We start from the raw sequence: 119,432 nt of genomic DNA, 5'->3' as shown, positions 1-119,432 counted from the left end.
GTCAGCCTCTGGCTAAGGATTTATCCCACGCTTAGCACTGGTGTGTGCAAGTCAGCAGGTTGGAGCTGAGCAGGGCCTCATGATCTGGCCCGCTCTTTCCCATTTCCACCTGCCTCTACAGCCACCGGGGTGATGGTCAAACTCGCGTTTCCCTGGGGCCTCGCGATGTATTCCCCCAGAGCGCCGCTTCTGCGCTGACCGTCCCATGCAGTGAGCCGAGCAGCGTGCGCCTTGGACAGGGCTTGGACGTGCTGTGCAGTCCTGGCTGGCTGGCCCACATGCACCGTGACCTGAGTCGCCTGCAGGCACCAAGCACGGGGCATCCCTCCTGCCGCATGCACTGACTACGCCCCCTCCCTGTGCACTGATGTGTTGACGCACCTGGCTACAGCAGGTGCTGTGTATCCCCTAAGTGCCCCGCGGGCTGGGCACGCTGACTGCACGGCTTGCCCCGGCACCCACACGAAGCACCGTGTTCACCCGCTGGTGCACTGATCTCTCCCAGGGACAGAGTGTCCCGTGCACACTGATTACACCTCCCTGTACACCAGAAACTGAGCATCGCGTCTCCCGTGCACTGTCTGGCACGAGTCCCACAAGCAGGACTTACAGGGCAGGGAGTCACGGGGACACCCTCAAGTCTCACTCATGACTCCACAGTCCCTTGTGGTCACACGCCCAGTGCCAGTGAGAACAAGCTGTGCATGGCTCTGGCGAAACTACGGGGCAGAGCAGGGGCAGTCCAGCTCCCCCTCCTCAACTGGTGCAGGGAGAGGCTCTCCCCCGCTCCCGCCCCACTCTTGTTTCAATCTACTTTAACCCCAGTGCTTGATTGTCAGTACACTGACTGTACCATGTGTTGTACCTCATTATACCCCTGGCATCTGCATTACCACACACTGACTGCGATATGTGCCTTTTACACACCGTGCTCTCACTCACCCTGGCTCCCTGTACTGTCTGGTAATAGTGAGCTCCATATAACTGTGCAGACCTCACACTGTAACTGCACCATCACTGCTGACTACACCAGGTGTATTACACCTCTCAATCTGACTGTATTTTGCACACTTACTAGCACACTCTTGTCCCATACACCACACTACACATTGATAGTAGCATGCTATATAGCAATTGTTCCTTTGCACCATATGTCCATTGTCCTTTTCAGGCAACTATGGTCCTGTTGTACCATGGACTGGCCCAGATTATGATCTCAGGTCAGTGGCATCAATCCAGGGTAATGCACAGTCAGCCGAGTCACTCTGGATTTCTGTCAGTGTAACGTGAGAGCAAACGCTGACCCACCACCTGAAGAAGACCGTGCCCACATGGTGCTGCTGCACGGCATGCTGATCACCCCGCCACCTCCGCCCGGCGCAGCCTGCCCCAGGATGCTGCATGCGTTCTGCTCCAGTGCGGCACAGCGTGTGTTGTAACACCAAGCACTGCAGCATGGACAGTTAGCACAATTAGCAGAATGTTCTTCACATCTTCCGAGGCAGATTGTAACCACGGCCATCTGAGGCCTGCCTGATGGCAAGCGGATTGCAGCTGGAGGCTGACTCCTGAAGGCGGGTTTGAAATAGATTGCAGAGAGAGAGCTGGGGGAGAGAAATAGACACAGCTGGACAGAAGCGGTCTGTGCATAGTCTGCAAATGACTGTCCGCATGGGTGTCAGGGTTATTCCCACCTGGATGCTGCAATCTGAAGAAACAGGGCTAAGCCCATAGCAAGGGCGTAGAGGCAGCCCAAGAGCTAGTCACTGCCTCAGCGGCTATAACCTGGGCTTCAGATTTAGCCCCTTGCTTATTTTGGTCGCTGTTTTGGAAGCAGCCTGTTGACGAAACGCCCTTGAGCTTTAACTGGTGTTTCTCAAAGTGTCAGCCAGTAGCAAGAGCTAGTGCCCCCCTGCAGTACCCAGCGTCTCCCCTAGGTGTCACTGGGTTGCTGTTCTGTGCAATGTCTCGAAGTGGACACATTGCCTTGTGTGTTGTATTCTTTGTAATCTGAAGAGCTGGGCCAAAGCTGGTGGCTGGGGAGTTTTTATACCTTTCCGTATTGAATGGCAGCCGCAGAAATCCTTGCTGTATGCATTTCCCCTGGGTCCTGGAGCATGGAGTCCAGGCCTACACACCCATATGCATGGAGCAAATTTACACTAATGAAAGGGCAGAGAAGTGTTTTGCTTTAGTAGGTCCTCTGGAGCCCCAGGTCTGACAGGAACTCCAGCCCCTCCGAGTTCAGCATTAACCGGCCTGGCATTGGCACAGCATCTGGGTGTGAATTAGGGCCCTGTGGGACGATCTGAGCTTGGGGGTCGGGTTTGGGTTTCTCTTTCGCCTCAGGGAACCATTTATGGGTCAGGAATACTATGATAGCTGGTCCACTTGGGTCATGTGAAAGGAGCAATGAGGAGTATTGTGTCGTGGCCAGAACATGGGACTGGCAGTGGGGAGTTCAGAGTTCTGGCCATGGCTCTGATTCTGAGTGACTGTGTGACCCTCGGCAAGCTCACTTAATCTTTCCTGGGCCTCGTTCTGTGCCTCAGTGTCCCATTCTGTAAGAATGGGGTAGTGAGTTTGCAATCAATGTTCGTCAGGGGTTTTGAGATGCTCAGAAGAAAGGTGCTAGAGAAGTGAGAACTGATTAATATTGTTAGCTCCCCTGTCCATGGTCTGCCATACCATGAGGTCATTTTTTTGGCCCTATAAATGGCTACTGGAGAGACAAGGTGGCTGAGATAATGCCTTTTATTGGATCCCTTCTGACGATGGCTGACAGTTACAAACACTGTAGCCTGCCTTCCCCACTGTTTGGGCTCTAATCTGGCTCTAGTGGTTAGTCCTAGGGGACTGTGATGGCTGCGGGCACGCTGTTACTTTATACACGTAAGGAAAGAGTTTCTTAGCAAGTTTGGAAGCGTCGTGTTCATGTCACTCGGGCTCCAAAGAGACAGGCAGTTGTTTGGCCAGCCCCAGCTGTTATGAAGGGGTAAATACATGCTTAAGCCTCACAGTCTGGGGCCTGCTACTGTGGGGTGGCGGGGGGACAGTTAAAGGGGCAGGAACTGCGAGGTGGTGGGAGGGTCCCAGAGTTTGGGCTGCGGCCCCAGTGGGAATGTCTACATGGCACCCGGCAATGGAACTGCCTGGCAGCCTGAGCCCTGTGAGGGAGTCAGCTGGCACAGGCCAGCCGCCGGTGTCTGATGGCGAACTTTCCAAGCCCACACTGTGTAGTAATCCTGGGTTTGCAACGCTGGACCTGGGTGTCACCGTCCTGCTAACGTGGCCGTACCTCGCCATGCAGACCATCCAACTTGGGTCTGCAGTTTGAGCTGCGTTCACACTGCAAAGTGACAGGGCTTGGACCACAGTCGCAGCGGGACTCGGTCTCTGACTCAGCTCCCTAGCAGGGTCCTAGGATCTAGGTCCTGAGTGTTTGCTCACCCAAGTCAGACTGATTTGTTTGTGGACGGAAGGGGGGCTTGGGCAAACCTAAGTCAGAACCTGGGCCTAGTGTGTGGTGTAGACACAACTACAGAGCTTTAAAGCTCATACCCCACCCCTTAAACTTCACCAGGAACCAGCTGGCAGCCAGTTCAGACCCCAGAGCTCCAGGGCCACGCACCCCTGGGGGACATTCTGCTTGCTGCCTGGCAGCAGCACTGAGGAAGAGTTTGAATCAGGGTAAGTGAATCACTGGTTGGATCCACAGGCCAGCAGGATGCTCAGTGACCCCATTGCTTCTACAGTCCCTGGGGCTGGGATAGCAGCCAAGCAGCATCATGCCACCAGAGTGGGGGGAAGAGGCTTCTTCCACACCCCTACTCCAGTCTCCTGCACAGATCCCGTTGGCCTGGGTTTTGTGGGAGAGGCGAGGAGAGTGGCATGTGCCCCTTAGACTACAGAAGCTTGTCAGGTCCTGGGTTTGCTTCAGTTTTGGTTGGTATTCAGCATTGTTAGCCAGAGGGTGCCTGTCAGCATTCAGCGTATCACCATCCTCATGGTCCTCCACTGATACCCATGCTGGGGACCTCTGCAGGAAGAGTGATGGCTTCCTCTAGGGCAGTGATGCCCCAGCTCTTCTGGGGTACCTAGCTGGGCTTGTCACAGGATCCTCGCTGCAGCCCTAGGGAGGAGCAGCGAATCTGCATCACCTCCTCCTTAGAGCCCCTGTCCCGCCCCAGCCCCATGGCATGAGCACAGAGAGGGCAGTTGTTGGAGACGGGTTCTTTAGTGGCTCCAGGGGACTCCGTGGGATATTCCCCTTCGGTTTGCTCAGCAGTTTGCTCCTAGGTATAAAGAAGCTGGACCCTCAGCTGCCATCGTCTGTGTCAGACGATTATCCCAGCCCCGTGTAGCATACACCCAGCTGCCTCCACAGTTATTTTCAGCCACTTGCTGGGAAAAGTAAAAAGACTTTCCGGGGGCCTGGTTGGCAGGCAGATGCCAGGAGGGTGTTGTGGGCGAAGGGAGGACTCTGGAGCTCTGCTGGGTGTTTATACTGTCCGTATAGATATGTAGATCAGCTAGAGTGAAACTGACTGTGTCCAGGGTCTCATTTGGGGGACGGCGGTGTGGGGGGATGGGTTTTCCTGTGTTCTGCTCTGTGTCGCTGTGTCTACGTGTGTTTGTGGGCACTCCGTGACGTGATCTTGTCCAGCACACATGACCTGAGACCTCCAGCCTGTCTTTCCAGCCCAGCACTTGGGGTCAGGTAGGAAGGAGAGGGTCAGGGGGGTCTCTGAGGTCCTGCTGCAGGGACTGGACATGGACCGGCCACACTCCCCTGTGAGATGGGCGTGGGCCCTGCCAGCAGGTAGAAGGGTGTTGCCTGAGGTAGCCACAGCTTGCTACAGACACGCAAGAATCCCGCATTCTGTGGGCTGGCCTGTGAAATATGCACCTCCTCCCACAGGGTTGTAGTCATCTGGGAAGGGCTTGGAGGCCGGCGTGTCGCCATGTGGGAAACCGACTTTGGCTCAGCAGTGACCTAGAGGTGGTCGCTGGCTCCTTGGGCTGGTGGGGGGTGGGAGCCCTGCAGGGAGGGCTGTGAGGAAAGGGCAGGTTTTTCTGTGCACCGAGCCATGGACGTTGGACCCTCTGGAGGAACCTTCCCAGAGCAAGCGCTGGGAATGGGAAGCCCACTGATAAAAGGGCCAGTTTTCTATGCACTCCAGCCACGGTATCCTCACCGTCTCCGCTGCTCTCGGGAGAGGGGGAACGCTCCCTAGCCCCTGCAATAACCTCAGAGCAGATCAGCAGCTGGGCTCCTGCAGCCAGCGCACCATGTGGCATGCCAGTGGGGATGGGGAGGCAGACCCAGGAAGGATGGCTGGGCCTGGGAGAAGGGCCCTGCAGCAGGGGAACTAACGGAGCCCCTGCGAGTCTCGTCTCTCATCTCCCGGTGGATGATCCCGCCAATGCAGCCTCTTGCCCTTCTGCCTCTAGCTGCTCATTCCTGCTGGGCAGGTGCAAGGCCATGTGTGGGCAGGGCGGGCAGAGGAAGCCTGGCCCACCTGCGCCGTCTCTAAGGCAGGGCTCCCAATAGGAAGTCCCTGAGCGTTCTCTGGCTAGCGCCTGAGGAGCCTTGGTAGTCCGGTCGCCTCCCCACCCACCCAGAAACAAGCCTGTTCCCTGCAACGTCACGACTCTCATGACATTCTCAATAGGGCTGAAAAAAGACCCAAACCAAGCGGAAAAACTGACCTCAGCCGCTGGGAAATGGGCTTTCCGACATTCTCCTAGCTAGATCCCTTGCAAGGCCGGCGCAGGACTGCACCCCAACAACACCGTAACCATGGCAACTCCCGGAACGGGCCCTTCCGTGAGCGGAGGCGTGGGTGCCAGCTTGAAATCTGGAGCCAGAGGTGGATTTTGAACACCCCCGCCCCTTCCCCTCAAAATCCCAAACCAAGATTTTGGTCCAGCCAAAGGGACACCTGCAAAATGTGGGTCTAGGGTCAGGTTTGGATTCTGCCTCCTGCTTTAAGAGCAGGGGGAGCTTGGTTCAGATTAGGGACTGGGTTCTGCCCACTAAATGACACAGACCCCACTGGTGCCGGGGGTCAGAGCAGGGAGGGAGGGTGCTGAATCCTAGCCCTCTCCCCCCCAGAATTCAGGGAGCTGAAGCTGGGGTTTACCAGGGTCCAGCTCTAGTTTTAAACAGCCAGTGGGAACAAAGCGCCCACTCTGGTTACGGATTTGTTGGGAGCACTAGCCACGTGGCTGGTTGGTTTGCTGGCTAGTTCCCCTCGCCCGGCACAGATCTCTCAGAGCTGTTTGTTTCTCCCTTCTCCTTCTCATCCAGCATCTGGAAAAACTTCCATCATGTACTGTAAATACTCTGTGTGCCACCTTCTTCTTACTTCCCTTGGGAGGCGGGCAGGGCCAGGGGTGGGGGGGAAGGAGACCGAGGTTCTGTACTAAGACTTTTTTGTATACCACAAACTTTTTGTATATTTTTAATTTTGCTGCAACATGAGATATTAAATTCCTTTCAATACACCTGGCCTGCGGGCCTTTCTTTGCTCTGCCCTCATTCCCCTCTAGGGGTGCCAATTCCTGCAGGAGCCTGATGTGTGCAACGCAGTGGGCTCAGTGGCGCTGTGCTTCCGCTGAGCTGGGAGAACCAGACGTGGAGCCCACCAGGGACCTCCTAGCAATGCACCTCGGCAGCCCTGTGGCAGGGCAGAGGCCAGGTTACTGCACACCACAGCTAGGAGCAGGTCTCCCACAGGGCAGAGCAGCAGAGGCTGGCAGCAGAGTTGGTGCTGAGACTTTGCATCGCTTGGTTGTGGCTGAGTTGGGATTGTCTGTTGGCCAGAGCACGAGGACGGGGAGCCAGGACTCCTGGGTTCTGTTTCCAGCTCTGCCACTAACTCGGGGGAGTTGCCTCAATTTCCCCAGTTGTAAAATGGAGATAATGACTCTGCCGTCCCTCTCGAGGGGTGGCACTAATTCACTGAGGCGGGTGACGCACTTTGAGACCATCAGGGAGGGAGCTGTGTAAGAGCGGAGTGTTATTCTGAGTGGGTTGGTGGGACAGGGCAGCAAGGAGGCTGTGATCCCCTCCCACATAGCTCATAGACCAGCCGGGAGAGGGAGGGATACATGCTCTGCCATGCAGTAATGTAGCCAATGCAGAGCTGGACTGTTGTGTAGCGAGCGTTCATATTTCCATAGCCTGTCTCCTGGGGGCAGACTGCGCTGGGTCCAGACACAGTAAAAGGAATCCAGGAGGCAGGAGCCCCCCCCGGAAGGGAGGTTACGATACCCACAGCAGATGCTGATCAGCTCCCGCAAGAGGCTCCTGCATGATGCCAGCTCCCTTCTGCTCCTGCCACTCACTATGTGGCTGGGTATTTGGCATCAGGGACATTGCAGGAAACAGAAGCCCGGGTGGGGCTTGGTAACTATGTGAGGCACATGGGAGCATCCCTGGAGACACTCCACTGCCTGAATGCACCACGCAGGAAATGGAACACACCCACTCCGGGGCAAACCCAACCAAGGAGATTACCTGGGGCATAAATCAGGCTGATGGGAATGCATTGCACGTGTTAGCACACTGGGAGGGTCAGGGTCATCCCTGACTTTAGTGGACCTGCCCCAGGGAGGAGATTGGCCAGGGAGAGCGGTGGTGGCTCTTTGGAGAAAACCCCCATCATGGCACCAAGTGACCTTCACCCTGGGGCTCGGGGGCTCACGCAGGAGAAAAAATGGAGTTTAGCAGCCCCCAGGAGACTCCTGACTCCAGAGATTTACAAGCTCCTGTAGGCGTCAGCTCCTGAGTGTCTGTCCCCTTCCTGTCCATCCCTTGCTGCTCGGGAAGAGGAAGTCTCTGCAGCTGCTGGGGCAGGATGCAGTGCACAGGAGGGAAGGAACATCCCTTTTAGCCTGGAATTTCTCTTCCCACCGGCTCTCCCCCACTCTAGAGCGGGGCCCAAGCCGCAGTCTGAGCTCCCCACAGGCCCCGGGGGGGGTTGAGGTTTGTGCCTCATGTGCACTTCTCAAGAGCTGGGGCTCCTTAGCGATGATGATTTGGGTCCCTGCTGATAATTTATGAAGCCCCAGAGCCTTGGTGCCTCTGAGGCTTTCAGCCCCCACCATGGCTAGCATTTCAGGTCCCCTGCTCTAGTCACTGTCCCAGGGCCAGCTCTGGTTCCTGCCTAGCCCTACAACTGCATTGCATGCCCCACGTTTGCACCCAGCTGATCCTCCATCTATGCCCCAGGCCTTCTACTCTGGCACGGGAGTGAGTCACGGACAGGGGAGCCCCCGAGGAGCTGCCAGGAGCTCCTACTGTGGAGGAGATCCAGAAGAGCCTTGGAGAATGTCCCTTCGAAGACGGCACCAGCAGAACCACCGAGATCTCCTGGCTGGGTTACTAGCACCAAGAGAGGGACGGGGTGTGTGTGACAGAGAGACAGACGGACGGAGTGTGTGAGAGAGACAGACAGACGGCAACAGTGCACAAAGACAATGTGTGCTAGGCGCTGGGCAGCGGGCAAGGGGGTGGGCGTGAGTGCATTGGGAACGAGCGTTTCCCCTTGGGGTGTGAGCCGAGCCCAGCAGCCCCAGAGCCCCGTCTGCTCGGCCAGAGCTCAACTCCATGAACTTCTCCCTCCCCGGAGGGGCAGGAACTCAGCGAGTTCACATCAGAGCCGTCGCTGGTGGAGTTTCCGACACAGGAAAAAAACAAAGGAATAGCACATAGCGGAAAGAGCTGCCTTTGCCGTGACAGGAGCGGAGCAGGGACATGGAGTACGAGGCCAAGAAGGGGAAGAAGGTATGCACAGGCCGAGCTGGCTTTGCGGGGTGCAGGTGCGTGTGTGTGGCGGTTCCCAAGGGTGTCACTGCACGGGGCACTGAGTGCTGCCTGGGTGTGAGACAAAGGCCAAGTGCTCCCTTCCCTTAGGCAGCATGCAGGGTAGCAGGTGAGTGGAATTCACGGGGAGCAGGGCCTACAGGGGAGAATGGCAGCCCATGATTCCTCCCCCCACCCCCAAACCGGGCTGAAAAGAGGGACGTGGCCTAGCAGAAAGGGGCGGAGTCACCAAACAGCCTGTGCCCCACCCAGAGCAGCGTAAATTGCATTGAGCCCTTAGGCTATTCGACGTGCCAGGTGACCCCTTGGGGGTGGGGAATCAACGGTAGCATAGCCCCAGAGCCAGCCGTGCTACTGGGGTGCGGGGAGCCCCAGAGCCAGCCGTGCTGCTGGGGTGTGGGGAGCTGCATGCAGGATCCATAGGGGACTGGGCCATCTCTCCATATGTACCCAGCTGGCTATGCTCTCTGTCCTGCGTGGCCCATGGGACAAGATGGTGCACATGTGGCTCTCAGAGGCCAGCAAGGTGCTTTCCCTTCAGGGACTCTGTACAGAGGAGAATCCACAGCCTGACCCTTGGGTCTTTTATTCCCCTCTCCCCCCTGTGACTGACCCAGCACAGTTAAAGGCCCCAGGGCAGAGGCCCGGCAGAGACCAGCTGGGTTTAGAGTCCTGGCTGGGTTTTCCGCAAGGCAGGGACTGGCTGTCCATCAGTTCTGCGCCAGGAATGTAACTCAGCTGCGATTGTGAACATGGCATTCTGATCTGCTCGGCCTGCCACCTTGGCTTGGCCTAATCTCGGGGTCTGTGGGGAGAGATGCATGGCTCCATTCTTTCTGGCTGGAAATTCCAGCTCTGATTCATCCATTTCTCTCCCACTAGGGTATTTCTGGTTCATTTATCATGTCCTCGCTTCCCAGGGGTTGTACATGGCTTGTTTACTCCATCCACTGCCCTCCCCCCAATAATGGCATCCCCAAACTTCTCCATGTGCTCTTTATCCAAACCCCTCTGCCTGTCCTGTTCTGTGCAGGACAGCCGCCTTAGGCCCAGGGCCTATGTTCATTGGATTTATTTACTTGGCGCAATTACAGCCAGCCCCGGAGGGAGCTCACTCTCTGTGTCTCTAGGAATAGATTCTCTCTCTCTCTCTCTCATAGCATTTCTAACACACCCTTTACTGCACATGGTCTGGGACTCCCCTGGGGGATGCTGGCTTCCTCTCATTGTGGGATTGCTGTTGAACCCATATTACACTTGAGGGGCATATTCATGCACATATGATCCTACCAGGGTGCACAGCAAACACAAGCCCCTCTGCGGTTGGAGCGGATGAGAGATGCCGGCTTCTCAGCTCTCCTGTTTGTTCTCAGGGGTTTGTGTCTCCCATCAAGCGGCTGGTTTTCCCCAAGGCGGCTCGCAGGCAGGCGCTCAGGAGCAGTGTCTACCGGAGGCCTCTGCATTCTGTCCCTCTCTACCCCCCTGATTATCTCATAGATCCCCAAATACTGCTGCACGACTACGTGGAGAAGGAGGTGAAGGTAAGGAGGGGTGGCCGGGAGGGCCAGGCGCTATCCCAGAACCTCAGATCTTCTTGGTCGCTGGCAGGAGTGGAGGTCACAGGCCTGGCTTCCTTAACCCTGTGAGAGTTCCCCATTGCTGTGCTCCAGGGAAGGTGGATCACCTCTCACTGTAATGCACCCGCCAGGTAAACCCCAGCCATGTGAGAATCACCACCTGGTGGTTTGGAGTGAGCTCTCCCAGGGAAACAGGCTGCCACGAGACCAAACTGAATAGCTGAGCTGACTGTCTGCCCAGAAGAAGACCTGGATCCTGGTTCTTCCATCCGCCACTGGCCTCTAACTCCAGCAGGAAAACGCTCATTTGGCCTTTGGTAACTGTGGGCCCAGCGAAAACCCAGGGGAAGGATGTGCTGGGGGAGTTCTTCAAACTGTAAAGTGACCAAGGATTGCAGCTTCAGAGCTACATGCATGGCAGGGTCCTTTTGCATGTGCAGGGTGCAGAGGTGAAAGTAAGCTGGTATGGTATGGTATGGTGTACTGGCAAGAGCCAGTACACAGCTGACCATGCTGGCAGGGGGCAGCTTCCCCAGGCAGGCAATTTAAAAGGGCCCTGAGCTCCCAGCAGTGGCTGGAGGCCCTGGCCCTTTAAATTACCACCAGACCCCCAGGGCTCCCGGCTGCCCGTTGCAGCTACAGCTACCATGGAGATGTGGTGGTAATTTAAAGGTCCCTGGGCTCCCGGCTGCCACTACCACAGCTGGAGCCCCTGGCTCTTTAAATCGCTGCCAGAGCCCTGGGTTAGTGGGTGGCAATTTAAAGGGCCTAGGGATTTAAAGGCTCCGCCCCTTCTACCTGAGGCCCCACCCCCTGCTCAGGACCCCGGCCCTGAGTACTGGTAAGTCCTTTAAGTTACTTTTACCCCGGCAGGGTGGGCCCCAGGCAGCTGGGAACCCTTTACTCAGAGCCTGACCCCGAGTCTCAAGGGTTCCCGGGGACACAGGGTTTAAAGTGAAAAGAAAAGGAGGACTTGTGGCACCTTAGAGACTAACCCATTTATTTGAGCATAAGCTTTCGTGAGCTACAGCTCACTTCATCGGATGCATACTGTGGAAAGTGTAGAAGATCTTTTTATACACATAAAGCATGAAAAAATACCTCCTCCTACCCCACTCTCCTGCTGGTAATAGCTTATCTAAAGTGATCACTCTCCTTACATTGTGTATGATAATCAAGGTGGGCCATTTCCAGCACAAATCCAGGGTTTAACAAGAACATCTGGGGTGGGGGGGTAGGAAAAAACAAGGGGAAATAGGTTACCTTGCATAATAACTTAGCCAGTCCTTGCCTACAGATAGCCCCCCAACCTGAAGCAAATACTCACCAGCAACCACATACCACACAACAGAACCACTAACCCAGGAACCTATCCTTGCAACAAAGCCCGTTGCCAACTGTGCCCACATATCTATTCAGGGGACACCATCACAGGGCCTAATCACATCAGCCACACTATCAGAGGCTCGTATACCTGCACATCCACCAATATGATATATGCCATCATGTGCCAGCAATGCCCCTCTGCCATGTACATTGGTCAAACTGGACAGTCTCTACATAAAAGAATAAATGGACACAAATCAAACGTCAAGAATTATAACATTCATAAACCAGCCGGAGAACACTTTGATCTCTCTGGTCACGCGATTACAGACATGAAAGTTGCTATATTACAACAAAAAAACTTCAAATCCAGACTCTAGTGAGAAACTATTGAATTGGAATTCATTTGCAAATTGGATACAATTAACTTAGGCTTGAATAGAGACTGGGAGTGGCTAAGTCATTATGCAATGTAACCTATTTCCCCTTGTTTTTTCCTACCCCCCCCCCACCCCAGACATTCTTGTTAAACCCTGGATTTGTGCTGGAAATGGCCCACCTTGATTATCATACACAATGTAAGGAGAGTGATCACTTTAGATAAGCTATTACCAGCAGGAGAGTGGGGTGGGAGGAGGTATTTTTTCATGCTTTATGTGTATAAAAAGATCTTCTACACTTTCCACAGTATACATCCGATGAAGTGAGCTGTAGCTCACGAAAGCTTATGCTCAAATAAATGGGTTAGTCTCTAAGGTGCCACAAGTCCTCCTTTTCTTTTTGCAAATACAGACTAACACGGCTGTTACTCTGAAACTGGTTTAAAGTGAGTTTCTTTTCCTCAGTTCAGGCAGGTCTCCATCCCACAGTTTGCAGGGTGCTCCGGTGTCTTCGGGCCAGGCCCATGGAGATGGGCATCACCGGGTGCCCGAATACACACTGCCCTTGGCCAGGACCAGCACCCAGCCCTTGTCCTTGTTTCAGGATGAAGCTGGTTGCTTCCGCTCCAGCGTTGCTGCTGCAGGTTCCCTCGCCAGGCGGGTGACCGAGAGGAGACCCCTTCCCCTTTTGTCCTGCAGGGATATAGAAATACACTGTGCGCTGTGGTGTGCAGCCCACACAGACCCTGAACGGCTTCATGCGGGCCTAAGAGGTCATGTATGCGCTCTGGCTGCACCTGCAGGGAGGGCCAGGCAGGAGTCCCAGCTGGGGAAGCAGCCAGGTGGTTACTCTAAACAGAGGATGTGCAGGGCAGAAAGGGGCTCCAGGTAAGGAAAAACTCTGGGGTCCCTCTCTGGGAAGAGATGGCAGAGAGTCCAGCAGGGTCAAGGAACAAAGCCCCCCGAGGCGAGGAGGTGGGGAGAAGAAGAGGCAGGGGGCGAGCTGGGGCCTTCCGGACCCCTGAGGAAGGGGGGAGTGGGCCAGCCCTGGGCTGTGGGATAGGTTAGGCACCGAAGGACAGTGTGACCCAGCAGAGGCAGAAGGTTTGGTTTCTGTATCGCTCCTGAAGGACTTTGGTAAGGGCTCTGCAGGGGGCTCTGGAGCCCCTCCCTTGTCCCAGACACGGCGTCTACGGCTACGGGGCGCCAGCCTGTCACCCCCAAGGCTGATCAATGCCCCTGCGCAGCAAGGGAGCAAGCGGACCCGCCAACAGAGGCCAACCAGCGAGACCGTGAGACTTGCCAAGGCCACCCGGGATGTCTGTGGCAGGGAATTGAACCCAAGTCTCCAGCTAGCGCCCTACCCACTGGGCCATCCATCCACTCTGAAGGCACATCCCTGGGACCAGAGATCCCCAGGCCCCCCGGGGCTCCCTGCAGGGCTTTCCGGACAGCAGGAATCTCCACCACCTGTCACACTCACACGAGTCACCTGCAGTATTTTTCTCTCTAGTTTTTAGGCCACCTGACCTGGGTGACATCCTCCTTGAACCCCTCCAGCCGGGATGAGCTGCTGCAGCTCCTGGACACAGCCCGGGTAAGAGAGGGAGTCCACAGCCCGGGGAGGGAGCTGCCACCCCAACGCGCCTCCACTCAGCACCTGGGTTAGAAGGGAAGCCATGCGTAGTGTTCAGTGCCAGCTGCCAGCTTCCCCATGCTGCAGGGGGGGCAGACAGGGAGCCCGGCTCAGGCTGTTTCCATTTTGGGTAGAGCTGGCTTCCTGTGGAGAGAAGGGCCAGGGTGACCTTCCTCGCAGTCGCAGCAGTGCCCCGGCAATGCCCATCCTGACTCAGAAACTGTTCTCTGTGCCGCGGCCCTGCCCAGCTGAGGAGAGCTGGGACTGCAGCAGGGTGGGCTCCCGCAGAGCAGAGCCCCAGCACTGCCCACTGGGCTGCCTCCGTTCTGCCTCTGACCATGTTCCTTTGCCCATCTGCAGCAGCTGAAGGAACTGCCCCTCCAGACAACTCCGGAGCAGGACAGCATCCTGAGCCTGTCGGCCCGCTGCCTCCTTCTCACCTGGAGAGACAATGAGGAGCTCATCCTGAGGATCCCCACCCATGAGATCGCTGCCGCCTCCTACCTGCGGGATGATGCCCTGCACCTCCTGGTGCTGAAAACAGGTGCGGAGACTCACCTGGGCCCAGCACCTGTGTGGGTTTTTCCCTGCAAACCTGTCTGCCCCGCACTGTGCATACGGGACTCCACCAGCCCGATTCCCTGCTGCTTGGGGCTGCGTGTCATCACTTGCACCCATGCCGGCAGGATGCCCGGGTGATTGTGACGAATAAGCGAGGCATGTGGTTGGTTATATCCCTAGTGAGACAAGCACAGGGAAGGGGCGTGTTGGCTGGGTGCAGCTCCCTGCAGCACCCTGGGGCTCCGGGGTAATACAGAGGCATGCAGTGTCACCAGGTCCAGCCACGTCCTTAGAGAGCTCTCCTGCCTCAGGGGGTCTCCAGAGTCAGGCTCGCTGGCACGATAGATGAGCAGCCCAGCAGGGCTCTGCTTGGCCTGGCAGTTCACCCCAGACCCCCCTCTGCCTTACAGCACTTCCCCATGGCCAAGGTGGAAAGAAGCGGAGAGCAGCGACAGGCCATGCTCTGCAGTGCTCTGATGCTCCCCGCCCTGCATTTCCTGGCTGCAGTGGAGGGGCTGGTTTCTTTCCCCTCACCTGCCATATGCCAGGACCCAGTCTAAGGAGAAGAGGGTTTGGACGCGTCTAACAAAAAACCCCAGCCTCAGTCAGTAGCTGCAGCTGGGATCTCCAGGGGCAGGGGTGTCATGAACGGCTTGTCCACAGTCAGTGGCAGGGCTGCTACTAGCTGGTCAGGCGTTTGTCCCAGATGTGACCTGACTACAGAGCTTCCACCCCGAGGTAGGCACAAGAAATGGGGTCTGGCTACCCCATACTTTAATGCCCCCCTGGGCTGACTCCAGCTGTTAGCAGCTAAGGGAAGATGTGTGACCTGTGGCGCCACCTGGTGGCTGTACGTTGTAATGGTTTTAAGGTTCCATTATAGGGGCAGCCCTGCACCCTACCCTGACTTGCAGGCACCAGGGCGAATGGGGAGGCAGGAGACTCACCTCGTAAACCCCAGCGGAGGGTGTGAGGCTGGGGCAGGGAGCAGCATCCGGGTGGGTACCAATCCCCCCACAGGGTGGGAGGCGGCACCTCCTCATGCCAGCTGGGGTTGGAGCTTTCCGAGCACAGATCTCTTCTCTCGTCTATTCCAGGCCTAGGAGTTGACCCCGTTCCTGCAGGGGGCAACCTGGACATGTACCCAGGGGGCAGTCTGGAGAAAAAGCTCCCTGGAGGGGCAGCTGAGAAGAGGCAGGCTGGGATCTGCCTGGAGCCCAAGCAGCTGGGGGGCACCATGGAGCGCCGGCACACCATCTGCAGCCTGGACTGGAAGATGGCCCGGGGCGGGCAGGAGGGCAGACAGGGCGGGGGAGGCAGCCTGGAGAGGAAGCAGGCCAGTGGCAGCTGGGAGAAGAGGCACAGCAGCCGGGCGGGTGGGAGCTGGGAGCGGAGACAGACCTATAGTGGCAGCTGGGAGCGGAGGCAGCTGGGCAAGGCTGGAGGCAGCTGGGAGCGGAGACAGACCTACAGTGGCAGCTGGGAGAGGGGTAAGACCTATGGCAGCTGGGAGAGGAGGCACACAGGGAATAACCCACTGGATCCCAAGGAGCCCAGCCCTGAGGCGTATTGCAACCTCATCATCCTGGCCGTGGCCAACAGGGTAAGTAGCCAAGTGTGCTGTCCCATTGCCAACCCACCCAGCGTTTGACCCGCTCCAGATCACCATGACAGCTGTTTTCTCTCACTGGGTGCAGGATGCAGCTGAAGAATCCTGTGCCCTCATCTGCCAGGTCTTCCAGATCATCTATGGGGACCAGACCATCGAGTGCGTAGACCGGGCTGGCTTCCACTACACCTCCACCCCCGAGCGCCCCTGGCTCTCCAGCAGGAGTGAGTGCCGGGCGTGCCAGGCTTAGTGGGATGACAGGACATGGGTCCCTCCCACTGCAGGGTGTTTATCGTGGAGCTCTGAGGTGGGGAGGCCCACACGTGATGTCAGGATGGTGAGGTCCGGCAGTGTGGGGAGCTGGCAGTGCTGCGAGGGGGCGGCATTTGGGCTGGCAAAGCCCTGAGGCAAGATTCCCTGTCTCCTCCGACAGAGGGCAGAGTCTCCTCAGTTCATGGGACAGCGTGTAGCGTTGGGGATAGTGGGAGTCTGCCTGCGATGCCTTGAATTCTGGGGTGGTGCTTTGGGAGTCATTGCTGGGGCTGCGCATAGTGGATGGGAGCGGGAGGTGGTGTCCCTGGCTCCTGGGGGTGGTTAAAGAGGCAGCAGGACTCTGACATGGGGCGAGGCGAGCACCGTTGGACAGTTCCCTCATCTTGCCCCCGGGGTTTCCTTTTCCTAGGTGAGAGCTGCCGCACTGATGGGACGTATGGATACGATGCTGATTTCAGCTGCTGCAGCTCATTGTATGTCCTGCTCCCCGAATATCTGAATGACCCTCCCCCCTTATTCCTGTGTATGCTCTGTGTAGCCCTAAACAGCCGCTTCACCCCTTGTGCGAGGGACCCGGGCCCAGTGAGGGGGACTCACAGCAGACAGAGTTAGAAATAGGAGGATATATTTATCTGCCTGCATCTGTGCAAGGGGCTGGGAGCTGACAGCCAGGGCCCATAAAACAGGGAACATAAAACAAAATCTCCCCGTTCCAGAGAAAAACTGGGAAAATACAGACAAGAAACAGGAACAAGCTCAGCCTGGTCCCAGGAGTTATCCTTTCTCCGGCGGGCGGGCGAGGGGCAGCCAGGCTCCACCCGCAGCCAGCAGGGCCTGAACCCTGCCGAGAAACATCCCAGCTGGTTGTTCGTAAGGCCGATGGCGTTAGGCCCCCCTCTAGTGGCTGGTCCCTCAGGAGATACCAGCCACAAGAAGGTTTCAGAGGAGCAGCCGTGTTAGTCTGTATTCGCAAAAAGAACAGGAGGACTTGTGGCACCTTAGAGACTAACCCATTTACTAGAGCATGAGCTTTCGTGAGCTGTAGCTTATGCTCAGATAAATGGGATAGTCTCTAAGGTGCCACAAGTCCTCCTGTTCTTTCAGCCACAAGAAGCAATCCCACCACCGCCTGGAAAACGGGGTGGCAGGTGTGGGATGAGCAGGGCCAACGTTTAGAGTAGGGCTCGGACTATGCTCTGAATGAGGCTGTCTGGACAGCCCAGCTGATCGCCTTCCCCTCTGCCTGCAGCAATGGCTCCCACGAGACCTTTGAAGGGTATTACAGTGGGACGTCTTCCCCTTCCTGCCGGGAGTCGCGTGACAGCCTGGCCAGTGACCAGAGCAGCGTGGGGCTGGAGCAGCTGCAGGACTACATGATCACGGTACTCTCCTTGCTACTGCATCATGGGGGAGTCTTCATTTCCCCGGGCCTCATTCCATCTTTCCAACCCTGAGTCCTACGCATCACTGCCAGGGACCTGCGGGAGGCTGGAGCCGGTCTAACCTTGCTCTCTCTCTCTCTGCTCTGCAGCTGAGGAACAAGCTTTCCCCCCAGGAGATCCAGCAGTTTGCGTTGCTGCTCAGGGAGTACCGGATGGGAAGGTCAGTCCAGGAATACTGTTCTGATCTCCTGCAGCTCTATGGGGACAAGAGGAAGTTTCTCCTTCTGGGTAAATGGCTTGTTACTGACTGCTATCCCCACTCTGGATTAGCTGGCTAGTGGAAACAGCATCTTGGGTGGGAGACCTGGTGGTGTCGACGGCAATTAATTTGACCTTTTCTAAGATGTGTAGAGACAGGCATCTCTCTTCAGGGAGTTGAGGTTTGTGTTCATCAGACCAGCACTGTCCAATGAGAGATGGAGCCCAACCCGAAAAGTCCAGGTCCAGACTCTGAACACTGTGATCCAGGCACTCCTGAATGCTGGATTCAGATTCTGCAAACTTGGTTTTGCTCATAACCAACCCTCCACCGCGAAAAAAGTAGGGTCCAGAAGGATGCAACGTTCTGGTTTGGGCCTATGTGTAAAGAAGGGATGGGAAAGCGAAGGCTTCAGGATATAAAGGTTCTGATCTGACGGGGGTGACTCTGCCAGCTTCAGTGGCCATCTCCTCAATCTACACTGATGTGAGATCAGGATCAGGCCTTTGATTCTGAGAATACGACCCAGAATGAGGGACTGAAGGAACTACGTGTGTGGGAGGCGGCATCTCTAAAGGTGGGTGGGGGTGAGTCAGTGTCTATAAGGGTTTGGGGGGCGGGTGAGTAGGTTTTCCAGCTGTCTAATCACACAAACTGCCTCTATCCTGCCCCTTCTCCGAGGCCCGACCCCACTCACTCCGTCCCCCCTCCCTCTGTTGCTCGCTCTCCCCCACCCTCACTTACTTTCACCAGGCTGGGACATTTGATTGGAGTGTGGGAGGGGGTGTGGCTCTAGGCTGGGGCTGAGGGGTTCGGTGTGTGGGAGGGGGCTCTGGGCTGAGCCTGGGGCAGGGTGTTGGGGTGAAGGAGGGGATACTGGGTGCAAGCTCTGGGAGGGAGTTTGAGTGCTGGATGGGGGCTCAGGGGTGGGGCAGGGTATTGGAGTGTGGGAGGGGGTGAAGGATGCAGGCTCTGGTAGGGAGTTTGTGTGCAGGAGGCGGCTCCGGGCTGGGGCAGGGACTTGGGGTGTAGGAAGGGATGCGGGCTCTCAGAGGGAGTTTGGGTGCAGGAGGGGACTCAGGGCAGGGGTTGAGGTGTAGGAGGGGGTTTGGAGTGCTGGCTCCAGGAGGGGGGGTCAGGGCTGAGGCAGAGGGTTGGGGAGCAGGAGGTGGTGCAGGGTGCAGGCTCTGGGAGGAAGTTTGGGTGGGACGGGGTGCAGGGTGCTGGCTTGGGAGGGGGCTGAGGGCTGGGGCAGGGGTTTGTGGATAAATTGGAGAGAGTCCAGCGAAGGGCAACAAAAATGATTAGGGGTCTGGAACACATGACTTATGAGGAGAGGCTGAGGGAGCTGGGATTGTTTAGCCTGCAGAAGAGAAGAATGAGGGGGGATTTGATAGCTGCTTTCAACTACCTGAAAGGGGGTTCCAAAGAGGATGGCTCTAGACTGTTCTCAATGGTAGCAGATGACAGAACGAGGAGTAATGGTCTCAAGTTGCAGTGGGGGAGGTTTAGATTGGATATTAGGAAAAACTTTTTCACTAAGAGGGTGGTGAAACACTGGAATGCGTTACCTAGGGAGGTGGTAGAATCTCCTTCCTTAGAGGTTTTTAAGGTCAGGCTTGACAAAGCCCTGGCTGGGATGATTTAACTGGGAATTGGTCCTGCTTCGAGCAGGGGGTTGGACTAGATGACCTTCTGGGGTCCCTTCCAACTCTGATATTCTATGATTCTATGATTGTGGTGTGAGAGGTGGTGAGGGGTGCAGGCTCCGGCCAGGTGGCACTCACCTTGGGCAGCTCCCGTTTGGTGGTGCAGTTGGGCTAAGGCAGGCTCCCTACCTGCCCTGGCCCCGCACCGCTCCTGTAAGCGGCCGGCACATCCCTGAGGCCCCTGTCGGGGGCAGGGGGACTCTGTGCACTGCCCCTGCCTGCAGCTCCCATTGGCCGCAATTCCCAGCCAATGGAAGCTGTGGAGTCAGCACTCGGGGCGGGGTCAGCATACAGAGTCCCTCTGGCCCTCCTCTCCAGGGGCCACAGGTATGTGCCAGCCACTTACGGGAGCAGTGCGGGGCCGGGGCAGGTAGGGAGCCTGCCTTAGCCCCACTGCGCTGCCGGACTTTTAGCACCTAAAATCGCCCAGATGGGCTTCAGTAGCCTCCGGGAGATAGAGCCTGATTCCGGAAGACTCCCGGGGAAATTGGGATGGTTACCAACCCTAGGTGTGAGGTGGTGTCTATAAGGGTGGGGGAGGTAGCATCTATAAGGGCAGGGCATGTCTTTGTTAGATCTTATTTTGTGTAAGAGGCCTGGTGCGTGGAAGATGCTGTCAAGCAGTGACAGGGCCCCGTGCTTCCTATAGCTGACTGATGTGACTTTGGGAAATCTATGGGTTTCCATTCCTGCTCTGTACGATGGAGGGGACAGCCCTGCCCTCCCAGATGGGGTGTGAGGATAAATCCGTTAAGGAGTGCTAGGTGCGTGGATGCTGTGGTAAGGAGGGCCCAGGTCAGTCCTAGCGATGGACACGTGCCCGGGTCCCGCAGGGAGTCTAGCGCAGATCAGGGAATAGCAGCTGGATTTCCTGACAGCCCTTCCCCTCCTGTACCTGCTAGGCCAGCTTGTCGGTCGGGTGCTGCTTTTAGACATGCAGACCAAGGGGGTGGCCTGTGGGCTCCCCCGACCCCTCTGGCCCCTGGGAACATGAGCCCTTCCCAGGGCAGTAAGCGCCTACTGGCTCCTGGCCGACACCTCATGGCTGTGTGTCCCCTCAGGGATGCGGCCCTTCATCCCAGATCAGGACATCGGCTACTTCGAGAGCTTCCTGGAGAGCATTGGCATCCGGGAAGGGGGGATCCTGACCGACAGCTTCGGGCGGATAAAGCGCAGCATGAGCAACACCTCCGCCTCCGCCGTGCGCAGCTACGACAGCTGGTCCCTCCGCTCCGAGTCGCAATCCTTCAACCGCATGATCACGGACATCACCCATGACATCGAGGCGCTGGCTCGCGAGGAGGAGGAGGAGGAGGAAGACAACTATCTGTGAGGGACTCCCACCTCCTCCCCCAAAGGGTGCTCAGTGATTCACTCTGCGGCCGGGAGACTCCTTGAGACCCTGAAACCTCTTGGCTGAACTCAAAAGGTGCCAGCCCCCCCACGTTTCAGCTGAGCTGGGGCTGGTGCTAGCCTGCTGGCTTTTTAACCCTCACCGCTCCAGCTCTGCCTCCTCCTCTCCTCAGCGGTCTTGGACTCTGCAAGGGGCCTGATGGAGGGGGAGACTGAGCTGCTGCCACTCGCTGGACCTTGGCTTCGCACACCCCAGTGAGGCTCTGTATGCACCTTGCCACCGGTTTGAGTGGCTTGGATTGTAGCACCACTAATTCAAGGAGGGGACTGAGACCTGCCTTACCTGGCGGTGGATTTCTGGAGCAGCAATTTACTGTTAAACGTTTGGGATCAAATTCTTCTCTCGGTGAGGCCAGTCCCCCCGTCCAGGTCTGGGGAGGCTCCCCGGGGGGAACCGCGAGCCGAACTTTTCTCCCCTTCATTAACAATCATCCAGCAGGAAGAGGGCAGCCGCTGCCCTCCACAGGAACTAGCGATTCGTCAGCCTTCATGGGATTCCCGCATCAGCACCCAGGGGAGCAGAGAGCCTGTGGGGCAGGCACGGGCGTGTGTTCTGAGTAATTTGGAACAGAATTAAACTCCGGGGCTGGCGCTTGTTGTGTGTTATTGCCCAAGGCACCAGTCACGCTAGGCCATCAGGGGAATCCAGTGACCCCAAGCCTGGGAAGGGAATGGCTGAGTCCCAAGCTGGGCGTGCGAGGGTGAGGAAGAGAGCCAGGGCTCCATGGTGACACCCCTTCCAGCGAGAGGGGCGGGGTCCGGTTTTCTGTGCAGAGCACGGATGTGACAGGCCAAATCCAACACGGGGCGGGCTATAATGAACATGCTCCAGTTCATGAGGTAAGGGGGTGAGACGCTCCTGAGATCGGGGTTGCTCCCAGTTACACCAGGGCTGAGCTGGCCCCTGGAATTGCTCTCTAAGGACTGAGCTCCGGCCCTGCTCAGGGCCGTGGGTGAGGGCTGCCCCACAGAGGTGTCTTTAGAGTAGGGAGGGGTTTAAAGGAGAACCGCAGAAAGGCGATTACCAGTTAATGAGGGCCCAGGGCGGCCCACGTGGAGCCCAGCTCTGGGTGCTGAGGACAGCTGGGATTAGTGCTTCTCCTCTCAAACAGCAGCCACCTGACGGGAATGCTCCACTGCTGGCCAAGGAGGGGGTGGGGGAGTGTCTCTGTCATGGGGCCTGGGCACTCCTTCCCCCCAACTGCCCTGCTGGGATCTGCACAGCCTGACCTGACAGAATTACACCCGCTGAGAGCCAGCCCAGGCCCCGAGGGGGCGAGAGAGCAGAGCATTTGCTCCGTGAGGAGGAGCAAAGGAGCAGTTTTTGCACGGCAGTCTGCAGGTAAGCCACAAACGGGACAGGCGATGAGAGAGCAGCATATCCTGGCACGGACCATGGCCATACCCTCGCACTCCCTTGCACTCTGCCTGCCTGGGGCCGGGCCTGGTCCCTTGTGTCAGGGCATCGGCTCAATGGCAGGAGTGACGTCGGCGATGCCAGTTCAGGGGTGGGCTGGGGGAAGGGCTTGCTGCTTAGGCCCCGACGGGGTTCTTCCTTTCAATAGTCGCCGCGCTGAAGGCTTCCAGGTTAACAAGCCCTCAGCTGGTGGGACAGAGCCCACCCACAGGGCCCTGCCTGCACAGGGCCAGCAGCCCACAGCCACAGCAGTAAATGGCATCCAAAGCAAATATTCCTGTCCCAGGCCATCTGGGGAGGTGGGCATGGTCTGCACTAGGGGTGGAAGCCCTGACGCTGGGGCTTCTCTTCTCTGCCATGAGAGAGGAGTTGGTTTGTCCCTCGAGAGAGAATCTGCCAGGATAGCGACCCAGCTGTAGCAGCCTCAAGCTGGCAGGTTGAAATGGTGCATACTTGCCGCCTGCTGACCTCCTGGAGCCTAGCCAGAGGCCTGGTTGCAGGGAGCCCACAGACCTGGTGCTGGGAGGCAGTGCTGTGCAGCCCCTTGCCGTGTGGGCAGTTAGCTGTGTGCTAACCACGCTCTCCCTTTCCAAGGAACCCAGCAGCATGAGAGAGCATGTGGTTGGGGTGGGGGGAAATGCAAAGATGGGCTCAAGCAGCAAAGCCCAGAGCAAGTTTTTGAACAGTCCCTTCCCGAGCTCTGGTTCTCGTCCCACAGCATCTGCTCTCCCGCTCTGCCAGTGCAGGGCTTAATCTGTCGACCTGAACTTTGACTGCCTTGGCAGGATGACTCCTGGGTGTCTGAATCCAGGAGTCATTCAGGAGAGAAATGTGGCTATTCCAATAAGCTGCTGTGGCTTCTGTTGTTAATGCTTCAGAAAGCCGCTTGAGGGCACTGTTCCCTCTCTTGGCTTGTCTGCACAAGAGCATTGCACGGGCATCATCTGAATGGATCGCTAAAGGAAGAGTTATGCCAGTATCAAAGGCTGTGGGCATGTTTGTATTGTGGTGTGGGAGTGAAGTAATTTGTTATCGCTCCATCTCTTACAAGCAGGCTGAACTAAACCACAATAAGCCACTCATAGGCTTGTCCCCGGGGACTTTGGTGTTGGTGTAACTCCATTGATTTAAATTAACACCTAGTTCTACCCCGTAGCTATCATGGAGACAAGTTCTCAGCCAGCCACCCTCCCACACACCCCGTTTTTGTATTGGCAAGTGTCCCTTTGTGGGCTGGCCTGGCCGCTCGAGGGCTGCATGCTGAGCAGCCATGGGGAAGACCTGGATAGCTAGCCTTGGGACCCACGGCCTACACATGCTCTGAGTGCCCTATGTCACTCCAGAGTGGTCCTAGCTGACCAGCGCCCAGTGCAATGTGGGTGAGTTCTGGAGGGCGCCTCAGCCAAAGGGAGGGTCTCTGTAACATGGGGCCTTTGAGGTGGTGGTGGGGAAGTAAAGGGGATTCTCCCATGTGAGTGAGTAACTTTCCAGTGCTGGAGCCAACACTCTAGTAACAGCTCTCATTACTCATGGTCAGTGTGCGGTGAAGACATCCTCTTTCCCATTTCACCCCAAAGCACATGGAGGGTGGCAGGGATAGAATCATAGGACTGGAAGGGACCTCAAGAGGTCATCTAGTCCAGTCCCCTGCACTCATGGCAGGACTAAGTATTATCTAGACCATCCCTGACAGGTGTTTGTCCAGCCTGCTCTTAAAAATCCCCAATGATGGAGATTCCACAACCTCCCTAGGCAATTTATTCCAGTGTTTAACCACCCTTATGTCCAACCTAAACCTCCCTTGCTGCAATTTAAGCCCATTGCTTTTTGTCCTAGCCTCAGAGGTTAAGAAGAACAATTTTTCTCCCTCCTCCTTGTAAAAGCCTTTTATGTATTTGAAAATTGTTATCATGTCCATGCTCAGTCGTCTCTTTTCCAGACTAAACAAACCCAGTTTTTTCGATCTTCCTTCATAGGTCATGTTTTCTAGACCTTGAATCATTTTTGTTGCTCTTCTCTGGACTTTCTTCAATTTGTCCACATCTTTCCTGAAATGTGGCACCCAGAACTGGACACAATACTCCAGTTGAGGCCTAATCAGCGCAGAGTAGAGCGGAAGAATTACTTCTCGTGTCTTGCTTATAACACTCCTGCTCATACATCCCAGAATGACATTCATTTTTTTTGCAACAGCGTTACACTGTTGACTCATATTTAGCTTGTGATCCACTATGACTCCCAGATCCCTTTCTGCAGTACTCCTTCCTAGGCAGTCATTTCCCATTTCGTATGTGTGCAACTGGTTGTTTCTTCCGAAGTGGAGTACTTTGCATTTGTCCTTATTTAATTTCATCCTGTTGACTTCAGACCATTTCTCCAGTTTGTCCAGTTCATTTTGAATTTTAATCCTATCCTCCAAAGCACTTGCAACCCCTCCCAGCTTGGTAACGTCTGCAAACTTTATAAGTGTTCTCTGTATGCCATTATCGAAATCATTGATGAAGATATTGAACAGAACCGGACCCAGAACTGATCCCTGCAGGACCCCACTCGTTATGCCCTTCCAGCATGACTGTGAACCACTGATAACTACTCTCTGGGAACAATTTTCCAACCAGTTGTGTACCCACCTTATACTAGCTCTATCTAGGTTGCATTTCCCTACTTTGTTTAAGAGAAGGTCATGCAAGACAGTATCAAAAGCTTTACTAAAGTTCAGATAGACCACGTCTACTGCTACCCACCATCCACAAGGCTTGCTACCCTGTCAAAGAAAGTGATCAGGTTGTCAGGGATAGTGGTTTCTGCTGCTCTGGGCCTGGTGGGAATGAGGGACTCTACTGATCTGAAATGAGTTATTGCTGTGCCAGAGGGACCCTCCCACTCAAGGTAACAAGTCAGGGGGGTAAGCAGCTGGCCATCTCCTCTCCCCCCAGCTGAGGTCTTCGATGGTGGCTGATAAGCAAAGAGCTCATTACATCAGAGCCAAGATGTGGAGCAATTTGCATTTCACAAAAGGAAGTTCCCACCCTGCAAATGAACTTCCTGATCAGCAAAGAGCCAGAGCTGTCACCCAGTTGCAGAGGGGTTTCTCACACCAGGCCCTACAGGCCTGCTCCTGCTTCCACTGAATTCAGTGGCAAAAGCTCCTCTGGGAACAGGGTTGGGCACTTCATCAGCAGAGCTCACTCACTCTTGGCCAATGGAATCTGTGTGAGGCAGCATGGTCCAGTGGTTGGATCTGGGAGGTTGGGCCCAAGCAGCTGTCAGCATTTCCAGCACAGCGTGGGCTCCGCGGGGGGATAGACCACACCATGGCTAAAACGCCTGGGGCCTATACGCTCACGCTCCCACTGTTGGGGCTCCCCTGGCACTAGTGCGTGGCTGGGAAACTTTCAGCCCAAGCTCCATGCAGCCCTGGCGTGACCCTGCAGTTCTCCCACTCTTTGGGTGCGGAGTGGGGCTGCTGGTTATCCCTGGCTCTCTCACCCCTCGGACCAGCCTCCTGGTAGCTCTTGCGCCCTGCTTCCACGCGTGAGCAAAGGGAAACTAGGGCAACTGCAATCAGCCATGGGCCATTCTGCTTCCCCTTCCTCCCCCTCCCCTACAACAGAGCCAGCACATCACAGCTGCCTCCCCCAAGTTACGCTCCAGTTTGCAAGTGCAATGTTCACTCACACCGCAGCTGACCAGGATGTGGTCTGTTTGGTGTTATTGGCTGTGCATCTTGCTGGAGCACCTTGAGGCCCCCGTCAGGGATCGGGGCCCCACTGGGCCAGGTGCTGGACACACACGTAACAAAAGTGTGGGCCTTGCTGCAAGGAGCTTCCAATCTGCATCTCTGTCCCTTTGTGCCTTTAGCTGCTTTAGTTCTTACAGTCCTGCCTGTCAGTGCACAGAGCCCTGCCCCAGGGCGTGGGGTTCCCCTGGCCAGGTGAACACGGGAGGGGCATCCATGTTTCAGCTCTCCTGTTTGCACCATTTCCTCCAGCAGCCCAAGGGGTTAATGTGGAGCATGGCTCAGACAGTTCCCTTTTCTAATCTTGGTGCATTTACAAAAACCATGTGTGAGAATAACAGGAAAATTGTCTCCCTAGCTGCCCAGCACCCACAGCCTGGAGCTCAGCATGGCAGAGGGGAAGTCTTTGATGTTGACTTGGTCCCTTCTTTGCCACTGTGCTAAAAGTCCCTGGCTTGCCCCTGCCTGTTCGCTGGAGACCAGTTCTGTTACCAACATCCAGGGCAGGAAGAGATGGCTGGGCTAGTCTAAGAACTCCTACAGCTGCAGTTAACTGGCCTAATTCCAACTCACTCAAACACTGTAAAGCTGAAAATATGACTTGAGCGTGGCTGCTCTTGGGTTCATGTCCCACACAGGAGAGAGTTTAACGACAAGGCGGAGTGGGGGTAGAGAGAGAAATCCTAATGAAAGCAAAAGCCAGCTCCCAGACCATACACCAGGAACCCCGTGAAGCAGTCTAGGTTAGATGGGCTTCTCTCTCCCTCAGACAGAGCTCAGCCTGTCTAGCAGCTAGGAGATAGGGTTGTTTTTATTGGAATCATGGTTGGAAACGTAAAAACACATGGGTTTAAATTATAAGGTGAAGAAAAGATTTTGTAAATACACAGGAACCTTAAAAAGCTCCCAAGGAGGTTGCTGACCCACCGAGGGTCACCCATTCCCTGAACAGCATCATATTAGCTCTCAGTGGGTCGGATCAGTGACACAATCATAACGGTCCAAATAATCTGAAGAAGTGGGGTTTTTTTGCATCTGAAGAAGTGGGGGGGTTTTGCATCTGAAGAAGTGGGGTTTTTACCCACAAAAGCTTATGCCCAAATAAATCTGTTAGTCTCTAAGGTGTCACCGGACTCCTCGTTGTTTTTGTGGCTACAGACTAACACGGCTGCCCCCGATACTCGGTCCAAATAATCGTGCACCTAGGAAAGATGTGCCCAGCATGTCTGCCCTGGGCAAATGTGGACACTGGAGCCCTGAAAGCCTCTTAGCCCCACTTTCCCTGTGGACTGCTGGATGAGCCTGCAGCTTCGTGCTCCTGTTGAGTGCTAACAGTCAGCGATTTGGGTCACCAGCAAGGCACAGGAACATACAAGGAAATGCCTGCTGGCATCTAGTTATTTATTTAAAACAAAAAAGAAATATGCAAATTTATATGCAAATGAGGTGTCATTCTCAGGACTCCTAGGAAGCTTCCAGTAAAGCCCTCAGCATCATGACTTTGAGCAAGCCCCAGTCTAAAATAAGTGTGTGTCCCTCCCTACTTGTCTGTCCTGGAGGTTGTGCTCTCACTTCTGGCTTCTGCAAATTGTATTACACTAGAGCTGCTCCACACCCCCGGCCAGCGTCCCACACACTAGACCAGTGACACTCAGACCTCAATGGCTCAGGAGCCAAATTAGTGATCAACAGTACCCAAAAGAGCCACAGGAGTGTGAATTCATTATTTCATTTACTCTCTCTCTCTCTCTCTCTATATATATATATATTCTCACAGCAAAATGGCTGACCAAGTATTATTTTATCAGCTACAACTGATTAATAACATAGTAGAAGCACCCTGATTGGTTAATAATTAAATCAGTCACTGGTTTAAGATCATGTGTGGCAAAGCGCTGCAGCAGACACATTCAAGAGCCACTTGTGGATTGCAGCTTCAGGCTGAGTATGGCTGCACCAGACCGTGCTGCCTCCCTGGGCAGAGGGTTCCGATTCTGGTTTTAATGCTAAAAGATCATCTTCCTTCTCCATGACGCCGCAGACGGTGCTGCCGAAGGGCACAGACATAGATTGTCAGCAGCTCAGGCTGCAAACAAGCTGCTTCTGGTTCCAAGTGTTTGAGCACCCAGCCTGGCATGGTTCTAGCTTTCTAAAGCCTAGACATGAAAATTGCCTTCAGAGCAAGAAGCCAAGAGATGGGAGTGGAGTGAGAAGCGTGGTCGTTTGACTGGCTGGGAAGCGTGCCAGTACCAAAGAAAACCAAAACCAAGAGAGGCCCACTGGCCCTAGCAATAGGCAGAGGGGAAATGACCCTTTCTGACTTGCAGCTTCCTGCTCTGCTGAACTCAGATACCCTCCTCCATTGGCTGCCCCTCCTACCACTTCCTCCTCAGCTGCTGCCTCCACGGCACTGAGTTAGCCACCTGCTCTGAGATGCTGCCCCTTCAGGTTTTACTCAAGGTAGCTCAGAATGAAGGTCCTTTATCCATCAAATTACGCTTCCTGGTGAAAAACCACACCCGCAAGGCCACCAGGATATTCTGAGAGGGGTCTTCCCGCCAGCAGGATCTTGACCTTGCCCATTCCCTGCAGACACGAGCAGGTTGCTACTCAGCAGTCTGAAAGGAAGAGTGAGGAATTCAGATGGGAGAGAGGTGGCCCGTCAGAATTTTCTGCCTGTTGTTCTAAGGAAGGGAATGAGGATGGAGAACTCTGGCAATGGGCAAACACTTCCCAGATCTGCTGCCGGCTAACAAGGAGGAGGAAGGAGGTGCTGAGAGTTCATTAAGGGCCTGATCCAGTCTGGCTGTCATGGAGCAGCTCCAATACTGCTACGGGAAATGCTCCTTAGCCATTTCCAAGCAGGGAGCAGATCCTAAGGAGGCACAGACTAGGATGGGAAGCCATTTCAGGAGACAGCACCTCATGGCAGTGACACCATCAGAACTTCCGAACTTTCTCCTGCCGACTCTCTGAATGTTATAAGGACTGACAAATGCTGATCTGGACCACTTTTTCCAGGTCCAGCCCTTCACCCCAGTGCTGGTACGGCAGCCCCAAGTCTGAGCATCTCTACTCACCTTACCTTTAACCAGGGGAACTGTGGAACTGGTCCCTGTGGATACTGGTGAAGGAAGGCTCCAACCACTGTTTGCTATGTAAATATCAGACAGAGAAGAAAAACAGCCAAAACCCTCCACCCCAAGCCCCCAGCACCTGAGCAACATCTGGGCTGTATGGCCTAATGCAGGCGTCATGGCTTGGAGAGCAGGGAGGGGAAGTTGAGGGGTATTTCCTCTTTTCTCCTCCCCAGAGACTGAGAGCTAGTTCGTGCTTTAGACGAGTGACCTCCCCTTGTCCCCACCTCTTCCACCCCTGTGACTGCCCCAGTGATGAGAAGGGTGCCAGCTGGGCATTCCAGTGCAGCTAAGCAAGAAAAAACCGTCTATGAGCAGTTCCTGTGGCATTTCTGTCCGTTTCAGGACATCCTCCGCAGGGTTGTGTGCTTCTCTTGTTGCTCTTCTGATTCCTTCACCCAGACTCTCTGCGCTCTGCCTCGCCAGGGGATGGGGAGCCACGGGGGCGCAAATTAACAGATGGAAAGGAATATTTTTATGTCCTGTGATTAAAAAGTGAATATTGTGCCCTAAGTCTGCCGGGGACCTCGTCAACCCGCTAGGAGTCTGCTAAAATCCCAGAACATGGCCTAGCAGCTTCACCTAACCTCTGGAGGGAGCTTGACCACAAAACACTGGATTGTACTAATAATACTTAGCACCTGCCATCAGAGGATCTCAGAGCACTTTCTAAGGTGAGTAATGTCATTATCCCCATCTTACTGAAGCCAAGGTACCGGGGTGAAACGACGGGGCTGAGTCTCCACAGAGAGTCACTAACAGAACAGAGGCCAGTGCCCTGTTCGCAGACCCAGCAGGGCATAGATGCTGGAGCTGGCAAAGACAGGTCAGGGAATTCATTGACCTATCCATGCAGGATGCAGCCCCCCTGTTAGAGGACGCATGGGATATTAAATTCATGCTGCCCTTGATTTGAGGGCAAGCCCAGACTAGCTTATGAAACTTGATCTGATCTGAGGTCCTTTCATAAAACTGGGATTCTTTAGACAAAGTTTACTTCCATTTAATATGTAAATCAACTATCATGTTATTCATATTACAGTGTACTTGCTAGTGTATATGTGTGCCATTTGCCTCTTCTGGAGAGAATCACAACTGCTCAGTTGTGTGTCATATCACCTATAGTGCTAATGGAGAGTCTTCTGTGGCTAAGGTAGCAGGGATCTGTGATGTTGGAGCAGAAGCAGCTGAGTTCTTTCCATATCACTGCTGTGATACTCCAAAGGGTTGGGGTGTGCAGTACAGTGACAGCTGTGAAGTCCCAGCTGGCTACAGCGGGGACACAATGTGCAGTGAGATAAAGAAAGTTGGTAGGTGGGCCTGGACCCAGCTTCTGGGATGGAGAGAAATCAATCATTGCACTTACCGTCTGGTGTCATTCTCCCTTTGGGGATTTTATTCCTCACCATCTCTTCCTATTATCTCTGCCCGTTCATAATTCACCCCCTCTCCTCTCATGAACCAGGTTTATCCCCTGGACCCACTGGGAGGAAGGAGGTGAGGCTGGGGATTTATACACTACAGGATCCAAACCAGCACATTGCAACATGTCTGATGTGTCACGAATACCTGACCCCAATTTGTGTGGCTAATTACCAGCTAGAAATACATGGAGGAGTCTGGAAATAGCAATGGGATGTCAGCTACACATGTTTGTATAACAAAGCCCAGAACTGCGTGTGATTTATATAGACCCTGACCATAAAAAGGGGAGTGTGTGGTGGTCTTCAAAGGCTTAGGATGCTGGAATGCCACAACTCCAATGTCTATATTAGATCTCACACACACACAAATTAAGCTTGCAAAGTCAAGCCCTCAAAATTTAGGAAATGCCAGAATTAAGGATGCCAGTGCAACCTTAATTTGCGCCCCCCTTGTGCGTATGCAATACAATACAGTCTTTAATTATATGATGACATGCTATTTTTTTCTACAGGCCCTCTGCTTCCTTCAGTGCCCAGGCCAGTTAATAAGCAACAGTTCAAAATTTTATTTTATTGTCATTGTTCAGTGTGTGCTCCAGCCCTTATCTACCACACCCTATTCAAACCCTGCTCTGAAGATGGAATTATTAATTTCCTCATAGACCTTTTCTATGGTGCTCATCACTATAGTATGTGAGTGCTTCACAAATACCAGTTTATTGTCACATGAGATGAAGGGGTGGTGTGACCCCCCTTTTTCCAGATGGAGAACTGAGGCACAGAGAGATTGTGAAAAGTTTCCACTAATTTTGGATGCCCAAATTCAGAGGCCTCGGATCGGATTTTGCGGCGTATTTAGCATTGCAGAGCACTGGGTATGTTCAAAGCCCAGCTCCCATTGACTTCAGTGCAGCTGTGAGTGCTCAGCACTTTTGCAAATCACACGCCAGGGTCTCAAGTGGTGCACCGAGAAAATGAGGAACACACAATTAGTGACCGCCTGGGAAATTCTTGGTTTAAGTAAGCATCACAGTTTCAGGATAACTCCATTCCCCTTCTGCAGTCCCTTGAGAGCACCCATTTAAAGGTTTCTGTTTCCCATCCATCACTTCTCTTGGGCAGAGACCCACGTCTCTCTCTCCCTTCTGGCTAAAGATTTTAAGGCTGCACAGCTCCCTGCCTTCACTGTGCTATCCCCAGCAAGCCAGGCTGCCCAAACAGGCCCGTGTCAGTGCTTCGCTTTCTCTCTGAGGGCTATGAATGAAGTCACAGCTGTCACTGTGCTGCATACCATGATCATTTAGAGCTTTACAGAAATTATGGGGAGAAAACTCAGCTGCTTCTGCTCCAGCATCACAGATTCCTGCTCCCTTAGCCACAGAAGACTCTCCATTAGCACTATAGGTGATATGACATGCAGCTGAGCAGTGGTGATTCTTTCCAGAAGAGCCAAGTGGCACACACATACCCTAGTCAGTGCATTGTAATTTGAATAACATGATAATAGATTTACATATTAAATTCAAGTGCCCCAGTGAACTTCCTGCAGTTATGTCACCACACAGCTCCTTCTAGGCAAGCACAATTATTATTACGATAAAAGTGTTACAGAGAAAACACATTAAACAATAAAAGAATCTACATGCATGCTAAAAATCTTACCAGAGGTCTCCCATCAGTCTTATGGGGCACTAGTAGGTAAAATCCTTCCAACCCTTCTCCAAGGATTGGAACTCCCCTTGGACAGAAGGTCCTGTCCATTTGCTGGGTCAGAAAGCAGGCCATGAGCCAGTTTACATGCAGGCTATTTATCCAAAAGTCATTTCTTTGTCTAGTGGTGTCTGGAGAATCCAGTTTGAACTAGTATATGCAAGCATCCCCAAGAAGCAGTATCTGGTGTGTGTGTGGGCGGAGGGGTTACAACCTGGCTGATTTGCCTTAGTCACCACCCACAGTGCTTAGTTCCTGAGGAGCTGGGGCAGCCCGTCCCCATGGAGAAGAACACAACTGGCCATCATCCATTCGCTTAAAACAATGGACCCCAAAGATACTGCAGGAAGTTGTTCTATCTGTCACCCAGAATCACATAGCAACTCTGGGGCAGAGTCGGGGATAAAATCCAGTTCTCCAAGGCAGCTGTCATCTGCCTTAGCCATGAGACCAGCCTTTCCCTTCCTTCAAACCCCTGCCTCATTCACTGCACTGCCCTGATTAAACCCTGAAGCAGGTTCGTGTTGTGCACCACATGAGACAGTGGTTCTGTCAAAAAATAGGATGTGATCATGTAATTAAAGGCTGTATCGTCATGCAGATACTTCAGCCCCGTGTGTGTAAGGTTGCATGGGCAACCTGAATTCCAGCATTTCCTTACTTTTGAGTGCTTGACTTTGGCACCTTAATACTGTTCTTTTAACAGAGTTACCAGGAGTAATGTCGTAGATTTCTAATAGCAAAGCAAAAAAAAAAAAACAACCAAACAAACAAAACCAAACCAAACCACTTCAGAAATTCCATCATGTAGCATCATAATGACACCAGCATGGATCATTGGGAGGGTTGGAACCTTTAGATCCAGCCACTCAGACCTCTGCCCCTTGATGTAATGGAGCAACTGTTAGCAGTAGTAGGCTGTATCCTCTAGGTGGACCAGCACTAGAGGTGAATAAGCCACAAACTTTGCCAGGGGGTTTTCACAGATATTTGCTGACAGCCGAGGAATGGACTCTGGAATCTTGGGCTCCATTCCAGGTTCTGGAGCTGATTGTGCTCGCGTGCACACAGATGCTTCTGTCCATTCCCCCAGGCTTGATCCCTTCTGCCTCATCCCTCCAACATGTGTCTCTCCCAAACCTGTGTCTTCTCCCGGGCTTAGGCTTCTCATCCAAGTCTCTTTGCCCAGCAAGTCCCGACCCAGTTCACCCCTCCTGGTTCCTTGTCCAACCCATCTCTCCCCTCCCAGCCCCATCTCCCAGTCCTAGTCTCCCCCCCAGGCTCCTCACCCAAGCTCAGTCTCCGCCCTCCCTCCCTGGCTCTTTGCTCCAGTCTCCCCATTCCATGACTCCTTGTCTGAGCCTCAGCCCCAGCTCTCTCCCCTGACCCACAACTCCTTGTCAGATCTGCCTCCTGCGGCCTGCCCCATTCCCCCTGTACTAGTTCCTGGTCCTAGTCTTCTTGTCCAGCCAGTCCCAGTTTCCCCCACCCTCCAGCTCCTTCTCCTTCTCCAAGGTCAGTGTAACCCCTCCCATACAACTCAATCCCAGTCTCCCACCTTTCCCTCACTGGCTCCAAGTCCCCAGCACCCAACCTCCTGGCCCAACCAGTTGCACCTTCCCCACTGGAGTCCCCATCCCAGTCTCTTTACTCAGCTAGTACGAGCCTTCCAACCCACCCCTGGCTCCCAGCCCCACCCTTTTTGCTCAGCTTGTCCCCGTCCCAATTTCTCTCCCCCTTCCAGTCCCAGTCTCCCCAGACTCCACATCCCAATCCACTCCTTTCCCTCCCTGTAGTCTGGTTTTTGTCCCCTCTGCATTCGAATCAGACAGTTTCCTCTCTATGCTGCCTGGGCGCCCTCAGTGTGGTTACTGAGAGCACGGAGGAGACACGTTCCCTGCTCTGAGTACTGGTGCCCAGCCCTGCCCCAGCAGGCAGCAGCCATTACAGGGAAAGACCAGCTTCTCCCCTGTTGCCCTGGGCTCTAGAAACCATGTTCTGTGGGGATAGTGCATACACAGTCTGGTCACCCCGGGAGCTGTGAGAGGATGGCGTGTGCTCAGTGAGGATGGACTCTTCCAAGCTTTTAGTTGCTAAAACTGAAGACGGCTTTACCAAGCATGTACAAACTGCAGTTTTTCCAAGGCTTATAGCATGGCCAAATTTGGGCAGATTTTCATGGGGATGGTAAAAGGGACATCCCTGACACAAAATCTACCCCTGCCAAATTTCAAGTCCCTGCTCCAATGCATGGAGGTGTGAGGGCTGTTCAAAGAAAAACTCACCAGAATTTTTTAACAAGCATTTTCCCCTTAGCTAGCCTCATTCTCAGAAATGGCCAAACTGTTTTGGCAGAAATTTAAAAAAAAAAAAAAAGAGTCAGACATCCAGAATGGAAAATTTCAGCCTGGCCAGTTAAAGTTTGGCAAAGTTGTAAGCAACTGAAAACAGGGTTTTGTAGTGGGAAGTGTCAGGCAGCCTTATAATAGGCAGTGCTATCAGCTGCTGCTAAGAACCCCAAAGAGAGAGAGCTTTCAGAGTAGCAGCCGTGTTAGTCTGTATTCGCCAAAAGAACAGGAGGACTTGTGGCACCTTAGAGACTCACCCATTTATTTGAGCTGTTAACAGAGAGCTGTTACACTTAGAGAGGCAGGGGCTTGTCTCTTTCACTAAAAGTTCATCCAATAAAAGACATTACCTCACCCAACTTGTCTCGCTTGTATTTAGAGAGACAGAAATGGAGAGAGCAAAAGAGATGGTTAGGGAGAGATGCTGGGGTTCTCAGAGGCATAGAATAGCCTGTTTCTGTTCCTTCTTCCTTGCATGTTAATTGCATTCCGGGTCAGTTCCAATAACTAAAGAAGGAACTTGAAGTGTTGTCATACAACAAGTTCCTTAATTTTGCTCAGAAGAACCAAGCTCCCGGCAGCCACCATTGCTCTATCTCTAGAAACAGACCCAGTGGAATGCTGCCGACCTTTGATGTTAAGGAATAATGTTTTTTTCTGATAATGCAAAAGGGGTTTTCATCAAAGTGGACTTTAGGTCAGATTCTGATCTCCATTGCACTGGTGTAAATCCAGAGTAACTCCATGGACAGTGCACATATTGGGGAGTCTGATGCCCCACTGCCAGAGCAGAATGGTAACATTTTAAATCCACTTTCACAGATATCGGTGACAACACAGGGAGAAAGGCAATGGAAAGTCAAGCCCTGGATGATGGTCTTGCACAAAATGAACACCTTTGCCCAAGACTCTGGTGATAGTGGACTGACACAACAGTTTTGGGGTCGATATGGTGACACCCAGGAGCTTGGGCTCACCATGAGATTCACATCTGATATGGCCGCGAGAGTTGTGTGGACATTCTGATCAGAGTCAGAGTTGGGAAGAGGGGCCAAATCAGCTTAATTAAGTTAACAAAGGGACAGTGAGCAGCGGGGAGGAGACCCCTGCAAGAGTGAGCAGAGATATTTCTCTCCATTGTGTTTGCTTTGTGTAGTTACAATCCAAGGAAGCCCATGAGAATTCCTAGTACATCCATGCAAATTATATTGTGACTATGTCATAAATATGAAAATACGTTCTCTAAAGAACTGGTTACGGGGACAGCTTCTGCAGTGTGCTGATCCTGGCTAACTTCCAGGTCCAATTCACACCATAGGGCTTGGCTCCCTTTAGCTAGATGGGAGCTCAGGTTGGGAGCGGGACGTTATGACGTTCCCCAAGAAATCAGACAGGGACAGATGGGAAGGAGTTTCTCTTGTTCTGCATTTATTATTCTCTGATTCTGTGATTAGGAATGCCTCCAGCTCCAAACGAGCTCCCTGAGTATGGGCCTGGAGATGGTTTCTTCTTGGAATGGTTTGTGTGTGTGTGTTGCGTTAATAGCCAAAGTGAAGGCCACACGGAGCTGCCAAGTGTCATTCACTTGGGATTCATTTTTAAGGTAATTTTTAAAGCCTCCCACTGAACTCATTGAGGTTTGTAGAGCACAGCAAGCTCCTGAGATGATGGAAGCTAGAGAAGGGCAAAGTCTTGCCGGAACAGCGGGTGGTGTCATTGTTAGGGCGCTGCCGTATTTTCTTAAATCTCACTCAGGAGTTTTTTGTCTGAAATTTCTCTTATCAAAATCGTCACAGGGTGAGAGGCCTGCAGAGTCTGACACTGTGCCCTCCGCCTCCTCCCGCCAGCCTACCGTGCACCATGCCCTCTTCCCAGCATGACACAAATTCTCCCGCGGCTGCTCAGCCCTAGACATGAAGCTGTTACACTGGTTCTACCCCGAGGTCCTTCTATTGACTTCAGTGGCATTATACTGGCATAACTCTTGTATCAGGGAGCAGGGAGCCAGGCCCAGTGTCTTTGAGGGCTAGTGACAACCAGCTCCCCGAGGGGAAGGGGCCAAAGTCCACGGGAGAAGAACCAGAATCTTTGCTGGTAAGAGATGATGGCTGTAGGAACAGGGGCCCAGAGACAGAGACCGGTGGCTGGAATGGAATCGGAGTAGGAGGGTAGGGTCGGGTAGAACCATACAGGTGCGGAACTGACAAAGAGCAGGGTTAGAAGTCTGTGGGCGGGGCCTCAGTCGTGTGGGCGGGGCATGTGCTGGAGGGCTCAGAACCGGCTCCTGAGGGCGGGGGAATGGTTTGGGGTCCAGTTAGCAGCCGGTTCAGGGCAGAGCGGCCCCGGCCTGGCCGGGGAGCCGGTAGCCTGACTTCCTGGGACCCAGAGCCGGGTAGCAGGAAAGTGGCAGCTGCACCCCGGGGAGCGGGGAGACATGCAGCCAAGACAAGGGGGCTGAGCCCCAGGCGGACCCGCGGCTGCAAGCGCCGGTGAGATCGCGCGGCCGTCGGGGCCGGGGGGCGAGCTGGGGAGCCCGGGAGCCCGCCCCGGCGGGCGGCCAGCAGCGCTCGCTGGGGCCCGGGGAAGGAGCAGGGGGCTGGCCTCAGTGGGGAGGGGCCGGGGTCTGGGTTCGTCCCGGCCCCAGAGCCCGGGTACCACGCTCCGGAGTTGCCGTGGGGGGGACCCGGACAGGGCGCCCCGGCTGCGGTGCACGATCCCCGGCTCTACCAGCGAGCCCCCGGCTGGGCTGGGAGGTGCGTCCCGGTCCCACCCGCCGCGTGGGCGGCGGCTCGCTCTGCTGGGCGAGCTTTGCACGGCGTCCGGGGAGCCGGGTGCACCGCGGTGCGATGCCCTGTGGGCTGCAGGGGCTCCCCGGGCAGGCTGGGCTCCGCGCCCTGCACTGCTGAGCCCAGGGAACGTGGCTGCCAAAGTCACCCAAGTGTCTGGCCAGGCCGCGGTGCAGAGTCATCGCTGAATGTTTGGAAAGCGCTGTGGGGACGAAACGCAGCTCTGTGCGTGCCAAGCAGTTGAGTGGGAAGCTGTGGCTGGCTCCCAGCGCGGGTGTTTGCAAAGGTTAGTGGGGTAGGGACCGAGGGATTGCCAGAGCGGAGCAGGTAACGGCTGGTCTAACTTTATCCTGTCTCCACTCTTGACTAGTACCAGCTTCTTCAACGTAAGGTGCAAGCAATGGTTCAGGGCAATGATGGGATAACCTGTCCTCAGGGCAAGCTCCCATCTCATTCCCTTTAATCCGTTTAAGTAAAGATTGTGGCCGGGAATGTGCAGACACAGACACTGTCTATTTGGATGCCTGCAAATAGACCACCTGGAGTGTGTTGGAAGGTTATTTATGAATTCAAGAACTGAAGGTTGACTTTTCATAGCCTGTGGTCTTTTATTCAGGAACTGAAGGTAATTGCCAGGTTGCGGAGAAGGAACTGAAGTTATCAGCATTGAGGTATGGGGGTTTTTTTCCATGTGTGAAATAAAATAGTTGAAATGTTGACACATGGATTTAGGTCCCCTTAAAAATTGCTGATGTGTGTGCAACCCCTGAGAGTTAGGTACTGGCAACTCTTAATCATCTCCCCCCCCCCCACTTACAACCAGCTACACTCCTCCAGTGTGCAGTGCCCCAAATCTACAACTGGAGCTTGGCTTCCCACACTCTGAGGCGGGCAGTGTCGTTACATCACACGGGGTTTCTGTTATTGCTACAGGTCTGGGAATAATTTCGTCCTTGCTGGTGGAACTCCTGACTTCAGTTCAGTGACGCGACAATGAATTTGGCTCCAGCGTTTCACACGTTGTGGTGACTTTGAAAAATAAATGTTTTCTTTCCCTCTCCTCCTCCAGAAAGAAATGTAATTAGAACATATCTTCCTCTCAGACCCTCGCTCATGGTGAAGGCAGCGTCTCGGGCTGGAGCCAGAGCTGGACTTCCAGTACAATGACTATCAATTCCAGCAGTAATAGCTGTCCCAGACCCCGGCCTCTTCTTCACATAACCGTACAAAATTAAGCCCCAAATTTACAGCAGGGGTTCAGCCTGGCCTCCCTATTTGGAGGTAGAATTTGCATCTGAAAAACTGCACTCCAATTCCGCCCCCCAGGTTAGTGACTGTCATGTGCAGAAGTTAGCAGCTGGACAGCTAACTACAAGATCTGCAAGCCATCCATCTCCAAATATTTGCTCTCTCAATTTTGAGCCTGCAGAAAGTGGAGGCTGAGCTTTGGAAAATATAATGCTAACTCATAGTACTGAGTCATAACATCCCTGCTTCTAGATAGCAATATGGAGAATGGGCACCTTTAAATACCCCTCCATTTATTATGAAAATGGACACAGAGAAAAGTCACACCATGGTAAAATGAAGGGAAGGAAGCTCTCAGTCCAGTTCCTAATAGTTATATCTCGTCACAGAAGTGTTGTACTGAACAGGCCTGTGACCTGTTGGCTGAGCAGTGTATGGGGGAAGCTTGCATGGTACCTGCTCGCATGCTGGACCTGTCCTATGGGTAGAGGACTCCTTCCATCTCCAGGCCTGTTAATCTGGACCCTTTTGCTGACACTAAATGCACCCAAACATGTTGAGAGTGGAGATGAAAGAAAACAGTAAAGTAAAAATAGAGTCTCTAGTAAGCAGATTCCTAGCCCAGGGGTTTTCAATCTTTTCTCATTTGCTGACCCCTAAAACATTTCAAATGCAGGTGCGGAAGCCGTTGGAAATCTTAGACATAGTCTGTGGACCTGCAGGGGTCTGCGGACCACAGGTTGAAAACCACTGTCCTTTGGCTATCGGGAAGATGCCATCCATGCTACTACTGAGAGTTACAAAGCAAACATTTAGTACTTTCTAACTGCATAAAACTCACAGGGCCAAACCCACCGGTTGGGGTATCCCAAAAAGCTCTCACTGACTCCTTGAGTAAGGACTTCAGAAGCTGGCTTGCAGACACGCAGTCAGAATGAGCCATCGAGGCCGGGACTCTGCCCTGTGTTCTAAGTCCCTCTGCTGGGACTTTATTTTCCCTTTATAGAAAGCTGTTGCTGCTCAGGGCTTTGCCCGCAGCCCAGTGTAGGGGGCCCAAAGGGGTCTTCATAAAGATTGTGCCAAGTGTCTATCAGTCTGGTAGCTCCACCTGAGAAATGAGGTGCATGACAGCTCATTGGAGGGGGTCTTTGCAGCTCCTTGGTAGGAGACCTGTGTTACAAGGGAGCAGTGGAGGGGAGCATCTATTGCGGACGGGGGGCTGGAACAATTTCTATAGTGGGGGGTGCTGGTGATGGAAACCATGTATTTGGTGTTTGTTTTTCCACCTACAAGGTGCAGCAGCACCCCCAGTTCCAGCACCACTGATTGGAGAGGGGCACATTCTCCTGGATTCTGAGGAGGTTGGTACTGGCAGAGTAGAGGAGCCCTAGAACAGATTTTGGGGGGGGAGGGAGGAAGGGCCTGATTCTCTCTGCTGTTTGGAGAAATGCAGTTATATCTTTGGGCAGGCTACAAGGTTCCTTCCAAAATGAAGAACTGGTTTCAAACGTCTCTTAGTTTGCTGTTCACTGCCTCGCCTGCGGCTCAGGTACCAGCTCCATCCTGAGAGGTGCTGGGTGTCCTCAGCTCCTGCTGGGAGCCAAGGGAGTTCTTGCAGGATGGGGCCCAAGCTGTACTTCTCTCTTGGTGAAAGAACCCCCTGTCGCTTTGCTCACCACCTCCTGGTCTCCATCCTGGTGGGAGGGGTGCAGTGTGTGCTATCAGTTACGTGGCATCTCTTGCTTATGCTGTGGTTCTCTTCCCTTTCTGTCTGCAGCACCAAGCACTTCCTTTCTCTCGTTCTGAGTGAGGTCTCCACAGGACACCAGGAAGCTGCTCCTTCTCCGTCTCTGCTTCTTGTGGCCCGTTCACTGCTGACACTTTAAAGATTCACTGACCTTTCACAGGGAACTTTGAAAAGCCCAGCGTTTACAAAAGCTGGGTGAGGGATGGCAGCTGCCTAACTTAACTCAGTATGTAAAAGGATGACGAGGAACCCAGAAACTGGGTTGGAGAGGGTACCGTGGGGCAGAGCAAGAGACTAGAATGAGGAGTAATGGGGTGAGATTTAGAGAGATTAAGTTGAGAGTGTTAGGAATTGCTCCTTGGGGCAGTGGAATAGTCTCCCAAGGAACGTGGCGGACGCAAACTACAGACAGGGACAAAGCCCTAGAGAATGTGCAATTGGGGACAATCCCACATTGGCATCAGGAGGGACTGCATGATCTCATGGGTCTTTTCCATCTTGCTTCTGTGATTTTTCTCCAGAAGTCCTTCACCTCTGGCAAATTCAGATCAGATGATGGGCTCCCCCAACCTGCATTTCCCATCAAGCTCACACTGAACTCCCTCAGCCCTGGGAGTACTCCATGTACCTCCCCCCCCCCCGTTCACTCATTCCTTTTTTCTTTTAATTCCTTGTATGGTGTTTCACAGGTCACGGGAGGGAGGGGGAGGAGGGTCTGCACATAGGAGCAGATACTACATGTGCCAGTGTAAGGGATTTCTGTGTCTACGTTATAATTTGCCCTTAATGCCACCCCTTAGGCCAGGTGGCTGCTGTTCCTGTAATTCTCAGGGCCTCACTCACCAACGTGCCCGTATTGTTTTGTGTTGCTCTGGCAGTGCCATGGGCAGGGGTACGCTGGGAATCTTGTTCTGGGTGCATACGACATCTCCCAACAGAAGGAACTGCAATGGGCAGATATCGCCAGAGTAGCTGGCTGTTGGAGTGACTTTCTCCCTTCTGGCGTCTGTTTTTTTTCCAAAGCAATTGTCTACTGTTGTACTAATTTTGATGGAATAAATGGGCCCAGAGAGTCAAAGGTGTTTACATGATCCCGTCGCTGTACAATGCTGCACAGTTAAACATGGCTTGAGTGACCTCAGGCTGCTTAGCCCCAAGACAAACACACCATTAAAAATCTTTATAATCTTTCATTAAGGATACAGAAAAGCAGGGAAAACAAAGCATTTGACATGTAAAGTATTCAGTAATGTTTCATTTTAACAATATCCCTTGTTTCCATTAGCTGTAGAGAGTTTTCATAAGGAAACCCCCATCTGACAGCTGGTTTTTTGTTTAGCGATGGTGTTAAAGATGGTAATAACAGTCCTTTCTGGAAAAACAACAAGGGGTCCTTGTGGCACCTTAGAGACTAACAAATTTATTTGGGCACAAGTCTCTAAGGTGCCACAAGGACTCCTCGTTGTTTTTGCTGATACAGACTAACATGGCTACCACTGAGTCCTTTCTGGGGAAAAGAGCAACAGAGAGTTGAACTGGTCTGGAGCTGCTGCTGCTGCTGTTAAAGTCCGGCCCTGTTTCCTGTAAGATAAAACAAGACACACACACAAGAGTGGAGAGAACAGAACAGCAAAGACAGAAAATGCAACATCTGTCTCCGGTGCAGACTCATACTTGCGCTCTCATGGCTAGCGAACGCTGGCCCAGCACACAGGCTTAACAGCCACTTGGAGACCTGGCAAACTTGTACCAATGCCAGGCTGTTGAAGGCACTGCTTTTAGCTCTACTGGTCCCAGGCTCCCAGCAGTGTTGCAAAAGATGCAGTTGTCTTGGCTGGACTGAGCCAGACTCCCATTAAACAGAAGGCAAAAGGAGAGAGAGAGGAAGGAGAAGAAATAAAGTGGGGGAGGAAGAGGCCACAGGAGGGAGGGGTGGTAGCAGGAACCCAAGTCGCACATTCTGTGCTACAGGCCTAAAACAATAAATAAGTGCTCCAATACAGGGCAGCAGGAGGCCCTGGGAGGGAGCAGAGAGGATCTGGGGCTGGTGTGCTGCTCTCGGAGTGGCCCTGCCACCTGGCTCCCAACATGCCTGGGCTCCTGGTGGCTCCAGCCCCCTTGCTCCCCTTCTGGGGAGGGGAAAGGAGCTACCTAGCCGAGGACCAGCAGAAGTACCAGAATGCCATTCTGGCTCTTAAAGAAAAAAAACGGTGCTGGAACAGCCTTTGGGCCTGACGCGAGCAGTGCTCGCGTTCCAAGTGGTGGATGGGATTTAGTGGGAGCTGGGGGAGGTGGCAATGTCATTGGAGGATTCTGGGGTCCCAGGAGATTGTGAGGGTGGTAGCCAGGATGGTGCTTTCAGTCAGTCTACCCTTCTCATTTTGGTTCTCCCCAAAGTGTCTTTTTACAGCCCCCACAAGAGAGTGATTGGTGGAATAGCCCATCCCCTCGTTATTTTGTCCCCCAGTTAGGACTAATGTCTGATGCACTAGTTTTGGGCCATTGATTTCCTGTTCCGTTCTTCTCTTTACCAGTCATGACCTCAACACAGTGCTTGCATGGTGTCAGGAGACCTTTTTGTTAGAACTAATCTCCTGTTTGCACCGCTTCTGTTTACAGTCATTGTGACAGCTTAGAAACCTTCTCCCACTTTCCAACTATTGAGCTCACAGTTGGGGTAGACTTTAAGGCCAGAACAGACCATCGTGATCATCTAGTATGACCTCCTGCACATCGCAGGCCACAGACCCTCACCTCCCCACTTCTGTCACAGACCCCTGACCTCTGGCTGAGTCACTGAAGGCCTCAAATCATGGTTTAAAGACTTCAAGTTACAGAGAATCCACCATTTACTCTAGTTTAGTTTAAACTTGCAAGTGACCCGGGCCCCATGCTGCAGAGGAAAGGTCTCTGCCAATCTGAACTGGGGGGAAATTCCTTCCTCACCCCAAATATAGCCATCAGTTGGACCCTGAGCGTGTCAGCCAAGATCCAGCAGTCAGACACCTGGGAAAGAATTCTCTGTGGTAACTACGAGCCCTCCCCATCTAGTGCCCCATCTCCAGCCGTTGGGGGTATTTGCTACTAGCAGTCACGGATTGCCTGCAATGGCATGTGGCCCATCTCATCTTACCATCCCCACCATCATCTTATCAAGCTCAGTCTTATCACAAGTCAGGTTTTATGCCCCCACTGCTTCTTTGGGAAGGCTGTTCCAGAACGTCACTCCTGTGGTGATAGCCCTGCTAGACCCCAGTTATTACAGCACGACGCCTGGAAATCCTGACTTGTGGAAAGACCTTGCAGGTGGGAGCAGGACGGACATGAAACCTTAATGACATTTTACATTGAGGTTTTCTTTTTAAGCAAGCCCCCAGCCATTGGTTTCGATACAAATTTTAGATCCAACACCATTGCACAAATAGACCAATGCTGAGCCCTTGGCGTGAAAGTCCTTGAACTGTGGGGACATCTTGGCCTGCATCTGAATTCTGTGGCTCAGGTCCTATGTCTATTTAAAACACAGTTAATCAGCTACTCTACTGCCTCAAGCCTATGACTGCAGCCACAACGCGGCTGTCTTTGGTGAAATATGATTCAAAATAGCATGCAGTTCAAGTGAGATGAAGACTCTGAGCATACAGCAGTGAGCCTGGAGTAAGGCTGTACAGTCACGGGTATAGCTTGGACGAACAAGAGATAGGGAATACAGTTTTGACTTCCCCAGACTCTGAGGCCCAGAAAGTCCCATGCAGTTTGCTGAGCTGTGGAGTGGGAGAAGCAGGGTCAAGCCCAGGCACTGCTGCAAGGGGGATGCGTGTGGCAGAGCAGGTGACTTGCAGACTAATTTCCAGAGTGCTGAGCACCTGTTACTCTCGTGGGCGTTGGAGTGTTCATGAGATCAACCGTGTGCGTGTCCTTCCCTCCCACACGGGGTGCAGATTAACTAGTGTTTGGAGGGTACTTTGGCAACCACAAAGACTTTTTTTTTTCCTTAACAAGGATTATCATTATCTGGCCAAGTCCTACCACCCTCACTGAGGGGAACTTGCACTGAATTCAAAGGGCTGCATCTGCAGCGGTGCTGTGCGATTGCGATTCCCACTGAAAGCTGATGAGCACTGCGGCTGCTCAGTATCGCTCAGGATCTGGGCCGGTGGGGGTCTTGTCTGAGTAGAAGCCCTGGTGTTTGGCTTCTTGGTATCTCGGTCCCCAAAGGTCCTCCCAAGTGGGAATGCCAGTGGCCATGTCCGGGAGCACGCTGCTAGGGCTGTGATTGTGGCTGTTTGGGGAGTTGTCTCTCCGCCCTGCAAGCCAGGGTGTCCTCACTCCCTGCCTCCCCCACGCTGCCAGTGGTGCTGGCCTCCATATGCCATTTGTCACTTCTCCCCCAGCTGTCTCCGGGTGCCTCCTGTGCTCCCTTGGCATGGCATGCTCGGGCTGCAAGGCCCCCAATTCTCCTCCATCATGTCCTTCCTTCAGGCCCCTCTTCGCTGTGATGCCCTCGTGAGATTCACCAACTCAGACCTCTCTTTTCTCTGAATAAAACAAATTTAAAAACATCTCCTTGTTTCACCATGATGTTCTAGCCCTTCCTGAGTAACCACAATATCCTCCTGCTGAGACCCCTCACGCCTCCCCCTTCCTCTCTTTGAGTCCTGTCTAATGTTATTTTGTAAGCTCCTTGGGGTCAAGATTCCTTCCTTTTGGGGAAGTTTCTACCATGTCTTTGGGCTCCTTTGGAAGTAGTCATGATAATAATCCTGCTGTATTATGTAAGCCAACCGCGAACTGCCTGGGGTTAGGGAGGGATTTTCCTCTGGGCTGGTTTTTCTGTCATTGTTCCTTTTGGGGTTCCAGCACTTGGTACTGGCTGCTGCTGGTGACCGAGCAGGCTAGATGAGTGGGGGCCTAATAGGGTGTGCTGATGGCTATGTAGGCGTGAACATGGGTTTGTCAGTGTTAAAGTTATTTCCTTTCTGTGCAGCACTGAGCCAGAGAAACTATCTTTCTTTCTCTTCTTTCCACTGCAGGATGGGCTGTGTGAAATCCAAGGATGCCAGAGTGCATGGCAAGGACTTCAAAGCTGATTCTAGCCCTAATTTCCTGCAGCCCCACTATGTGAAAGACCCCACATCCACTAACAAGAAAGTAAGTGGGAATGTCAGTGGAAATTCCTTTCTGAACGCTAGGGAAGGTCCTGCTGCTGTTGTATTTACTGATGGGTCAAGACCAGGGGCAAAGGGAAATGAGGTGCAAGATCCAGCCATTAAAGGAGAGAAAAGGGAGCTATGGAATCTCTTTCCCCACCACCAGCCAATGTTTCTGTTTGGATTTGACCTAGGCAGTAGGATAACCTGCTCTTGGGGCATCTGGGACCAGCATACCAGAAGGAGTCTACTTGTCACTGTGCCTGTGGCTTGGGGGGTAATGCTGGTTTATTCTGGGTTGGGAATGCAAATGTATTGCAATCCTTCCCAGGGTCAGGCAAGAGGGTAAGCTGATGGAAATGAAGAAGCTAATGGAGAATGAAAAAGAGAGGAAGGGGTCAGAGAAGGAGGAAGACACTTGAGAGGGAGGAAGAGGAGGAGGAGGAGATGAAGGTCATGGTTCCACTAGAGGTCAGCAGTGAATGGGTTAAAGAGAGAATATAAATATTGCAGGAGCTCGTCATCCATAACGGGCTGTCCTGCTGGGGGTGATGGCTGTGGCTCCCCACAGGAGCGTGTGCTCCATCCCGCTGTCCATCCAGACTTTCATGGTGCAACTCCCAGCTCTGCTGAGCCCAGTCTCCCTGAGTATGTCCTTTCCACATGGTCTCCAGTGCCGTCCATGGCCCATCTCCATTCTGCAGGGGAGCGATTGGTCTGTGTGACGTCTGGGGACTTCATACTCTAACCGTTCCCCTCCCCGTCTTGCTTTCCAGAGCAATAACGCCTCCAGCACGACTCAGCCCCACACAGCGGATGGTATGTATAAAATATGGTCTGCAGGCAGCTGTGTTAGAGTGAGCGTAGGAGATGAATGTGAGCTGCAGGCTTCAGATCTGGTTCAAACTCCCCGAGAGCAGAGGATCTGTTCCGGTGCCCTGGTTGGACCCCTCCCTGATACGAGCTGTCTGAGTGTTGCGTGTAATACACCCGCCTTTCACCTTTGAGAACTTGGGTTCGGATTCCACTTGGGTCCTGGGTGCCAGCAACTGTAATAGGCTCAGTGTTGTGCCTCTGGATGCTCAGGCATATCCCAAGCTCATCAAAAACTCGAAAACAGACAGGTACATAAATCCTTATCCCCCCATGGGGCCTCCCCCAGGTCTGCAGTCCCTGCCCCTGCTGTGCACGAGTGTGTTTGTGTGTGGGGAGGGAAGGCACGAGTGTGTACGTTACTGTGAGGGAGACGAGCGCTTTGCTGTTGGCTTTGTGTTTTCTATTCGAGTGGAGGGGACTCCGCTGTTATAATGGGGTTGGCTGGGTGAATTCGGAAGGACCCACCAGAGGGGCCTGATCCTGGCTAGTCCGGGTTGGAATCCATCAGGGGAAACAGTGTGGGGTCAGCCAGGACTGAATGTGCATGGAAGCTGAATTCCCAGGGGCCACAGCCAGTCGCCCCTCCAGGTGAAGGATCCACTGAAATAATGGAAGGGTCCCCGTGACCTGTGGACAGAGAGGGGTGAGGGTGTCTTGTGTCTGAGTCAACTGCTTCCCCCCCACCCCACTACCTGTGCCCAGGAGAAGCTCTTCTGCCATTCTGAGGGACAGGGTGTGTGTTCCTCCCTGCAGGCTCCGATGACTACATCGTCCTGGCCCTGTATGACTATGAAGCGATACACAGTGACGACCTGAGCTTTCAAAAAGGAGACCAGCTGAAGGTCCTGGAGAAGTAAGTGCAGCCCCGGCTCCCTGGCTGCGGGAGTGGAAGGCATTGAGGCTCAATGAGTGATGGCGTAAGACTAGCCTGTTTTTCTTGAGCACCTGGCAGCTGGCTCTGTGGGTCCTGGGGAGCCTTGAAGGCTTATTCCCTGTGATTACTCTTCTCTAGGCTTCTGAGCCTGTAGAGTTTCCTCTGCTACAAGGCTGCCTCGCCTGGAGTGGCCTTAGAAGGTCATCAGAGATGCCTTAGAAGTGCTGCCTTTGGGGGTAGGGAGGACGGAAATGCACTTCAGACTCCCATTGCAATGTCGGGTGATGGGAGCAATGTCATGTCTGTCTCTCCTCAGGTCAGGAGAGTGGTGGAGAGCAAAGGCACTGACTGGGCAAGAAGGCTACATCCCTAGTAACTACGTTGCCCGGGTAAACTCCCTGGAGACAGAAGAGTGAGTCTGCCATTCATTTGGGTGGGGCAGGATCTCTGTGCAGGGATAACCTCAGAGATCCCTCTTTAGCTGAATAACCTGCACTCCGCTGCCCATCGTGTCTGCCGTTCGCTGCCTTTTCGGGCGTAACCTTCCCATTTCTGTTCTGCTGATCTTCTGCTTCTGCTTGCTGCATCTCCAGGAAGGTTAAACTCTTCTCCTGCCTAGAGACAGACCTGGGGCTGGCCACCAGAGTCTCTGCTTCCCACTTCCCCACAGACTCCTTCTCCTCCTTCACGGGAACCATAAGCTTTCCCTGCCCTTCCCCATACACCCCAGAGAATGAGTTGCCCTAATTCTGCCCTGGTCTCTCTCCACCACGCACTCCTTTAGGGGGCTGGGAATGCCCGGAGTGCCGAAGGGATGGTTAAATGTGGGCTCCAGCCCCCCAACCCTTTGTGGCCCTGACCTGGCTGTTCAGAGTCCAGAGGAGAAAGTGAGGCCAGGGGGAGAGATCACCCAGGAAGCCTCCTTCCTGTTCCTGTGTGCCAGGGAGATCCATTTGAAAGGCATGACATAGACGCCATGGTGAGTCCCCAAAGCATAGGTAATGGGGGGTTGGGTCTTTGCAGCCCAGTGATGGAGACATGGGAGCTGTAACTGCCATGTCACATGAATGACCCTGACAAAGCAGTGCTGTGTTGTAGAAACACCATGGCAAAGCAGGCTGCTTGTCCAGCAGTCTCCCCTGACTCACCGTCACCCTCAGCTTGAGTCTGTCCTGGAAAGGCTTAAGTGGGCAGAGTTTCAGGAATGTCTGAGAAGCAGAAAGCCTGGGAACCCACCTGCGTGCTCAGCGCAGGGGGCAGGGGTCAGCTCTGGTTTCACCCTACAGGTGGTTTTTCAAAGGAGTCAGCCGGAAAGATGCAGAGCGTCACCTCCTCGCTCCGGGGAATATGATTGGGTCCTTCATGATCCGGGACAGCGAGACAACCCGAGGTAATGAAGGGGGCAGAAGAGGGGGTGCTGCCCCTTGTGGAATTGAAGGCCTCTGCTGTTTGGGACAGGGCAGGAGGAGGTTGGGTGGGGGTGGGTGATCCTGATCCAGACAAAGCAGCAGTTATCAGGCAGGGAATGAACAACGGTCTGAAAGTTCCCCCTTGCCAGTCCCTCTCTGCGCTGGGTGTCTAACTCGATTCCTCTTGCTACCAGAACATAGGGTTAGTTCTGCTAATGTATCGCTGTCACCCACAATGTTGCAAAATAACCTAATCCATGTGGGAGAGGTAGGCTTGCAGGAAATGACCCCATTTGACACGCCCCTTGAGGTTAGGAGGAGCGGATGATCGGGGAGGGCAGAGTTTATCCGCTTCTCAGCTCAGTGCTTCAATAAACAAGCCCATTGCAAACTCTTCCTTGTGTAGGGGGTTGAGTGTCAGCCTAGAAATCCCACCGCCATGCTTCTGGAAATCCCTACAACAGACAAAGGGATGTGGGCACTTAGGGGAGAAGGGAGGAGCGGTTAGCAGAGCTACTTTCCCTTGGGCATTGCTGCAGGCTGTTGAACTAGCTGCCCTTGGCAGCAATGAGCTGGGTTGCATGGTGAGGAGGTCGCTGTGGCATGGGCAGTCCACACTAGGAGGCAGTGGTGTCGTGGAGGGGAGCTCAGGCTGGCATTACGGGGGTAACCTGTGCAAGTGTGGAAGCACTACAGAACAAGGAGCCTGTAGCTACCCACTTTCAACAGGGCCTGCCAGTACCCCTGGAGTCTCCATTTGCATGTCTGTCTCTTGAATCAGGGAGCTACTCCTTGTCTGTGAGAGACTTTGATTCCCAAAATGGAGACACAGTGAAGCACTATAAGATCCGGACGTTGGACAGCGGTGGCTTCTACATCTCCCCTCGGAACAGCTTTGCCACGCTCCAGGATCTGGTCAGCCACTATCAGAGTGAGTCCTATGTCACCCGTGCTGGGTCCTTCACAGAGAAAGTGCTGCTCATACACGCTGCTGCCCCCGGGCTGCCTTGCTATCGCCATGGGTGGGCGGCTTCCCTGGAGCCTTGTCTCTCTGCAGCATCTCCTCGCTCCTGCTACCTCTTTCCCTCTCTCTGCCCGTCAGGGCTCCGTTCCTGGTTTCTTTCCTTCGTTTTAGGGGCTGTCTATCAGTTATGGATTCTTCTACCTCTAGGTTACTGCTTTGAATCCAGCCCTGGTCATTGGTGCCTGCAAATTGTTCATGCTTGACAGCCGGTTGGATGCTCTAGGACATAAGTTTGCTGGCTGTAGTCCAGTTCTTAGCAGCAGGCGTCCACATCCCCAAACTACCCCCATACCTAGCAATCTGCACACAGGAGCAGAGGCTTGGAGAGCAGCACCGTCGGAAACTTCCCCACACTCCAGAAGTGGCTTGTGCTCCCCGGACTCCAAAATCCCAGGATGCCGGGCACTGTGGGGAAGCTTCCTGACCTATTCCTACTTAGTGCATAGGGGGGACTTCACACTGGAGGTCACATGCCATACGGATGAACGTTTATCCCATTAAAGCAAAACCAGTCCTTAGGGCTGGACTGAATGGCATTATTTATGTGGCCGGCTGCTATGTGAGTCGTGAAATTCTGCGTGTGGTGAAAACCCCTGCATCTACACTGGCCCTTATGCTATTACTAGCCTGAGAGGAGCCGCTCGCCTGCTGAAACGCTGGCACAGAGCTTTGTAGCCCGGTCTCATCCTGCCTGGCAGAAAAGACTGATCCTGATTGGTAGATCTTGTTCCTCTTTTTTCAGACCAAAGTGATGGGTTGTGCCAGAAGCTCACTTTCCCCTGTGCTGCGCCAAAGCCACAGAAACCCTGGGAGAAAGATGCCTGGGAAATCCCCCGGGAATCCCTGAAGCTGGAGAAGAAGCTGGGAGCTGGGCAATTTGGAGAAGTCTGGATGGGTAAGAGCAAGGATTGGGGGTCAAGGGGAAAGGGAAGACAGAAGAGGTAATGATGAAGGGGCTCTGAAGGCAAGAGGTGAGGGATATAGTAGGCAATGAGAAAGGGAGGCCACTGGAAGGAGGCAGGTAAATAACTGATCTCTCCAGCTGCAGAGAAGGGAGGATTTGAATAATTGGATATATGAAACCAAATTTTGCTTTTCTTTCTCCTATGATTTGCCTCTCAGGGCTGGGCCAGGTGCAGGTGGAAGAGCACTGAAGGATATGTCTAGCCACCAGCCTTCATGTAGCAATTGTGTCCATACAAACCAGGGTCGTGCCTGTGAAATCGAATGATCTCCCAGGGCAGAGAAGCCTCGGTGCAAATTGAGAGGGGTTGAGTCACTGTGGGCGGAGGAAGAGAGATGAGCAGCCTCAGGGGTGCTAGCACGTGCATCAGGTTCCTGAGCTGTAACTAGAACAGGCCTGATCTGTGACTGCAGAGTGGGACAGGGCCATGGCCACTGGAAGAGAGGAAGCCCTGTACAGTTTTGCTCTCAAAGCAGCTAGTGATGTCAGCAGCCCCAGGCTGGTTGGGAATGGCCTTGAAGCATCCTAGTGTCCTCTTATCCCTTCCAGCCACCTACAACAAACACACCAAAGTAGCGGTGAAGACCATGAAGCCAGGGAGCATGTCAGTGGAAGCTTTCCTGGCAGAAGCAAACCTAATGAAGAGCCTGCAGCATGACAAGCTGGTGAAGCTGCACGCGGTGGTGACCAAGGAAGAGCCTATCTACATCATCACTGAATTCATGGAGAAAGGTAACTTCCCCCCCAGCTGACCTGCCTCTGGGGCAGAGGGAGAGGTGGAGCCCCGAGTACACTAATACCAGGTGGTAACACTGTTCAGGGCCCTCCTGGGGGTAGGCGAGGTATGCTCCTTGGCAGCTCCAGGCAGACACGGTTTGCCCGTACCCCTCCACACATGCTGTCCCTCAGTCTGGGAGGAGTGCATTGCCCACGTGCAGTTGGCCAGAATACGGTTCATGGCTGGAAGTATGTGATAACAGTTGTTGCCAGGAAAGAGGGAAGGTGCATGGGAAATGACAGGAAGAGAACAAAGAAAAAGGCAAGAAGCATGAGAAACCCATGGAGTCGAGCTAGCGCTCCTCCTCCCCCCAGACTAACCCCACTCCACGGGCATGCAGAAAGGAGGCAGGAGACACATCTCGCGGATCAGAGCATGAGATGTCCCATCTTCTGCCTGAATCCTTCTGGCTGCAGCACTGAGGATGTGCAGGATTGAGAAATTGCTCCTGGGAGGCTGGTTCTGTAGTTTCCCCTCTGCGTTTCCCTGAGCAGACGTGGGCAGTGCGCTAAGTTTGCAGGCTATGACCCAGGGGCTTGGCGACGGACAGAACATGCTGGCCAGGCCCTGACCACTTTCCTGTCATGCCCTTTGCAGGCAGTTTGCTGGATTTCCTGAAAAGCGATGAAGGCAACAAGCAGCCTCTCCCGAAGCTGATTGATTTCTCTGCCCAGGTGAGGAAAGAGCACAGTGAGGGCATAAGGGGGGCCAGAGAAACTTCTGCTCCTACTTTGGGCATGAGCCACGGAGGAGGAATGGAGTTGTGCTCAGTGGCCAGTGGTGAGAGAGAAGCCAGGCCAGCTTGAGCTGAAGGTCTTTGTGCTAAGGCCTCAAGTTCCTGCAGCAATTGACCTTTTGGGGTCAAAACAACTGGTCTCTTGGCATGTTTGTGAGCCCTGTGTGAGCTGAAGAGGCCAGACTGCAGACTGGGGTAGTTACAGAGCAGAAGGGCCCTTGACCTCAAAGGCAATGTGGTCTAGAGTACTGAGCATGGGACTGAGTACCAAGAACCCTGGAGTGCCACTTAACTCAGTGTGACCTTGAGAAAGTCCCTGAACTCGAGGCCTGCCTCTTCTCTTGCTGAGGGCAGTGTAAAGTACTGAAGTGTAAGTGAGATGAGGGCCAGGCTGCCTGTCTAGCTGAGTTTGCCTGTCTTTAAAAGGCAAAGAGCAATACTTCCTTACCTCCATCGGGGGTGTGAGTTGGAACAGCTGAGTGTTTGGGAAGCGATTGGGAGGCATAAAAGGCCAAATTGTGTTACTGGAAGGAAGAGTGTTAGATTCAAAAGCTGAAACAATCAGGAGAAATATTTGGCCTGTAGGTCGTTACCTGCTGTGAGCAAACCCCTGCCTGGGATGTTCCTTCCTGGTAAAAGCTGATGATGAGGGAGGGGGTAGAGACCAGCTAGGTTCTGTGAAGAATCCAACTCTTCAGGATCTAACAATGGAGAGTTGTCAGCCTGATTTGAATATGCAAATAGGCCTCGTACGCCCCAGAAAAACGTGCAGGTGTTGGGGAGGACCTGGTGCTTTTTCTGCTTTGGGAGAGGAAACATGGAAATAATCCAGTGAGTTTCCTTTCCCTGCGCCGTCTCTGATGCGTTGGTGTTCTCACTCTGCTCTCTGGAACAACTGGCCACTTGTTCACAACTGTCCCTGGGCCCCACAGTACAGCTGTGCGACGCTTAGGAGAAGCAGGTGTGTGGTGGTGGCTGAAGGGGAAATAGTTTGTTCTCTGATGATTAAACCCTTAACTAGAGAATTTGGCAGTGGCAGTTAGAGGTCTGGGGACTGTGCAGCTGGTTAGTGTTGTAAAGGATCCGGTTGGTCAGCTATCTGGCAGGGAACCAGTCCCAGCTTTTCTCATGTCATGATCTGGAGGTGTCTGTGTCTATTAAAAAAAAAAAAAAGGAGGACTTGTGGCACCTTAGAGACTAACAAATTAGTCCTCCTTTTCTTTTTGCAGATACAGACTAACACGGCTGCTACTCTGAAATGTGTCTATTAAGGCCCTTGGTTTTATGCTCTAGTGGCCACAGAATTTACTACAGATTCTGGTGACTTTTCTTTGTGGGAGTCTAGATGGGGAAAAAGAAAAGGACTAGTGGCACCTTAGAGACTAACCAATTTGAGCATAAGCTTTCGTGAGCTACAGCTCACTTCATCGGATGCATAAAAGTGAAAAATGCAGTGCAGATGTTTTTATACACACAGAACATGAAAAAAATGAGTGTTATCATACACACTGTAAGGAGAGCGATCACTTAAGATGAGCTATTACCAGCAGGAGAGCGGGACGGGGGAGAATGTTTTCATTTTATTTCTGGTCACCCAGACTTGCTCTCTCCTGTCTCCAGGATACAACAATTATGGCCGAAGTCAGCTAATTGCCAGGTGTGTAACTCAAAGAGGAGCAGCAGAAATAACTCTGTGTATTGGTGATCTGGTTTACAAGCCACAGGCCACCTGGTGGCTCCATCTCTGACACCTTTCTGCCAGACACCACAGTACTCAGGCAGGGCCATGCAGCTTTCCAGTCAGGGCATTCTTTACTCAGTCAAAAATTCATGCTTTGAACCACCAGGCACTTTCTCCAGCTCCCCAAGGCTCCAACTGTTTTCCACTTTACCCCATGTTGGGAAACCATTTTAAACATGAGACTAGTGTAGTCTTGGGCAAGGCTCCTGGAAGGGGGCATAATGAACATTTGCTCCATACACCCTGCCTGGCACAAGTGTGTTAGCAGAAGCCATGTCTAAAAGTAGTTTCCTAGCAGAGGGGAAAGTGGGTTGACAATAAGCCTAAGGAAAGTAAAAGATTTCACAGGAGTTCAGAGTGCTCCCTGAAAATAGCTTTTGAAATAACATTTTCAGTACCAGATCTTCAGAGAAGTTGGATGTGCAGTTGTGCATCTAATCTGAGTGTGAAGTGAACTGATTGTGTATCCAAATGTATTATTATTTCTCTTTCAATAGCAGCTAGAAGCGCCAGCCAAGGTAACGGTCCCAGGGTCGTGGGCACAGTACATATACACAGGCCAGGTTTACACTACTAAATTTTGCCAGCATAGCTATGTCAGTCAGGCGTGTTAAAAAGCCGCACCCCTTCTCCAGCATAGCTGTCAGTAAAACCCCCATGTAAACGCAGCTATGCTGACAGAAGAGTGTTTCTCTCAGCATAGCTAATGTGCTTCAGGGAGGTGGTGGTGTTATGCTGGAAGAAAAACCACCTTCTGTCAGCATGCACTGTGTCTACGCAAGGAAGTTCTGCCGTGCAGCTATGCTGGTATAGCTGTATCAGCAAAGTCTCTGAAGTGCAGACTCGCCCCTGGTAAGGACTTGTTTGCACTTCAGATGATACAGTGACACAGCTGCTCTGCTGTAACACTTCAGCGTAGACACTAACTATACTGACGGAAGGATTCTCTAGTTAGTATAGGGACTCCACCTCCCTGAGAGGTGATAGTAGATTGGTCGATGGAGGAATTCTTCCATCGACCTAGTACTGTCTATAGAGGGACTTAGGTCAGCATAACTACACTGGGCAGGGGATTTTTCACACCCTTGACTGACTTAGTTAAACAGACCTAATTTTCTAGTGCAGACCAGGGCTTTTGGACTGTGTCTGAGGCCTGGAGAGATTACCCTCGAAATGACAAGCTAAAGGTGGGAGGGGCAGAGATATGACATAGCTTGCATAAAGTCATGCCCAAGCTGATGGCAAAGCTGGGAATAGAACCCAGGTCTCCTAGTTCAGTCCCTATCCACTAGGACTAGCGCAGTGATTCTCAAACTTTTCTTTTTGCGGACCACTTGAAAATAGCTGAGGGTCTCGGTGGACCACTCAATGATCTTTCCAAATGTTGTTTGTACTGTTAGCTAACTATTGGAAAGCGCTTTGGATAAAAGCGTTATATAAAAAAAGTCATAATAATTAAAAAAATGTTGTTCTACAAATAAAAGCACACAACTCATATTTTAATATCCGTAGTCTTACCTTTCTAATGTGATGGATGTGCCCTCTCTCCCCCGCCATGGCAGCCCCCGAGCTGGGGCTGGGAAGGAGGGGGGTCTCTCCCCCGCCACAGAGCGGAGGCTGGGAAGGAGGACCGTGTCCCTGGAAGCCGCAGCCCTGGAGCTGGGGAAAGTCACTTCTTTCTCTGACCACCACCCTGCACATCCCAAATTCCCCCCACTCCCTCTTCTCATACCACTGCCCCCTCCCACCTACTCCGAAGGCCACTACCTCACCTTACATGTGTCTTCTCCAGGGTCCAGGCACCCAATTAGTGGAGCCACGCCTGTGCGGCTCCACTAATTAGGTGGGTGGCCCTTTATGCTCTCGTGTGTGGCCGCCCAGGCGCGCACCTTAGAGGGAACTATCCGTGGACCACCTGAATGGAGCTTGCGGACCACTGGTGGTCTGCGGACCACAGTTTGAGAACCTCTGTACTAGAGCACGCTGCCTCAGGTAAATGCCTATGCAAATTAGATATGCACTTGTGCACGTCATTTTCCTGGCTCTCAGAGCCTTCACAAGGGGCCTAGCTAGAACCTTTAATGTATTAAATGTATTTAATGTAATAACCTTTAGTATTTCCTCCAGCTTTCCCAGAGACAGGCAGCAATACATGCAAATAGCTCCTGGGCAGCTGGGTGAGCAGCACGTTTGCACATTCAGAATGAGTAACTGTGGGTGCAAACAGGTTCCTGAGTGTGAAATTACCTCTTGTGTCTGTGGCACTTGTTTTTTGCATAGACAGCACAGGTGCAAGTATTTGAAAGTTTAGGCCCCCAAATTCTATGGGCCAGATTCTCCACAGGGGTAAGCAAGTGCAGTATGCATACTTCATCCCCATGGATTCTTTCCTTTCCAGCTCCATAGTCTATTCCTAGTGTCCCATTCTCTGTAGCCGCCTGCTCCCATTGCTCTGTCTGAGTGCCTCTTGATGAGCGTTCTGTGTTGTTTGAGGCGAGTGCCATCTACTGGGCTCTCCCCATATGAGCATGGTCAGATAACAAGGGAGTGTTATTTAGATGTAATATTCAGTGCTACTATGGGCAAGTCTGAATTTAAAATTCCCACTCTCCAGTTAGACATCTCGGGCACCACATCCACTGAACTCCATGGGAGAGATGTCTGAGGGAGAACTGTGCTCATATATGTTTAGGCTCTGGGAAAGTTGCTCTCAGTTCTATGGAGTTTCTCCATCCTAATGGGAGATCTGTATATGTTCTCACTTACATTCTTCTTCATGTACTGGGGCGGGGTGGGTCAGCAGAGATGGTTCCACGTGTGCAGTTATAGTGAGATTTGGAAAAAGATTATCGCTGAGGCAGCTTAAAAGCAGACATGAGCCTAGTATAGTCCCACAGGTCTTGATAGTAGAGTTGAGGGCCTGTGGCAGCAGATTTGGGTTATGATGATGTGCGCACTAGCTCGTGTGTGAGTGCTGGCAAATTCATGGATGTTTGTGTGAGTCCATGTGCATGACGGTTGGTGAACAGGTTATATCCCAGCTTCCAGTTCATGGAAATTTGCAAAGTCTGGTTCTGATACTTCAATTCATCAGCTACTGTCCTCTGCCATCTCCCCACAATGCGTGTAAGTGGTGCATAAGCCTCATGTTGACCCTGTGCAGAGGGCTGAATGCCACCCAGAATCCTGGTCTTTGCCTTCATTGATCCCCTGTCTTGAAGCTCAATGAACAACCCTTTCCTTAGGGGACAGGGATTTAGTCTGTCACCACAGTTCTTCCCAGAGAGAGAGGATTCACTGCGCACTCATTGTTCTAGTCCTTGATTTCCAGGTGCTTGTTAATGATCAGCTAATGTCTTTCATGGTGCCCATGGATAAGGTCTGTTTCTGTGGCTCACAAACACTTTCTCCCCTTTCTAAAGGTTGCGGAAGGAATGGCTTTCATTGAGCAGAGAAACTACATCCACAGGGACTTGAGAGCTGCCAATATCCTGGTGTCAGCCACCCTGGTGTGCAAGATTGCAGATTTTGGACTGGCCAGAATCATTGAGGATAACGAGTACACGGCCCGGGAAGGTAGAGAGAGCTGCTGTGGATGCCATGCACAAATGCTGCTTGCATAACCTAATAGGCATGACAAAATGCACATGGACGGCCAAATTCAGAGGTGATGTGTAAGATGGTGTAACTTAGACTCCCTTAGGCCTTCTTACACCTACCTACCCATGTACACGGGAGTCTGAGTTGGCGTAATTTGCATGTCGAGGACATGTGGAAGAAGTTACCACATAGGTTAATGTAACATGGAGGCTACTTAACTTGCATCTCCATACATCCTTCTGTTAGTTACTTATCTTGCTATGTGCCTCACTTCTGACCGCTTGGCATGTGAGTTACACCTGACAATTTTGATCTATTTGCCAGGTGCCAAGTTTCCCATTAAATGGACTTCACCAGAAGCCATCAATTTTGGATCTTTCACTATAAAATCAGACGTCTGGTCCTTTGGAATCCTCCTGATGGAGATAGTTACCTATGGGCGGACCCCATACCCAGGTAGGAAGTTGAAATGTCTCCATATGCTATTCTTGGCTTGTCCATATAATCTACTTCTAGCTGAAGTTAGAACGGTATCAGGGAAGGAAGGGTGCCTTGAGAACTTTGAACCACAAAAGCTGGGGAGCAGCATCTGAAGACAGGGTCATGAGCACAGAGTTCCAGGTGACAAAGCCTTGGAACAAGAAGTAAAAGGCAGAGTACCCTGGGCATGGTGTGGTCACATCTCTGACCAACATGTATTATTCATTCATCCACGTTTGCTGTTTGGGCAGGTACCAGCCCAGACTGGATGGTGTGAAAGATTGAAACCCAGCTGGTGCTCTTAATTTAACCTTGATTACTCACTGTTTATAGCCTAAAAATACACTCCAGTTGAAATTGGCAGACATCAAAGTGCACAGAGCCCAAAGCAGCAGCCCCAGTTTTAGAGACTGAGAAAGGGCCATGAAATTAAGGTCTGTAGTTTCAAAGGTGTCCACTAAACTTAGGTGATTCCACTTCTGGGCACCCAGCTTGAAACACGGCTTGATTTCAGAGATGCTTAGCACCACTGACTGTGGATGGTCAGCACCTTTGAAATTCAGGGCCAACGCCAGGTGCTTCAGAGGGAATGAACAGAACATGTGATCCTCAAGTGATCCATCCCCTGTTGCCCATTCTCAGCTTCTGGCAAACGGAGGCTAGGGACACCATGGATGGACCTGTCCTTCATGAACTTATCTGGTTCTTTTTTGAACCCTGTTATAGTTTTGGCTTTCACAGCATCCCCTGGCAACAAGTTCCAAAAGTTGACTGTGTGTTGTATTAAGAAATAATTACCTTTTGTTTGTTTTTAAACTTGCTGCCTATTAAATGAAGAGTATGGTATTTATTTTTGGAGTGTTACGCAGAACTGGACTTCATAATTGATCTCTCTTATTGGGATAAAAAATGATTATGTTAATACTGCTTTGAATGTCATTGTCTCTGATTGCTGTACCTTTCCCAGGTAGTGGTATAGGGGCTTATCCCCACCCCCTCTTCCTGTGTTTTCTTCCTGTCCCTGTGTCTGGGGATCACACTTCCTAAAGGGATTGTTAAAAATCAAAATGAAAACACCTGTTTTAATACTCGGTTTCCCTCCTGTCTATTGTTGTGTTATAGGGATGTCTAACCCAGAAGTGATCCGTGCCCTGGAGCGTGGATACCGAATGCCGCGCACAGAAAACTGCCCAGAAGAGCTGTATGACATAATGATGAGATGCTGGAAGACCAAACCAGAAGATCGTCCTACCTTTGAGTACACACAGAGTGTTCTGGAGGATTTCTTTACTGCAACAGAGAGCCAGTACCAGCATCAGCCTTAATGTAGAAAATCCAGGGACAGCAATGAATATCCATAACTGTGCATACTATAGTACCTGTAATATACACACCCAGTCTGTTCTTCTCCTGTCCCATCCCTCCCTTAGTATTCCTTTATACATATTGCCCACTTCCATCAGCCTCTTCTTAGATACCAAAGATTTCCTGACACTGACTTGATTGAAGTTGAGAGGCAGAATGCAGTAGCATTACATTTCAGCCTCCTTGGGCTGTGAACTCCCTGGATAAGCTAAACACTGTTAGCCCTTGTTAGTATTTAGGTGTGAGACTGCTATGGAAAGTCCATTGCTGCAGAAAGTCTTCAGCAGATGGCTCCATTCCCTTTAAATCCATATAGAACTATTTCCCTAGCATAGTTCAAGAAGGGACTGTGATGTAGAAGGTGCCATCTTTCCAATGAGAGAGAAAACTGTGGGCTTGACTCTCTAAAGATCCCATGATGCTTGTTTGCTTTATGCAGATAGGATAACAGAGCAAATTACATTATGAATAACTACATTCTGACTAAAATCTCCCCATGCAGTTTCAAATGAATATAGTTTTCACTCCTCATCACAGTCATGTGTTGGAGTTGTGTACTGTTAAACAGCTGCTGGATTTCACCCTAGAAGTGGTCGCTTGTAAAGTGATTTGTAAAAGGCTTTAGGATCTCTGGATGAAAGGTGCCATGTAAAGCCTCTTTCAAACCCATTTCTCTTTTGTGATGGTTTCCTGCATGGATCTGATCTGCATCTTCTTGTGGGTGAACTATTGGCAAGTGCATTAACTAAACTAGATATTGAGCTCCTTGGAGCAGGAACCTCATCTTTTTACAAGACACGTAAAATGCCTTGCACATATATGGTAGTTTATAAATAACAGACATTGGCCTGATTTCCCCTCCCCACCCCCCACCCCCAGTTGCTCTGGCATAACAACAGCAGAATTTTGATTTTTCAACTCTTTTCTTGAGCTGTTTCTGCAGGTTTTATAGTGGCACCTTTGTGATTGTCTGAGAATTACAGGAGTGTTTCCTAAAAAACATGTTAGGAACACGATGCTCAGGACTGATATATTCTCCTGCATTTTACAATGTAGAGTAGGTGGCACTGGAAATCTGAAGAGAAAGTAGTTAACTTCAGTGATTCCATCCAATTTGTTTCTCTGGGCAGGGGAGGATAGCACAATTTGCAGTTTAATAACTTGCATTTCTATGAAGGAACCCTGCATTTCTTGCACACTTATTTCAGGTTTTTAGTATTTAAAGATAGATTATGGTGGGGGGGGGGAGTGGAAGGGGTGGCAGGAGTGAGGATAAAGATTTTTGACATGTTTAAGTCTCTCTTTTTCCTAATGAATTTTTGAGATAGTTAGGTGACTTTCCCCTTAACAGGAGAGAGACAGTGGAGGATGTGCTTCTATCTCAGCTTTGATTTTCAGTCAATAATTATTAAAACATTTTGCATTGTTTGTGGCTTTCTTTTAACATTGTATATGTGGAGCAGGTCCTCAAGGAATCAATTCTGAAGCACTTAGAGGAGAGGAAAGTGATCAGGAACAGTCAGCATGGATTCACCAAGGGCAAGTCATGCCTGACTAATCTAATTGCCTTCTATGACGAGATAACTGGTTCTGTGGATGACGGGAAAGTAGTGGACATGTTATTCCTTGACTTTAGCAAAGCTTTTGACACGGTCTCCCACGGTATTCTAGCCAGCAAGTTAAGGTAGTATGGGCTGAATGAATGGACTATAAGGTGGATAGAAAGCTGACTAGATTGTCGGGCTCAACGGGTAGTGATCAATGGCTCCATGTCTAGTTGGCAGCTGGTATCAAGTGGAGTGCCCCAAGGGTCGGTCCTGGGGCCGGTTTTGTTCAATATCTTCATAAATGATCTGGAGGATGGTGTGGATTGCACCCTCAGCAAGTTTGCAGACGACACTAAACTGGGAGGAGAGGTAGATACGCTGGAGGGTAGGGATAGGATACAGAGGTACATAGACAAATTAAAGGATTAGGCCAAAAGAAATCTGATGAGGTTCAACAAGGACAAGTGCAGAGTCCTGCACTTAGGACGGAAGAATCCCATGCACCGCTACAGACTAGGGACCGAATGGCTAGGCAGCAGTTGTGCAGAAAAGGACCTAGGGGTTACAGTGGACCAGAAGCTGGATATGAGTCAACAGTGTGCCCTTGTTGCCAAGAAGGCCAGTGGCATTTTGGGATGTATAAGTAGGGGCATTGCCAGCAGATCGAGGGACGTGATTGTTCCCCTCTATTCGACATTGATGAGGCCTCATCTGGAGTACTGTGTCCAATTTTGGGCCCTACACTACAAGAAAGATGTGAAAAAATTGGAAAACGTCCAGTGGAGGGCAACAAAAATGATTAGGGGACTGGAATGCATGACTTATGAGGAGAGGCTGAGGGAACTGGGATTATTTTGTCTGCGGAAGAGAAGAATGAGGGGGGATTTGATAGCTGCTTTCAACTACCTGAAAGGGGTCTCCAAAGAGGATGGCTCTAGACTGTTCTCAGTGGTAGCAGATGGCAGAACAAGGAGCAATGGTCTCAAGTTGCAATGGGGGAGGTTTAGGTTGGATATTAGAAAAAACTTTTTCACGAGGAGGATGGTGAACCACTGGAATGCGTTACCTAGGGAGCTGGTGGAATCTCCTTCCTTTGAGGTTTTTAAGGTCAGGCTTGACAAAGCCCTGGCTGGGATGATTTAGTTGGGGGTTGGTCCTGCTTTGAGCAGGGGGTTGGACTAGATGGCCTCCTGAGGTCCCTTCCAACCCTACTATTCAATGAAAGAAGGCCTGGTATTACCTGTTTCTAGCTACTGGTACGTACCCTGTCCTCCCTTGGCTAATAGAGGGAGAGACCTCAGGTTTCAGGGCACGGTCTCTTCCTTCTAGGATTTACCCCAACAGAGGTATCCAGTATTGCCAATGCCCACTGGTGCGGCTACCACCTCTCTGTCCAGCTGGGGGCCCATCAACCAGCGTAACAACAGTGACAGATTGCCATCATTACGCTCCAGGGTTAACCACACAGGGCCGCGAAAGGGAATATGTCACACTGGGCTCCCTGTACCCTCTGCTGCCCTCAGTAAAGATGGCGCCGAGTGTTACAGACCCGCCCGCCGGGCCTGAGGCCGAGCCCTGCTGCCCTCAGTAAAGATGGCGCCGCAGGCAGGCCTGTCCCCGGAGCTGGGCCCGCTGTCGGTAGCTAGGGCACGGGGCGAGGGAGCGTAGCCCCGCGGAGGCAGTGCCTATGCTCGGCCGGGGCCCGGCCTCGGTCTTTCTTCGCTCCGCCTGGAGGGCCCGGCCCAGATCCCGACTGCCCGGAACCGGCTTCCTCCGCCCGTCGCCGTCTCCATGGTGATAAACTTCCCCAACCAACCACTAACTACTTCCGCTTACGTCTGTCCCGACACGTGGATCCAAGATGGCGGCATCGGGGGCCACGGTAAGCGGAGCGGCGCGGCGCGGACGGTGCCTGTCAGGGCTCGGTACCAGCCTCCCCGGGGCGTCAGCGGCGCCCGGCGGGCCCGAGCTCCGGGCCCAGCCGCCCTGCCCCGCCCCGGGGCTTGTCCCGGCCTCTCCCTCCGGGGCCCGAGCTGGGCGGGGGCCGGGGCCCCGGGACGGCTGTGGCGGGGCGAGGGGGGAGTTTCGAGCCCTGGCTGGGGGGCAGGCGGGCGCCGGAGGCTCGGCGGGGGCGGGTCTTTCGCCGCCCGGGTGGGGCCTGAGGCTGCGGGGAGCCTGGGACCGGGCTGGCTGCTGGGCTCGGTACTGCCGGGGGCGGGGGGCCCATTGAGGCCCCGAGCTGAGTGCTGGTCGCGGGCGGGGGGAGTATGCTGAGTTTCGAGACTTTGGGGGTTGCTTTGAGGGCCCGGGCAGGGCGTTGCTGAAGGAGAGAAGGTGCGGGCGCTGGGGCCCCGGGCTTGATCGGGGCACTGCTTTAATTCTGCGGCGCAACCCGGCTGCTTGCTGGGGAGTCACCGCTCCAGCAGCTCCCAGAACACTCCTCTCTCACAAGCGTCTCCTGAAATGAACCTAGCTGCCCGTGGGATTTGTCCCCTGCGTTGATCACACAGAGCAAGAGGCTCTCGCCCGAAATAACTGTTTTCCCTTGAATTCTGCTTCCTCTGAACTGTGGGGAAATAAACACCCTTCGCATGTGACACTGACTTGACCGATGCAAACTCTGCACAGGCCAGGCTTTAACTCGGGAAAGCCTGAAACACGTTAGGCCTTTTATGCTAGTTGGTAGCAGCACTTTCTCTAGCCCTCTTAGCTCTGTGGTTCCTGTTACAAGGAATAATCCTGAGTTTAGTAGAATCACAGAAGTTGTAGGTGGGATAAACTCGTTACTTTGACTTGACTAGGAACAGTGGTCGTGTTCAGGTTGAGCTTAGTTAATAAGCATTAGAGCCCAGCCTTGGGTCGGGCATTTGACTGGTCCAAAAATAATGACCAAGTATTGTCAAAAACAATCAAATATTTTAAAGCACTAAGTTATTAGAACAATAAAACAGAAAAAATAAGATTGTATGGTCTCCAACAGGCTTAGCCTTAATTAAATACTTATGACTAATTACAAAAAACAGGTTAGTTAACTGAATTATTTTAACTCAAAAATGCAGAACACAGTGAAATGAAGTCCTAAACAAAATGAAGGAATGGCATTGTAGTGCAATCAAAGAGGTAGGTAGGCCGGCAGGCAGGCTGCTGCCTGCATCCAGGCATTCTTTTTGGAATAGTTGACAGTATTTGATTATGGTCAAATAGGCGGTCAGTTGATCTATGACCAGTCAGTTGATTGGCTTGCTAAGCCTAACCCAACCTAAACTTTTCCTAGTCAGGACAAACCTTAAAGTTTAAGAGTAGCAGCCGTGTTAGCCACAAATCCTCCTTTTCTTAAAGTTTAAATCATCCTATCTTCCCTACCCCTGCATGAGAGGGAGATGGGTGTGTTATGTTAAACAGGAAAGTTAGCATGGCTGCTGTTGTCCTTATCACCTCCATTCACTAGCAGACTGCTTTGTGGAATGATTTCTCTGCTGCCCTGTTATTTTACATTTTATGCAAAAAGATTAGATTGTTGCTGTAAACATATTGCACAAAGGTGGCTTGTAGTTAAGAATTTTTGACCAAACATCCTTTTGTGTTTGTTTTTTCCCCGTTCTAAGACAGTGGTTCTCATATTTACTCTGCAGAGCTGCTTCTTTCTTAGTGATGAACTGTCGCAGTCTTCAAGGAGTCTTCCTGCTTTTGTAATCCAGTCTGAGACCTTGTTTATTCTTTATGCATTAGACATGCATCCGATGAAGTGGGCTGTAGCCCACGAGAGCGTAGGCTCAAATAAATTTGCTAGTCTCTAAGGTGCCACACGTCCTCCTCGTTCTTCTGGTTTATTCTGCACTTCAAAAAATACATAAACCTCCCACTGCTCCACCATTACCAGCAGAGCTCCACAATTGATGGGAACAATTACGGAGCTAATGTAGGCAAGGCTCCTGTGTCTCTTTCCACTGCGGTGTCTAAACCTGCCCAGTGCAGGTCTAGATGGCATAGTGGTAAAATGCTGATGCCCTGTCTACACGAGCATTACCGCTGGCAGTAGTGAATTGGAGATTTCCCCCCAAAAGCTAATACAGATACAGGTTTCTAGAGCGGTTTTTGACCAATACATCTTTTTTTGAAGCCCCTCTTTGCCTTTCCTACTTTGTGTCGTGAGTGGTGCAGGCTGACACGAACATTGGTAATAAATACACTGGAGAACAAATCAAAAACACAGAGTAACTTGGAGACAATAGAGCAGTGTGGACAATTCCTAATTATTAGCTGTATAACTAACTTCCAGAGCTTCTAATCAGGTCAGGGCCCCATTGTACTGGGTGTTGTGCAAATATAAGACAGTCCCTGCCCAAAATATAAGACAGTCCCTGCCCTGTCCAACCATTGGGGGTTGGACTAGATGACCTCCTGAGGTCCCTTCCAACCCTGATATTCTATGAAAAGAACTTGCAAACTAAAGCCCTGTACCTATGGACAGGAAATAAACAGATCAGCAATAAGACAGGAGGTGTGAGGATTGAGCCAACCAGCTATATGCATCACAAAGCAAAACTATTTTCATGTGTCCTCTAATACTCTTAATACTATTTTGTATGGAACCAAACATTTTAGCTGACTCAGGTCGGATTGGGAGGGAAGTGTCCATCAGACCAGGTGGCCCACAATATGAAGAGGTTGAACTGTTCTTGGTAATGGCAAAATTGAGAGTAGGACTCTTTTATGTAATCCATTTAACAGGAACATGGACTTAGGCCGAACACTTAGTGCCAGGTTTAACGGGGGATTATATTTGTGCGTCAAATATTAGTGCAAGTTGTAGTAATAAAACTAGATATGTATAGCCACCTTCCCTCCTTGGTTCCTGGAGGTCTTCACGAGCATTAGTTTATTACACCTCACAAAACATCCCAGGGATGTAGGCAGGTATGACAGATGTGGGAAAAGAAGTCCGTGAGAAATCCGGTGACCTGCCTGAGGTGTCACCGTAAGTCAGTGGCGGTGCTTTTTTCTATCACTTAGCGTCCTTTTGTGGAAGGATGCTCATACCGGTTCGGAGATACATATATATATAGTGTGTGTGTGTGTGGCTTATACATGAGCGACATCAACATACTTTGTGGATACAAGTGTTGGGGCAGTGATAGCTGGGAAGGGATGTGTGACGTGTTCTATGTCGTGTTAGGGCCAGAGGATGCTATGGGAGATTGTTTAAAGATTCTTTGCATGGAAGTACTGGAATTTTCATCTATTTTGCTTCAGAAATCTATGTTACCCTGTTTGTTCTTTCGCTGTGGAATTGTTCCTTTGCCCATTTAGAAGGCTGAGGCCTCTGGGCTCTTTCTTCGGTGTAACTTAAGTTGCTCAGAGGTGTGGAAAAGCCACCCCCCAGAGCGATATAAGTTACACCAGCCTAAGCACCTGTGTGGACAGCGCTGTGTTGGCGGGAGGAGCTCTTCTTCTACCGCAGCTCAGGGAGGTGGAGTAATTATGCCGACGACGGGAGAGTGCATAGAGCGTCTGCCCTAGCAGCAGAGCAGCTGTGTCACTGTAGCTATTCTAGTGTAGACTAGCCCTCTGTTTTGTGTAGAGGTGAGAGCACAGGAGGCTGTTCACAGCTCCCCAAGTGTCAAAGGGACAGTCTGCAAGCAGCGTGAATACAGCATTTGTCTCCTTGCCAAAGGCTTTCAGTGGCTCTACTGAGTGCATGTGAAAGCTGGTCAGAAATGTAATAAAGATGAGCTTGTCCACACAATTGCCAAGAATATCTAACAAGACTGCTTTAAAAACACTGGGACACACTACATAGGTTTCTCTTCTCTATTTTGCTGGCTTTTCTTCCAAACGTGGCTTTATGTGAGTTAAAAGGGGCCTGGCACTGCCCCTAGCATAGAGGCCGGAAAGATGCACACTAACTGAAAGAGCAGATCACACTGATGTTTTTCCCTTTTGTTGTGTATATGGTGTCAGTCACCACTGAGCTCCCCTCCCCCTCCATTTCCACCCTTTGAGTACACCTGTAATATTGTCACTGGGTTTGCAAGTGAACTTCGAAACTGTGGTCAGAAGGAAGTCCCAAAGCAAGCCCTGTGTAGAGCCTGTGATACGACTAATGTTACTGCCATCTGAGGTTAGCCTGTGTGAATTATGGTCCTGGTCTTGGTGCTGTCCCCAGTAGACGCTGCTTGCTGGCAGTCTTGGCAGAGAGGCCACTGCTTTGAATGGACTTTGAGACTGGCTTTTTCACCCCCCTGGAGATAGTCCCTCCAGATTAGGTTTGAGGCATGTTGGCAGACAGGCATGGAGAGAAGCTTGCAGTGTATTTGTTCTGTAGATAAACTGTGGAACTCAGTCTCTTGTGCTGGCATCTTCAGTGGCTGTAAATTCTCTCACCCTGTGTGCATGCACTTTTTAAAATATAATAAAAACATCTAGTAAGCTCCTGTCTAGCCAAGACACAGGCGGGGGGCTCAGCTATAGACAAGTGTCTGTTTTGGAAAGCACTAACAGATTCACAGATTAACTGGTGGCTGTTCTTAATGACTTCATAAATTAGATTCATAACCGTCAGTGGAACTTTCTGCTGGAATTGTTTGCTCATGTTAAGTTTGGTGATTATTCAGAAGGAACTTCTTGGAGAGAATTTGGTATGTGACTCTGCCTGATGCCGTTCAGTGCTGAGTTTCACACATGGAAGAACGTCACTTGTCTGGTGGTATGATTATTACATTGTGTAGTTGGGAGGACCTTGTTGACACACATCAGGAATTTCTGGTGGTGATGGGTTCACTTAGCCTCACAGCAATAAGGGAGTTCTCTCTCTGGTCTCTCTCAGTGAGATTTAACTTCCAGGTCTGCAGAAAAGCATAGAATTCCTGTGCAGCTCTCTGTTTGTGGAGAGATCTTAGAAGTAGCCTTGTTTGAAAGAGAGTGCTGTTGCTTTTTCTGTGCTTTCCTCTCCTCCAGATTTTGTTGTGCCTGTCCCTTTGATGGGTTTATCACAATGGAACGGGGACAGTCGTTCTTGTCTGGCTATCCAACTTCAGAGTGAATGCTGCTGCTCTAGCTGCTTGTTTTCTCTCTCATTTGCGGCTTAGTGGTTTTGTGAGAAACTAAATAATGAAACTTAGGGCTTGTTTATACTACCACCCAGGATCGACCTAAGAGATGCAACTTCAGCTACATGAATAGCGTAGATGAAGTCATCATGCTTAGATATACGTACCGCGGTGTTTTCACTGTGGTAAGTCAACAGCTGACACTCTCCCGTCGACTCTGCTTGCGCATCTTGTTCTGGTGGAGTACCAGAGTTGACGGGAGAGTGCTCAACGGTCGATTTATCGTGTCTATACCAGATACAATAAATCGACCTCCGCTGGATCGATCGCTGCCCACCAATCCAGCGGGTAGGGTAGACAAGCCCTTCGTCAATTATGACTCTCGTGCTTAAAGGTTTTCTATTTGGATCTGGAATTATGTAACTCCATGGTACCACTTGTTGCCACATGGTGCAACTTCCCAGTACACCAATGGGATTTTCCATCACTAGAGTGATTTTTCTTTTTGAAATATACAATGGAGGTCTACTTTGATGTATCAATCAGAATGTCATGCAGATGTTTTAAGGCTCCTTTACATTGCCAAATTGGTGTAAAGGACAGTATGGCCTTATAAATGCTTACAGTGCTTTAATGATTAGAACTGGTCTAAATTTCCTATCAAAGTGTGCTCCATGAACTGTTTGCTACTGACTTTTCTGGTCAGTAGCCACTATAAATCGTGAGTTTGATTCCCCAGCCCTCGCTTGCTTTTCTGTTGCCTGTGATGTAACACTGAGCATATGGCTGCATATATTTGTTGACTAATAACTAGAAATAAAGAGTCAAACCTAGCTACATTACTATTAGGCAAGGGGGTTTGGGGATTTCCTCCAATGCTCTCTACTCCCATTGTATTGTAGTTTAAATAAATTACCAAAATAATTGAAACCAGAGTGATTATATTGCATTATTTTGACAAAATATGCAGAATTTTAAAATATCGTGTACAGAATTTTAATTTTTTTTAGTGCAGAATTCCCCCAGAAGTAAAGTAAGCAGAGTTGTTTTTTTAAGGAGGCAGGACACAGTCCTACAACCTTTTACTCGTTTAGCTTCCGAAGAAACCGAAAGGAGTCTCACATGTGGAGGCACTGCTGGGCTAGGCCTTGGAGTTGAGCAAATCGGTTGGCACATGTCCATATTGTTGCAGCTATGTTTCTTTTTTGTCTCAAAACAAGGAAGCAGACCTGCAAATGTGAAAGCAAAGGTCCTGATACCAGCATTAACTCCTTCCATTGTACATGCTGCATGTTGTTGTTCATTGGACAGCTATGCCAGGAATCTAAACTGGAGAATTCCGTAAAACCCCACCTGTCTCCCTCCTCCTCTTTGTCCTCTCGGCTTTACCTTCAAGGCCTTGCACAATCTCATCTCTGCCTGTTCTGTACCTTTGCTCTTGTTCTCGCTTCCCAATCCTCTCTCCTTAAGGTTCTCTGTATCTGCAGCTCTCAGCTTCACACCACCTTTCTGGCTGGCCCTTGCATCTGGAACAGTCTCCTTCTGTCAAATGTCCACTGAAGACCTGCTGCTTCCTCAAATCCTTCCTGTCATGCCTCCAGGCCTGCTCATTTCCTGAGCCACACCCTTGTTTTATCCAATTACATTGTAAGCTCCTCAGGGCAAGGTTTGCACCTTACTCTGTTTTGTAAAGTGCAGGGTACGTTTCTGACACTATATAAACGTTAAGTGCAGTGGCTGTGACAGAGCTGGCTGCTGTGTGATGCAGAGCAAGGGTGATTTCTCCTCTTAGCGTTTTATCCACCTATGAGACCTTTTTCATCTTAATGGCACCAAACCAGGGTTCATGCAGAGGCTTACATTATAAAGCGTTTGTACTCTAGATTAGATTATTGGATTTGGGGAATATTAGTAAAGCTGTAATCTTGTGTTGCAGTTGAATGAATATGGGAAATCGGAGAACACCCCTGTGTTTATTTGTCGTTGTGAAAGGGTGTCTGTCCATTGCTTTGCTGTGCATCTCTGTTCAAGGTCCTTTCTGTTGACTCATGCTGGCAGCCAGAGCAGGTGGGGGCCTATTAGCTCCAAGGGTACAGAAGGCAGAGGGGAAATAGAGCCAGGTACAGGGGGGCTCTGCAGGGGAACATAGGAATAGCTAATTTCAGGAGGAAGCTTAGCCTGAGGTTTGTTACTTAAACTAATGATAAAGAAAACTCTGGGAAGGGGTAAGTATTTAGAGTGTGCTTACAGATATTGTAGTGCTTTATCATAGACTCACAGTTTGGGATGGATGTCCTCACTCGTCGTCCTTGTTGTGGGACTGTGCTTTGTCATGGTTGATGGGCAGTTGTGAATTTCCAGAGGCCAGCATCTTCTCCTCACTGCTCTGCACTGTGTCCACTGCCTCTGGCCAAAGAGGTCTGACTTGCATTAGTTTCCTCGAGCCTGCCAATACAGCTTTTGTTGGACAGAGGCAGTGCGTAGCTTCTACAAGATACTCCATCTTCAGAAGCAGGCGTGTCCTTCCTCCACATACTCCCAGACCCTACTCACCCACCCCAGCAGCTAAACTCTGTCCCAGACTGTGATCCACCAGTGCAGCTTCTTCCCCTTTTCCTCGTCTAGCCCCATGTCATTTGGCCAGCCTGTTCCCTCTTTTTTCTATTTTCTCTGCTCTCTTCCTGTTCTCTCTTGTGCTTCCTTTCACCACTTTCCCCTAGCCTCTGCCTATAGACATCGTGACCCCAGGAGAGTGACATGGACTTTGCTGCTTTTATAGGGAAACTGCACAGGAAAGTGTTGACCATAGATTTGTCTTCACTGCACTGTTAGCTCGAGGTATAACTTGAATGTTGCCCCAAACCTGACCCCATCCCTACACAAATCTCTAGCTTGAGTTAAGTGGTGCTTTAAACTCCAGCTAGTGGACCCATTAAGAGACATGGGTTGATGCTTGAGTTTGCAATGTAGGGGAGGATGCAGCTACAGGTTATTCTCCTGAGGGCATTCTGTGAAGAAGAAAAAATTCTGCACCAAAAAAATAAAAATTTTGCGCACAGTATTTTAAAATTCTGCAAAATTTTATTTGCCAAACAGCGTGGCATTGGGGAGCACAAGCCATGGGCTGCACAGAGGTGGGAGATCACTGTGTAGCTCCTCCCCGGGACACGGACTCAGTGGTGAGGCTGCACCCAACCCAGACATCGTGCAAGGACCGGGCTGCCCCAGAAATACTTCAAGGCCATGCCAGGTGCACCAGGTGTGAGCAGGCAGGCTCAGCAAGGCAGGATCCATGTGTGGAGGGACGTAGTGTGGGGGTGATCCAGGTGTGGGATGAGACTGTCCTGTGTGTGGGGCAGTCTGGGTGCAGGCAGCTTAATGGGGGATCTGGGTACAGGGGGGATCTGGATGCACAGGGGCTTGTTGGGGGGGTTCTGGGTGCAACAGTAATAGGACTCTGCAGGGGGGTCCAGGTGAAGATGGTTGGGGCTCAGTGCAGAGGTGGTCTGGGTGTGTGGGGATAGAGCTTGGCAGGGGGGTCGGGGTATGGAGGGTTCAGTGGGGGGGGGTCCAGGTGCTGGGTTAGTGGGCTCAGTGGGGTGGGGATCCAGGTGCAGCTGGTTGGGGCTCGGTGGGGGTGGGGATCCAAGCACAGGTGACTCATTGGGGTGGTCTAGGTGCAGGGGGATTGGGGCTCATCGAGGGGTTCTGAGTGCGGGGGCGGGAACTGAAGCTTGGTGGGAGGGTCTGTGTAGAGGGGGTCTGGATGCACAGGAGTTGGGCAGATGGGGGAGCAGCTTCCTGTACAGCGATTTTTTCCCCCTCCCCTGCAGCTGAGGAGCAATGGGTAAAGGAAGCTTGGTGGGGAGGGAGTTTGCAGAACTTCCTGCAGCTGGGGGAGAAATCTGTGGGTGGGTCTGACCTGGCCCTGGATGCTGTGCAGGAGAAGAGGAAGTCCAATCAGATTAGCAGCTGAGCCCAGCTCTGGGTAGGAGCCACCCCCAGGTTTTACCCTGTCCTGCCCCATAGCAATTTACCTCTCTGCCAACTGCCCTGGGCACCTGAAACTGTAGGCGCTGACTTCCCTTCTGCCCGATGGGTGCTCGACCCCCACCTCTTCCTGCCCATGCACTGCCCTCGCCCCACCCCCATTCCACCCCTTCCCCAAAGTCCCTGCCCCACCCCGCCTTTTCCCACCCCGTCCCGCCCCTGCCCTGCCTCTTCACCTCCTTCCCTGAGTGTGCCATGTCCCCACTCCTCCCTCTCCCTCCTGGAAAGTCTTAAGCGCTGCCAAACAGCTGTTAGGCGCCGGGGAGGCGGGCAGTGCTGGGAGGAGTGGGGACGCAGCATGCTCGGGGCGGGGGGGTGGAGAAGGAGGTGAGAAAGTGGGAGCTTGGCTGCCGGTCGGTGCAGAGCACCCGCTAATTTTTCCCTGTGGGTGCCCCAGCCCCAGAGCACCCACAGAGTCAGTGCCTATGCCTGAAACATACTGCTGGGGAGGGTCACATGACCACTGTTGTGGCTTCCCTTTGCTTCCCCATCAGAAAGTCATTTTTCTGCGGGGAAGCAAAGAAATCTGCAGGGGACACGCATTCTGTGCATGCGCAGTGGAGCAGAATTCCCCCAGGAGTAAGGTTACAGCTGGAGTTAGCACCATTCATGAGCTGCTAATCAAATTGCTGTGCGCAACTCACGTGTTGAGTGAGAATGTTGTTTTGCAGTGTGGCTGCTCTTATTTGAGCTAATTGTTGCAGGGAAGATAAGTCCTGTGAACAGCAGCCCAGAGGTTGCTGCTGGAGAATTACTGAAGTGCAGTCCTGGCTAGTGCCGGGTCTAATATCCTGCTCTATAGCGAAACATGGAGTTACCAGGGTGAAGAATAATGTGTATTGTACTTGTATCAGCCTGGGGATTGTTACACACCTATCAGATTATGTAGTGTGCAGCAAGAATGTAAAGGTGGGGGGAGGTTTCAGATACAGCATGCCATGGAAAGGCGTCTTTGTCGGGAGTGGAATGAGAAAAATGGTGATGAGATCATCAAGTGTCCATGGTCAACTGCTTCAGAGCTCTTGTTATCCTAGATCTGTAGCACTTTGCAGTTCTGGTCTATAGTGTATTCCACCTAAGAAATTTGAAGCACTTCATGAATATTAATTGAGCTTCACAACATGCGCCTGAGGTAGGTAGACAGGCAAATATTATCCCTATTTTAAAGATGGAAAAACAGAGGTGGAAAGTGATTTGCCAAGAGTCACAAAATCAGGAATAGAAACCAGTTCTTCTGACTCAGTTGTACTTGAATTGCTAGACCATGCAGCCTTTATAAATGTCATTAGCGGACTGGGGATTTCTTGTCCACCATGTCACCTTTCTTCCATCGGGTTTTGCTCTGATCTGTGTCCCCCAGGTGGTGCAGCCGTGATATCTCTTTTCCTTTTCAGAAAAGGCCGATATGTTTGCTGATGCTGCTTGCACTCTTTCATGAGACAAGCTCCTTCTATGTACCAGGTGTAGCTCCAATCAACTTCCACCAGAAGGATCCCGTAGAAATCAAGGTAGGATGGATTTCACAGGAACAAAAATGGCAAGAGGGAACACATTTATTTATAGCACAGTAGCCAAGTTGGACTACCAAAGTCAAGCTTTGGAATCTTGCCTCTAAAATTCAGTGCTCATGTAAAATGTCAGTAAAAAGGGGCTTCTGGGCCATACCTGTTGTCGTCGTCCTCCTCCTCCTCCTCCTCCCCCCTCAAAGTCCCAACTTATTTTTTTATTCTCTTCAGTTTCTCTCTTGGCCACCCATTTCTTCTCTCAGGTATTTCTTTGAACCATGCAAACAGCTGCACCAGAAACCCTGCAGACGTCGCTCTGCTTGGCACAAGAGATTTCCCAGCAGCATTGGTTACAAAGTGAAAGTAATCAAAACTTCTCTGTCTCCAATACTGTGCATGATATATGCATGAGGTAACTGAGTGAAACTGCCATCAGGGCAGTTCTTGGGCTACAAGCAAAGCGTGAAGTGGCTGTGTCCTGAAGATGATGGGATAAAGCCAAGGATAGAACGAAACACTTTCAAGTTGTTGGTTCAAGTCAGTTCTCACGAGCTCTCTCCCCATGCCAGGAATAAACTGAAATCCACAATATGCCCCCATATCCTTCCTCCAGACCTCAAACGCCCACGAAGATGGCAAAGGTTGCCGACACTCCCACACAATGTTATTAATATCCAACTCTGGAACTGCGTCTATCCTGCTGGGAGAGAGTTCAGACTTGCTTTCTAGACAGAAACAGTCCTAAAGCCATTTATTTATTTATTCTAAAGCTGTGGGCTAAATTGCTTACAAGGCATCCAGAAAAGTAGATGTCTGTGGGGATGTTGGGGTTGTCTAGTCATATACCAAGCACAGTGCAACTCACTTTCTGGTCACAAATCCCCTGACCCAAGCTATTTTAAGCGAACAGCTCGGGGCTACAGTAAAATCACAAAGTAGCCTCAGGAGGAATTGGATTGGAATAGCAACTCTCAAAAGGATTTCAAAAGCTACATGTGTCCTCCAGCAGTGAGACCGGTTGGCAAATCCTCCTGTACGTTTCCATAAGTGAGGTTGGCTTCAGTTACAAACAGCTCCTGTTTGTCAGAACAGATGTGCCCTTTATACTGGATCTCTGCACCTCAGTTGTGCCCTACATTTTTGTGGATGCCCACCAGCAGTATTCAGTTTTGTCAGTATCTGTTGTCTTCAGAAGCAGCTTCTGCTCAACTCTTCATATAGGATTGAGGACATGACTAGGGCCTGGTCTATACTACAAACTTTTGTCAGCACAACTGTGTTGGTCAGGTGCACAGAGGGTGATCTCTGACCACAACTGTGAGTAAAAGCATCCACTGTAGAAACAGTTATTCCCGCAAAAGTGCAATTTTGCTTGGATGAGCTTCCTCCACCCTGGGAGTGCTCTGCCAGGATAGTTATACTGGCAAAGCGCACCTTGTGTAGAGCTGGCCTAGGATTTTTCCAAAGGCAACGACAGTGGTCACACCAAACCATTTTCACAAACTTGTGACCCATTCATGTGCTTCAGAAAATAGGCATGGGAGAGATTCAAGAGGACTATAGTTATAGGGGAGTGACATATTGGGCACATCTGCGTCAGGTATTTCTTTGCTACTGAAAAATGGGGCTGCTGCAGCAGGTACGGCACATAGAACTATTAATAGGCTGCAGAGGTGAAGAAGTCTGGACTTAACCATAACTTCCATTTCCCCTTTCCTAGAACAGGGCTCCAAATAAAGGCTTGGAACTAATGTATCTGGGTATCTGCGTGTCTTGTGAAGAAGACAGTTGCATGGTAAAATTTGAGAGGGATACCTTTCTATTATACACAGTGGGGTTCACTCCCCCACTGCTGCCCAACCAGCCCCTTACAAACATTTCATACTCAATTCTGGCTCTCTGGTGCCCTAGTTAACTTTGTGATCGTTCCTATGCGTAAGAGAATTACTCCACTAAGCCTGATGTAGCTGGTGGAGTTGGTAACCTTACAGACTTCAGTTACTGGAGCAGGTTTTTCCTATGCTTAGTGGATTAGTTGTTTGGTGGTGGTGGGAAGGGCAGTTCAGATTGGCTTTCCCCCCACTGAGACTATCTTAGAAAGTGTGTTTCCCTTTGAAATTGGTCTTCTGAATGAGACTTCAATTTCCAACTGATGTAGGGAGCATAGGAAATGGTCTGAGTTTTTAGCGGGTCACAGAGGGGAAGATAACAGCTACTTCTTTCTTCAGGCTGTGAAGCTCACCAGTTCACGAACCCAGCTGCCATATGAGTACTATTCATTGCCTTTCTGCCAACCCAACAAGATAACGTACAAGGCTGAGAATCTGGGTACGTACCCATCACACAGCATGCTCTCTGTATGTAAATATGTTGCTGTCTAGGCCCGTGCAATCTCATAGGCTGAGCAATAGCAGCACCTGTACTTGGAACGCAGTAATATTTGCAGCCCTACCTCTTGCATGGTCTGGGTGTGAGTGACTCCAATGTGTGCATTTTAAGTGGGAGAAATAATTGCAAATGCAGCCTATGATAACCTGTGAATTAAAAGAGGGGAGGCGCTCTCCAGTGTACCATGCTCTTCTTGCTAGTTGATTAGAGGCAGCAGCAGGAAGCTGGAATTCCCAGTTAGCCAAGAAGTGATGGGAAATGCTTCTTTGATGGACCTACAGAAATAAGAACCCGCCAATGTACTTGGTGCTTCAGACAAACAAGACAAGATCCTTGCTCCAAACTGTTCTTTCGCGTCTCTTTCCATACAGTCAGCATCTGCTGTAACCTCTCCAGCTTCCGTAAGACTCTGCTGTCCACACTGTAACTCACTGAAGTTGCCCTCATTGCTCCATGATAAACAGCATGCTAGAAACCCGATGGCAGAATCAGTGTTGCTTGATAATGGTATCCCTCACTCCTCCCATTGTGTCTCTGTTTCCCAGGTGAGGTTTTGCGGGGGGACCGGATAGTAAACACGCCATTCCAGGTCTTCATGAACATAGAGAAGAAATGTGAGGTTCTGTGCAACTTTCCCAACAAGCCAGTCACCCTGACAATGGAACAGAGCAAGCTGATTGCAGAGCGTATCCGGGAGGATTACTATATCCATCTGTGAGTTGCCACCGAATCTCACTATGACAGGGTTGGGTTGGAATCGCTGCGCTGTGGGCTGGTTTGATTTGAAAATGTTGTGTATTTTCAGTATTGCTGATAACTTGCCTGTGGCCACACGGCTGGAGTTCTATTCGAATCGTGAGGAGGAGGAGAAGAAGGAAAAAGATGTGCAGTTTGAGCATGGATACAGGCTTGGTTTCATGGACAGTAATAAGGTAACCTGTGCTTGAAGCTTCCTGTATAAAGCCTCTGTGGGATCCCTGAAAAAGCCTGTTCTGGAGAACCTTGTGGGCCTCCTTCAAAAAGAATAAAGTGCACCATGATGTTAGATGCTGCCACCAGGTGCGAGGGCTGGAACTGCTGCTGAATGGCCGTATGCAGGACGGAAATATGGTATTTTAGATCCTCAGGCCTAGGCGATGTCTTCACTTAAACCACTACAGCAGCATAGCTGCCATACCGCTGGAGCGCTTCAAGGTAGACACTCACCACAGGGATGGGAGGGTTTCTCCTGTCGCTGGAGTTAATCCACCTCCCAAAGAGGCAGTAGCTAGGTCGATGGAAGAATTGTTCTGTCAACCTAGCGCTGTCTACACTGTCAGCTTCGGTACGTCACTTGGGGATGTGGATTTTTCACACCCCAGAGCAATGTAGCTGAATCAGTCTAATTTTCTAGTGTAGACCGGCCCTGAGGGAATGGAAAAAGGAGTTAGAGAAATGGTGTGGCCTATTGATTAGGGGACTGGGAGCCAGGGCTCCTGGGATTCATACGTAGCTCTGCCACTGATTCACCAGATGACTGTGAGAATGCTTTGGGTGTCAGTGTCCCCCTCTGTAAAGTGGTGGTAGTTACTTCCCAGGAGTGCTGTGAGGATTATCTAACGCTTGTAACTTGCTTTGAGCTCCTTGTATAAATGCCACTGAGTATTTCTCACAGTATTTTTATTAACAAAAGGAACTGGCTGGAATACAATCATGGAGAGTGTATTAATTCAGTTTAGAGAGCAAAAATCAGAATTCACTTGAGTAAAATCCAGTTGTTTAAGTGTGACACAAACAAATATGCTTAAGGAGGTGGGTAAAGGGCATATAATAGTAGGGAAAATAAAAAGACATTGGTCAAGTTATAAGAACAGCCACCTGGCTACTTTGTGGAGATTTCAGACTTGTGTGCAGTTGTATGTGTAGTTATTGCATTGCATTTGCAGTGATTGCATGTGCCACTAGCCAGCTATGTGCCTGACTCCTCGTTTGTTCGTGCTCATGCTGTAATTGTGTGTGCAGTTGCACATGCGCTTCTGATCACTGGGAACCTTTAAGCTCTTATGGATGAGGGAAGCCTTCTGTACTTTTATGCAGCTGCTGTGCTTTGCCCGTATATGATCGGGGATGCAGTTGCCTTGAAGAAGCATGTGACAGCCAGGACCCCTTGCAGTATATGTATTTGGTGTACTACAGAAACATTGTAGAGCAGTAAGTTCAAAGGAGCACCTCTTGCTAGTGGAGTCGTACCATGCAAAATGCTGTTGAACGGTTGGCTGGGTTCTGCCCCTTAGAAGATCGCTGGTCGCCTGATCTGAAATGGAGTGAAACATGGTCGTTCTTATTCTGATCAAAAGCCTGAGATAGTTACTGAGAAGAGAGATCCTGTTCCTTCTCTCTGAGAGCTCAGAGGGAAATAGAGTGCAGCCTTGCTGTGTAGCCCAGATTATCTGAGGCTGTTGGAGTCCTTAACCTTCTGGGGAATGTGCAGCTGTTGCCCCAGGTGTTGTCCATTTCTCCCTTGGGCCACTAACACTTCTTTTTTTTTTAATGTCAATCTGTTTTAGTTCTACCTGCACAACCACCTCTCCTTCATCCTTTACTACCACAGAGAGGAGGTGGAGGAGAATCAGGAGCCCACCTACAGGGTTGTGCGGTTTGAAGTGATTCCCCAGAGCATTAAACTGGAAGGTAAATTATGTAGTCTACCCTGGCCTGTAAGGATGGCAGCAGAGCTCCCTACAGTCACTGCCACCTGCATTGCAGGTCCAAAAAGGAACCTAAATCCCAGGTGGCAAGTTCCAGTTGAAAAGCAGACTTGGACATTGGACTGAGGGATTTTGAAATATGCCCCAGTAAATAAAAGCACCTGCTCTGATACAAAAGCAGTGGGACATGTGCTTGAAACTGAAATGAACCACATGAGAAAACTGATCAAAGGAAATATAATTTTGCATAATTAACCTGTGCAACTCATTGCCATCAGCTTTCACTGAGGCTAACAAGGTTCAAAAAGACAGCAGACATAGACATTTACATTGATAAGGAGAACGTCCATGGCTACACTGGATGGAATTTTAAAAAATTTCTTAGATGGTATATAAGTCCACCTTTTTCAGGGCATGAGCAACCTCTTGCTGTTGGGGGTTGGAATGAAACTCTATGGATTCTGTTATCCTATGCACCTTCCGAAGCAGCGTCAGATATCAGACCCTGTTGGAGACAGGGGATGGAAGTAAATGGACCTTGGTCTGATCTAGTATGCTAATTCTTATGATCCTGCTACCTCCCTGGGCATGGGAGGAGGTGGGGGGTTGATGGGTCTTCAGTGTTTCTGGTGGAGCTGAGGATCCACCTGCTTATTTCTCTTCCAAATGCCTGTCTTATGAGGCTCTGTCTCTATAGCCTCCATCTTTCCAGCTAAGGAGGGGCCTAGCCAGGGTTCCTTTCAGGGTGTATGAATGCTGGTCGTTTATTGGGTGAAAGGATAGCTTTTGAACAATGCAGAGCTGCGCTCAGCCACCAAGGGAGGGAACTTGCTGTCCCCTCAGTGCATTCTGCTGTCTTTGGTAAGAACAAGACTGTGCCTTAGATGTCTGGGGGAAGCTTGATTGCCCTTCCCTTTGTGTGGCGGAGGGAAATGCTAATGTGGTACATACAATGTGTGGATGTTTTCTCCTTTAGATCTGAAGGCAGATGAGAAGGGCACTTGTATACTGCCTGAAGCTGCAGGCTCAGCCCCTCAGGAGATAGATCCCACTAAGAAGAACCAGCTGCTCTTCACCTACTCTGTCCACTGGGAGGTGAGGGAGTAAGGAGGGACTTGGCTGACCTGTACCCTGGGATGAGGGAGGACCATGTGCTGGGCTCCAGAAAGAAAAGTGCCATGGGTGTCCGTGTTGCAGACAGGGGAGTAATGAATGGTGCGCGGGTACAGTGTGATGAGTGAGTAGGGGGAGCTGATGGCTTTTGGGGTGTCTTATCAGTTTCCGAACATGCTGTTCTGCTCCTCCAGGAGAGTGACATTAAATGGGCTTCTCGCTGGGACACCTACCTGACCATGAGTGATGTGCAGATCCATTGGTTTTCCATCATTAATTCAGTCGTGGTTGTCTTTTTCCTTTCAGGTGAGTGAGACCTTGGGGTGGGGGGTTAATCTCCCCATTGCTAGCCACTGGGGGTCAGGAACTTGTTTTAAACGTCAGGGCAGGTCTGAATTCCCAAATAGGAGCAGTAAATAAAAAGTATTGCCAAGGGTCAGTTTGTGTAAAACTCCCACCCCAGGCAGCTCCTTTTGGAGTCAGCCCTTGGCTCTTGTTTCTTGTATGGTCCAACTGGACTTTGTGGTGGAGGAGTCCATTGACGCTTTGACTTCTGCCACGCTCCGTGCTCACGAGTATTGGTGTGCAACTTTCTCTGCCTCTTTGAGTTCCACAGCTTAGTAGGGAGACTGGGAACAAACCTGGAAAGACAACATGGCCTTGTTTGTGCATCAATACTATTCTTTGCCCTGAGGGCTTGATCCTGTGCTCACTAAAGGCAATGGCAAAGCTCCAGTTGACAGTGGTGCAGGAGTAGGCTCTGGGAGAGCAGCTGCGTTGCCTAAGTCATGTTGCTTGGGACCACGCATAGAAGGAATGAGCCAAGGAACTATGAGTCTGAGTTGTGCTTCTGTAGCATCTGGGAGAGTAGCAAGGCAGGGTTACTTGGGAGCCTTATAACAATGTCTCATTCACTCTGGGTTTGTGTGTTTTAGGTATTCTCAGCATGATCATTATCCGCACTCTCAGGAAGGACATTGCCAACTACAACAAGGAAGATGACATTGTATGAAATGTATCTGTTCTCCTGGGGGGGAGCTGTGTAAAACCAGAACATGTGGGGAGGGGCCCTTCTCTGAAGACTCGATGCATTTCCCCGACCCCCACTTTGTTAGAAGCACTATTGAAGGTGGGAGGGGCAGCTCTGTAATAAACTGATGGGGAGGATCGGACGGTTAGGTGAGCTCCTGGTGCATTCAGCAGCTGAGCTGCTCAGCCAAGCTGCTGGGGGATCACTACCACTGACTTGATTAAACTCTTCCAGACTTACTGAGTAAGTAATTAGCTCAGTAAACACATGTCCTGGTATGTGACAGTCCAGATCTAAAGCTGTGTTTAGAGACCTTCAGTTTAAAACCCAAAAAGAAGGCAGGATCTCTTGTCAGAATGATGGACTCCCTGAAAGGGAATTGGTGTTGGGAGAGTGTGACATCCCGAAGGAGCCTGTGTTTCCATTTGGGTGATAAAATCTTAATGCCCCTTTTCTGGTTTTGCTACAGGAAGATACAATGGAGGAATCTGGTTGGAAACTTGTGCATGGAGATGTCTTCAGGCCTCCACAATATCCCATGATTCTCAGCTCGCTACTGGGCTCTGGAATTCAACTCTTTTGCATGATCCTGATAGTTATCTGTGAGTATCACCACTGGGTTTGAGCAGCCTTAACAGGAGGGGAAAGAGAATTATCTGACTTATATAGGCCTGATCACCAGCAGAGTTTCAGCAGCTGGTGGTACTTGCCCTTGTCTTGGTTTGAGCCTCTTCATTTGCTGGCTATGTCCTGTTTCAGGACAGATTCAGACTACAGAGCCATACTCAGTAGTTCCAGGTTTCTAGGTGCCTTTCCCTAAGGAAAGAACCCATATTTTTCTATGTAGTGTCAGCTGGTTTTGAGTGGTTTGGACGCTGGGGTCCACCTGTGATCTGAGAGCTCTGTGTTGGGCTGGCTGGTGGGGTTGTGGGCAGACTCTAAAAGGTAAAGCACACACTGTCTTCCTGAGCTGCACCTGTTAACGTAGTTAGAAACACTAAGAGGTTTGACATGTATTGCTCCTATTTGAGACCAAAGCCTTGGTGCTGCTTGGAAGGGTCTTAACTCCCTCCTTGTCTCTGGTCACCAGAGGCTGTTGGTCTCAGGTACGACCTGAGAAAACAAGTTCTGTGTGGGAGGTGAAGCGATCCCCGGCTGCTGGATTCTCCATGGTGCGAACCGGGGCTCCTCTAGTTAGTGTTCGCTAGAGCACGTCCATCGGTTGCCACCTTTCTCTTGTGTTTTGCTTTGCAGTTGTTGCCATGTTGGGGATGCTGTCACCTTCTAGCCGGGGCGCCCTGATGACTACAGCCTGCTTTCTCTTCATGTTCATGGGGTAGGTGTGTCTCCTGCCCTTATGCTGGGATGCTGTTGCCTGTCAGGTAATGGGAGATAACCTGGCTTCTCTCCTGTTTTCCATCCCAGGGTTTTTGGTGGGTTCTCCGCTGGCCGTCTTTATCGGACGCTGAAAGGCCACAGATGGAAGAAAGGGGCCTTCTGTGTAAGTGACTCTTGGAGTCTCTTTGCCATGTTTTCCTAAGGCAGAATACACTTGTTGCTTTTGGTAGCTGTTAAGCATCCTGCTGTAGGCATTGCTGGGCAGGTGGGCATTGGCCAGCTGTATCATATAGAGAGAAGCTGGGTATGGGGCTGGGGTCCTGGCAGCTCTGTGCGGGTAAATCCTGGCAAGAAAGAGGTCTTTTGGGTATGGATCACAATAAAGCAGAAGGGCATGGGGGTAGGATCTCAGGCATGCGTGAAGCAGAGGGGTGTTTTTTCTGCACCTAATTTACCCCAGTGATGGGCGCATTAAGATCACCTGGGGCAGTGATGACCAAACTTTTTGTCTTGTGCTCATGCCCCCGCCCCCCTTTTACTGGTAATGGAATGTGTCCACACACACCCAGGCCAGGAGGGGTAGGAGGATGCCTCCGGGGGGGCATGCCCCACAGTTTGGGGACCAGTGACCTGGGGGATAATGAGCTCCCACTCTCTTTTAACATGTGCTCTTTCCCACAGACGGCAACCCTGTACCCTGGTGTAGTCTTTGGTATCTGCTTTGTCCTGAACTGTTTCATATGGGGGAAGCACTCCTCTGGAGCGGTATGTACCCACTTCTCCTTGCAAACCTGGCTGGGTAGGGTGCTCACAGGGTTCCTGGGAGGGCACTTAATCTCTGGGTTCCTCTAGTTTATGGAGGTGTCTGCAGTCAAGAGCTGGGCCTGTAATGGTGAGTGTTTCAAAGCAGGTTTAGGCTGGTGGGGTCTGGAATGCTGTTTAAGGGAAGTGTTCCAGCTGCAAATGCCCTGGTGAAGGGACTCCCCTTGGCTGTGCCCGTTGGGAGAGCGACAGTCTGACAAGCAAACACACAAAGGCAGGAACAGTTTAAAAAAGCAAATAAGTGCATGTTGAAAAGGACCTTCCTGCACACCCTGAGGTGTTTTGAAGCTGTCCCTGGACACAGGTGGGATGTGAAGAGGGCTCCAGGGAGAGGTAAAAGAATACCTGAACCTCAGGCAGGGTGGAGCCCAGACCAGCTGCATTTCCAGCTGTAGCTAAGATGCTGCAGGGGAGGTTGTTACCTGTGGGAAGATGAGAGAATGAGAGATTAGATAAAACTGGCTGCTGTGGGACACAGCCTCTTGGATTTAGGTTCTAATTGCTCTGTCCTGTATGGTCAGTACTGAGTTGCTGTCTAAAAATGGCCAGAGCCTGAGTTCCTCCAGGATTCAGAGGGACTGGGGGTATCAGGATCTTCAGTTGTGGGGGAATCCATGCTCCCAGAAACAGAGCTAATTTAAAGCCAGAGTGAATGGTGGAACCTAAAGCATTCCCAGGATGTGACAATGAGCCACCTCTGGTCCCTCACTGACATCCTGTGGTTGGTTGGTGAGCTGGACTTTGAAAAGCCTCATCTGATTTTTGGCACTGGTGAATTTAGTGGGTAGAATTGCTAGGACCCTAGTGGTGATGCTTGCTATGGTTCCAGGTTCCTTTCCCCACCATGCTGGCCCTGCTCTGCATGTGGTTCGGTATCTCCTTGCCCTTGGTCTACCTGGGATACTATTTTGGATTTCGCAAACAGCCATATGATAATCCTGTGCGGACCAATCAGATTCCAAGGCAGATCCCGGAGCAGAGGTGGTACATGAACAGATTCGTTGGGTGAGTTGCAAATGTGTAGTAAATCTGGTAGTTTATTAGACTCCAAGTCCCTCTGCCCACTGTACAAGGCAGCCATCTGGTGGTCTCTGGACATCACAGGTGAATTGTAGGTGTGTGGGCTGCCCCTCCCACTGCACCCCACTTTACTCATTGAAACATTGTGCTGCTTAGAGAAATAGTAAATGTACCCTGGTCTGTAGCTTAGTACCTCCTAACCACCTACCTAATGAGATTTATGAAGGCCAAGAAAGCAGGAATTGTTCATTTTAATTAATTGTGAGAGACTTATTCCAGCAGTATCCTTTGACCCTAAGTGTATCTGGGTTTGGGTGGTGGTTTTTCTAATCTTTGATTAAAGACAGTCATGTTTTGGTGGTAACAGAATTTCTCCCTCACTCATAGGATTCTTATGGCTGGCATTCTCCCTTTTGGAGCCATGTTCATTGAACTGTTCTTCATCTTCAGTGTAAGCACCAAATCCACCTCTTTTTGAAATAAGAATCTTACCACCGCTGCATTGTGCCTTTAAGGAGAGAGGGGTTATCCACCTGGAGTAGACCTATCTTGGTGTGTGCATGCAGGGAGTGGGTAACTGCTTTGCTGCCCCTCTGGGGCCCTGTGAATGGGAAGCACTGGAGCGTAGGTCTTCAGGCTGTTTTCTTGCTGGGACTCTTGGAAGATGTCGTGGGTTAGATTTGATCCTACAGAATCTTCTTGGGTTATTCTTGGCTAAGGACAGCCAGGGTGAAGGGATGCCTCACAGTTGCTACAAAAATTAGAAACCACAGGTGTGAAGCTTTTCAGAGGAGACCATTGTAGTTCCTTCCCATTTCTCACCTTCACATGGAATTGACCAGAAGAAACTACAGGGGTCTTGTTACTGTGGAGAACAAAGACCTGCCCCATGAGCAAGAACCCTTATCTTGGGAAGGAAGGTGTCACCATGGTGGCTCTTCCCACCTCATACTGTGTCCCTGCGATTGTTTGGCCCCTTTCCCTCGACTTTTCAGAGTCCAGGCAGCTATTTTTTGCCTAGCTTTGTGAATTTGCTCTTCTAGCCTAACGCCTTTCAAGGCATGTTGTAAAGTATACCAGGTTTCGTGTATCTGCTAGACCCACCCTAGCAGTGAGCAAACCACTTACTGTTGCTTGGGTCAGCTGCTGTGAAAAGTTAGATTGTCTATTGATTTGCACCAGCGTCTTCTGGTGCAGTGTTGTGTGAGGAACTTATGCTGTCTTTGTTTCAGGCGATCTGGGAGAACCAGTTCTATTACCTCTTTGGCTTTCTCTTCCTGGTTTTTATAATCCTGGTGGTATCCTGCTCCCAAATCAGCATTGTCATGGTATATTTCCAGCTCTGTGCTGAGGTGAGACATACCCCGTTGCAGTTTCAGTAGCGATCTGTGAACAGACCTTGTGTCTTTCAAGAAGCGCTATTACTTGATTGTTACATCAGCGCAGAAGTCTAGTCTGCTGATGTGAGGCCCAAGCTTATAAGGTGCTGAATGCCCTCAACTCCCACAGACTTCAGGGGGTGTGAGGTTGCTGAGCACCTTGCAGGATGGGGCCCAGACTCTTCCTCAAAGGAAGCTGCAAAGGACAGGTTCAGGGAGACTCGTTTCAAGTATAATTTGTTTCTGGAGAAATACCTCCAATCTGCAGATATTTGTGGGAGAACTCTGTCTTGTTTCCCATGGCATATGCCACAACAGGGGCCTGGCAAGGGGCTGGATTTCTGTTTCATTGTTCATTATTTGTTCTCTGATATACTTAAGACAATTTGGGAATGATTCATAGTAGTTTCTTCTTTGTAAGATGAATCCCCAAACGGTGGTAACCTGCCTGCCTCGGGGGATAATTCCTACCCCATCTGGACCAAGGAGGCACTGTGGGTCATGTGTACCTAGGAGCCCAAGAGGGAAATGAAGTCGTTGAAATAATGCAGTCTCTCTCTTCTATCCGTGTCAGGATTATCGCTGGTGGTGGAGGACCTTCTTGGTGTCTGGAGGATCTGCCTTCTATGTACTGATTTATGCCATCTTTTACTTCGTGAATAAGGTATTGTCAGTCCCCGCTGTGTAAAAGCTCTATCTTCCCTGAGGGCATAGTAGAATTTGAAGAGAGAATACTTATTTGGTCATCTGGTTCTAGTCCATCCCACCTGCCAGTGCATGGCTGTTCTCTGCAGTATCATTTTTCGTTCATTGTCTAGTGCTCTTTTTTTGTGTCTCCTAGAGATGATTCTGTTAATTACACTATTCAAGTTCAAGAAGGTTTAGGTACTTGGAGATTCCGGTCTGTGCTCCATCCACCTGTGGGGAATAACATTTGCTTAATGTTCTCAAACCCTGCCTTGGGGGGATCATCCCCAGCTGGAGTGAAAATCCCAGCTATGACTTGGAGGGAGCTCCATCTTCTAAGGGGGGAGGAATTTAGCTTCCATGTCCAACTTATCCAGTGCTTTCTTTTCTCACTCTGCTTCCCCCGACCATCCTCTTTTGGAAAAGGAATAGGCCATTGACTGAGCTGGGGAGTTGACTCTTAACATCACTTTGTATTAAGGCTCACTTTGCTTTTTCTCATCTATTCTAGCTGGATATCGTTGAGTTCATTCCCTCCTTACTCTATTTTGGCTACACTGCTCTCATGGTCCTGTCTTTCTGGCTCCTCACTGGCACCATTGGCTTCTACGCAGCCTACATGTTTGTCCGTAAGATCTATGCTGCGGTGAAAATAGACTGAAGATGCACAGACTCAGCACAAAGCAGACACCTCTGTGTGCATTTCCTCCTGGAAAGGAAGAGGGGATCCTTTCCCAGTTCTTTTAAGGAAACAAAACCCAATGGAGGAGTGACAAAAGAAATAAATAACTCCTACTCATTTTGGAATGTAACTTTTGGCACAGCGTACATGGATTCTGGGGCTACTTCTGGGGGGAGGGGTGTGTAGATACCTTGCATTTTAACTTTATTATTTTATTCCAGTTTTGAGGGATTTTTAGCAGAAAAATACCCCTCTATGTAAGTAAGCCCCTTTTTTGCTCATTCATTCTTTTGTTTGTTGAATAACGAATGGACCTGAGACAGCAATGGAAACATTTGTGAAACTTTTTTTTTTTTTCAGCCCTTATGGCACTTGGGTTCAGGGAGAGTCTTCAGACCAATAACACACAGGGTTTGTCTCCTGCTTTGGTTCTGCTTGGAAGAGGTGGAGGGTGCTTCAGTCCATAGTGAGCTAGGAGGATCTCAAAAGCTTCCCCTGCATGAATGCGTCTGGCATGCTTTGACTACAGTGATTTCAGTTCCAACTGGTTTACAGTTCCATGGAGGTGCCATTCAGAATCCGGCAAGTGCAATTTCACTCTGAGAGGGCTTGGGAACCGTAACCCTCTGCATCATTTCTCCCTCCCCCTACTTTTGGACAGCGTATAACATCCCAGATGCATAAACTGGAGGGGCTCAGAGGAGGGCAGCAGTGCTACTCTTCTGGAATAGCTGAGTCACCTTTCCTGGCAGCATGAAGAAGCAGAACATGGGAGTTGTACCAGAGCAGCGTAAATACTTGTTGATTCTAGAGCAAAAGGCCCTGTACCCTGGAGAACATTTATGAGATTGCCACATGGTTTTGTTCCATTAATTTCTTTGGCCATCTGAGGAAATGGGACAGCCCTACTAATTAGGAGAGGCCTCTGAGGTTAGATAAAGCCCTGTGTAGAGAAACTCATTACTGTGTTGCTTTAGTGCCAAGAAATCTCTGCTTCATTTTGGGGACGTCTACTACAAAGTGCATAATGGCCAGAAGGAGATGGAGTGAGTGGTTCCTGAGGATTTCCTCCCACTTCTATTTCTTAAAGGGGAGGTATACATCCCACTTACTCTGTCTCTTGGCTGGTCCCGCTCTCCATTCCTGTCTCCTGTTCTCAGACACTGCCTCCTGGGAGCAGGAAAGATTCACACCTCAGTAACCTGTATTCCGCTCTTTGCTACCAAATGTGATGAGCCCTCAGGAATAGCCCAGGAGTGCTATCTTATAGGGGGTTCCTCCTTTCCCATATCTGGATGCCTGGCTCTGGCCATGGGAGGCGCTTTTAAAAATACATTTGAATTTTTATTTGACTCATTTAAAACAAAACTATGGCCGCTGGCAAATCTAGGCCCAAATTGCAGTGAAGCCTTCCTCCATCCCCAGATCTATGGGGTGACTTTAGTCAGAGCTATAAGAATTCTTTTTATTTCTTCAACAGGACAGGGGAAAAAAATCTCCAAATATTCTGCTCTGTCACAGGCGACAGTGATACGATTTAGACAGAACAGACGTGACTCCAAACAAAACCTCTCTCTGTTGCTAAGTGAGTCTCATACATTTGAGGCTTTCTATACCGTGGGTATCACCTTAACAGTCTGCATTGGGGCTGTGTAAATGGTTCTTACTTTTAATGGTGACCTTTTGCTCCGCAAGCAGGAAGAATGGAGAACTAGAATCCCAAACCATTCAACTTCTTCTCTGCATTGCTTCTCACCTAATAATCTTCAGTTACCCAGCCCGGAATCAAGGATGAAAAGGGGGCAGGGGGTATGGGATACACTAGTTGTGTGGGATCCTTAGTAATCTCTAATTTGAAATATCTTTCTCTCTCAGATTCTGGTTGATTTCCTAGTGGAGAGTTTCAGCCTGCATTAATTTCTCTCCCCTCCCTCCCTCCTGTTTTTTTCTGTATTCTACTTTGTATTTTTAATTAATGTATGTATTCTGTGTCCTATTGTAAATAAATATTCCATCGTCCTGTTGTCCTAGTGTCCTGTGTAAGCAGCCTTTCATGGTCTTCTCTCCCATAACATGTTTTGACCCAATCTTTTGTTCTTAAAAGACAATAAAGCTTGTTGTGTAATTGCAATAGGAAGTACAGTGTAAATCTACTTAGGGAGAAAACCTCACTTTATTACTCCAGCAAACTTCATGGTAATGTTTAGGCTCTTCCCAGTGCAGCATGTTCTTCATACTGAGGGGAACTGAGGCACAATCCTGTGTCTAAAACGTGAGTTGGGGTTCTGTTCTTGGCTATAGTACTGACTTCCTGTGTGATGTTAGTCATATCACTTAACCTCTCTCTGCCAGTTTTGTCAGCTGTACAATGGAGAGGATACTCCTCTGCCTCCTATGGTTGGGGTTAAGGAATTAGGCATCGCATTTGTAAAGTGAATGAAGATTTGATGGAAGAGCTGTTTGAGTTCAGAAATATTGTGGCAGCATGGTGCAGGCATGTGAATTTATTAAAGCAGCAATTTCACCCTAAATCTCAGTGCCTGGCTAGGCAGGGGCTGTCTTTTCACTCTTTGGCCAAGTCTCCCAAAAGTATCCGTTCCCAAAAGAGGAGAGCTGGATCTCCATCTTTAGCTCTGATTACTGTGGTGGTGATGTACATACCCTACAGGGCTCACCACAGACTGACTTGTGGTTAGGAAGTGACAATTTGTTGTTGTCTATACAACGAACCTGGGCTGGGCTGAGCTGAGCTGTACAACATAAGACATGAAACTTTGTTAGGGAGAAAGGAATGTCAAGCTAAGAATGTCAAGCTGCACCTGCCTTCCTGCATAGATCAATTAATGGTTTGCTTCGATGGTAGTGTGTCAATAAGTGGCAATCTGACTCTTCTGTTGGGGTTTCGGCAACATTGTTTAGCCTGGAAAACAGCAATTTGAAGTCTAGGAAGTGACTAACCCAGGTTTTAGGTTCATGAAGAGAAATTTCTGAGAGGATGCATGGTTCCTCCCACCATTCCCAGTTATTTTGTCTGGATCTAGGCACAGTTGTTGGGCTAGTGAAGCTTTTAAGAAATGCAGACTACTTTAGAAGTCTCTGGAGAGGAAAGGTGCTGGATTCTTCACTTCCATGGAAATCATGGTTCATTTGTAGAGCTCTTAGCTTCTGCTGAGGGAGGAATGTGTAGGGTTTAAAGCAGAACTAGTTCCAGGCTTGTAGGATCTATTCCTGGCTCTACCAATGAGTTGCTGTGTGTGGCTGTGCAAGTTACTTAGGTGAGACCAGTGACCCAGGGAAGCTGTGTAAAATGGAGATGACACCCAACATGGGTACGGTGAAACGTTCGTGTTTGAAGTGCTCTTAATAGTGCCTTACATGTAAAGTATTATTTATGATACCATAGCTGTTTAACTTGGTGCTTAAGGGATTGCCCTCTGGTAACTTCTGATCCCTGATTTAAAAGCTTCAGCAGAACCCATCCGTTTCTGTTGCCATATCAGTTTATCGCGTTACCAACAAACTGTCAAAACGAGGTTGTCGCTAGTACTTTTAACAGGGATTTTTTTTGAGAAGCGTTACAGGTTCTGTCTACACTACAAAGTCAAGCAGGCTGTGGACACCAATGTGAAAATTGCCTGCTGTGGTTTAGTGTTGCAGTGTGGCTGTATGACCTAAGCATATTTTAATCTCATTCAGTACTTGAGTACAATTCCAGCCTACACTACAAGTTGATACTGCATTGATAAGTGTTATAAACAGGTTCCTGCTCTGACTGATTTTGTATAGTATAGATGGGGGAATTAGCTAGCCTGCTTCCTTGAAAGTAAACAAAAGTTTTGTTCACTCTGGTCACGAAAATGGTGCTAAAACCTTAATAGCAGCAACAGTCATGTTTCAACACTGCTGGTAGCTATAACTTTAATCAAGTGGCCAGGGTGTTTAAATGTAAGCCTCCAAAATACTGTATTCTTGTCCCTTCATTGATACAAGATAAACAGAACCAGCCCCATAAAGACACACACAAGAGAACGGCCTTTTTATCCCTTTGCTCCATATATGTGAAGGCAGAAATTAAAAGTACATTCAGATCCATGTTGAGAATTGGAGCTTTGTGATCTACTGGGCTTCAGCCTCTGAGGGAAAAAGTGCAAGTTCAAGGCAGACAGTTCAAACGTTTTTAATAAACTTCATTATAAAAAAGCCCTTTCATCTTGGACTTAATTCTGTAAGACAGTGGAAAAGCTAATTTAACAGAGATGAGCTGTACATTTCCTAATGGCACTTGATATTTTACAATTTAAAACCTTGTTTTATATAAAGCCCAAAAATACTCCTATAAAAAGAGGTTATTCACTGTGTGTAAAAAAAAAAAAAAAAAAAAAAAGTGCTAGAAAGTTTCTTTAAAAAAATAATCCAGCTGTAAGGAGGGGAAGCTGCTGGCCTTGACAGCTGTGGCTGTAGGAATGGAAGTTGGGAACTTGTGCTCTAAAAGTGCAGCATGGAAAAGGTTGAGTTGCATCCCTGGAAAAAGAAAAAAGATGCTGACTCCCTTCCACCCCAGCTACAGTAGAAGAGAAATTCCAAGTTGCTGCTTTCGGAAAGGGGTGCTCCCAGCCTTTGGACCAAATACTGCCCTCGGAGGTCCCACTCCTGTGTACTGGAACCTGAGGGCAGAATTTGTTCCACTGGTTACAAAGTTCACCCTGACTTGAAGAGGATCCTCAGCCTGACTGCCATAGCTGTGAAGGCTACTGTAGCTTTTCCTCCAGCTGCAGGTTCAGAGCTTGAATACTTCGAGGGGTGAATCTGGGTGGCTTCCAGAAGTTCCCTGCACTCTCCCTCTTGTCACCACCCAGTTTTTGAACCTACACTAAGGCAAATTTCATTTTTTTTTAGTTAAATATCCTTGTTAAAGTAAAATATTGATACAAATGTTACAAAAACTTTCTAAAACAGCTCCTAGTTATTAGGGAAAACTACAAAAAAAATCAAGAACTTAATGAGGCACTAAAAAGGGGGTGGGGAGAACTCATAAGCTCAAGACATGAGGCTTCCAGCATAAGCAATCGAATCTGCTATGCAGACTTCAACATTCAGAAAGAACCTGAATTTCAACTTTCTTCAAACTTGCCAAAGGCTACATCTCTCAGCAGGATGTGCTGGTGAAATCCACAAGTGGAAACCTTAATGGTACATTACCTTGAAAAGGAACAACAAAATGCAGAAAGAAACTGGGTTTGCTGGTGCAGATGCCAAATGTGAACTGGTCTTTTCAACTGGATATTTAATTTAACTGGGACCCATTCTCTGAGTGACATGTTGTGGTATTCCTGTACTGCAGAAATTGTTTCACACAGAGCTTTCCCTTTATCATCTCAGCATATCCTATGCAATAGACCTGTTCTGATTTTATAGCATTTTCAGGGTAAGATGCAGTGCCTGTGCTAATCATTAAGAATACAGCAATGGAGTGGAAGAATTTGTTAAAATATGCTTGTCTTAAAAAATAAGGAAGTTCAGATGCTTTCACTTTGAGGGTTGTGCAACTGCCCTGTTTAATAAATGAAAATAAAATCCCAAATTCTTTAAGTTTTCTTCTGTCAGGCTTTGTTTCCTGCTCACTTCCACTGGTTTCTCCTGCTGCATGTTGTGAGAACATAATTTAAAATGATTTCCATGTTTTCCAAGTTTTGTGTTCACTTTGTAAATGTGGCTGGTGGGAAGCAAGATTGCATGGGTGGGAGAGGGACATATACAGCATACAAAAGAACTGAGCACCTGCTGTCATGTATGAGGAGATACGGCTCAGATTTTTTTCTTAAGACTACATATAGTTTCAAATACCCTATTAGTAACATAGGAAGCAAAATGTACTTTCAGTTAGAAAACTAAAAAAATCCCAAGTAGTAAATTCTTGTGTGTTCTCCATTTTGAAGGTCTAATATCCTTGGTGATCAACTCAAAGGGTTTTGCTGAACCTGCCTTTATAGAGAGGAAAGGAAGTGTATAGTAAGAAGCAGTCTATGCAAGTGTGGGGAAGAGATGGCTCTGGGTATTTAGATGGGATGGTTGTACATTAACAAACTGCTGTGGTAGGTAAGAGCTCTCGCTTTTGCTGAGGCTGATGGAATGAGAATCGTGCCAAAACAGTGTGACTCAGAGCACAGCTGGATTCTAAACAAAAGTTCTGGTTTGCAATCTGTTGGCATCCTCAAAGAATAAAGCAAGCCCAAAACAAGATGAGGAAATGAAAGTCACTCTACAGATTTAAGGTAGACAAACACAAACTCATTATTGGGCAGTATAGTGAGAACCTGGGACAGATCTAATAACATTGGAAAAACAGGTCCAGGACTGGAAACAAGGGTGTCCTGTGAAAGGAAAGAACGCTTAAGTATTATTACTGACATATGTCTTACCTAGTGCTTTTTCATCATTGATTTCAAAGCACTTTACAAAGGAGGGAAGTATCCTCATTATACCCATTTTACAGATAAGGAAACTGAGAAAAAGAGAGAAGTGATTTGCTTGTGGTCACCCAGCAGGCCAGTGGTAGATCTGCAAACAACTCAGGTCTCCAGAGTCCTAATCCAGTGCTCTATCCACTAGGCAACACTGCCTCTCAGCACAGTATAAAAATCAAGTGAGCCGTATTCAGAATCCCAGGTATCAGCCTTCTCAGTGCAGAGATTAAAATATACATCAGAGGGGATTAAAATGATGCAAGTGGCTGTAGGAGCAGAGATGAAGAAATATTGACCAGCTAGGATGGAAAGACCTTTTTAATGAAACAGTCCTGTGCAAACCATTTTACTATAAGCAGGTTCCACTCTGTTTTGTGGGAGAAGTGCATTTATAGTGTGTTAGGGAGATTAATCAATTTGTACAGTAATCTGTTTCCAGGATAGAGCATTCTGGATACTAGGCGCCTGATTGGTGCAGGATTTGTGTATGCAAGCCCAGTAAGTCTAATAACTGTTGTAATTTAAAGAGACTTGGGGTGACAATGTTGGACTATGGGCATAATTACTGAGATCATTACGGAGAAGAAAACCACCTACAATCTGGGTCAACTGAAAATTATCAAAATGTGGTTAAGGGGGAACCTGAAGAGCAATTAACTACCAAGAGTCAGCCCATAAGAGAATCAGTGGGTCTGGAAGGGAGTAAAAGGGATGACCAGAGTGTAGGAAGACTGGGAAAGCATCTTAAATGATTTTTTTGCACCAGTCTTCATCACAGAAAACAATGGGAAATGCCTTCTGCAGGATTTTATTTTTCCAGGAAGTGAAGGTGAAGAAGCAATGTCAGAAAGGAGTGATGGGGAAACTCCAGAATGAATTACAGTAAGTCACCTAGAGAGCTGCTGTTCACCTGTCAGTGCTGAAGGAATTAAAAGAACAAAGAGCTGTTTCCAAACAGAAGTAATCAAATCTACCATCTATTTAACCTGGAAAAGAGGATGAACAGGGAGGTGATTTTCCAACATTATTCAGGTTAAAGAGCAGGCCCTATTATGAGGCACTCAAGAAAGACCTAGCAAAACTAGGTAAGTCACTAACATAGTGGGAGATGAAATTCAGCATAGACAAATGCAAAGTAATGGACATTTTCTTCCTATTTACACTACCTGCACACAGAAGGGTTCTTGAACCAGCTGTAACCCCTCAGGAAAAAGATCTAGGTGAGTGACATTCTCCCAGTTCTAGAAATCTGAGCCTGGGAAAGATTAGGAAGCCCACCTCCCTGGCACTGCAGGGTTATTCCTTACTGTATGTGTACTAAAATTGAGCCAGTTTGGTCTGAAACATCTTAACTTCCATTGGGAGACTGACGTCCTTCCTGCTATTCAACCAAAACTTTCCCTTTTATTTATTTAACCTTATTTTCCCCTGTGTACTATCCTCAGTAATTCCTCTCTCTCTCTCCTAGGTTTTTTTAAATTTGAGGGTCATTACATAGTGTCTATTTCTATTAATTTCTTTTTTAAAATGAACCCCTCCAGCCACTTTCCCATTTTAATTGCTTTCCTCTGAAACTCAATTTGTCTATGCCCTTCTGGTATACAGTGGTGTCCATAAACATACAGTATTCTAGGACACAGCATGATCAGACATGGTGCAGGGCTGAAGTCAAGAAGTTGATTCATGGGTTCTATCACTGAGCAAGCCCAATGTAGATTCTTAAAAGGCACTTCTGAACTTTTGATGTTGACTTTAACCTCTGTCTCATTATCCCTATTTTATATAGGGAGCAAATGATATTCAGTTGTAAGTGGTAGGAGACATACAGATGTAAACTACTATATACATGCCAGTATAATTATTACAGATGAGGTCTTCCCAGTTACAGATATTTATTCCTCTTATGAATTGATGCTTTGCTTTACCCAGTCTAAAATCCCACAGTTTTTTTGTTGTCACATTTCTTTGTAAACATACGTCTAACTTGCTGTCCTCTATCACCCCTTTAGTCTTTCACAATATTGCTTTCCAAATATCTCCTCTCCAATTTATTTCCCCCAAGGTGTTTTAACTTGCATTTGTCCTGCATGAATCTCATTTAGCTATTTCCCATCTCTTTAGATCTTTTGCATTATTTCTGTGTCTGCAATGGTATTTGCAACACTTGGCATTTTAATCTTATCTGCATACTTAGTGTCTGATCCTATATCCATTGAACTCAAAAGGACCTGTTATGGGTCAGGATGAATCTTTGCATCAAGTTCCCAATGTAAACCGTTGGTTTGAGTTCCAGACTTGCTTTTCCATTAATATATTACCTAATGTTGGTTAATCATTTTATATATGAACATGCTTGTAAACCTGCTTGCTAGAATAGCCATGGAAAGCAAACCAAGTGGTGCAAAAACTAGTTAAATGAATTCCATTGATTCTTTGAGAGAGTATTTGTAGAAAATGGAGGCATTTGCCTGGCTGTAGACTTGGCTACCCCTGAAGATATTTCAGTGAAAACCTCTTCTCAAAGTACAATGAAGGCAAAAAAACCCCAAAAGAGAATCAGATGTTAAAAATATAGAGATGAGGAAAAATTATGGCGGCACTGCATAAATCCAAATAACGCTTTCCGTTTTGATCACCTTTCAAGTTTTTTCCCATTTTTGCTTTTGTTTTAAAAAAATATATATATTAAAAAAAGACAGGAATCGGACTTAAAGTGAAATTGTGAAACTAATTTGGAAAGAGAAAAATAGGAGACATGACTGAGGTATTTAAAAATAATGAATGGTTAAGAGAAGACCAGCTGAGATCCCCCTATTTACTGCTTCAAATTAAAAGAAGGCACTTGCTGAAATTTGAAAGGCAACATTTGAAAATGGATAAAAGAAAGTACTACTTTTAATCCATGGAAACTCATTTTCACAGGATATTGCTGAGGTAAAAACTTACACTGATATGAACGAAAGTAGCATTTGCAGTTTCACTGGCTAAACTTTAAATGACAAGGTCTATCACTCCTTATGTTTCAAGGTTTAGCTGGTTCACCAGCTGGGGTTAGGAAGACATTACTAAAAACTTATAGGAAATCCTTGAGTAAAGTGGAGGAAGAGCCAGGCCTATGAGCAATTAAAACAGAACTAATTGTGCGCTCTGGGTTTGAGACAAATGGCTGAAGATAAAAGCAAAAACTGTGTCAGCTGAAGTGAAGAGGGAAAGAAGAGAATGCAGGGGGACAGTAACTGACTTCATTTATGGAGTTACGATAACAGGACAGAGGTAGGTCTCTATTTTGGGGGGTTTGTAAAGAGAGATGTTGGTAAACTCCCTGGGTTATCTTAGCCTGTTATGCTCCTACATGCTGAGGTACGAAAAGCTGCATGTTTGTGTTCATAGATGTGCATTAAAATATAGCTGGATTTAACATACCCAAGATTATGGGCTACTGAGCATGATGTGAACAGGAGACTATGCGGAGCTGATCAGACTAGGAGTCCACTGACCCTTAAAAGTTTAACCTTTTTGCTATCAGTAGGTGGAGATCCCACAAAGGAGAACTCAAAGGCTGTAGATGATGGGTAGCAAGGGAAGCCAAACCCAGGGTTCAGGGGGTATGGCAGGAGAAAGGAGGAATAAAAAAGGCCCACAACTCCAGGCTGGAGGAGAGGAAGGGGGACTGTAATCCCAGAGACCTCAGCTATTGTTAGGACAATTAGTGTTGGGGAAACAGTTCAAATACAGTGACTAAGTGTAAACAAAACTAGGGCCAGTTTTGTTTTCTCCTGACTCCTGCATGCTATCACCCCACTGTGGAGGTCAAAATATGTCTCCTGATGCCGCTTTGTGGATCAGCCAGGAGGGCACTGACCCTGGCAAATGGTGGCAGAAAAGATGTCAGCTCATACACTGTCCTTCATCTCCATGCCTAACCTATGGAGCAGAAGCCCAGAGATCACTCCTAAACCTGGGTCTCCTGTATGACAGCACTTGATGCTGCCAGCATATAGCTCTAAACCTTGCTTTTTTGCGTGCTTTGGTTTCCAATATAGAGGCAAGATCTGTGTGGTTGTGGTGTTTTTAAAAGGGCTCACTTCATACACCATGAAAGTGAGCCAGATGTCTAAGTTGCTCCATCCCCCTCTGACACATATGGGAAGTCAAAGGGAATGTGCAAAGAACTACCATTTAAAATGGCAGAGACTGAAGTAGTCCAAGTCAGTTTATTTTCCCCATGGGGGAAAAAGGTGACAAGTGAAGAGAAATCAGTGCAACCTGACTTCATTGTGTAAACAGTATTCTAGCTACACCAGATACAAAACTGATGTACACTGGTGTGTCCTATTTTTGTAATGACTGAAAGAGACTCATGTTGTGTTTTTAAAAAAAAATTCACTGGAATGAGTCTAATCTGATGGCTCTGCAAAAAGAAATGAGGTGCTCTGCATCCATCGTGTTGATGCTATCATTATCGCTTAACACTGATGCAAAATGGCATGAGCTGTGTAGGTGATGGGATGGGGGTAACGGGGAAGGACAGCTCTTCTCCTGTCTGTTCCAAATGGGATAGGTCTCTGGACTTGCCCCTCCTCTTGATTCACTTGCAGGTACTGGCTGTAATGCCAGGATTGCAATGTGGTAACACAAAATGGAAGTTGGACTCTTCAAAAGGTTAGTCCAAGTCTGCCCAAACTGAAACAGCCCCAACTCCTCAGATTCAATCCCTTCCCAAAGAGGGACAAGGCTCCAAAACCTCAGGGAAGGTCAGTGCTAAGTGTGGCTCCCGATTCACAGATTAAAAATTAGAAAAAAAAAAAATACAGCTGAAACCTTTTCACTCTAGAGGACTGGGACATGCACAGGGATATCTGCTGTTCCAGTCTACAAGTGCTCCCTCCAGACACCAGAATCGTCCTGTCTGAAACAGCTTTCAAAAGCTTTCACATCCCAGCAGAGAAGTACAAGAGTTGTGCATTTTTAGGGCTCTCCGAGCAAGTATTAGCGGAAGACCCGCTAACCAGTGCCACAGTCACCTTATTGGAATGCCTGGTGGAAACGTGGCAGGGTGGTTGTGCTCAAGCTGGAGGTGAAGACAGGGGGTAATGAATGAAGGGGACCAAAGTTCAGGGAGCCTCCAGCTCCGGGAGATTCTTGAGGTTGAGGTTGCAAAGTGGTAAGCAATGGCTGGGTTTCCCCCTGTGAGTAGCCCATGACCAGCCCCCCTGATGACACAGGTGGGTTACATGGAGGAAGATTCAGGGGGAGGAAGCCCAGAAGATGAGAAAAATCCATGTTAGCAGCACAGAGAGCCTCTGAAAGGTTAGCAGGGCTCTTGGAAAGCAGAGTCTCGTCCAGAGTTACTGGCTGAGGTGAGGAGGACTGAGGCTCACCAGATGAGAGAGACAGACTGCCAGGAAGCTCTGACAGAAAGCTCTCCACCTCTGCTTTGGGTAGTTTCTCAGGTAAATATGAGGTAGATCCGAGCTGGTACTTCGGAGGAGGTTGTGGTGGGGAGGAGATAGGAGAAGAAGATTCCAGAGGATAACTCATTCCCATTGGAAGAGAGTTGGGAACCAAAGAATGGGGCATCCCTGAACTTGGCATAGCTTGGAGGTGTGTACTGTACATGCCCATAGGCAGCATGCCAGGAAAGCTCTTACCACTCATCATGTCTCTGGATGCCATACATAAAACTGGACTCAACTCTTCTTTCACTGCTACAGCTGAGCTGCAGCTTAGGAGACCCAACATGTCAACTGGCTCTGTCTTGATCTTCAGCAATTCTTGGGAGTGGCTCTTCTTCATGTGCCTGGTCAGGTGGTCCTTCCGCCCAAACCTCTGAGCACAATACTGGCACAGGAAGTCCTTCCGCCCTGTGTGCACCACAAGGTGTCTCCGCACATCTTTACGTGTGTAGAAGCGTCTGTCACAGTGATCACACGAGTGCTTCTTTTCCTTTGCTCCACCAGATGCCCTCCTGGAATGAGCCTTGAGGTGTTCCAGGAGGACCTGAGTGTTCTCAAAGGTCTGCAGGCACACTTTGCAGCTCAGATCGCCACTGGCAGCTGCATGCATAGCCAGGTGTCGCCTGAAGCCTAGTTTGGTGTTGTAGTTCTTCCCACACTCAGGGCAGTGGAGGGCTTCCTTGTTGGGGTCATGAGTCTGCAGGTGATTGCGGAGATGGTCCTTCCGGTGGAACATTTTCTCGCAGTACATACACTGGTGAGGTTTCTGGGCAGAGTGTGTGGCCATGTGCCTTGTGTGAGGAAAACAGAGAAGGAAAGTTAGGGTAGTGTTCAACCCACAGCACAGTAAGTGCTGCTTTTGCAAGCTCTCCCCCTGCTCCCTCCAAAACTTTTTTGTTTAAAATCTCATGTGAAATTTTAGCTTTTTAAAGGGGTTGCATTGACAGCACTAGAAGCACAAGTCCTCCATCCACAAAACCAGTAAAGGATCATGGGCAATAGCATTTCAAACTTCCCTCACAATGCCCTTTAAGTTGTTTCAGTCCTAACAGAAGGCATCACATCTACACAAGTATACTTTAGTCTTCCATTCAGTTCTTGCCTTCTCTACTAAGCCTGCCAACCAGGGTAACTAGCTAGGGCCAACTTTGGTAGCTTTTGTGTTGGACACTTGTCTACTGGGGACTGGAGTGAGACCAGCAGTGCATTTCAGAAGCAGCCAGCAGAGAGTGGTAACCTGTTGTCACTACCAATTTGGGTTGAATTCTTACTTGAAACTCAGATGGATTTTCTTTACCCTCTCAAACCTTGATCCATCCAGCCTATCTTCACAGTGAACTTATTTAGCAAATTTAATGATCCCATCCCATTCTTCAGCACCAAAGTCTGGCTCTTCATGGCTGACTACTAAGTGGGAGAGAAATGGTCTTTGTGATTAAAGCACTAGACAAGGATTTGAGACCTGAATGCTATTCTTGGCCTTCCACTGTTTGCTTTGTAAGATTAACTTGTGTGCCTCAATATCCTCATCAATAAAACAGAAAATACTTATCCTGGGCCTTAAATTTTAAAGTAATGTGAGGTCTTCAGATGGAAGGGGCTAAAGAAATTCTGTAACACCAGCACTTTACTTGCAAGGTAACAAAGATTTTCCCTCCTCCACCCTGTCACTAGATATGACAAATCCCCAGTGTAGTGGGATTCTCCCAGTCCTATGAGGGGAGAGAACTGTTAATTAGAGGCATTGAGCATAGTCACCTACCTATAGAGCTTGTACTTGGATGCAAAGGCCTTCCCACAGTGCAGCTGAGGGCAGTTGTAAGGTCTCTGCTCCGTATGAGTGAACGTGTGAGTTCTCAGCTTGTCCACATTGGTAAAGGAGGTCCCAGAAATTTCACATTGGCACTTGCCTTGACTTTCAGCCTCTCGACCCCTTTGCCTGGGGACTAATTTCCAGCCTGTCTCCTCCTCCTCCTGCTTTGCATCTTGAATCCAGGTAGGAACACTGGTAAAAAATGCCGTCATGGCAGGCCTAGTAGAACAGGGCCATGTTAAGCAGAACTCGTACCTGTTGGTGACTTGCTGTTACACTGTCCCAGTATAGCTGGAACCTTTGCAATGATATGACTTTAACAGCAAGAAATCTTCATCTGAAACAACAGAACAGGTGGGGTGAGGGTACTGCATCGTTCTAGCTGCGCACCCAAATGGGTACAAATATACCTTAGCAACAGCCTGCATGAAGCCACTCATATTATGCTGGTCCACTGCCATAAGAAATTCTCCTCTGTTTCTCTTGATTACATTTTGTTCTGAATAAACACAATACAACATGGCCTGGTACAAGGGATTGGTTTGAGAGTGCTTCCACTCTGGTAAAATCTGGATGGAAGATTCACCCTGCTAGCCAATCATCCACTCTGTGAGGAGAAATGTTCCTAACAGGCTCGAGCATTCTTAGCACAGAGGGCTACCAAGGAGAGAGAGAAAGTTATTCTCCAGTCTCAGGTCACCTTCTCACCAGTCCTCTTCCTCCCTTAATTTCATGGGGGTCCTAAAGGCACTTGTACTAATCTTTTATGAATAAAATGAGGTGAGGGTTAGAACTTTCCCACGTAACAACCATTATCTGATCACATAACTTAAACTACTGTATTAAAAGTCATCATTGCTGCCTGGTGAATTCATTTCCTCTGAACATAGTGGCTGGTCACGCCTCTACAGCTGTAAACTTGTCATCTTTTTCTCATCTGCTTCTTCAAGCTAACATCCCCTCATCATCCTAGTCCCTTTCTTCATACATTTCACTCTTTTGATTTGCTCTTGGGCTTTGCTGGGCTTCCCTTCTTGCATCATCTGTCGCAGAAATTCCACAATTCAATTATTTATTATTTTTGGTATTCTATAGCTCCCTAGCAGTTGGGTGAGCTGACAAAAGCAGCTCCCGTGGAGCAAATATGTGTTTCTCTAAGTGGGTCAATAAGACAAGCACATATGACTCTCTGAGGGAGGCTGATATAGGCTGCCTCTGTTTCAGAGTTTGACTAGTCTTAGAATTTTCTTTCTACCATACATGGAATTGTTCCTGGCTATCTGGATCAACAAGCCTGCTGTAATGACAGACAGCCCCCCTTTTATAGTCTGACCTGATCTTATACATCATCATGGGCAGTCAAAACATCTGCTTTTCAGCAAAACTACACATTTGACAGTATTCTTATGGATCTTCTGGTTCCTCTTGGACTGTTTCTGCTAGTAGATTAAAACTCTCATGGATTTCTCACTACAGCTCTAATAGGAGATTTGTCTTCAATCTGTCCCCTCTTTTGCCTTCACACGGTTGCCTGTACATCTCCACAACCTCATGTGGCAGGGAAGGGTTAACTTGAATGGCTGTTTTTACCAAAGTCACAGTGGAGTATATCCTCCTCCTTTAAATTTAGCAACATGAGAAACTCTTCTTAAAATAGCATCAAACTCTCTAACCCCTTCTCAATGATTGCATATGAGGGAGGAACTTTGTACCCACACATCAACAGCAGTGCCAGATGTGGGCCAGATCTGCAGCCAGGAAGGGAAAGATCCAGTCCTTCTGTTAAGACAGAGCCCCAGTGAACATTATAAATAGATGAGACAAGAATTGGCCCTGGATACAGGATGAAACCATGACACTACAAATAGTTCCCTCAGACAGGATGGAAAATAGTAGGGATGGGAGGACTCCAGGAGAATTAGTATCTATAAGCATGTTTTGAAGTCATACTAAGAAAGAAAATTTGTTTTTATATAGCTTGAAAACTTTACCAGACACCTATTAGACAGACAGAATACAAAAGAAGCTAAGGTACCCCAATTCTAAAATCCAGTAGCAATGTGCTGGTCCCCCCTCCTCTTTCCCAGTGTGTTCAGGAATCCCACATTTCATGTCAGCTACTGGTTGGCAGGTGTCCCATTATTTTATCTTCATGAAGATATTTATACACTATAATTGTCATCTTTCAACCTTCTTTTTGACAAACTAAACAGACTGAGCTCTTTAAATCCCTCACAAAAGCATTTTCTCCAGCTCTTGAATAATTTTGTGCTCTTTTCTGCACCCTCTCATTCTTAAACATCCTTTTTAAAATATGCACAACAGAATTGCCTGCAGTGTTCTAGTAACTGTCTCACTAATGCTGTATACAGAGGTAAAATAGCATCCCCTTACTCCTAGTCATTATACCTTGTTTATACATCAAAAGAATGCATTAGCCCTTTTTACCACAGTATCACAGCAGGGCTTATGTTGTTTGCTTGTCCACTCTCGACCCTGAATCCTTTTCAGAGTCACTGCTTTCCAGGACACAGTTCCCCACCATTCTGTAGGTATGACCTGCATTCCTTGTTCTTAAATGTACACTTTACTCTGGCTGTATTAAAAAACACAGTTTATTGAAATGGGGCCAGTTTACCAACCAATCCATACTGCATTGTGTAGCAGCCGTGTCTTCCTCCGGATCTACCACTCCACCAATTTGGGTGTCATTAGAAAATTTTATCAGTAATTTAGAAGTCACTTCCGCATCATAGATGAAAATGTTGAACAGCATCGGACCTAGAACCGATTGCTACAGAACCCCATTTTAAAGACCTCCAGCCGATGATGATTCCTCACCAACAAATACCATGAAGCTATCAGTTCTTAATCCATTCAACATGTGATTTACTGATCTTGTATAGTGCTTTATTTTAAAACTGAAATGCCACGCCGTTATAAGTTAAATACCTCACACAACTGCATATATTACATCTTTATTAATAACTCCTACCTCCCTCACCATGCCTATCTAGCTACCTTCATCAACTCAACTCCTTCCTCCCTTCTCCCAAAGAATGGAATCAAATCTGACAAGGCCTATGTCCCATAAAACCATGTTGAACGTTGGCTGGCATTTAATTATATTCCTGATCTTCATCATTTACACCGCCGACCCCATGACCAGTGTCCCGGACTGGCGGCCGGCTAACCAGCCCCTCCGCTACCACCTGCTCCTTTCGCACGGCGGGCACAACGTTTGGGAGAGGCCAAAGGGCAGGACTGAAGCGCGGGCTGCGGGGCCGGAGATCCGACAGGCAGCCGGCGCTGGCGCGGAAGAACGGACCCAGGGGCGAGCGGGGCCGCGAAGGCTGGCCGCGGGGCCGCGGGGCCGGGGCCAAGGTCGGGCTCCGGCGGGCCACGAGCTCTCTGCGCCCCCCGCAGCCCGGAGTCCAGGCCCACCCCGGGCGGAGCGGGACCAGGGCAGCGGCGGGGAGGCGGATTCCCCGGCCCGGGCTCGCCGCAGGCCGGCGGGGCTCTCGCGCCGCCCAGGGAAGGGCTCGGGGCTCCACGGCCCGGGCCCGGGGGCAGGAGGCGGCACCGGCTCCGCGCGCGGGGCTCCCCGTCCGCCACAGCCCCGCGCGGGGGGGGGGGCGTCGGGGGGGGTCCGGGCTGGCCCCGGCGGCGCGGAGAGACGCCCGCTGGCGGGGGGCGTGGCTTGGCAGGCTCCTCCCCGGTCCCCGCACTCACCCCGGTCCCCCGGGCCCCGCCAGGCTCGGCTCCGGCTCAGGCCCCGGCGGCCCCATTGTGCGGGGCATTGTGGGAGTGACGCCGCGCTCGCTCGCGCTCCTTCCGCCTCTATGGTGCCCTCCCCTCCCCCGGCCTAGAGCGCCCCTTCCGTCCCGGAGCCCGGTGCATGCCGGGATAGGCCTCCCGCCCCGCTGGTTCCGCGGCGATGGTGGGGGCTCTCGGGCTCCGGCTCCTGCTGCTGGCGAGCGGCGCGGCGGCGCCCGCCTGGGACCCCGCCGGTTACCTGCTCTATTGCCCCTGCATGGGTGAGACCTTCTCTGCGGGGCCCCCCGTGCGTCCCCCTCCCCGGGCCCCTGCCCCCAGAGCCGCCGCCGCCCCCCCCCGTGCGTCCCCCTCCCCGGGCCCCTGCCCCCAGAGCCGCCGCCCCGCCCCCCCCCGTGCGTCCCCCTCCCCGGGCCCCTGCCCCCAGAGCCGCCGCCCCGCCCCCCCCCCGTGCGTCCCCCTCCTCGGGCCCCTGCCCACAGAGCCGCCGCCCCGCCCCCCCCCGTGCGTCCCCCTCCTCGGGCCCCTGCCCACAGAGCCGCCGCCCCCCCCCGTGCGTCCCCCTCCCCGGGCCCCTGCCCCCAGAGCCGCCGCCCCGCCCCCCCCCGTGCGTCCCCCTCCCCGCCCCCCCCCGTGCGTCCCCCTCCCCGGACCTCTGCCCCCAGAGCCGCCGCCCCCCCCCGTGCGTCCCCCTCCCCGGTCCCCTGCCCCCAGAGCCGCCGCCGACGCCCCCCCCCGGTCCCCTGCCCCCAGAGCCGCCGCCGCCGCCCCCCCGTGCGTCCCCCTCCCCGGGCCCCTGCCCCCAGAGCCGCTGCGTCCCCCTCCCCGGGTCCCTGCCCCCAGAGCCGCCGCCCCGCCCCCCCCCCGTGCGTCCCCCTCCCCGGGCCCCTGCCCACAGAGCCGCCGCCCCGCCCCCCCCCCGTGCGTCCCCCTCCCCGGGCCCCTGCCCCCAGAGCCGCCGCCGCCCCCCCCCCGTGCGTCCCCCTCCCCGGGCCCCTGCCCCCAGAGCCGCCGCCGACGCCCCCCCCCCGGTCCCCTGCCCCCAGAGCCGCCGCCGCCGCCCCCCCGTGCGTCCCCCTCCCCGGGCCCCTGCCCCCAGAGCCGCTGCGTCCCCCTCCCCGGGCCCCTGCCCCCAGAGCCGCCGCCGGGCCCCTGCCCCCAGAGCCGCCGCCCCGCGCCCCCCCCGTGCGTCCCCTTCCCCGGGCCCCTGTCCCCAGAGCCGCCGCCGGGCCCCTGTCCCCAGAGCCGCCGCCGGGCCCCTGTCCCCAGAGCCGCCGCCGGGCCCCTGCCCCCAGAGCCGCCGCCGCCGCCCCCCCCGTGTGCCCCTCTCGGGCCCCTGCCCCCCCAGACCCCTCTTGTGTCCCCACTCCTGGATCCTGCGCCCCACTCCCCCCGCGATTTCCCCCTTTCCAGGTTCCAGCCCCTTCGGAGCTCCCCCAGTGTCCGTCTCCCACTGGGGACATTCTTTTCTCTTGCAATCAGACTTTCAGCCCCAGGGACTCAACTCCCCACATCCACTCTTCCTTCCTCCCTTCTCCCACCCCAACAGCCCCTCCTTGCATCACCCTTCACCCCTGCCCCTTTCCCACCTGGGCCTTCCCTCATCCCATCCTCAGCCTGCCGTGGGTCCCAGATCTCCCCCAGATCCCTGTAATTCCTGAAAACCTTCACTTTTTTGATGACCCAGAGATGGGGGAGGGCATGGAGTTGTAGTGAGTCTTTGTGGCAACATGGGCATCTCTGATTTGGCCAATAAATCCAGATCTTGACACTTTTTTAGGGAGATTTGGGAATCAGGCGGATCATTTCCTGGGCTCCTTGGCGTTTGCCAAGACTCTGAATCGTACCCTGGCTGTGCCTCCCTGGATTGAGTACCGACACCACAGGCCTCCCTATACTAATGTAAGTCCTGATCAGCCCATCCATACTTTGATGTTGAAACCATGCGAACGTGTCCCTCTCGCTGCTGGTGTGGTGCCATGTAGGTTTGCATGCATGTTCCTGATAAATACATTCAGCACAACTTAATATAACAACTGGGGCCAAACATGCTGAATGCTATACAGGCATAGAGAAAAAAATACCCTCTGCTCCAAATAATCTAATATTCTAGGGAGACAGGCTTCTACATAGCTATTTGTGTATTTACATAATGGCTCTGGTTCTTGGCTTTGAACTGTGTGCTCCATGATGTACAAGACACAAAATAAAGACAGTCTCTGCTGCAGAGAGCTTGTGTTCTGGAAGAGAGAGGATGTGCTGGTGCACAATATATAAAGGGACTCCTGAGTTTGGTGATCTCAGACTAGCTCCCACTGCACAGATGTTGCATGACTCCGCTGGCACTAACTGACCCCATTATCGCCCGATTCAGCAGAGGGGCCAAGATTTGAATGGACTGTGGGGACTGAATTTCCATCATGCTGGTAGAAATGGTCCCTCCAGCTAAGGCACATTGCCAGGGTAATGTGGGGATTCTTGCCCTGTTGTTTGCATGCACCGAACCTGTTCTATGGATACCCGGAGGATTTTAGACTTTGGGGCTATTAAGTTAGCTCCTTTCACCACCAGTACGCTCTCTTGCACCAAAGATACTGAATGTGAATAAAAACATGGCATCTCACGGGTTGTTTTTTTAAAAGTCCCACGTGTCCTAGTTAACATAGTCAGTGTTCTCATGGGAAAACGTTATTAATGAGGGGTTTGTATCAGCTGCTGAACTCTGCATCCTTGTAACAGGGGCCCAGTGCTACTTTTTATATAAGTATCACCCTGTTGTAAATGGGGTATAAAAGTCAAGATCATAACTAGTGATCACAGGGGTGCCTCTCACAAGCCAGCCTGGATGTTGATGCTGCATTTGATGATTCCATTAGTTGATGTTAAGGATACACACTGGTTATTTTCTCTTTATAGTAGCTTTGCCTTTATATAGTCCATTTCATCTGAACATGTCAAAGCACATTATAAACATTGAGCCACATAAATTACATAATAACTTTACACAGCTTTCCCATCTGTAAAATAGGGATAATACTGACGTGCTATACAAGGTTTAATCAGATACTGTTTGTAAGGGGCATTGAGGAAAAATGTAAGTGCCTATTCTTTATGTCTCTAGGTCTCAGCATGCCAGTGGTGGAGCTGGGAACCCAGGAGTCCTGACTTAAAGTCCCCTCTTCTAATCTCTAGATTAAAACTTTTTAAAACATAGTAAGAAAACTCAAAAAGTGCCTTAAAAAACAGAGAACCAAAAAAGTGTCACTGTGGTTAATCAACAAAGTAGAAGAAGTGGAGAGAGGCAAAAAGGCACCCTTTAAAAAATAGAAGTTAAATCCTAGTGAGGAAAATAGAAAGGAGCGTAAACTCTGGCAAGTGAAGTGTAAAAATACAATGAGGAGGCCAAAAAAGAATTTGAGGAACAGCTGGCCAAAGACTCAAAAAGTAATAGCAACATTTTTTTAAAGTATATCAGAAGCGGGAAGCCTGGTAAGCCACCTGTGGGGCCACTGGACGATCAAGATGCTAAAGGAGCCCTCAAGGATGATCGGGCCATTGCGGAGAAACTAAATGAATTCTTTGCATCGGTCTTCACGGCTGAGGATATGAGGGAAATTTCCAAACCTGAGTCATTTTTTTTAGGTGACAAATCTGAGGAACTGTCCCAGATTGAGATATCATTAGAGGAGGTTTCAGAACAAATTGATAAACTAAATGGTAATAAGTCACCAGTACCAGAGGGTATTTACCCAAGAGTTCTGAAGGAACTCAAATGTGAAATTGCAGAGCCACTAACTGTAGTTTGTAACCTGTCATTTAAATCAGCTTCTGTACCAAATGACTGGAGCATAGCTAATGTGATGCCAATTTTTAAAAAGGGCTCCAGAGGTGATCCCGGTAATTACAGGCCAGTAAGCCTGACTTCAGTACCAGGCAAACTGGTTGAAACTACAGTAAAGAACAAAATTGTCAGACACATAGATGAACATAATTTGTTGGGGAAGAGTCAACTTGGTTTTTGTAAAGGGAAATCATGCCTCACCAATCTACTAGAATCTACTAGTAGAATCTGCTCTTTTTTTGAGGGGGGTTAACAAGCATGTGGACAAGGGGGATCCAGTGGATATAGTGTACTTAAATTTTCAGAAAGCCTTTGACAAGGTCCCTCACCAAAGGCTCTTAAGCAAAGTAAGCTGTCATGGGATAAGAGGGAAGGTCCTCTCATGGATTGGTAACTCGTTAAAAGATAGGAAACAAAGGGTAGGAATAAATGGTCAGTTTTCAGAATGGAGAGAGGTAAATAGTGATGTCCCCCAGGAGTCTCCACTGGGACCAGTCCTATTCAACATATTCATAAATGATCTGGAAAAAGGGGTAAACAGTGAGGTGGCAAAATTTGCAGATGATACAAAACTACTCAAGATAGTTAAGTCCCAAACAGACTGCGAAGAGCTACAAAAGGATCTCACAAAACTGGGTGACTGGGCAACAAAATGGCAGATGAAACTCACCGTTGATAAATGCAAAGTAATACACATTGGAAAACATAATCCCAACTATACATATAAAATGATGGGGTCTAAAGTAGCTGTTACTAATCAAGAAAGAGATCTTGCAGTCATTGTGGATAGTTCTCTGAAAACGTCTACTCAATGTGCAGTGGCAGTCAAAAAAGTGAACAGAATGTTGGGAATCATTAAGAATGGGATAGATAAAAAGACAGAAAATGATGTTGCCTCTCTATAAATCCATGGGACGCTCACATCTTGAATACTGTGTGCAGACGTGGTCGCACCATCTCAAAAAATATGTATTGGAATTGGACAAGGTTCAGAAAAGGGCAACAAAAATGATTAGGGGTATGGAATGGCTTCCATATGAGGAGAGATTAATAAGACTTGGACTTTTCAGCTTGGAGAAGAGATGACTAAGGGGGGCTATGACAGAGGTCTATAAATTCATGACTGGTGTGGAGAAAGTAAATAAGGAAGTGTTATTTACTCCTTGTAACACAAGAACTAGGGGCCACCCAATGAAATTAATAGGCAGCAGGTTTAAAACAAAAGGAAATATGTCTTCACACAACGCACACTCAACATGTGGAACTTGTTACCAGAGAATTTTGTGAAGGCCAAGACTATAACAGAGTTCAAAAAAGAACTAGATAAGTTCATGAAGGATAGGTCCATCAATGGCTATTACCCAGGATGGAGAGGGATGGTGTGCCTAGCCTCTGTTTGCTAGAAGCTGGGAATGGGCGACAAGGGATGGATCACTTGATGATTACCTGTTCTGTTCATTCCCTCTGAGGCATCTGGCACTGGCCACTGTTGGAAGACAGGATACTGGGCTAGATGGACCTTTGGTCTGACCCAGTATGGCCGTTCTTATGTAGGTAGCCATGTTTCCCCCCATCAAATTCTATAGAGTTGTGGATTCTAAAGCATTTGTTTACTTGGATCATAAGATGTCCTGAGCTGTTCATCCTGCCATTACTGAATGAGTAAAAGCATACAGACGGCAGTGTTTTCTATTGATTTGAGTAGAGATTTAGCTGGAACTGACTTCCAATTGCACTATGAGTAGATCTAATTTCTCTCATTCACAGATGCATGTTTCCTACAAGGAATACTTCAAGCTGGAACCTCTCTTAGAATATCACCGGGTTATCAGCTTGGAGGACTTCATGAAGCAATTAGCACCCATTCACTGGCCCCCTGGCAAGCGAGTGGCTTACTGCTTTGAAGTAGCAGCTCAGAGAAGCAGTGACAAAAGGACTTGTCCCATGAAGGTAATTGTCTCACTCCTGTTTTGCTAGCTTAGGTCAGAGGAATGATTGAGTCTGAGACTGGTATTTATTTGCTATTCTGGGACCTTCCTAAGGCTTGGTGTCCTAGATCACTGTACAGGGCACTTCTTCCCCTGCCTATCCCTTTGGGCATTGCATTCCAGATTATTCACTCTCCCGAGCATTTCAGGCACTCCATCCATGTGCTGCTTTTCCACTAGAACCCATCTGTGAGGTACTTACATTCAGGTCTGGTGGTGACAGTGAAGGGTTGGGAGTCAATAGGGTTGTATGTTTAAGTGTGTATTTATCATATTCACAGTAATTATAATTTTAGGTAAAAACAAGACCTTAACCAAAAAAAGCAGGTATTCCACTGGCCTTTTACCCAGATATCACATCCACACAGCAATTATCCCCAACTGATTTTAAAAGTCCGGCTCCTTCAGGACAAACGGTCACTGGGCACCAGACCCCTGTTACTTGATATATTTTAGGACAGCTTTTGGAATAGTCTTTTATTTTAATACAGGGGTCTCCTCAGTTTATCTACTCCTTCCCAGCAAGTTGTTAGATGGTAAGCATACCAGACTGCCATCAACCCCCTGGTAAGCTTGTCTTTCTGTTGCAGAATTCTGGCTGCAGACCTCTCCAGGTCCTCCACTTTTTAGATTCCAGCTCTAAGGGCAGGTATCCTGTTAACTGCACGTGCCCAGGGCTCCATGTGCTGTGGTGAATGAGCAGCTATCTTTGTTTTGCAGGATGGAAATCCCTTTGGTCCATTTTGGGATCAATTCAACGTGGACTTCAATAGGTCTGAGCTCTTCGGGGGCATTTCCTTCAGTCTGTCTTACAAGGACCACTGGATCCAAAGGTAGCAAGAGCCTGGGGAAGCTGTGCACCATGGTGGAGTAGAGATGCCAATAGCTGAACTTGTGTAGGCACTTGGAGTGGCTCTCTCAGGGACACGCTCACTCTAGTCACACCATAGAGCCCTGATGTCATTTGGGATGGCTTGAAGTGATAGTTTAACATTTCAGTTAGGAGTGTGTAACCTTGAGACAAAAACCTTGAAGCCGTTTCCATGGTCAGTTGGCCCAACGCTGTGTTCCTATTCACAGTATTAGGTGTGAAGTATGTAAGGCTGAGCGACTTGCCAGCCTGTAAGTGATAACATTTAACTACCGTGTTTATTGGCTGAGTCTTTAGTTGCTCTTCAGAAGTAAATCAGAAATAATTCAGGTCTCAGCTGATGAACAAAGATCACACTACACTAAACTTCTGTCCAATATCTTCCTGTTATCAGAGCCACAAGTGGCCTAATATTTATTACTGCAGTGGGCCTGTGCATCAGAACTACTTTAACTTGGAGTGAGAAACACTAAAGAGTACTTACAACTGATCCACTGCCATGAATGTCAAGGCTGTCTTATCATTGTTCTGTCCCTCAAATTGCATTAATTCACTTCTGATTTACTGTTGAGTCTGAGGTAAAAAGCAGTGTCTTGACACTGAGTTGTGAAAAATTCATATGCTGAAATGGTGAAGATTCATTTTTTCTGACAGCAAGAGTGATAGGCACTGTTATATTTCAGTTTGCATGATGGTTTCCATTCTAATCCACTGTATAAAAAAGTACTTTTTATACCAAGCTCATAAAGTGCACAGCTAAGGGTGGCTACACCGTCGATGTAGGGCTAACTAGCTATGCACTGAAACTTGTAGTGCAGGAGTGGAGGCTAGGGTTCAGTTCCTACATCTCTCATGTGGTTGTTCTAAGGTGCACACAGGCTAGACTCCTCCTTGCACCTCTGAAGCCCACAAGATGGGAAGAGTAGGAATTTCTCTAGGGAGAGCTGGCCAGAGCTTGCAAGGGCAATGAATGGGGATGAGGTATGGAGAGACCCAAGGACAAGTGAGAGAACTGCAAGGATGGTGAGGGTGAGAAGGCATTTTGTTTGTTCTTGAGAATGTCAGTGATCATGTAATTAACAACTGAATCCTAATGCATGTCCCCAAAGGGGTGGAGTTAAAATCATTCAGGCAGCTCTAATTTTGGCAATTCTTGATTATGAGTGGCTATCCATGTAATCTCTTCATAGTTTTTAGTCTGGAATTACACCTACTGCTTGAACAACTTGTTTGGTTGTTGGTTCACTGGACTTCTATAATGCAGGATTGCTCAGTTCTTTCCATTCCATGGAGTAACTGTCTTTTCTGATTTACCCTGGCACTCTGACAAGGCCAAAAGATTTCCTGCATACCTGTTTCTTTTTCCTTCTCTTTCCCAGAGATGCTGAAAACATATGGAGCTCCTGTCTTGTTTCTCCTTCCAGGTTTCCACCATCAGAGCACCCTGTTCTTGCCCTACCTGGAGCTCCAGCCCAGTTTCCAGTCTTAGAGGAGCATCGGCCTCTGCACAAGTATGTTGTGTGGTCTGATGAGATGGTGCAGAAGGGAGAGGCCTATATTCATTCTCTCCTGGTTAGACCCTATGTAGGAATTCATCTGCGGATCGGCTCTGACTGGGTATGACTCTTATGCTCTTACGTAGATTTCAGTGGGTCTGGTGCAGGCAGCCAGTGTCATCACCACACAACTGGACTGGCAGCCACCATCCCTATAGAAAGTATACTAAAAGAGAAACAGAGGAGCACTGATGTGGTCAGTCATTCTGAGATGAGTCTAAACCTAGTTTGCACTCAATAACTGGCTGTGTTTATATACTAGAAATGCTGGCTGTGTTGGAGTCAGTTCTTAGCTGTTGTCGTTCACATATGGCATTCTCTCTTTTTGTCCCCTAATAGAAGAATGCATGTAAAATGCTGAAGGATGGGACGGCTGGATCACACTTCATGGCTTCGCCACAGTGCGTGGGCTATGACCGAAACAATGCTGTGCCTCTCACAATGGACATGTGCCTGCCAGACCTGAAGGAGATCAAGCGTGCACTCAAGCTCTGGGTGAAGACTGTGGAAGCTATGTCTGTCTACATTGCCACTGATTCTGAGCCCTACACTACAGAAATACAGCAGCTTTTCAAAGGAAAGGTAAGTCTTTCAGACTCTCAGACTGACAGGACTGCTCTATCACAGAATCATAGAATATCAGGGTTGGAAGGGACCTCAGGAGGTCATCTAGTCCAACCCCCCACTCAAAGCAGGACCAATCCCTAATTTTTTCTCCAGATCCCTAAATGGCCCCCTCAAGGATTGAACTCACAACCATGGGGTTAGCAGGCCAGTGCTCAAACCACTGAGCTATCCTTCCCCTCCCCCCCGATACCAGGGTTGGAAGGGACCTGAAGAGGTCATCTAGTCTAACCCCCTGCTCAGAGCAGGACCAATCCCCAATTTTTGCCCCAGATCCCAAATGGCCCTCTCAAGGATTGAACTCACAACCCTGGGTTTAGCAGGCCAATGCTCAAACCACTGAGCTATCCCCTCCGGCTAGTGCAACACCTGCTGCTGCTGCAGCATGCTCTGGACATTTGATTGTCTCGTGTGTGTTCAGTGAAATTAAGACTGACTGATTAACAGATGTCAGGAAATACTTTGTGCCCTGGTGCTGCACTAAAATTGTGGTAGATAGTTTAGTGAGTGTCAAAGGATTGGATGTTTATTGGCTTGATCCTTTGAGGTTCTGAGTGTCATAAGAATTTGGACGCTCAGAACCTTGCAGACTTGGGTCCTATATAAATAACCCTAACATTTTAACAATCCCAGCACTCTCCCCTTTCCCATCAGTTGGGGTGGGGTACATCAGTTTTCACCCAGGCATTGTCCCTGGGCAGTGGAGCCCTAGCCCACATCTTAATGTAGTGGGAGAAATTGATGAGATATATTAGAAAAAAGACGTTTGGGAGGAACAGAAAATATGGTAGCACAGATATTTTCCACCCTGGCTAGTAGGTTTACTACTTGGGCTAATAAGTGTCAGGTAAAATTTCCAAGTCCTTCTAGTTTAGATCAGTGTGAACTTCAGGGACTGCTATCCTTCATATTAGGAAAGTTAATTACTGGTACATGGAATGAGAAGTGGGCTTTACCCACAGCAACAATATTAAAGTACTAAGGGTCCTTTGAAGAATTCAGCTTCCTCCAGAACTAAAAGATCCAGTCCTGTGTGTTGGCAAGGACTTGAGCTGAATTGAGATGCCTATGTAATAGCAAAAAGAATGAGGAGTACTTGTGGCACCTTAGAGACTAACAAATTTATTTGAGCATAAGCTTTCATGGGCTAAAACCCACTTCATCGGATGTACGCAGTGGAAAATACAGTAGGAAGATATATATTGTGACAGGGTCGGGCCAGATGGCTACAAGAGAGTAATAGAAGACAGATATATTAGCCCCAGGTTAAGTAGGTCCCTTTTCCTGGGTAAGGTAACAGGGAAGGTTTTTTTGAACAATCAGGAACCTTCTGGAGACAATTAAGACAGAGAGGCTGATTAGAACACCTGCAGCCAATCAAGAAGCTGTTAGAATCAATTAAGGCAGGCTAATCAGGGCACCTGGGTTTAAAAAGGAGCTCACTTCACTTTGTGGTGCACGTGTGAGGGGCTGGGAGCGAGAACGCGGACTGTTGGAAGACTGAGGAGTACAAGCATTATCAGACACCAGGAGGAAGGACCTATGGTGAGAATAAAGAAGGTGTTGGGAGGAGGCCATGGGGAAGTAGCCCAGGGAGTTGTAGCTGTCGCACAGCTGTTCCAGGGGGCACTCTAGACAACTGCATTCCACAGGGCCCTGGGCTGGAACCCGGAGTAGAGGGCGGACCTGGGTTCCCCCCAAACCTCCCAACTCCTGGTCAGACACAGGAGGAGTCGACCTGGACTGTGGGTTCAGAAAAACGGCCAAGCTGAGGGCTGCTGTGAAGCTCCAAGGCGAGCAAATCCGCCAGTAAGCGCAAGACCCACCAAGGTAGAGGAGGAACTTTGTCACAACACACACACACATACACACACCCCTGAAGCAAATACTCACCAGCAACCACACACCAAAAACACTAACCCAGGAACCTGTCCTTGCAACAAAGCCCGTTGCCAACTCTGTCCACATATCTATACAGGGGACACCATCATAGGACCTAATCACATCAGCCACACTATCAGAGGCTCGTTCACCTGCACATCTACCAATGTGATATATGGCATCATGTGCCAGCAATGCCCCTCTGCCATGTACATTGGCCAAACTGGACATTCTCTACGTAAAAGAATAAATGGACACAAATCAGACGTCAAGAATTATAACATTCAAAAACCAGTCGGAGAACACTTCGATCTCTCTGGTCACTCGATTACAGACCGAAAAGTGGCAATACCACAACAAAAAGACTTCAAAAACAGACTCCGAGAGACTGCTGAATTGGAATTAATTTGCAAACTGGACACCATTAAATTAGGCTTGAATAAAGACTGGGAGTTGATGGGTCATTACACAAAGTTAAAATTATTTTCCCATGCTTATTTTTCCCCCGACTGTTACTCACACCTTCTTGTCAGCTGTTGGAAATGGGCCATCCTGATTATCACTACAAAAGGTTTTTTTCTCCTGCTGATAATAGCCCACCTTAACTGATCACTCTTGTTATAGTGGGTATGGCAACATCCATTTTTTCATGTTCACTCTGTGTGTGTATATCTTCCTACTGTATTTTCCACTGCATGCATCCAATGAAGTGGGTTTCAGCCCACGAAAACTTGTGCTCAGATAAATGGGTTAGTCTCCAAGGTGCCACAAGTCCTCCTGTTCTTTTTGCGGGTACAGACCAACGCGGCTCCCACTCTGAAACCTGTCACTATGTAATACTAGTACTTGCTGGAGCCTTTGAAAGGGGAAGTTTAGATTGATTCCAGTTTGTATCCATTTGCTATGTTACGGCCAGGACTCTTCTGCTCTGGGACTATCTATTCTGTACAGTGATGTCTGGATTAACTTGTTCTTCCCCTTTCACTTTGCAGATCAAAGTGGTGAATTTGCAGCCCGAAGTGGCCCAGTTAGACTTGTATGTCCTTGGCCAATCTGACCATTTTATTGGGAACTGTGTCTCTTCATTTACTGCCTTTGTGAAACGAGAACGTGATGTGCATGGGCAGTCCTCCTCATTTTTTGGCATGGACCACCCTCCAAGGCTGCGGGATGAATTCTGATCAGGAGAGGAAGAGGCAGATTTTGATTGTTCCTGTAGCTCTGAACACTAGTGCACTGTCAGCAGACGCACCATGATAAAAATGTCATCTTAGGACATTCAGTTCCACTATGACAGGCCTGTCCCCAGTAATTCCATGATGCCAGCATAAGATTAGAAATAGAAAGTGAATTTTAAACCATGGGGTGACCTCTTGTAGGAAACCTTCCATTTTCATTATTTGGGATTTATCAGCCATCACAATCTGATCATGGCTCATATTCCCCTCTCTTCATTTCCCATATCTTATTGTTTCTCCTGCAAGTGCTGGGAAGCATCTTGTGATGCACCTTGGATGACAGGTGCTCAAGAAGTGCAAACTAGTATTACAAGGGAGCATGGTCCATGAAAAGGAACGTTGCCTAAAGCTGAGAACTGAGCATCAGAAGATCTGAGTTTTATTTCGAGGACTGCTGCTGTCTGATATGGGCAAGTCACCTCTGTGCCTCAGTTTCCCATCTGTAAAATGGGTTTAATACTTCTACCTCCCCAGAGTGTTGAGACCAAATTTAATAATGTCTGTAAATTACTTTGAGATCTCCAAAGGGTGCTGCAGAAGTATGGCGATGTTATATCATAATGACGCAGTTGTCTGCTTAGTACCTGCGCTGACCAGGGCACACAGAACACTGATGGGGGCAATCTCCTTTAGCTTGTCATGGGCTGGTGTTTTATGATTTCATAGCTGTTCTCTCTTGCTCTGAGAGGGGGATTATGATATTCAGTCACAGGGACCTGTGGAGATCAGTAAATATTAGAAGCTAATATTTTTAAATGAAACTGAAATTTTAAAATAACCTCAATAAAGCATTAGGAGGCGGTATGGTGGGCTTTTATGCCATGTAGGTTTGTGATAAGGGTTTTTCTTCATTTTCTCACAAAGGGCCCTCTCCATTGACAGCAAAATCTGGTCCACAGTGATTGTTCCCATTAAATTGATTAGGGACATTGTTCCTTTGCAGTGAGATGCTAACAGAAACCTGGATTAAGACTTTTGACCAGTTCAGTTTAATTTTGCATGGGTGACTGTGATGATCCACATCACTATGTCTGCATGTAACAGCCTTGATTGGACTAAGGCCTCTTGTTACTCCTGTGGCTGTTTGTAAATTATTGAGTTTTGGCACTCACTCCCTTTTCAATACTGATTAGTTGTATAGCTAGGGCTTGCATCTGGGGAACTCTCTCATATCTGAGCATTTTTCTTTGGTTTAATACTCTGTCTCCCCTTATTTGTGTTCCTGTGGCTTATAGTGAATGTCAGAGGAGTTGAGGCCCATGTTAAATTGGCTAACGAAGGTGTTGTGTCAATATACACTAGCCTCGTGCTTTTCAGTGCTAACTTTCAAAAATGTGTCCGATTTGGTCACTTCAGTGGTGCTAACTGTGAGCAGGTTTTAGGCTAGCTGGGGATTTATGTAACTCTGGAAGCTCATAAACCTAAGCAGTTTAGATCCATCAGTATTTTCCTCCAATTTATGGTGGTATTGAAAGATGCAATCAAAGGCTGCATTGATTAGGAATGGCGAATGATTGAGACTGATTACTGAGATTTGAAAAATATCATGGTTTAGAAGATGTATTTTGACTTAAGGAGCATTGAAAAGAAAATTTTTTGTATTTTTTTTCATAATAAAAAACACTATGAAATTTATCTTTGTCTTGAGTGTTTCAAAGCTTACCGATTCCCCTTCTCCACAGTTCGGATTAACATTTGGCTGTAGTTCTGCCCAGATCAATTTACTCTAAGGCTGTCAAATCTTTTTTAAAAATATAAATACAAATCCCTACAAAGGTCAATCAGTACTGTCATCTCACTTCAGTTAGGAATATCCAAAAATATAAGAACAGCCTTATTGGGTCAGACCATGGTCCATCTAGCCCAGTATCCTGTGCCTGACAGTGGTCCATATCTGAGCTTCAGGGGGAGTGTACAGAACAGGGCAATTCTGGAGTTATCTACCCCTGGCTTCTGGCATTCAGAGGTTTAGGGTTGCCCCAAGCTTGGGGTTGTGTCCCTGACCATCTTGGCTAATAGCCAGTGATGGACCTATCCTCCATGAACTTATCCAGTTATTTTTTGAACCCAGTTATGCTTTTGGCCATCAGAACATCCTATGGCACTGAGTTCCATGGGAGTTGTGCTTTGTGTGAAAAAGTACGTCCTCTTGTTTGTATTAAACCTGATGCCTATTCATTTAAGAGTGTTACCCGTTTTTTGTATTGGGTGAAAGGGTAAATAACACTTCTCTATTCACTTTTTCCACACCATTCATGATTTTATAGCCCTTAATCAGATTCTCCCTTAGTCATCTCTTTTCTAAAATGAACAGCCCTAATCTTCTGTTGTAGCTGCACTTTAGGGGGTCAGATGTTAATATAACAGTGCTACCCCCGTCACTTGGTATAATGGTTCAGTCCAGTCAGAAGGACGATGCTACACTGCTTTTGGAGTTTCAGAGTAGCAGCCGTGTTAGTCTGTATCCACAAAAGAACAGGAGGACTTGTGGCACCTTAGAGACTAACAAATTTAATTGAGCATAAGCTTTCGTGAGCTACAGCTCACTTCATCGGATGCATTCAGTGGAAAATACAGTGGGGAGACTTATATACACAGAGAACATGAAACAATGGGTGTTACCCTCCACACTGTAACCAGAGTGATCAGATAAGGTGAGCTATTACCATCGGGGGGCGGGGGACCTTTTCGAGTGATAATCAAGGTGGGCCATTTCCAGCAGTTGACAAGAACATGTGAGGAATGGGGGTGGGGGGAATAAGCATGGGGAAGTCGTTTTACTTTGTATAATGACACATCCACTCTCAGTCTTTATTCAAGCCTAATTTAAATGTATCCAGTTTGCAAATTAATTCCAATTCAGCAGTCTCTTGGAGTCTGTTTTTGAAGTTTTTTTTGTTGAAGAATTGTCACTTTTAGGTCTGTAATTGATGACCAGAGAGATTGAAGTGTTCTCCAACTGGTTTTTTAATGTTATAATTCTTGACGTTTGATTTGTGTCCATTTATTCTTTTACGTAGAGACTGTCCGGTTTGGCCAATGTACATGGCCGAGGGGCATTGCTGGCACATGATGCCATATATCACATTGGTAGATGTGCAGGTGAACAAGCCTCTGT

General features: G+C 49.6%; 5 protein-coding genes across 8 annotated transcripts; 4 read left to right on the top strand and 1 right to left on the bottom strand.

Annotated features, from left to right (window-relative positions):
* The first annotated feature begins 7,922 nt into the window (after positions 1-7,922).
* Positions 7,923-21,549, top strand: CCM2L (CCM2 like scaffold protein). Its single transcript, XM_084645150.1, has 10 exons — positions 7,923-8,794; positions 10,207-10,374; positions 13,630-13,713; positions 14,113-14,296; positions 15,411-15,916; positions 16,011-16,146; positions 16,605-16,668; positions 17,445-17,577; positions 17,727-17,865; positions 20,607-21,549. Exons 1-10 carry the CDS (start codon positions 8,765-8,767, stop codon positions 20,876-20,878), a joined length of 1,716 nt encoding a protein of 571 aa, XP_084501276.1. The 5' UTR covers positions 7,923-8,764; the 3' UTR covers positions 20,879-21,549.
* A 15,471-nt stretch (positions 21,550-37,020) lies between these two features.
* On the top strand, positions 37,021-60,903 carry HCK (HCK proto-oncogene, Src family tyrosine kinase). 3 transcript variants are annotated; one of them, XM_084645200.1, is made up of 15 exons: positions 37,021-37,222; positions 38,136-38,190; positions 40,061-40,128; positions 45,548-45,665; positions 46,441-46,483; positions 47,294-47,393; positions 47,731-47,826; positions 48,701-48,804; positions 49,605-49,754; positions 50,590-50,742; positions 51,361-51,543; positions 52,187-52,263; positions 57,489-57,642; positions 57,991-58,122; positions 59,269-60,903. In XM_084645200.1, the coding sequence occupies exons 4-15, from the start codon at positions 45,549-45,551 to the stop codon at positions 59,469-59,471; spliced, it is 1,512 nt and encodes a 503-aa protein (XP_084501326.1). In that variant the 5' UTR covers positions 37,021-37,222; positions 38,136-38,190; positions 40,061-40,128; position 45,548; the 3' UTR covers positions 59,472-60,903. The 3 variants fall into 3 exon arrangements, with proteins under 3 accessions (XP_084501326.1, XP_084501325.1, XP_084501327.1); XM_084645199.1 differs by lacking the exon at positions 40,061-40,128; XM_084645201.1 differs by lacking the exons at positions 37,021-37,222; positions 40,061-40,128 and adding an exon at positions 37,741-37,805.
* A 1,974-nt stretch (positions 60,904-62,877) lies between these two features.
* TM9SF4 (transmembrane 9 superfamily member 4) lies at positions 62,878-88,832 on the top strand. The gene is made up of 18 exons (XM_084645146.1): positions 62,878-62,940; positions 73,552-73,665; positions 75,891-75,990; positions 76,596-76,764; positions 76,856-76,982; positions 78,597-78,720; positions 79,714-79,832; positions 80,045-80,156; positions 80,786-80,856; positions 81,350-81,482; positions 82,135-82,216; positions 82,306-82,381; positions 82,900-82,983; positions 83,870-84,045; positions 84,448-84,511; positions 85,293-85,412; positions 86,014-86,103; positions 86,638-88,832. Exons 1-18 carry the CDS (start codon positions 62,920-62,922, stop codon positions 86,785-86,787), a joined length of 1,932 nt encoding a protein of 643 aa, XP_084501272.1. The 5' UTR covers positions 62,878-62,919; the 3' UTR covers positions 86,788-88,832.
* On the bottom strand, positions 87,990-104,418 carry PLAGL2 (PLAG1 like zinc finger 2). Its single transcript, XM_084645147.1, has 3 exons — positions 104,274-104,418; positions 100,491-100,878; positions 87,990-99,519 (listed from the first exon to the last, which is right to left on the bottom strand). Exons 2-3 carry the CDS (start codon positions 100,751-100,753, stop codon positions 98,298-98,300), a joined length of 1,485 nt encoding a protein of 494 aa, XP_084501273.1. The 5' UTR covers positions 100,754-100,878; positions 104,274-104,418; the 3' UTR covers positions 87,990-98,297.
* POFUT1 (protein O-fucosyltransferase 1) lies at positions 104,413-117,926 on the top strand. 2 transcript variants are annotated; one of them, XM_084645148.1, is made up of 7 exons: positions 104,417-104,578; positions 106,096-106,217; positions 109,924-110,106; positions 110,865-110,977; positions 112,440-112,632; positions 112,911-113,153; positions 116,069-117,925. In XM_084645148.1, exons 1-7 carry the CDS (start codon positions 104,479-104,481, stop codon positions 116,255-116,257), a joined length of 1,143 nt encoding a protein of 380 aa, XP_084501274.1. In that variant the 5' UTR covers positions 104,417-104,478; the 3' UTR covers positions 116,258-117,925. The 2 variants fall into 2 exon arrangements, with proteins under 2 accessions (XP_084501275.1, XP_084501274.1); XM_084645149.1 differs by lacking the exon at positions 110,865-110,977 and having other exon boundaries at positions 104,413-104,578; positions 112,440-112,526; positions 116,069-117,926.
* The last annotated feature ends 1,506 nt before the right edge of the window (positions 117,927-119,432 follow it).

This window comes from Lepidochelys olivacea (assembly GCF_965140295.1).
Source record: "Lepidochelys olivacea isolate rLepOli2 genome assembly, chromosome: 13".
NCBI lineage: Eukaryota > Metazoa > Chordata > Testudines > Cheloniidae > Lepidochelys > Lepidochelys olivacea.
Note: the sequence above shows the minus strand (reverse complement) of the source record. Positions and strands in the feature narration are given on the sequence as shown.

Coding starts and splice junctions, on each gene's coding strand:
- CCM2L (XM_084645150.1), top strand. CDS start 8,765: ATGGAGTACGAGGCCAAGAAGGGGAAGAAG. Junction 17,578..17,726: donor TGCAGGACTACATGATCACG/GTACTCTCCTTG, acceptor TCTGCTCTGCAG/CTGAGGAACAAGCTTTCCCC. Junction 17,866..20,606: donor GAGGAAGTTTCTCCTTCTGG/GTAAATGGCTTG, acceptor GTGTCCCCTCAG/GGATGCGGCCCTTCATCCCA.
- POFUT1 (XM_084645148.1), top strand. CDS start 104,479: ATGGTGGGGGCTCTCGGGCTCCGGCTCCTGCTGCTGGCGAGCGGCGCG. Junction 106,218..109,923: donor ACAGGCCTCCCTATACTAAT/GTAAGTCCTGAT, acceptor TCTCATTCACAG/ATGCATGTTTCCTACAAGGA. Junction 113,154..116,068: donor AGCAGCTTTTCAAAGGAAAG/GTAAGTCTTTCA, acceptor TTCACTTTGCAG/ATCAAAGTGGTGAATTTGCA.
- PLAGL2 (XM_084645147.1), bottom strand. CDS start 100,753: ATGACGGCATTTTTTACCAGTGTTCCTACCTGGATTCAAGATGCAAAG. Junction 99,520..100,490: donor TCCAAGTACAAGCTCTATAG/GTAGGTGACTAT, acceptor TCCTCACACAAG/GCACATGGCCACACACTCTG.
- TM9SF4 (XM_084645146.1), top strand. CDS start 62,920: ATGGCGGCATCGGGGGCCACG. Junction 73,666..75,890: donor AGGATCCCGTAGAAATCAAG/GTAGGATGGATT, acceptor TTCTTTCTTCAG/GCTGTGAAGCTCACCAGTTC. Junction 82,984..83,869: donor GGAAGCACTCCTCTGGAGCG/GTATGTACCCAC, acceptor CTATGGTTCCAG/GTTCCTTTCCCCACCATGCT.
- HCK (XM_084645199.1), top strand. CDS start 45,549: ATGGGCTGTGTGAAATCCAAGGATGCCAGAGTGCATGGCAAGGACTTC. Junction 45,666..46,440: donor CCACATCCACTAACAAGAAA/GTAAGTGGGAAT, acceptor CTTGCTTTCCAG/AGCAATAACGCCTCCAGCAC. Junction 50,743..51,360: donor ATTTGGAGAAGTCTGGATGG/GTAAGAGCAAGG, acceptor TATCCCTTCCAG/CCACCTACAACAAACACACC.